Here is a 141,082-nt window from a genome sequence, read left to right as displayed (position 1 = left end):
GTAGCAGTTTTTGATTTTCAAAACATTTTGACAGCAGAAATTTCCTGAAGCCTTAAATAAAAGAATTGCATGCCTCCCAGAGCTGCTGTTTCTGAGTTTAACAAAGAGGGCGACTGGGGAGACCGCTCGTTGGCCAGAGCTGTGAAGGACACTTCATCGGAAGCTGGGCTCTCCTCGTGTGGTGTTGGAGTAGCGTTCAAGGAGAAGGTGTAGCCGTGCCAAGAACGCATAGCACCGGGACAGACAATGCGTCATTTCTCACACGTGGGACCTTGGTGGCACTCACCGAACAGACCTTCTCGACGTGCAAGCCACGGACCGTGTAATCCAGAACCCTGCAGACAGCTTGAGAGTTCAGGTTCTCAGCCCATAGAGCTTTTAACAAAGACTCCAGTGGAGCGAGGAAATGGGCATTTCAGAGCCACTCTGCCCCGTACCCGTTCTGTAAGCGTGAGAACAGGAGTCTCACTGCCATTGTCGCGGGAGCCGCAGTGAGCTGTCGTATCCGCTGGCACTGCCAAACATGTATGTGAGTCTGAGCTGAGCCCCCAGGGCGGCGCCCACCCAGCCGTCTGCGATACTGTGTTGGCACTTAATATGTTCTTAAATGTAGGAGCGGCATTTGTCACAGCAATTAAGATGCACTTGGAACGCCTGCCTACCCTATCAGGGTGACTGTCTGGGTCCTGCCTCCACTTCAGACCAGCTCCCTGCCAGTGCGTGGGAGGCAGTGGGAGATGGCCAGGCGGCTGGGTCTCTGGGAGACCTGGACTGAGTTCCTGGCTCCTGCCTTCAGCTTGCCCCAGCCGGGCTGCTGCTGGCATTCGGACAGTGAACTGCACACAGGAGACCTCTGACCGTGTCTCCTCTGTCTGCCTCTCAAAGAAATGTCAACAAATACATTTCGAGATAAACTTCAGAATTTATTTTGAGTGGCAGGGACCCAGTTACTCAAGCCGTCACCTGCTGCCTCCCAGGGTGCCCATTAGCAGGAGGCTGGAGACAGGAGCCAGCGAGGGGACGCAGACTCGGGGCACTCGGCATCCTAACTGCCAGACCAATGCTCGCTCCTGGGTCGTCATCGTTAATCATCTTGTAAAACAGCAGCCTCTTCATCTGGAAACCAAAGCTGTACACACACACGTCACACATTTTTAGAAGGTTTATTTTATGTATTTGAAGGGCAGAAGCCCATATGGGATGCTGGCATTGCTGGTGGTGGCTTTACCCACTACACCACCACGTTGGCCCCAACACATTTGGTTTTAGCTTTGTGCAGTGGCAGGATCGTAGCCAATGAGGTTTATCCAAGGCATGATTATTGCTAATTGAAAACTTTTCCCAATACCCTGCCATGATGACTTGAAACACATTTGATTTAAGGTGCCACACTTTTACAGACTGATGGCCCAGACTTTGAAGAGCAGGGTCACAGGACTTTTTTCTTTTATTAAGTCCCTCTCTAAAAAGATCAATTGCTTCACTGTGGATAAATGGGAGCATTGATTCAGGGGCTATTGGATTTCAAACCAGAGGGTGCCTTTAACTGTGCCACCTGGAGACACCCTAGATGAGGGTCTGAGCTCCCCAGGGTGGCGATGGCAGGTGGGGCAGGGGAGGCAGAGGAGTCTAGGGGACACAGTGTGCGATGGGGATCAGGTTTCTGCTTTGTCTGGCACCTCGTTCTGTCTGTTTAACTTTAGCTTGTGTTTTTGGCATATTCTGCCTTTCTTTCACTCAAAGAACACTGCTAACTCTAATAGATCTTGGTTAACTGTCAAGCGGTACCCATGTGCATCTTCCCATCAATTGAGGGGAAGCTCGGACGATGGGCAGTTGACACTGACGGGCAAAGACACTGGCCTTCTGTCACCCTGAGCAGAGGCCAGCACCACTTGATACATGCAGAGACAATGAAGACGAAAACCGTCAGGGTTGTTGCTGGTACAGGAGGACAAGCTGCCGCCTGCCTGCGATGCCGGCATCCCGTGTGAGCGCTCGTTCAAGCTCACCACTCCTCTCCCCTCTAGCTCCCTGCTAACGCACCTGGGAAAGCAGCAGGTGACGGGCCAAGTGCCTGGGCCCCTGCAGCCACGTGGGAGACCCAGATGGAGTTCTTGGCTCCTGGCCAACACAGCCATCTGGGGGAGTGAACCAGAAGTTGGAAGATCTCTCTCTCCCTCTCTATGCTTTTCAAATAAATAAATCTTTAAAACAAAACGAGCAATTCCACTGAGTGGATTTAGTTTCCAGGAAAGATGCCTGCACAGGATTAGAAAGGACAGAGAAGCAACGGGCACCTGACTGATGGAGGCGGAGGTGGGATTCCGCTGCCTCTCCTCATGCTCTCGTGTTCCTCTGACGAGGTGTCTGGTGGGCGCAGTCCTCCTATTGTGACCATACGCAGCCCCCCATGCCGTGCCCGTGTGGGGGTCGGTGGCACCTGGGAGCCCCCTGAATGTCATAGTGCCAAGAGCAGCACCTGCAGGGCAGCTTTTATGGACCTTGGAGGGAGAGGCAGCTGCAAGGGCCTCTGAACCTCTGCAAGACGCGATGCGCCCAGCACGGCGCCCTCCCGTCTCCTGCTCACTTCCTGTTTGCTGCTTGCCAGACAAGTGGGACAGCCCCCCCCCCCAGGGAAGGAGTGCCCCACCCCGTGCAGCTTCGTCCCCATCTGAAACTGCACACACGAGAGATTTGCTTTCCAGAAAACGAGAATGTGTCCCCAGAATGACCCCTTACGGCAACAGCTTCTCCTGAAATTGTTCTTCCCTCCCACGACCAGGAAGGGAGAGGCAGTTACAGACAGTGAGAGGGAGAGACAGAGAGAAAGGTCTTCCATCCACTGGTTCACTCCCCAAATGGCCGCAACGGCCGGAGATGCACCAATCTGAAGCCAGGAGCCAGGTGCTTCTTCCCGGTCTCCCTTAGGGGTGCAGGGGCCCAAGCACTTGGGCCATCTTCTACTGCTTTCCCAGGCTGCAGCAGAGAGCTGGATTGGAAGAGGAGAAGCCGGGACTAGAACTGGTGCCCAAATGGGTTACTGGCACTGCAGGCAGAGAATTAACCTGCTCTGCCAAGCCGTTGGCCCTGGGAGAGAGTTTTAAGAAGAGCTCTGAGCGCCAAGCGTGTCAATCAACCAGCCCCACCTGCCTCCCTCCGAGCGATGGCTTCCCTGGAGCCGCTACACAGTGACCTTGAACTGAGGCTCTGCTGAACCTCCGTGTGGGGAGCTGGAGCTGGCTGATGAGCTGGGCGCTTCCCTGGCAGGAAGGTAAGGTGGACAGCACAGATGGAGCCGGAGAGATTCCAGGGCCCAGCCAGGGAGGGCTTCCGTTTCCCACAGTGACTTCAGGGAGGAAAGGCGGAAGGTTGGCCGCGTCAACGTGAACCATGAACTTGGTATGGAAAGGCTGTTGGCTGGGATATTGGTGGTTTCCATGAAGATGAGACTTTGAGTGTTGGACTCTGCATCAGGCACTATGCCAAGTGTAAACCCAACCCCCTAGAGGGTGCCTACCGCCATCCCCGTCTACCGATGGGCACGCGGAGGCTCTGGGGAGCCACCTAACGAGCCTAGTCATGCAATGGTCAGGCAAGCGGTCGATCCAGCTTGCGGTGTTTGACCCTCAAGCTCACGTTTGCAAACGTGGTGCTGGGAAGACTCGGGCATTCCTGAGGGCCAGGGAGGCGAGTGAAAGGGTTCCGGAGACCGGAATCTCCAGAGCGCGGCGCCTGGGCTCCGGGAGAGGCGGGCTTGCCTGACCGAGCTCTCGGCTCGGGTTATCTCAGGGCTGCAGCTGGCTCGAGCGCTTCTGTTTCTCTCCAAGTTCGCCAAGTCACTGTGACAGGTAACCTCGGCTGCGGCGCCCGGTTGTTTGGTCAAATGCCAGCCTCCGGCGGCGGGGAGGAGAGGAGCCTCTGAATCAGTCACTCTGGTGAGCCTACATGACACAGGCGGGCTGTGGGGACTCAGTGCACGGCCTCAGTCCTGAGTTGGGGTTCCCAAAGAAGAAGGGCGCTGGCCTTGAGTCTGCGGGGTGCTCCCACTCGTGCCTGCAGCCTTGGCTCCTGCCTGGATTCCCAGCCCGACGGCTCGCCCCGTGAATGCTGGGCTTCAGAGCCAGCGCAAACGCAGAGCCAATTCCTGAGAAGAAAACTCTGTCTGTAAGTGCATCTCCCACCGCCCTGTTTCTCATCTAGCGCAGAAGTAAAGAGGACACAGGCCGCGCCTTCACAAGGCTCATCGGCGCGTAAGGAAAGTCACGAATGGCAAAAGTTGGACCTCCTCGGCCATGCGCTGTTTGGGTCTCACGTTGAATCCCGGCTCCCGTGGACCGGGTCGCTCACACCATCTCCTCTGTGCTTGGTAGACTCAGCCCAGCCCCCAGCACCCACCTCTCACTACTGCACATATTCTGTGAGCGGCAGGAGGCTTTGGACACGTTAACACGTGTGTTCGCTATGTCTTCCCTTCTCCCTCCGATTCCCATCTTCTTTGCCTCCAGGGTCGTCTGGATTTCTCAAGAAGCCCTCCATCTCCCTGAAAGGTGAGTCCCGGGGTGGAGGGGTCTTTGGGACTGCTGTGGACAGCGGGGCTCTCCCCGCCATCCAGGGCAAAGGGACACAGGTGTGGCGTTCTGCAAGCGATGGGGCTGGTGCTGCCCTCTGCCCCTCATCTCCTACAAGGCTGGGCTGTCCACACCTCTGTGAGGAGTGCTGCCCCCAAAGCACAGGCTTGGACGGCGTGGAAACCAGGCAGAGAGGAGCCAAGGGCTTGTCAGTAGCCAGAAAGGGCAGGACCAGGCGCCTCCTGGTTCCCGTTACTGCAAAATCTCCAATCCTCATCCTCTCCTGATCCTACAAATAACAAGCATGGATCTCCAGGCAGAGGACTGGGGTTGGGCTCAAAGCTGGATTGAAGTCAATGGAAAGAAAATTCTTCCCTCACACACCAGGGTGAGGGGAAAGAGAGGGAGAGGGATGCACACATGGACAGGAAGCGCTTCAGACTCTGGCCTTGGGGACGTTTGTGTAGACCTGACCGACGGACATCTGTAATCTGCAAGTCCAGGGCTCAAAAGCCTGATGTTCAGAAGTCAGAGCACTGACTCAGAAAGCTTTGGCTTTGGGAACGTAGGGGCTTTCTGGTTTTTCAATTAGGTACACTCAAGCTACACACACATACACGTGTGCATACATATGAAACTTACATGTGTGCACACACACGGTGTATCTGGCATGCACTAGGGCTCATTCTTTCTATGCTGGCCAGGATGGTGGGGGCAGAGGAACAGGAGGCTGTGGAAATGTGGCTAGAGTGCTTTCAACTTGATTTTAATTTGATTTTTACTTTTAACACATCTAATTTCCATAAAATAAATACACATTTTTGATGATGCAACTAACATTTTAGATATTTTTTCAAAGATTCACTTATTTGAAAGTCAGAGTCACAGAGAGAGAGGAGAGAGGAGAGAGCGATCCTCCATCCCCTGGTCCACTCCCCAAATGACCACAATGACCTGGGCTGCGCCAGGCTGGCCAGGAGGCAAGGCTTCCTCCAGGCCGTGTGTACACTGGAGGGTACATTAGCAGGTACATTAGCAGGTACATCAGCAGGGAGTCGGATCAGAAGTGGAGCAGCTGGGACTCGACTCAGTGCCCACCCGGGGTGCTGGCGCGCAGCCAGTGGCTTTACCAGCGCCAGCCCCAAACATTTGTTTTAAGGTACTGTGTTGCAACACAAAGTGATCTTCATGGTATGCAAAGTTAGAAATGTTTGGTATAGGCATTTTTAAAAAGCAAAATAAAAATACCTCCATCTAAATTAAAGCACATACAACCATCTATAGAGAAAAAATTAGAAGGAAAGAGGCAAAAAGGACGTTACTAGTGGGGGACAGCTTTGTACTTTGCCTTCTGAAATTAAGAAGCTATTTTAAGGACTGTGTATGACTTTTTAAAAGACAGCACCATGCAAGGAATTTAATTATTTTAATAGTCTCTGGACACCAGTGCTCTCGCACGAATACGCATTTATAAGCTTGCCTCTCTGGCTGACTGTTTCCTGTTTCGAACATCAAGTCGTGTGGGCGTCAAGTCGTTTCTGCCCGGTCTTTCCTAGATGAGGATTTACTCAAAGTAGAAACAGGGGCTGGCGTTGCTAACAGCGGGGTAAGCGGCTGCCTGTGACACCAGCATTCCATAGGGCACTGATTTGAGTCCTGGCTGCTCCAGTTCTGCTCCAGCTCCCTGCTAATGCACCTGGGAAAGCAGCAGAAGATGGCCCAAGCGCTTGGCTCCCTGATACAGCTCCAGGCTCCTTGCTTTGGTCTGGCCCAGTCACAGCTGTTGTGGCCATTTGAGAAGTGAACCAACAAACGAAAGTCTCTCTCTCTCTCTCTCTCTCTCTCTCTCTAACTCTGCCTTTCAGATAATAAGTAGATCTTTTAAAAAGGCAGAAATGGTTTTAAAATCCCTTCTTTCTCTGACCACAGACACTACACCTTACTCATTCATGGAGCAAAATAAAGTGGGGGGAGCTGAGGGAGGGGAGGGCTTGGGCTGCACAGGCAGGGTTAGGCCTCTGGGGTGACTGAACTAAGAGTCCACGAATGACCACATGTGGCTCTCGTGATGTTAAACTCTCCAGGGTCCCAGCCAGGACGAGGCATGGACTGTGCAGCGCCTGAGGCTGCCACTGTCACGGTGGTCCTGCCCCGCCCCCGTCTGCATACCAATGACACCTGCTGCAGGTGCGCTGCGATTGCTTCTTCGTCGCCTGGCCTCCCCTCCTCCTCCTCAGCACGGGGGTCCCTGGCCTCCCCTCCTCCTCCTCAGCACGGGGGTCCCTGCAGTGCTGGGGGCGGGGGGAAGATCGGCGCATTCCAGCCATCTGCTGCTGCCGCCATGACCTTGGCCGCCCGAGGCTGCCTGCCACCACCGATGCGTGGATGCCTCACCTGGGATTTGCCCTGGGAAGGCGAGGTGAGGCTACGGTGCCGTGGGCGGCTCTGTTGATCTTGTAGGTGAACGCCGACATTTGTTTCTGGGGCCCCTCCGAGCTCCCCGCACATCTGGGCTTCTCCTGGTCTCATCTCCCTGATGAATATGAAGTGTCCCCTGCTTCTGCACAGCCAGTGGACACGGGCTCCCTGCGGTTTCAGGAATGGCCCCACGCAGGCGGGACCTGTGAAATCCTTCTAGCTAGCAAGAGCCCAGTGCAGCCTTTACACCCCTGCGATTCTTAATCATGTTCTGCTTGCACGTGTGCTTGTGAGAGAGGCTGGATAGGAGAACAGAACGATGCTGGGCGGCGGATGCCGGTATCCACACGGGTGTGGGCCCGTGCGCTGGGGCAGCACCGCCATGGGCCTGGTGGCCTGGCCAGGGTGCAGCTACATGCAGGGCCACAGGTGGCTGAGTCAGAACCAAGGCTCCCGCGGCCGTGGCACCAGGGGACAGCAACAGCAGAATCGGCAGCAGCAGAGACAGCGACCATGGCCGTGGGAGGAAGGGCGGGCTCTGCACAGTGCAACGCAGTGCCCCGGGGTGGGAGGCCAGCCTGTGGGTCCCTCCCTAGTCCTGTCCTGGTGGCGTCCACACAGGGCTTCGCCGTCTGGCCTGAATGCCAGGACAGGAAGCGCCGGCGCTCAGGCAGTAAACTTGGCTAGTAAACAATTACAGAAGGAGAGCGCACCGCGGACTTTGCAATCCAGCAGGTCAGGGGGTGAATTCCACACAGGTCCACCCGGGCATCCGGTCGTAAATCAAACACGAATGTGAAACAGCGGCCCGTGCTGCGGCTCAGATCTGCATGCCTGGAGCCTCCACGGCCGGCTGTGGTCTGCCTCTCCTGCTTCTGCTGCCTATGTCTCCCCTCCCCCTCCTCCCTGTCTTTTCCTGGGTGCCAGTCTTTTTTAAGTACCAGGACCATGCAGGCTTGGGGCTGTTTGGTTCTCAATAAGACGCACAGGAAACAACGGGGGGACACTGTCCCCTGTCCCCCACAGCAGGCTCCCCCGAGCAGGCTGGGGCGTGGGGTGTGGAAGGAGCATAACATGGCCAGAGTGAAAGAAGGTGATTGCTCGACCAGAACTCTGAAGAGCTGTGCCACCAACAGTAAAGCCAGCATCCCCAACAGTCCCGCCCCCACCTCCCCACTCACTTGTTTTCTGCGGTAAATGGACCCTTCCCATTTACTTTGGCCATTGAAAAGGGTGGCTTCCACAGGGCGGCACTGCGGTGCAGCGGGTTAAACCACCGTTTGTGAGACCAGCATCCCATATGAGTGCCAGTCCCAGTCCCAGCTGCTCCACTTCTGATCCAGCTTCCTGTTAACACTCCTTGGACAGCCATGGAGGATGGCCCAAGTGCCTGGGCCCCTGCACCCGCATGGGAGACCCGGAAGGGAATCCTGGCTCCTGGCTTCAGCCTGGCCCAGCCTTGACTGCTGGTAGTTATAGGGGGACTGAGCCAGCAGATGGGAGATCTCTCTCTCTCTCTCTCTCTCTCTCTCTTCTTCTTCTTCTTCTTCTCTCTCTCTGAAACTCTGCCTTTCAAATAAATAAATGTTTAAAAAAAAAAAAGACAATGTTGGCTTCCTGAAGAAGTGGGGAAGACACAGATGGCTGACAAAATTCTACTTGTCATCCAGGGCCTAGCTGGGTTCAAGGCTGAGCTGATCTGGCCTCGAGTGGCCACCCCTGTGCTGCGATCCACACCTTGCACCCGTCCACTCTGACACCCACATTCATCGTCTGAGACAGGTGTGGAATGGACACGTCCGGTGTTCACAGAAGGGAGAAACAGTTTTCAGTCCCTCGGTTGGATGCTTGCTTGTTCTTGTGAATAAAGCATTTTTTAAAAATTTATTTGATAGATAGAGTTAGACAGTGAGAGAGAGAGACAGAGAGAAAGGTCTTCCTTCTGTTGGTTCACCCCCCAAATGGCCGCCACAGCCAGAGCTACACCAATCCGAAGCCAGGAGCCAGGTGCTTCTCCTGGTCTCCCATGGGGTGCAGGGCCCAAGCATTTGAGCCATCCTCCACTGCCCTCCTGGGACACAGCAGAGAGCTGGACTGGAAGAGAAGCAACCGGGACTAGAACCCAGCACCCATATAGGAAGCCGGCGCTGCAGGCAGAGGATTAACCAAGTGCAAAGCGGCAACGGCCCCATGAATAAAGCATCTTAAGTAATTTATCTGATGTAAGAGGAAGACAACGGTGAAGACGTTACTGGAAGACACGGAGATGAGAGAGTAGGGAAAGCAGCCAGCAGATGGACGTTTCTGAGCGAGCACCAAGCCGCCCACGGACGGCAGGGCTTGGCCCACCCAGACTGGCCCCCAGACCCAGGCGACCCCTCTGGGCGGCTGCTCTGGTGGCGCCACAGACGGCATCTCGAAGTTTGTCTCATTGCGAGGCTGACAGTGCAGCCCCGCGGAGCTCCCGCAGCAGACACCACGTGGTGCGTGAGTCGCGGCCAGGTCCCACCGAGCCCCTTCCGCACAGGGCATGCGCAGTGGCCTGCGCCCAGCCTCCAGGCCGGGCAGCCCTGCTCTCCGGCACTGGGGAGGGCCGCGCGTCTCTCTGCATCCAGCTAAGCGTGCAGCCGCACCTGGAGGGATCTGTTTCTTAAAATCTTGCTTGGTCTTCGCCGCCTGACACCTGCCTTCTGTGCCCGTGGAGCAGCAGGTGCTCCCGGGGACGTGAGCGGAACCCCTCCAAGGCCGCCTGAGCTGGGCCCGTGACACCGGGGTGTGCCTGGAGCACGGGGACTGTGACCCAGGCCTGCACTGCACAGCACTGCCTTGAGAGCCCACACGGAGGCCTGGGGGCCTCGGGCTGTGTTCCCCGCACCCACCAGCTGCTGTCTGCACTGGGTCCTCCAGAGCGGCCGCCCAGGCCTCTGACGTACTCCTGTGCCCGCGGAGAGCACGTGCGGCTCCCCGTGCGCCTTACGGGCAGGTTCACGCATCGGCCGTCCATCGCCATGGCTGCAGCGGCTCCCAGCTCACAACCCTGCACCGAGGCAGCAGACCAGTCACGGACAGCCACAGGAATGGTGCCATGGGACGCTTCCGCCGGGCCGGCCGGACTGCTCCTGCGTCCCCAGGCTGCCGAAGATGACTCCCAAGTGCAGGCTACCCCTGCGCCCCCACTGAAGACGGCTGGCTCGGGGTGGGAGAGCTATTTTGCGGGATGCTATCTTAAAGGGAGAGTGTCCATTTTTCCCCCGAAGTTGCAGGCACTTCCTTGCAGACGTATCTGCTTTCTCCTGATCACAGGACGCCTTCCAACGTCTTCTTGCTATTAGTTCACTGGGCGAGGGCAGGGGCCAGGCCAGGCTTGCTCAGTGTCAGTGCCTTCACACAGCCATGTAGGAGACGCTCAGGACACAAGAAAGAGCGAATGTTGCCAAAAAAAAAAAAAAAAAAAAAAAAAAAAAAGTTGCAGCTCTGGGGAAACAAACCGGGCACAGAGTAGCGGAGTGACTCCACGAGGGGGGTTGAGGGTGGGTCGCAGGGCTGAGAACAGAGGCGCACTCTCCTGGCTGGGTTCAGGCTACCTGCTGGGGGAGGGGCGCCTCAGGTCTCCACGCACGAGACTTGATTTCAGCCTGGAAGAGGCACACGCAGGCCTCAGAGGCAGTTACGATGCAGACGGTGCCGGCGCCCTCTTCCTCGTGAAAGCCCGACTGATGAGTCTGAGATGCGCAGAAATGACAGCGGTCCCGCCCCGCGCGCGCGGCACCTGGCGGCTGAGGGTTCCCACGCGCTGCCGTGATCCTCATCACATCTCCATGATGAGACTTCCTGCGCAGATGGAGAGCCAGACCTCTTCCTGCGCAGATGGAGAGGCAGACCTCGGCGCCTGCCTCCTCCAAGGGCGCTCTCGCTGCACGCGCTTCCCACGGAAGTCCCTGTCTCCCCCGCTTTCTCGGGCTGGCTTCCCTATCTAGGTAAACGGCAGCCTTGTTCCTGTTTCCAAGCCCGAAACCTGGGCCTCACTTGCTCTCTGGCCTCCCTCACTGGTCCCACCGCTCAGATGCCTCTCCAGTGCCCTCTCCACGGCCGTCGCTAGGGCCTGGGTCCCTGACCTGGGCTCCCCCAGTCCCCACTGCGCCTGGACCTTCTGAGCCTTTTGGTCAACCCCTCCTCTGCCCCCTCCATCCTCCTCCATCCTGCTCCATGGATGTCTTCCCAGAAGGCAGAGCTGGACATGGTCATCACTCGTGTGTGTGTGTGTGTGTGTACATTTTTAAAAGCATTTATTTATTATTTATTTGAAAAGCAAAGTGATGGGGGGAGAGAGAGAGAGAGAGAGAGAGAGAGAGAGAGACTTGCCATCTGCTGCTCACTCCCCAAATATGCCTCCGTGGCTGGGTCTCCCATGTGGGTGACAGGGGCCCCAGCACTTGGGCCATCTTCTGTCGCTATCTCAGGCACATGAGCAGTGGGCTGCATGGGAAGCAGCACTCTGATGTGGCATGCTGGTGTTGCAAGTGGTCGCTTCACCGGCTGTGCCACGATACAGGTGCCTCATCGCTCTGTTGATAATCCTCCAGACGTTTATGAATAAAGTCAAACTCCGTGTCGTGCCACACACATCCCTCCACAATGTGGCTCGTTTTCCTCAGCACCTTCAATAGCTGTGGCTCTTCCATTGCACACACACGCACATGCACACACATGTACATGCAATGCATACACATACATGTGCACACGTATGCATACAAACATGCACACATATACATGCACACATGCACACACATGTACATGCAATGCATACACATACATGTGCACACGTATGCATACAAACATGCACACATATATGTGCACACATATGTACGTGTAATGCATGCACATACATGTGCACACGTATGCATACAAACACGCACACATACACATGCACACACATGTGTGCACATGCATACACACTTGGAAGGCAAGGCCCACATCTTGTCCATCTTTGTATCTCCAGCACCAGGGCAGATCCTGGCACAGGACGGAAGTGCCTCCTGATGCCGAATGATCGGGCAGTAAATGACCGAGTGCTTTGCTCCCAAAACTGAGGCCGAGGGAGATGGGCTACCTCGCTTCACGGCTGGAAACCAAAGGCACGGGTTGCAGCAAGAGCAGTAAACCATATTCTGAGTTTCGCCTACTCAGATAATAATTATTGAGAGACAAGAATCTTGCTTTTGCCTCATGATTTCAAGCCAGTACCCTGGAGGAATGATGGGATGATGACGGAAAAGATGTCACCAAGCTTCATAACCATTTCTAGTTGTCAGGAGCATCCCCTGAGTCACTGGGTCCTTCAGACAGAGGAAGATGGCAAAATATTTATATATGTGTAAGCTGTGCCCCAGCCTTATAACCAGCAGTCTGTGAAAACAGATGACTCATCACAGGAAGGCTTAGCAGCCGGGACTGAGTGCATTACCAGCTGGGCAGAGTGATGACGAGAAACCGGAGGTTCTGTGCAGAGCGGTTTGGAGGACGCGTTGCCTGCTGGTTACTGACGGGGACTGGAAATCAGAGATGAAGACACACTGGACAGAATAAGACACTTCTTTGATTCAGAGCTTCAGAGCTGGGAGAGGCAGTGAAGGGGCACATCCGGGGTGTGGGCACACGCTGGACTTCCCAGGCAGTCGAAAGGAAGGGCCACCTTCAACGACACAGTAGAAACTACACTTTCCCTGGGAGATTTGAGAACCAAAGCTGCCAAAATTGGGTCTTGTCAGGGAAGCGCCTCCACAGTCAGCATGAATCACGGGACAGGAGACAGAAAATCGGGGCTGGCGCTGTGGCGTAGCTGGTAAAGCCGCTGTCTCTGGTGCTGGCGACTCATGTGGGCGCTGGTTCAAGTCCTGGCTGCTCCACTTCCGATCCAGCTGCCTACTTGGGGCTTGGGAAAACAGTAGAAGATGGCCCAAGTGCTTGGGCCTCTGCACCCATGTGGGGGACCAGAAAGAAGCTCCTGGCTCCTGGCTTCAGATCAGCCCAGCTCTGGCCATTGTGGCCATTGGAGAGTGAACCAGCAGATGGAAGACCTCTCTCTCTCTCTCCATCTTTCTCTCTCTGACTTTCAAATAAATAAATAAATCTTAAGAAAAAAGAGACAGAAAAGCACAGGTTTGTCCCATTATTTCATCCCAAGAAGGAAGAAGGTGGGGCTGCTATTGCGGCCGAGCAGGTTAAAGCGCTGCTTCGGAGGCCCACATCCCATATCGAAGCGCCAGTTCAAGTCCCGGCTCCTCCACTTCCGACCCCGCTTCCTGCTAATGCGTCCGGGAAGGCAGTGGACAGTGGTCCACATTCTGGGGTCCCTGCCACCCACATAGGTGACCCAGATGGGGTTCCAAGCTCCTGGCTTTAGGCCAGTGTGACCCAGTGGGTGGGAGATCTGTTTTTCTGTCTCTCCCTCTCTGTCAGCCTTTTAAATAAATAAATCTTTTAAAAATATATAAGATAAAGAAAATCTTTAAAAAGATATGAATGACCAAAACCAAACTGTCACAGTTGTCCGCAGTCACCAGGACCCAGGTCTCCACCCTGTAACTCAAGGCTCTTTTTCTCCCGTGGGCCGGTCTTTGCTTGGTTCTTACCCACATCCCACAGCCAGGACATGAACAGCTCCAAGTTTCCACAGCGTTCCCAGGGTTTGGAGGGTGCGAGGTGGGGTACGGAGTCTTAGAGTGCTCAGCTACTTCTGTGGCGAATTTATAACACTATCACATTAATTATTGTCTTATGTTATCAATTATCAAGGAGATACAATTTTTTATAAAGATTATTTATTTAAAAGGCAGAATTACAGAGAGAGAGAGAGAGAAACAGAATGAGAGATCTTCCGTTTGCTGGTTCACGCTCCAAATGGCTGAAACAGCTGAAGCTGGGCCGGTCTGAAGCCAGGAGCTTCTTCTGGGCCTCCCAGGATGAAGCTCCTGGATGCTGGCTCCGGCCTGGCACAGCCCTTTCTGTTGCAGCCATCTGGATGGCTCTCTCCCTCTCTCTGTGTCTTTCCCTCTCTCTGCGTCACTCTGACTTTCAAATAAATAAATAAATAAATCTTTAAAAGACCAAAAGCAAGGATCTCCCGGGAGCATCAGTTGGCTTCAGTAAGAACTCCTTCTCTCTCTCTCTCTCTCTCTCTCTCTCTCTCTCTATATATATATATATATATATATATATTGACAGGCAGCGTGGACAGTGAGAGAGAGAGAGAGAAAGGTCTTCCTTTGCCGTTGGTTCACCCTCCAATGGCCGCTGTGGCCAGCACACCGCGCTGATCCGAAGGCAGGAGCCAGGTGCTTTTCCTGGTCTCCCATGGGGTGCAGGGCCCAAGCACTTGGGCCATCCTCCACTGCACTCCCTGGCCACAGCAGAGAGCTGGCCTGGAAGAGGGGCAACCGGGACAGAATCCGGCGCCCCGACAGGGACTGGAACCCAGTGTGCCGGTGCCGCAGGTGGAGGATTAGCCTAGTGAGCCGCAGCGCCGGCAAACTGTTGGCTCATTCTAAGGTATACATGAGGATGCTTCAAAGCGTTCACGGAAAATGGAATTGGAAGCCCCACCTTCTTTGTGCCAGAAGTGTTTGAAATTCATGCATAGCGTTTTCATGCCGTGTGTTTTCCACGAACTTTTTGAAGATCTTGTGTAACTAACAGAGCCAATGACTGTGCCTATCTTCAGCCACAAATCCCGAGTCTCCCGGATTAACCCAGACCAGCCAGAGAAACCGCAGTGTGGCCAAAGACGGGCTGTGAGGAGCTGGAGGAGAGAAACCAACTCTTCCAGCCAAGGCGGACCTGCGGTTCCGGCCTCCGCCCGCACCTGCCTCTGCTGACCCATCATCCACCTGGAAGGGGGGGTGGTGGGACAGGGGCTGAGCCCAGGTCTTTCCCGGGCGCGGGCTTTGCTCCAGTGCTCACGGGGACTGTGGGTCTACCATCAGACCCGAGAGGCCCAGGACGGAAGAGTGTGCCGCCGTGCAACACGGAAGCTGCGTTGTAACACAGGTGCCGCTCCGCACAACCTGTTCTGCACCCCTACAGGAGCCCCGTGAGGTTTTTCCTCTCTGCCTCTCAGCCTGCTGCTGCGTAGGTTTGCATTCTCCAAGGCAGGGCCGTAACCGCTGGTCTATCTGATGGCGCCTGTGCAGGGTCCCCTTCCACAGGAATGCTCGGCCTACCCGGGCAGTCCATTCTAACAGCAGATTCCCTATTTAGTCCCTGCGGGCCAAGAGAGAAGAGAAGCAGAAAAAAAAAAAAAAAAAAAAAAAAAAACTGTTGTTCCCTGTCTTTTTAACATGAAGACAGAGTTCTCACTTCTTGCCCTTAAACAACCGAAACTTACAAAAGGCCCCCTTCCAGCAGCCAGCATGACAGCTTCCATCTCAACCTTGGGTCTGGGTTGGAAACTCGGGAGCTCAGGGGCGCGCGAGAAGTCTGCTTGGTGTTCCCCAAACCAGGGGACCTCAGGGCATTCCTTGCCCTCTCGGCTTAGAAGAGGGAGGAGCCAATGTGAGAGGGGCTTGGGGGGACACACTCAAGTGTCCCCCACCCGCCTGGGTCCTTCTGCAGCGGGTTCTGAGACCGAGCGAGGGGCAGTGCAGTGGTGGGGCTTCTGCACACAGCTGAACGCGCAGAGCTGAGCCCTCGCGGGAGCGGACTGGAATTCAGCGCTGTCCACGCTGTCTGCATCCAGGACCTGTGATGGGTCCATGCCCACAGGTGAGGGTGGCGCTGCGATTGATGGCGATGGGAGCACAAAGGACACAGACTGGTGTGGCCAGAGAGGTTCTTCCTGCAGCCCTGCAGCGGAGGCCAGGCTGCTGGTTGCCTGAGTGATGGGGGTGAAACCGCGACCCCAGCCACAGCGCTGACTCGGGCTGCTGAGAGCCTACACCAACCGACAGAGGCAGCTGCTGTTAGGAAAGCCACGAAGGCACCGCGTGGTGCTGTTTTTGGGGGTGCGTGATTCACTGCGTCACCCACATTTCAGGCAGGTGAACATGCTTGTGGCTGCTGCTAAGTCGTGTGCTTTGGCACTTGACACCTAAGGAAGGCATGCCATCAGTCCCTGATTTGGGACAAGGTGGATAATATTCATTTTTTTAAACGCCACTCTTGCTAAATAAAAATCGGGTTGTTTTTGCAATAACATGGGTTTGGAAGGGGCCCAGATGATTTGAGGAGGGGCCCAGATGTCCTGGTTCTGCCCCCAGGGCACAGACGGGGGGCGGTGCCTATCATTTGGGAAAAGGATGCTTGAGGCTCAGCTGCTCTTCTAAAAGGATGGTTATTTTCCTGTCTGCTACTGTAGGGCGAGAGCAGGAAGGGGGCTGGGAATAAGGGGGGGTAAGAAGCCCCTACCCCAAGGACAGGCTTTGGAAAGGTGGGGCTCCCCCACCCGGCCCCCAGGGAAAGCCAGCTCTGCAGGGGACCCCGGGCAGAGGGACGGAGTATGTGTGCACTGTGTGTGGGCACCTGACAGCTCCTGGCCCGCAGCTCTGGAGGCTGGCTCTGTAAGGGCTCATGGAGCTGGGAGGGACAGGTGTGCTCACTTCTGAGATGGGCCTCCTGCCCCAGGGCACTCAGGGTTCACCCTACTCCAACAAGCAGGTGGGCCACGTGCACCACTCATGGCTCACGAGGGAAGGAGGGGGAATGTCCAGGAAGGGTCGCCCTTGGCAGTTCAGGCCCAGGCCAAACCATAGGAGACTGCGGCCGGCCTTAGTGACTTGACTTCCGGCGGTAGAAGAATCCCTGCAGGGAGCCAGCTTAATCCCTGAGAAGCACCTTGGTCCCACAGGCTTGCCTGGACCACAGCAGCAGGCACACTGCTGCCCCCTTCAGAGCCCCAGACCCGGAGCGGCACAGGGGCTTGGTCTACTGTGCTGGCTCCCACTACAGAGCTGGCTTTGGAAAGGTTACAGCCTCCAAGCCTAAGCCCAACAAGGAAGAAGCCACGATTGATTAGTGATGTCTACTGCTAGCAGAGGTGGGTTGACTAGTGATGTCTGCTGCGTGTGGAGGTCGAGGTGTGGTGTTGCATATTAATATCTCATCCACCATCCCAGCATGAAGGCGGGACATTTTTCTAAAAACTCCTTCATCCAGCTGATTCGAGCCTGGGGAACGTAATAGCATTTTGATTTTATTGAAAGCTCAGGTGCAGCAAAAGGGAAACAAACTGAATCGCATGCTGCTGGGGGGGGGGGGCTGACCCACAGTGAGGGGGCGGGCCACTCTGCAGGTGGACAGAGCCCTTCTCCCCTGCAGCTGGGCTGCTTCCAGGTGGTTGACGTCATGGCCACAGTCTAGGCTGGGGACACCCTGGGCTCCCTCCTGGCCAAAGCGTCCCTCCCGGACTCTGGTTTGCAGGGCCAGTCTCCTCTCTGAAGGTTATTCACTTTGGAAGCACGTAATACCTTTCGAGGGGGCCCGACCTGTAGACATCGTAGGCCATTGCACCATCAAGGGGACCGGGACGGCGGTGGAGATGGGGAACGGGTCTGTTTTGCTGGCCATCGACGGGCTGCCTGGAGTTCTAGTCCTCTCAGGCGCCCCAGTGTGGCTCACAACCAAACCCACACGGACATGGGGTGGGGAGGCCCGTGGAAGGGAACCATGGCAATAAAGGCGAGGAGAGGGAAATCAGCTGATGAGTCCGCCATGCTGAACACAGTGCTAGACGACTTCACGGGCATTATGTTCTTAATTCTCTCTGCAGGTGTGAGAGCGTGTGCTAATCTACTAGGGCCACATGACCAGCTCTGGGCATTTCCACCACACAGGCTTGTCTTCCCACAGTCCCGGAGGCTGGAAGTCTGAGACCGGGGTCTGGCAGGGTTGGGTTTTGGTTTCCCCAAGGCCTCTCTCCCTGGCTTGCAGGTGTGATCCTCTCCCTGTTTCTTCACATGCCCCCCCCCCCCACACACACACTGTGTGTGTCTGTGTCCTCATCTCCTCTTAAAGGACACCAGTCAGGTGGATTCGCCCCCCCCCCCATGACCTCAATGACCCCTTTAAAGGCCCTGTCTCCAAATTCAGCCACCTCTGAGCTATTGGACTTCAATGCATGAGTGCTGGGGGCGCACGAGTCAATCCCTAAAAGACAGTTGGAATAGCCCTTCGATGGCTTACATAGGGTATGGCACCCAAACCCAGGCAGGCACTTCAAGCTTAAACCCCAAAGTCTTGTCTTTTTTCTAAAGATTTATTTATTTATCTGAAAGGAAGAATCACAGAGAGAGAGAGATCCTCCCTCCACTGGTTCACTCTCCAGGTGGCTGCAATGGCCAGAACTGGGCCAGGCCAGAGTCAGAAGCCCAGAACTCCATCTGGGTCAGGACTTGAACTGGCACTCATATGGGATGCTGCTGTGGTAGGCGGTGGCTTAACCCTCTGCACCACAATACCGGCCCGTAGACTCCAAAGCCTATGTTAAAGGTACCTAAGAGGCCAGTTAGGAGGTGGCCTACAGGGAGTACTTGGGTCCTTGGAGGAGGGGCTTAGGAGGCAATTCTTGCAAAAGGCTTGGTTATACAAGCCTGGGTGGGCCCAGCTCTGCCCTCCCCGCCTCCCAGCTCACTGCATGACCCTCCTTCCGTGTGCTCTGCCAATGCCACACTCTGCCCTTACCCCATTGGCTGCACCGGTGGGACTTGCCTGATCCTGGGCTGTGGACTTCCAAACTGTGAGCTAAAATCACCTTTTCCTTCCTAAGTAGCTTCCCAGTGACGCCAGGCTGACTACTGTAAATACCATTTTATCGATGTAGCGACTGGTGCCAGCAGTCAGTAAGCAGTGCATGGGGCTGGCATTGGGGCATAGTGGGTAAGGCTTGCTCATGACATCAGTATTCCTCATAGGTGCTGATTCGCTGACTCGTGTCCCAGCTGCTCCATTTCCAATCCAGCCCCCTGCTAATGGCCTGGGAGAGCAGCAGAAGACGGCCCGAGTACTGGGGCCTCTGTCAACCACCTGGGAGACCAGGAAGAAGCTCCTGGCTCCTGGCTTTGGCTTGGTCCAGTCCTGGCTATTGTAGCTGTGGGGAGCAACTCGGACTAGACTGTTACTGGAATTAAGACTTATTCTATGCATCTGCTCTCCCACAATATGGCGCTGGGAGAGGAGGAACCAGCTTCTACACAGCTGCCTCCAGTTCAACCAATAAACAGCAGGACCTGCTCCTGATTGGAGGAGAGCAGCGTACTCGGTGTGTGGGTAGCAGAGTTGGGATTGATGGAAGAGGACTATAAAGGAGGAGAGAGACAACATGCACCAGGAACACCTGAGGAACATCTGAGCAGCCCCCGAGAGAGCCGGCCGGTGGTGTGCCGCTCCCCCGCGGAAGTGGGGAAAGTGGCAGGGGGAACCGCCCTTCCACGGAGGTGGAAGGGACGGTAGCCAACCCAGGAAGAACCAGCAGCAAACCCGGGGAGGGCCGAGCAGACGAAAGAACAACGCAGAGTCTTGTGTCGTTCCTCCGTGAAGAGGGGGAGCGACAGTAGCCATCTGGGGAGTGAACCGATGGATGGAAGCTCTCTGTCTCTTCTCTCTCTGTAATTGCTTTTCAAATAAATAAATCTTTTTTTTTTTCTTAAAAGAAGGTAGGTAGTGGTGAAGGAATGCCTTGTTCCATCCACTCCTGTTTGAATCTTTCAAGTTCTCACGATGCAGTTTGCCTTCTAATGGGGGAGCTATTAGTTGCCAGTCAACTTCCAAGAGAGACACAGCAAAGAATGAAATAGTTTTCATGGCAGAGCAAGTGTCACAATAAAAATAGACCCTCCAGGCACCTCGTGCACGCAGCACTTGGAGCAGAGGCGGGGGTGGCGACCGCGGCTGCTGGAGGAGTCGGGGTGGTATTTCACAGCATTGTCACAAGAGCTTGTGTTGGCCTGGCAGGATGTCTTTTCCAATTCTGCCTCTTCTGCCTCTGATGTTAAAACAGACAGAAAACGAATACGTCCCGCTGTCCTGCAGGCAGCTCTGACTCACAGCCCCGTGGTTTGGAGGAATCTTCCTGCGGTTAGGCCCACGTCTCAGCGCGGCTGGAGGACTTGACGGAGCCAGCATGTTGAACCTGATCTTCAAAGCTGAGTGAGTTCAGTGGACCAGAGGTCGAACCGTCGCTCCTCCATACCCACTGCTTCTGCGTGCTGGGATTCAACCAACCGTGGGTCAGCCATAGGAAAAAAACCATTGCGTCTGTCCCGAACATATGCATTCTAGATTTTTTAAAAAAGATTTACTTTATTGATTTGAAAGGCAGAGTGACAGAGAGAGAGAGAGACAGAGATGAAAGGTTCTGCCGTGCTTCGTCAGTGCTCCCTGCACAACATCCTGCAGCAGCCATTCACAGAGCACTGACATCCTGTCATGTAGCACAGCCATGCAGACGCCTGGAGGTGTGCACAGGGGGAGGCGTGCAGGTCCCACGCCTGGGGGTGTGCGCAGGGGCATGCGTGCAGGCCCCACGCCTGGGGGTGTGCACAGGGGGAGGCGTGCAGGTCCCACGCCTGGGGTGTGCACAGGGGGATGTGTGCAGGCCCCACGCCTGGGGGTGTGCACAGGGGGAGGCGTGCAGGTCCCACACCTGGGGGTGTGCACAGGGGGAGGCGTGCAGGCCCCACGCCTGGGGGTGTGCACAGGGGGAGGCGTGCAGGCCCCACGCCTGGGGGTGTGCACAGGGGGATGCACACAGGCCCCACGCCTGGGGGTGTGCACAGGGGGATTCGTGCAGGTCCCACGCCTGGGGGTGTACACAGGGGGAGGCGTGCAGGTCCCACACCTGGGGGTGTGCACAGGGGGAGGCGTGCAGGCCCCACACCTGGGGGTGTGCACAGGGGGATGTGTGCAGGCCCCACGCCTGGGGGTGTGCACAGGGGGATGTGTGCAGGCCCCACACCTGGGGGTGTGCACAGGGGGATGTGTGCAGGCCCCACGCCTGGGGGTGTGCACAGGGGGATGCGTGCAGGTTCCACACCTGGGGGTGTGCACAGGGGGATGCGTGCAGGTCCCATGCACAGAGCACACTATTTTATAATTTTCTTTTTGACAGGCAGAGTGGACAGTGAGAGAGAGAGACAGAGAGAAAGGTCTTCCTTTGCCATTGGTTCACCCTCCAATGGCCGCCGCGGCCAGCGCGCTGCAGCCGGCGCACCGCACTGATCCGAAGGCAGGAGCTGGGTGCTTTTCCTGGTCTCCCATGGGGTGCAGGGCCCAAGTACTTGGGCCATCCTCCACTGCACTCCCTGGCCACAGCAGAGAGCTGGCCTGGAAGAGGGGCAACCGGGACAGAATCCGGCGCCCCAACCGGGTCTAGAACCCCGTGTGCGGGCGCCGCAAGGCGGAGGATTAGCCTAGTGAGCCGCGGCGCCGGCAGAGCACACTATTTTATACAAGGCACTTGAGCATCCTTGCGTTTTGCTAAACAACTTGGTTCCGGAACCAATCTCTCGCAGACACTGAGAGGTGACTGAGCTTAGTTCTGTGTGCTGGAGACAGAGACCCCTGCCCCTGCCAACCAGTCTCCTTCCCCTCCCATCCGTGTGCACCTGCTTTATGACCGAGTAATCGTTCTCAAGGTCTCCAGGAAAACACGCACACTGTTCAGCGTCCTAAAAGAAGCAGGAGACCTGGGGTTGAACTGGGAACCAGTATTTTTAAAATTCATATTTTTTTGTTGTTTTTAATATTTAAAATTTTGGTAAAGGGCACATAACATAGACTTTACCACCTGAAACATTTCTTTTAATGATTTATTTATTTATGTATGTATTTGACAGAGAGAGAGAGAGAGAGAGAGAGAGAGAATCTTCCATCTGCTGGTGCACTCCCCAGATGGTTGCAACAGCCAAGGCTGGACCAGGCTGAAGCCAGGAGCCAGAACCTCCATCAGGATCTGCCATGTGGGCAGCAAGGCCCCGAGCCCTTGAGCCATCTCGCGCTGTCTCCCAGGATGCATTGGTATCGAGCTGGATTTTAAGTGGAGTAGTCTACCCCCACACGTGGTGCTGAAGTCCCAAGCCCCAGTTTAACCCTCTGTGCCACAGGCCCGCCCAGGAATCTGCGTTTACAGGGGTCTCAGGGCCTCCAAGGCGTGCTGCTCAGGGACAGGAAAGTGCAAAAAGATTTAAATGTTTGCAAACCTATCTGATGTGTAGCCGAGTAACGCTGAGTCATTAAAAAAAAAAATCCCGTTCAACTCCAACTGCCCGAGGGGTGCGGCAGCAGGAATGCCATAGGATCGCTGAGTCAGCATTCCGAGTTTGGCTTTCAAGAGGGACTTCCAAAGCCTGCAGCAGAGCCGGTTGTGAGAGCCTGGGCTTGCCTCAAAGGACCAAGGGCGCTCTCTGTAGTCTGGCAGTCCAGGGGAGAGGCTAAGCCACGCCCACTGCAGACAGTGCAGGGGTGGGACCTAGGCTGATGCGGGCTGGGGGCCAGGGGGCTCCTGAGGGCCATCCTCGAGCAGTCAACAGCGCAGGGCTGTGGCCAGGCTTTGCTCCCCGTCCCCAGCCCCAAATAGTGGAGCTGGTGCTGCCTCGCTTCCTGAAGGGTGAGCGGCCTAGGGAGCCTGTGGGCCCAGCAGATGCCCCCAACCCGGCCGGATACCAAGGGTGCCCTTGACAGCTGAAGTGGGAAGACCCCAGACCTCCCGGCGGCGGCGTGTCCCGTGGTCGCGGAGAAGATCCGTAGTGCATCCAACCCGCGCCCTGGCAAGCAGTCAAGAGCAGGTGCCGAGAGAAGCCTCAGGTCAGGATGCATGGGCGAGGGGGGCTAGCGGGGCGCTCTCTGAGGGCTGGTGCCTGCAGCCCACAGGTGAATGTGTGTGGGAGAGGACGCCATGCCATGGACAGACCCTGGCTGCCCCCTCCGCCCCGCGGTGTCCCTGAGGTGGGTGGAGGGAGGGGCAGCTCCTGAATAGGAACATGGATTTTCTTGAATTCACCCTGAATTGTTGAAGGTTCACTTTTTAAGACTATTTATTTGAGAGAGAGAGAGAGAGAGAGAGAGAGAGAGAGAGAGAGAGAGATCTTCATCCACTGGTTCACTCTTCAAATAGTCAAAGCCAAAAGCCCAGAACTCCATCTGGGTCCCCCACGTGGGTGCAGGGACCCAAGCACTTGGACCATCCCCTGCTGCTTTCCCAGGTGCCTTAGCAGGGAGCTGGATTGGAAATGGAGCAGCTGGGACTTGAACCGGCGCCCATATGGGATGCCTGCATCACAGACCCTCCTCCTCCCTCTTCCTACCCTCCCCCCAACCCCCGCTGCCTCTCCCTTGTGGTCCTCCATAAAACAGGGTGGAAACAAGCCCACGGGCTCTACTAAGACAGAGCTGTTTTCTGGGTGTCTGCTCTGTCTTGCAGGCCTGATAGCAAACTCCACCAGCAGCAGGCGGCTGTGGAGGGCCTGGACACCCCAGCTGCCCTGTTTCTTTTCAGCCTCGGGCCCCCTTCTGACTCTCCATAAGGCCCCGGTGCCCATGGAGCAAGGCAGGGCACAGACGTAGTTCCGCGAAACTCCCCATGAACGAGCACTCAGCAGCCTCCCCACTATGGCTGACGTGCAAAAGGACGGCTTCCCATGGGACACTTGCCATGTCTTAGTAAGCACGCCTGATACAGAACACCCCAAAACTGGCTGGAGGAGCTGCTACAGAACCCCCAAAGCTGGGTCTGTTTGGTCGATGCTCGGAGAGAGCCAGTCACTGACATCGGGGTAGTGGAAGGAAAGAGGTGTTTATTGCCAAGCGCAGAGCGAGGAGTTGGGGTTCATTCCAGGGCTGTCTGAGCAGTCAGGGCAAAGGTCCTTGCAGGGCGAACTTGGGACGGAGCGGTGCGTGCTCAGCTCCTGTCCAAGTTCCTGGGAGGTGGCCCTCCTTCGGTCAGCGATGTGGTGTCCCTTCGGGAATTCGGATGATGGCAACGTGGACCTCAGCCAGCTTAGGGGCTGCGTGCAGACGGCAGGGACTTTCTGCTCTGGGCCTGGAGCTCCTGGAAAGCGAGCCCCTAGAGACAGGACCTCAGGTGTTATCTATTGAAGAAGCAATGACCTCGTGGTCTAGCAGTGAAGGACCTGGCAGGGACGGCGGCACCGCCCCCTCAGCTGGGTGGGCTCATGTCAGCGGGTGGCCGGTTCACCAGCACAGAAGCAGAGCGAGGAAACGTGATGCCGAGGGGTAGAGGCTGGGAGAGCCCGGGCCGGATGGTGTTCAACACATGCATGCAAGGCTCCGTGTGGGGACCCAGTTTCACACCACTGAATGGGGGAACATCTGAGGGGTGAGGAAGGCCCTGGAAACAGGGGGTCCCTGGGACCCATCCACCCGGGCCACCTGGTGCCAGCTGTAAGATAACTATGCCAACCCACTGTGGGGCAGGCAAGAGGACTATCAAATAAGCAGTTTTAAATACTTACACAGCCAACGCCATTATTCTGGGTTCTGCAGAATTTATAGAAAGCTTTTTTAGGAAATGTTCTTTAAGGAAGGAAGACAGCCTATGGCCACTAAACCCGAAACAGAACATGGGTACAGAACAGTGGCCCTTCTGTGGCCAGATGCAGGGGATGCCAGCGGCTCTCTCCTAGGCTGGGTGTGAGCCCGGGATGGCTGCTTCCCCAGCCAGCCCTCGCTACCGGCCCTGACTCAGACCAGCCAGCTCTCCCTGGACAGGGCATCTACTTGTTCCTGCGGGTTGCGCAATCTGGTCTCTTACAGACATGTAAAACATGCAGTAATGCCAGACCACCCTGTTCCTATTAGGTGTAGAGCCTTTAGCATGGGTTGTATTTTATTCCACCTGAAAACTTGACGAAACAACAATTGTGCTCTTTTATGCGGTTGTCCTTTAGCACCTGTGGGGGATGGGTTCCAGGCACACTCCCCTGGAGATCAAAGTCTCCATATGTCCAAGGGCTCTATGTCCAGTGGGGTAGGATTTGCATAGAACCTGTGCACATCCTCCTGTGGGCTTTAGATCAGCTCTGGATGAGTTATAATACTTAAAATAATGTGAATGGCTGCTACGCCCGATCGTTTAGGAGACGATGACAGTAAAAACCGTCTGCACACGGTCATGCAGATGACGCTTCCTTTTCTGAATATTTTTAATCCACGGTTGGCTGAGTTCACAGATACGGAGGATGGACCGTCATTCTGCAATTTAAGAAAACATGAGAAAAGAATAAAGCTGTCTGCAGGCACTGCCTTAACTCTCCTTGTAGAGCATGTCTAAGAGACAACCCTGAGGAACAGCTGTCACCCTTCGGGGTCAGAGCAAGAAGAGTCAGGGTGGGAGGGCATAGTGGGTAAAGCCTCCACCTGCAGTGCTGGTGTCCCATACGGGCGCCTGTTCGAGACCCGGCTGCTCCACTTCTGATCCAGCTCTCTGCTGTGGCCTGGGAAAGCAGTAGAAGATGACCCAGGTCCTTGGGCCCCTGCACCCATGTGGGAGATCTGGAAGAAGCTCTTGGCTCCTGCCTTTGGATCAGCGCAGCTCTAGCTGTTGCGGCCATTTGTGGAGTGAACCAGTGGATGGGAGACCTCTCTCTCTCTGCCTCTGCCTCTGCCTCTCTGTAACTCTGACTTTCAAATAAATAAATCTTTAAAAAAAGAAGAAGAAGAGTCGGTAAGGAAACTCTGAGAGAGGCCAAACTGACAGAGGGCTTTGTCCCACAATCTCAGATAAATAGCGAGGTAACACCTACCACCTGGAACCTGGAAATTTGTTCACAAGTTCACCTCCCTAACTCAGCTGTGAGTTTCAGGGGGACACAGACGGGAGCTACAAGATGGGCTGGTGTCAAGGCCCAGTGGGTTAAGCCACTGCTCATAATGCCAGCATCCCATTTTGGAGCGCCAGTGTGAATCCCAGCTGCTCCGATTCGGATCCAGCTCCCTGCTGATGGGCCTGGAAAGGAGGCATTATTGCACACGACCCAAGTCCTTGGGTGCCCGCCACTCATGGGGGCGATCAGGATGGAGCTCCTGGCTCCTGGCTTCAGCCTGGCCCAGCCCTGGCTGCTGCAGCCGTTTCGGGGAGTGAATCAGCAGATGGAAGATTTCTCTCTGATTCTCTCTCTTTGTTACTGTGCCTCTCAAATCATCAAATAAAAACTACAAACATGTAAAGACAATGCCTCATTCATGCATGAGCGGCACTTAATGACTGTCTATTGGACACAGGGCTGAGTAGGTGAATGGGTGAATAATTGACAAGAACTACTGTGGAGTGTGGAGTTCTGTTTGCAAGTTAAAGGTGCATGGAGATGACAGGAGGTCCTCACCCGCTCGGTGATTACCCACAGATTTGTCTGCCTCCTCCCCCAGGGTTCCAGGACGCAAAGAGCCATAGGAACCCTACCACACCTGCCTGCCCCGATGACGTCTGCTCAGGTGTTAGAACCACAGCAAGAGGGCAGGCTTCCAAAAGAGGGGAGTGGCCAAGGCTTGCTTTCTGGATTCATCCAGAAATCCCTAGGGAAGAATTCTGAGGCCATTTGTTATTAGTGAGTACCCACCTGGGTATCTGGCTGATCCGAAAGACATGGCGAGAGGCATGCCTGGCGGGGTTGAGTGTCTGCACCCTTGGACAGCCAACCCCCACCCCTGCAGTGCCCCCAGCGTAAGCAACAGGGAACCAGTCCAGCCTCTTCAGAAAGCCCTGAGGGCGGGGCAGTCTCCAGCCTTTATCTGGAGTCTGATTTCTTTTGTGGAAAGAGACACAGGCATGCCTACCATGTCTGTCACATTTTGTAACTCTTCAAGTTGTGCATGAAAGAGGATGTTAGAAGCAAGGTGAGCAAGGGAGACCCTGACGGGCCTGCCTGCGTTGGAAAAGACAGCAGCCCAACGGCATCATCAAAACACAGCCTCGGATGGCGCCACTGACAGCAGAGCCAGGCTGTCTTCCTATCGAGCGAGAGCCCTGAGATTCCTGGGGTCCTGGCTTCCACACACGCCCCACGCCCAGACACCGTCTCCTATTAATATCCCTTTCTCTGAGTGGTATTTGCTGGGGAGGGTTTGCTAATTGCCTGCAGTGTCACTTTCCTGCAACCTGTTCTTGATTTCAAGGAACTCAGCAAACGGTGGAGTCCGCCGGCCTCTCTCACGCCAGACTCCTCTTAGCCATCAGCACTTGATTTCTCCATCAGTAACTTCAAGCGCAACTGCTTAAGACAGAGGAGGTTAAGCCAACGGAACCTGCCTATTTTTATGCTGCCTTGAAAGTTCACTCTTAATCTTCGCCTGAGCATCTCCATGGAGATTTAACCTATGAATGATTAATTCATTGGGACGCCACCTTGTATGCGCGGTGCTGCCTTGTAGGAGAGGTGTCAAAGCACCCCTTTGGAAACCACAAGGAGCTTCCCAAGAATAAATTAAAACACACCTACATGTCTCTTCCAAAAAGATAAAATGCAAATGAAGGAAATCCAAGTCAAAATAACTTAGGGGAAAGAGCAAATGGCTGCCTCTTGTTAGCAAGGACAGAGATGGACTTGGCTTCGGGGATGACCGGATCCAGGATTCAGACGCCCCAGCTCCTCTCTTCCTTTCCTCTGAGCGTCTCTCCTGTCCCCGATTCCACTGGAAAAATCCTAGAAACAGACGTGGGCTTCCCAGGCTCAGATGCGCACCCCTTAAAGCTCACTGCTGAAGCCGGGGAGACAAGCGCGTGGGAAGACGCCCAGGGCGGCCCCGCCACTGCATGGAGGAGGGGAAGACAGTCCCCGGAGCAGAGCTGCAGAGCACACGCCCAGTGATTGCAGCCGGCAGGTCTGTGTCTGCTGTGTTTTGATGCTTTGACCTCCTGAGGCCTTGCTCACCCAGGAGGAACTGCTCCTCCTAGGACTAGTTATTCCTAGAGGCCCCAACCATGCACCCACAAGTTCATCCTTCACCCAGCCCCCACACCCTGACCACCTCCCTCATCGGGCTGTAATGCTCACAGCCACTGTCCCCCAGCCCTATCACTCCAAGGCCAAGCACCCGGCGAGCAGGGACAGCCCACACCTCAGAGCCCGGAAATGAAGGAAGGTAGCCAATCCTGCACCTGCCAGCTCGATTCTCCCTTTAGAAACCACATCCAGGCCCCCGCCCTGTTCCCCTCTCCCCGCCACACCTCCTGGCCGCCCTGGGTGCTCCGTCTTCTGGGGATCCGTGAGCACCGGACTTCTTTCTTCACTCAGTCACTTCCTTGTGTGGCGTGATTAAAGCCAGTCCCGAGTCCCTTTAACGCATGTCTGTTACAATTGGCCTGATCCCGAGGCAGCTGGGGGAACCAGCGCTGACTGCTCCAGGGCCACCATCCTAAAGCAGGTTTGGTGTTAGAGTAAGAATCAAGTGCAGAGGTCGGTGGAACAAGAGCATGTGGGAGGAGCCGTTTTCCGAGCCCAGGAGCACTGTCTGATACTCGTAATTGAGAAATAGAGTGGGAGACCCAAAATAAGTAAGCAGGAGCTGTCATTCCATGGACGCAACACGCTGAGGGGCTGGCGATGTCGGGCAGCCCCGGAGCAGCTGCTTGCAATGCCGGCATCCCATTGCGAGTGCAGGTTCCAGTCCCGGCTGCTCCACTTCTGCTCCAGCTCCCTGCTGCTGTGCCTGGGAAGGCGGTAGATGATGCGCATGTGCTGGGTCCCCCGCATCCATGAGGGAGACCTGGATGGAGCCCCCGGATCCTGGCTTCAGCCTCGCCCAGACCTGGCTGTTGTGGCTATTTGCACAGTGAACGAGCAGATGGAAGGTCTTTGTCTCTGTCACTTGCTTAAATAAATGAAATAAATCTTTTAAAAAAATACTTATTTATTTATTTATCTCAAAGTCAGAGTTACACAGAGAGAGGAGAGGCAGAGAGAAAGAGAGGTCTCCCATCCGGTGGTTCATTCCCCAAATGGCCGTAAAGGCCAGAGCTGTGCCGAACTGAAGCCAGGAGCCAGAAGCTTCTTCCGGGTCTCCAACGTGGGTGCAGGGTCCCAAGGACTTGGGCCATCTTCTACTGCTTTCCCAGGCCATAACACAGAGCTGGATCAGAAGTGGAGCAGCTGGGACTAGAACCGGCGCTCATATGGAATGCCGGCACTAGTTTGCTCAGGGTCAGTCTTTGGTGATTCTCTTGGTAGTGAGGGTAAGGCTTTAGTTCCTTATCTCTAAAATAAAGATAACAATTCCTGCTATATTATTTTTTATTTTATTCATTTATTTGAAGGGGAAGGGGAGGAGAAGAAAATAGAGAAGATATTAGAGAAGATATATATATATATATATAGAGAGAGAGAGAGAGAGAGAGAGGTGATAGATATTAAGGAAGAGTAAGAAAGCAAGTGAGATTCCCGTCTGTTTGTTCCACTCCTCAATGGTCAGGGTTGGCCTGAGAGCTGAGCCAGGAGCCCGGCATGCAGTCTGGTCTCCCACGAGGGTGGCAGGAGCATAAATATTTGCGCCATCACTGCTCTTCCCGGGGCCTGCATTAGCAGGAGGCTGGGGTCAGGAGCCAGAGCCAGTATCGAATGCGAATGTTCTGGTGTGGGATGCCAACATCTTAACCACTAAGCTGAACTCAAAAGCCACAAAGGAAGAGGTAGAAAAATATGACTTCATTAAAATGGAAAAAATATTGTAAAGTAAAACCACTGAAAAAAAAAGTTAAAGGGCAAATAATATATGAAGGTCTCTTTGAAGACGAAGATGAAATCCAGTAATACTGTGCTTGGTAACTGTTCAATGGTAGCTGTTACTAATTCTAACTCTGTTCTTTGTTTGAACATAGCACAATAGGATTTGTTCTTATGCCAAAACAAGCTTAAATGTAACAAAATATAATAAAGTTTAAATAGGGCAAACCAAATATAACATGTTTAAATATAATACAATCGTATAAAAAACAGAGAGTATCACTTTTCTAATATCCCTGTGAAATAGCTAAGAGATTTCTAAGAGTGTTGCGTAAATCAAAAGCCACAAATGGAGAAATGGAAAAATACGACTACATGAAAACGGAAAAAAATTGTAGGGTAAAGCCACCAAGAAGAAAGTTAAAAGACAAATAATATATCAAGGTATCTTCAACATTTCTTGGAAAAATAAAATTAAAAGATGTTTGCTTTAGCGCAGAAAACGTTTGAAATCCACACACAGCTTTTTCATAACACGTATTCTATGAGCTTTTCCAAGGCTCCACATATGCACACATTGCAACTTTTCGCACTGAAATAAGCATATCTTTTAATTCTACTCTTTGTGAACTTTTAAAAGCACCTTCATGCCAAAGAAAAAGGAATTGTGCACACACATTTCAGGCGAAGCTAATTTCCTTAATACACAAAGCTCTCACGGAAGCCAATAAGAAGAAAGGAAATGGCCCAATAAAAAAATGGGCTAAAGACATGAGCAGATGGCTCTAAGAAAAAAAAAAAAAAAAAAAAGAACCAAGCAGCCAATCAGCACGCGACAAGGTGCTGTGTCAGGAGCGGGCGGCTGTACTGAAGAGCACCAGCTAACAATAGCGCGCCTCGATTCGGATCCCATTTCCACAGAGCAGAAAATCTGGTGCAGCAGGTGGGAGCCCCGGCTGGCGTTTGTTCAGCATTAAAAACACCGTGAGAGAACCCAGCTCCTTCGTATGTTTGTTCCTTTATTTTAGGCACCCCCAGATGCCACCCAGCTCCATGGATTACAACCGAGTTCGAGACAATGAAGAGACACTGGGCAGCGAGAGCTTCCTGGCTGGCGCTGTGCCCCAGGGCCTCGGCGGCCAGGGAGGCTGGGAAGTTGAGGACTGAGGAACCTGGCTGGCCCTTGTCCCCTCGTCCTAGTGGGTGACCTGGAAGCCCTTGGAATTCCCTGAGAGGTAGCATTGTGTTTCTTGCGCGTGGTGGTCTTCTTGGACCACACCTGATAGCTTATGCTAACAAGGGGTCTTAGGATGGGGGGCTCGCCACACTAGAAAAATCTACATGCGACATTAGCCTGCCTTCCGTGGGAGTTTGTCCCCTGGAGGCTGAGTTCGGCTTGTGACCCACGATCCCATCCGTTGTGTGTAGCTAGAGAAACTGCAGCGGTAGAAACTCCAAACACCAACGCAGCCCTGAAGGTGACAGAAGCTTCGAGCGTGCAGCCCTCCTAGACTTGGCCTTGTGCGCCTCTGCTTCTGGCTGGTTCTGGTCTACAATCGTTGCCATAATGAAACTATAGTTGCAAGTGCAGTGCTTCTGCACCTGAGGTTGGACGTGGGGGGCCCTCAGTGTGTGACCGCCTGGTCAGAAGTGAGGTGGCCGTGTCTGCAGCGGGGCTGCCCTGTGAAACACTCGCCCTCACATTTCAGCCTGGCTGGCTCCCAGGTGACTGGCTTCTACGGTGCTCAGTACGGCACTATCTTGTGCTCCTCCCGGACAGAAAATCCTTCATTGAAAGGATTGTTTCGTGGTGCATGGGGCCCATTCCCCATCCCTGTGGCAGCCTCCACTCGTCCCACGTCTCTCGGGGCCTCCTGTAGGGCAGGGCCTTAGTCTCACGGAGAACCTCCAGGTTGGACTTATCATGATTGATTATCTGGGATCAGACATCCCAGCCTTCTAATCAAAGCCAGCATTCTGTTGACAAGATAGAGGGAAAGATGAATATTGAATGGGCAAATAACAACACTACCCAGCTACTCAGCCTCATTCTAATGAAAAAAAAAATGACATTTGCGGTGTAGTAGTGCATCTTCACCAATCAGCTCTGTTATCAATCTGGCTGGCACACATCAAATGTCGGGATAAACACCCCAGGTTAGCAGCAGTGCATCAAGACCTGCATTCCACTTTATTTTTGATGGCAGTGTGCAAGGCCACGGTTTTTTCAAGAGCATTTGGCACACGCAAGCTAAAACTTGAACCACAATGACCCAGCAGTTCAACATCGAGGTATATTTGTCAAAGGGAAGACAGGCTCTCAAATGAACACTGCTACACACAAGTACCCATGCAGCCCTGGGCACAGTAGCCAAAAGGTGGAAACGATCCAAATGTTCATCCGTAGATGAAGGAATAAAGAGTGTTGTGTGTACGTCTGAGGGCGTATCATCCACCTGTAAAAATGAACAAAGCTACCACGTGTGTGAGCCTCAGAAACAGTATTCCAAGTGAAGACAGCCAGGTGCAAGAGGTCACACATTCCATTTGTTTGGAACATCCGGAACAGGCAAGTTCACGGAGACTGGAAACAGCCTGGCGACTGGCAGGGCCAAGGAGAGGACGGCGGAGGGAGTGGTTGCTTCATGCCCATGTGGCCGATGACATGTTTTGAAACAGGAGAGGAGCGATGGGCTGTGTACGTACTAAATGCCCTTGCACTGCACGCTTTAACTTTGTGCTGTGTGACTTCTGCTTCAACTGAAACAACAGCCATAGATCACTTTGACCCAAAGTTGTGATTTGAGGAATACAACCTTTCTGTGTGTATAAACACGTGTGCAAAGATATATGATGATACTGCAGCAAAGCTCATGGACAAAAGGAGCTAAAAGATGTATTTAGGGACCAAGGCTGTGGCACAGCGGGTTAAAGCCCTGGCCTGCCCATACTGGCATCCCGTATGGGCGCCAGCTCAAGTCCTGGCTGCTCTACTTCCGATCCAGCTCTCTGCTGTGGCCTGGGAAAGCAGTGGAGGATGGCCCAAGTGCTTGGGCCCCTGCACCCATGTAGGAGACCTGGAAGAAGCTCCTGGCTCCTGGCTTCAGATCAGCGCAGCTCCTGCTGTTGTGGCCAATTGGGGAGCAAACCAAAGGAAGGAAGACCTTCCTCTCTGTCTCTCCCTCTCACTGTCTGTAACTCTACCTCTCAAATGAATAATTAAAATAAAATCTTTTAAAAAAAAAAAGATACGCTTACTTTGGTCTAAAAAACTTTGAAATCCACATACAGCTTTTCCTTAGCATGCATATTTCTTGAATTTTGTAAGACCACCTCTGTGTGGATTTCAACTGTTTTTGTGCCAACATAAATTTATTTTTAATGACATTTCCCATGAAATTTTTAAAGTTAAAAAAGTCCCCTCTAGCAGGGTGTGTGACATTGAGACACTGAAATCGGTTCGATCCATCTTAGTGGGGCTTTCCTCTAAAACCTGTGGTATAGTGAAGCAACGGCGTACACGCAGCCATGGGGAAGCACAGAACAGGTTTGTATACACTGACAGGGAAAAAAATCTCTCATAATGCTAAGAAAGCAAGTGCCAGCTGAGGCACAGAGCCCAGCGACTGTTCCGTTATTTGGCCAAGGTGTATGGCCTCTGTGGCTTTGTCCCTCTTGTCCTCCAAGCCAGGACAGTAATGCCCTGTGCACACTTCTGTTCTGAACAGGACGCTGCCTGAAGTGGGTGTGTCCCCCGTGGCTGGCACGGGAGGGGAACTTTTTTTTTTTCAGATTTATTTATTTATTTGAAAGTCTAGCATTACTGGGAGAGTAGAAGAGACAGAGAGGTCTTCCATCCACTTGTTCACACCCGTGACTTCAACAGCCAGGACTAGCCCAGGTCCAGGGCAGGAACCAGCAGCTTCCTCTGGGTCTCCCAAGTGAGTACAAGGGCCCAAGCACTTGGGCCATCTTCTACTACTTTCCCAGGCGCATTAGCAGGGGGCTGGATTGAAAGTGGAGCAGCCGGGACTAGAACCAGCGCTCATATGGGATGCTGGGGCTGCAGACCGAGGCTTTACCTGCTATGCCACGATGCTGGCCTCACGTGATGGGAACTTGCTTTCATGGTTGTGACTGTTGGTGTGAGCGGGTCTCACTAAGAGGCATCCTCGGGGGAGACTTCAGTTACGAGCAAGATGCACCCTGTTTACCATCAGCAGAAGCCCAGGCGGGGCCCCTGCCCGTGTGTGCAGCACCCTGGTTGCCATGTCTGCTGGCCTCTGGGCCTCTGACTCCCCCAGCAGAGTCGTGGGGTCGGGGCCTGGGCAAAGGCTGGGACGGAAGGCGGCGTGGACAACATCCCTGAGACTCGCGGACGCGGCCAGCACATGGTCCTGCTGGGCCCCTGCTTGGGTTTACCTGGGCCTGACTCTCGGGACACTGGGAAGACAGCGTCTTGGACAGGGACCTCTGGCCAGCACAGTTCATCCTGGTGCCTCCGCCGCCTTCACGCCCTTTCTCTGGTCTGCGGCTGAAAAATGGCCCGGGGTCCCCTCCCCATCTCTGCCTCCTGCCTGCCAACTGCCAGGAGCTCTGGGTTGTTGACGTTAGCTTCAGCTCGCTGAGCACTGGGCTGGCTGTCACCCAGGCCATGTCACAGACTGGCTGTCAGCTGCACCAGGGGCAAGGGGTCATGGACACGAAGGTCACAGCCAGGTGGTGCGCTAGCTGCTGGAGCTGGCCCCCGAATAAAGAGGATCCTTTTCCAGGACGTGGAGTTTTGCTATCCGAGAAGCGCGCTTGGCACTCGTGTGTTCCACGACACAGAGCGGCGGTTTCAGAGAGGCAGGCCAGGTACTCAATTATTCACCTGCCCTGGGGGAAACGAGATACGGTGGCTCTTCTTCCACACACGGAACTTTCCAGCTTCCAGTGCGGCTGTGTGAGTTGTGTTAATTATGAGTCAGTGTCGCAGCAGGGAGCAACAGATCCGAGTTTGGAAGGCAAGGAGGCACCTGCTCAAGGCTGGTGGAAACCAAGAGGGAAGTCCTCAAGACTCCAGGAAACCCAGGGCCGGTCCTCACAGGGCTGGCCTGCGGCCCGGCACGGCCTCCAACACACACTCGGGAAGATTGGGGTGATCCCTTCCACGTCACAGGACAAGAGAGCAAAACACTGCATGGGAATGCGTGCTGTTGCTGTTGCAAATAAACTCGCATTGAGACCCCTCTCCAGAACACCTGGGACCAGACACATTCCGGATTTGAGATTGTGAAAAGATTTGCATATCCAGAATAAGACACCGTGGGGCGGGACCCAAATCTAAACACAAAATTCATTCATGCTTCACGTACACCCTATACACACAGCCTAAAGGTAACTTACATAGTATTTTCAATAATTTTGTACATGAAGTAACGTTTCATGGTGCAGAATTTTCCACCTGTGACATCATGTGAAGGCTTAAGATTTTTGGGTTTTGGATTTTTGGGTGAGGGGAACTCAACGTGTGTATGTGGTAACCAGTATTGTTCGTTATTTGTCATCATTAATAGAGCTAGTTCCCATTTCACCTAACACCAGCTCGAGCAGGCCACTGAGAGCGACATTCCACATGTCTCAGGAACTGGTTTTATCAACTCTCTTTTAGGGTGGAGGTGGGGAGCGCTGCTAGTGTGAGGTCAAGGGCTAGGACCAAACTCATTGCATGCTGTGCATTAGCCACGGTAACAGGTGGAGTGAGGACACTCATGGTCCCGCTCCTGCAGGTTTCATGCAAGGGCGTCCCCAGCCTTGTCCCGAGGCCCTGTGGTCCCTTCACGCACACTTGCTCCACCGGACGCAGCGGCCCTTTCTTAGGAAAGTTTAGTGTTTGGTAACTGAAGGCTGCGCAGAGACAGCCCTGGCCAGTGCTGGGAGACTGACATGACACCACGCTCAGTGCTGCCAACCCAAGTCTGACTGTATGCCAAGCCTTTTCCTGGACAGCGCTGCTCCTGGATTCTCCTGGAACCACGGTGCTGTGGATTGGATCTGTTCCGAACGTATTCCCCAAGGATTCCTCTGGCGGAAGCTTGGTCCCCAGTGTGTTGATATGTGGGGTAGTGGTACCTTTAAGAGGTGGAGCTTAAAGGTAGATCTGTGGGTCGTTGGGGGTGCTGCCCTTGGAAGGTGGGACCCCTAGGTTAGGTCTCACGAGAGTCAGCCGTTACGAAGCCTGAGCCTGCCCCCCACCTCGCTGGCCGGCTTCCTGTCTGGTCACGGGCTTCTGCCGCTTGCACGTGCTCTCCAGCGTGAGTCCCGCACCAGAGCCCAGCCAGTGCCTGCCCCACACCTGGGATCTTCTTTTCCTTCTAAGTGAGTCAGCCTTGGGTGTTTTGTTATAGCAATGCAAAAAGGACTATTCGGTGTGGTGTTAGGAAGGTGAACACAGCGGGGCTCCACTCCCTCCTGGTTCACCCAGGGAGCAAAGCCTACCGTGTTCACTGCTCTGTGGGGGAGACGGGGCCATGGCAGCTCCACCATCCACAGGTGTGCCGCTGGGCTGGGGCAGCCCCAGCAGGGCCGGAGGGTCTGCAGGGGGTCATGGGCCTCCTTCCCATGAAAGCAGTCAATCGCTGGGGTTGACCAAGCAGCGAGATTCACGTTTCCAAAGCCCGCTACTGCGGCGTTCTTTGTTAGATGTTTCCAGATTCTCACAGACTAAAACATACGCTCCCAGGAACATGCGCCCAGGTGAAGGCAGAATTCTAGAACCCATGGCCATGGTCATGTCAGGGACTGCTGGGAGGCCTCTCAGCCCCAGATGGTGTCCAGAAAGTAGAGTCGATGCCCTTGGATCACAGACTCTCCTGACCGTGGGCGTCCTTAATGCTGCATGTCGAATGCAGCGTGATGTACAAACACCCTTTGGTCTGTTCTCGCGGTGTGGAGGAATATGTCGAAATGTTTAGCTTCAGGATCATCATCCGTGGGCTCCCACATGTTTACTATTGTTGTAAATTTGCCTGCACCATTGCAGCTTTCCTCCTGAGTAGGAAATGATTCTCTCGGCCAAGAAAATATTGAGGTTTCAAAGGGCAGATGGGGCAGACAATCCATAGCTTCCGGCTGTGAAACCATGGGGACGGCCTGGGTCCCCCCTTCTCCTCTGGCTTTCAGGGACAGCCACAACTTGCTATGATAATCATCTAATGTGTCTGCAAAGCACTTAAGGTGTTTAAAACCCTCTCCTCGTGTTAGTTATGAGAGTAAAGGGCCGTGCCCAAAAGGGACCATGGGGAGTAACTGCTGAATGAGCGTGGTGTTTGCGCTTGGCGAAGATGGAAATTTTCCAAAAGCAGACAGGAGATGGCCATAGAGCACTGAGAGTATACTTATCGCCCCTGAGTCGTACACTGAGACTGGCTAAAATGGTACATTGTATGTGAAGTGTAGGGTCTTCTTTGAAAGAATAGATGGAGGCCGGCGCCACGGCTCACTAGGCTAATCCTCCGCCTTGTAGCGCCGGCACACCGGGTTCTAGTCCCAGTCGGGGCGCCGGAGTCTGTCCCAGTTGCTTCTCTTCCAGGCCAGCTCTCTGCTGTGGCCCGGGAGTGCAGTGGAGGATGGCCCAAGTGCTTGGGCCCTGCACCCCATGGGAGACCAGGAGAAGCACCTGGCTCCTAGCTTCGGATCAGCGCGGTGCACTGGCTGCGGCAGCCATTGGAGGGTGAACCAATGGCAAAAGGAAGACCTTTCTCTCTGTCTCTCTCTCTCACTGTCCACTCTGCTTGTCAAAAAAAAAAGAAAAGAAAAGAAAAAAGAAAGAATAGATGGCCCACTTCCATCTGTAACTCAGCAGTTTAAATTGGACCAACAGGCTATTTAGTTTTCCTTTCTTTAACGAATAGGTGCTTGAAGGCATCCGAAGAGAAACCAGGGCTGTCAAGGTTTGAAGGCCAAGGTCCCCAATGGAAAAGCCAGCACTGAGGTGAGCCTGGTAGCCAGGATGACTTCCCCCCAGGGATGGAGATGGGAGACGGACAGCACGAGACATCCACTTCAAGTGCAAAGCTAGTGTAACGTGGCACAGGACAGACGAACAGACCAACAGACAGAAAAGCAGCTCGTTCTCTCTCTGCACAGATGCACAAAAAATTCATAAAAAATAAAAAGTTCATTGTGATGCAAAAAATTGAAATTCATGCTACAGGGGTGTTGGGGTCTTAAGCCTGAGGCTGGCCCCTGACCAGCAGGGGACAGTACAAGCACTCCCTGACAAGGCGAATGGGAGAGGTAAGGTCAATGGGTCAAGCACACTGCAGCAAGCACCCCGGAGTTCTGTCGAAGCAGGAACCACTTTATTGAGGAAGCGTACAGGCTTATTAAGCTTACGAAGGACACGTACAGTAGGGGAGCCAATCAGCGAAATGGTCACGCAGGCACAGGTGGACCACGCACAGGGGCATATAGGGATCACGCACTGTCCACGTGTCCGGAACTAAAGTGGACCTATCCCTGCGGGTGGTCCGATCTCTTGTGGCTTAACCGCAGCGGCCGCAAACACACACACACACACACACACACACCCAACATCCACCAGGCGCCATGTTGTTAGGGACTATTTCAGGCAATGTGCAATACAGGGGTCTTCAAAAAAGTTCAACGAATTGCATATGATGAACAAGAAAATCTCTGTGCCTTTGCACTGATCTAGATAGAGGAATCGCTGCAGAGCTGTGGAGAGAGAGCGGCTGGGTCGATTAGATCAACACAGGGAGAAAATGTGCGTCTTGCCCCCTTCCACACACCGGCTCCCGTCTTCAAGGACTTGAATGAGGCAAAGGAAATCAGTTCTGGAAGACTGCATAGGAAAAGCTGCATGATCTTGCAACTGGAAGATTTTTTTTTTAAGGAAAAGGTTTGTTTCTTTATTTGAAAGTCAGAGTTACAGAGCAAGAGGGAGAAACAGAGAGAGAGAGAGAGAGAGAGAGAGAGAGAGAGAGAGGTCTTCCATCTGCTGGTTGACTTCCCAGGTGGCCACAGCGGCCAAGGCTGACCAGGCTGAAGCCAGGAGCCAGGAGCTTCATCCAGGTCTCCCACATGCATGCAGGGGCCCAAGCCCTTGGTCATCTCCTGCTGCTTTTCTCAGACCATTAGCAGGGAGCTGGATCAGAAGTGGATCGGCCAGGACACAAAATGGCACCCACGTGGAATGCCGGCATCACAGGTAGTGGCTTTACTCGCTATGCCACGATGCCGCCCCTGGAAAAAATTCTTAAACAGCATACATAAAGGAAAAAGATAACTTAGACTAGATTAAAACTAACTTCTGCCATTAAAAGACACCATTTGGGGAGAACAGTAAGATAAGCCATTGAATGCAATAGTATATTCAAAACATATGAAAAATGACTCAATCAAAATGCATTTTTATAAACCACCTACAAACAGATTTTAAAATCCATTATTTTAAATCAAAGGCAAGAGATTCTAAAAAACACTTTATGAAAGAGGACATCCAAATTGCCAATAGGCAAATAAAAGGTAAAAATGAAATTTAAAACTATAAAGAAATACTACCATATACCTACCAGAATGGTTAGAACAAAAACAACAAAATTGATAATGTTATGTTTGACATAAACACAGAGCCCTGAATATCCAAACATTATTACTAAGGTATAGTTTAGTCAATTATTTCAGAAGATTCTATGGCAACTCTTCAGGCTGAATATCCTAAATATGTTTATTATATTCAGCAAAAATGCTTACATATGTGCTTCAGGCTAATTACAATCATGTAATTTTTAATTTCCACAAACTGGAAACAACTCAAATGTCCATTAAGAATAGACAAATAAATTGTTAAAATATTCCTATCATAGAACATTCTATAGCAACACAAATGAATGAACGTCTGTAGGCACAAACTGAATGAATCGCACAAATGTAAGTTTGAGAAAGAGACACCAGAGGGCACAGACGCTGTGATTCTACTTAGAGGAAATTCAAAATCAGACAAAGGAACGTGAAGACAGAAGTCAGAACACGTGTAATCTTTGTTGGGAGTGGCGAGTGGGAGGGACAAGAGGCACCCTGTGTGTTGCTGGCCGCTGTCTGTTTCTCATCTCGTGGGGTTACAGTGCTGTGTCCACTTTGTGAAAATTCATAGAGCTGAATACTTATACATGTGCACGTTGTGTGTGGAATTTGCAAAGGTCAGACTCACAGAAGCTCCCAGAGGCTCAGGTGCAAATGGGCAGAGGAGAGGAGACGCAGGGCCAAGCGTGCAATCATGGCAGTTGGACAGGAGAACAAAGCTCTGCAGGTCTGTTGTTCAGCACGGTACAATACTGGATTTCACACAGTGAGCAAAACTTGCCAAGAGAGTAGATCTTAAGTGTTCTAACCACAAAAAAATCAAGGAGAGATATCAATTATTTTATTTTCATCATTTCACAATGCATGCATATATCAAAACATATATAAATGTATATATATATCAAAATATAACATGGTGCACAACATATACATATTTATGTATACATATACCATGTATGTATACACTTTTTAGAAAGAAAAAAATAAAGATGTTAAAAAAATGTTAAAAGTGCAAAGGTCTTGATTTCTGCAAAGATCTAAAAAAGAGGGCCAACAAGGACATGAGAAGATGTTAAACTTTGGGCCGGCGCCATGGCTCACTTGGCTAATCCTCCACCTGCGGCACCGGCATCCCATATGGGCACCGGGTTCTAGTCCCGGTTGCTCCTCTTCCAGTCCAGCTCTCTGCTGTGGCCCGGGAGTGCAGTGAAAGATGGCCCAAGTGCTTGGGGCCTGCACCTGCATGGGAGACCAGCAGGAAGCACCTGGCTCCTGGCTTCGGATTGGCACAGCTCCCGCCGTAGTGGCCATTTGGAGGGAGAACAAATGGAGGGAAGAACTTTCTCTCTGTCTATAGCACCACCTGTCAAATAAAAATTAAAAAGCGATGTTCAACTTGACTAATCAGTAGGGAAATGCAGATTGAAATCACAAGATACCACTTCAAACCCATTGAGGTGGCTACCAATAAAAAACTCAGAAATCAATAAGTTAAAAGGAAATGGAGAAATTGGAACCCTTGTTTACCAGATGGCAACATATGATGTTACAGCTACTATGGAAAACAGTGTGGCTGTTCCTCAGAAAAATCAAGCATGAAATCACCATATGATCCAGCTTCCATGTACGCCCCAAAGAACTGAAAGCAAGGCCTCAAGGCCCTGTCTGAACCCCACGTGCACGCAGCCCTGCTCACAGTAGCCAAGAAAGAAGGCACCCGAGTGTCTCACGGACGGGCGAATGGGCAGAGTGTGTTGTATGCATCCAGAGGAATATTGTTCAACCTGAAGCATACGGAGGTCCTGTCATTTACAGCAGCGTGCGTGATTCTGCAGGGTATTGTGCCACGTGAAATGAGCCAGACACAAAAGGACAGATACTGGATGACCCCATTCGTCGGAGGTTCCCAGAGCGGCCAGACTCAACCAGAAGCAGAAGGCAGAGCACTGGTTGCCAGTGCAGGGGAGAGGGGAGAATGGGGTTACTGTTTAACGGGGTTGGTTGCACAGTACTGTGAATGTACTTAACGCCACTGAAATACACTTCAAAGGATTGAGGTGGGGCTCAGGAGGCATGCTGTAGCAGGCTAAGCCACCATCTAGGATGCCTGCGTCCGATGTCAGAGTTCTGGAGAGGCAGAGAGAGAGAGAGAGAGAGAGAGAGAGAGAGAGAGGTTTTCCATCTGCTTGTTCACTCCCGAGTTGGCCGCAACAGTCGAAGCTTCAGAGCTGTGCCGATCCGAAGCCAGGAGCCAGGAGCTTCTTCCGGGTCTCCCCATCTTCCACTGCTTTCCCAGGCCATAGCAAAGAGCTGGATTGGAAGTGGAACAGCTGGGACTTGAACCAGTGCCCATACGGGATGCTGGCACTGTAGGCGGAGGTTTTACCGCTATGCCACAGCGCTGGCCCTCCGGAGCAGTTTCCAGGGAAGCGCCTGGGCTGTGTCCCTGCATTGCTGCGCTGGGGAGCAGAGGCCTGGCTTCCTTTGGGCTCCCTTTGTCAGATTCAGCTTCCTCTTAGAGACACGTGATCACCGCAGGAGTGGATTTCCATTTGTCCTGCACTGTCTTTCTTCCCCACTAGGGACTGTGGCCTTGGCAGCCAAACGTGGGTTAAATGCTGTTATAAAGCCCAGGACCGATGGGAAGCAAGGAATATTTCTGTGAAAATTCTGCATGTTTGGAAAATCTTTTCTTGCCAAATAGCTGCCCCTCTCCTACCCAGGCAAGAGGATGTCTGCTCAGTGCAGGGTGAAGCCAATTACAGCAGTGACTAAGACGCCAGACAGACCCAGAGCTTCTGAGAAATGTGGCGTAGCCCTGTGGAGTTTAGGGGTTTCAAGCAGGTCTTTCAAATGAAAGGTACTAGGTCCGAATCTAAAATTGTGCAGTAGAGAGTAAGCTCTGGCAGGTAAAGTCTCAGGTGCAATAATGACCACACATTTAAAGGCTCCAACGCTTTGCTGGGGATATGTCACCCTCGGTGTCCCTGTTGTCCGGAACATATGGGCACGGAACATAGGGCACACGCCTACTTCCCTTCCTGTCTTAGTTCACTTTCTAGTGCTTTACTAAAACTCCTAAGGCCAGGAAACTTGGAAAGAATAGAAGCTGATTTGGCTCTCGGTTCTGGTTCTGTCGGCTGAGCAGCTCAAGGGCGCGGCTACTGCTCCGCATCTAGGAGGTGGAGCTTCTTCCTGCGTGGAAATGAGGCGCAGACAGCACAGGGTGAGACAGGAAGGTGCATCAGCTCAGTCTCGCTTCCTCTACTTCCAGATCCTGGTACCAGCAGGTGGCCCCGCCCCCACGACCTCACCCGGTCCCAGGCACCTTCCGAATGCCATTGCCAGATGAACTTGGGGAGCTTCAGAGGAGGCCTCCCAACCATGGCACCTCCCACAAGGCCTTTCTCGGCATAGTTCTTCCTCCACACTTGTTTTTAAGCAAGCGTGGATTGTCTTCCCTCTCCTCCTTATTCTGTTCATCTGGGGAGTTCTCAGACCTTTACCTCAGATCTTTTCTGAGCTTTGCATTTGCGTGTGTCTGCGTGTAAATCCAGTGCCTCCAGTCATATCGCGAATTCCTCAAAGACAGAGGTTGCATGAGAGATTTTTCCTTCCAACGGTTGCCCCAACACTCAACCTAAACAATTCTTGCTGTTTGAACCGATGGGAAGATTTGGGCAAGCTACATCATTTCGGGAGCCTGGTATAAATTTAAAATGTGGGGCTCCTTGTTCCAAAAAAGCAGCTAAAAAAAAAAGAAGCCATGAAAGCACTGAAGCATAAGGCTCATTTCTCTCCTCTGGGTTCTCTGTCCCAAAACCCGCCGAGGAATCTGCGTGTTCTTTAAGGTCGTTCTCAGTGAGAACAATCTTATTTACATGTTTGGCATTGTTGCGTTCCTCCTTATGCTGTGCAGTGCCAGCTCTAACCACGGATGCGGAAGCAAGTACCTGTGTGAGGACTCGGGGAGGTGACCCTCTGCCCGTTCTGCAGCTGGTCAGGTGTGTGTGTTATCCTTACGAGAATAATGGAAACGTGGCACACGACCGCTTGTACTTCTTGATTGCACTTGTCCCGCCCAGCCCGTCGGCCTTGCAATGATGGAGAAGGACATGCTGAGAAGAGAAGTAGCTGAGCATTGCCCTATTTCCCTGTCCTGCTGTCTCTTCCGTTCCCTGCATGTGGCTGGCTGAGCCAGGGCCACAGCTCAGTGAGAACGGGGAGGGCAGGCTCGCTGGCTGTTCGTGTTTCCTGGAATGCCATTGCTGCCATCGCGAATGAGGAGACCAGGACCAGGGACATACATTCGCTCAGATGCGTGCTCCCCTGTACCATCAAAGACGATATTATGAAGATTTCAGGAAGCAACAACAGGACACCAAACAGAGCACAGGAACCTTCTGGGCATAGGGCATACGCCCCTTTCTGCTCGGGACACCCAAAGGGTAGCTGACTCCCCAGCCATGTACAAGACGCCCACAGAATGGCCCACTCGCCCGAGCAGGAAGCCTGGCCTCAGGCTGTGCCCGTGGAGCTGGTGGCTGCCAGCTGCACCTGCTTCAGACAGAATGACTAGCAGGCGAGGGGTGGAAAGGGGGCAACTCCGGCAGCCTGAGTGTCTGCAGACCAATCACTAGGCGAGCGAGCGAGTGCAAACCTGAACGACCCGACAGGAGCGTGTGAATACAAGTCAGTGACACACGTCAGCTGGAAATGACGGAGCTGTTTGCACGTCTTGGGAACCGTGCGAGTGGCCCCTGGAGGTGCCTGCCTCCTGCCTCCGACTCCAGAGAACCGGGGCTTGAATCCCACCTCCACGGCAGGTGACGGCTCCAGCACTCGCGTCCCCGCCACCCAGGTAGGAAACCTAGATGGAGTTTGAGGCTCCTGGCTTTGGTCTGGCCAAGCCCCAGCTATTGCAGGCATTTAGGGAGTGAACCAGTAGGTTCTCTCTCTCTGTCCCTCTCACCCTGTCTTTCAAATAAGTAAAAGTAAATTAAAAAGTAAACATTTTAATTAAAAAATTAAATATGATGGTATAACTACTTTGTGAGGCTTCGGCAAACATCGGAGAGCACATGACATAGCACACAGGCAGTAGAAAATGTTTAATATCGAGGAATCAACGGATAGGAGAAAAACAATATTTAAGCACATGAAGGTACTTATCAAGGTAAAGTGGAAAGGGGTAAGATCCGCTGTGTCTGAGCAGTTTGCAGAGTGGGAATGTACAAAGGAGAAATATAAACTGATTCGTACCATTTCAAATAGTGGCTGGATTACTTTGACAAACATTTGAAAAATCACAGCAAATTGAAAATAATGGGCCAGCATAATAAAGATCTAACGAGAGAGCTATTGAAAACTTTCCAACATACGTTACACAAGGACAAATAGGCACAGCCCCACACCAACATTTGATTTGATTTTTCTTTTATCTCCAAAATGAAAAATAGGCACAGAACTGACGATGGTGGGACTGCTAGGAATTGGAGTCTCTGGAACTCACTTCCTGCTTCGCCTGCCTGCAAGGTTTGAAACCTGTTTGCATGGATTCCCATACGTTAGTGCTATAAACAAATGGAATTAAAAGATGAGTTTTTCGGGGCCGGCACTGTGGCGTAGTGGGTAAAGCCATCGCCTGCCGTGTGGGCATCCCATATGGGTGCCGGTTCATGTCCCAGCTGCTCCTCTTCCAATCCAGCTCTCTATTATAGCCTGGGAAAGCAGCGGACGATGACCCAAGTGCTTGGGCCCCTGCACCCATGTGGGAGACCAGATGAAGCTCTTGGCCCCTGGTTTTGTCCTGGCGCAAGCCCAGGGAGTCCCATCTATGAAATTTGCATATGATTTGTATATAGCCATGTTCTCCCCTGTCCTAGAAATAACCTCTGGATAACTTACCCTATTTGATCTAAGTAAGCATGGCGTCACCAGCCGTTACAGCGTACAGCCCAGGGTATCGTAACAGCGAAGGCAGTCTGCGTGGGCTCAGTGCAGGCACTGGCTTTTCCACGTCTTCTACCTGCTCTGTCTCCCTGTGCGGATGAAGCACCTGCAGATACGGCGGGCCAGCTGCGCTGCGAGAAAGGGAAACTGCCTCCCTTGAACTGTGAATGTTTTTGGTTTAAGTGGCAGGGTTTTTTTTTTAAAGATTTATTTTATTTATTTTGAAAGAGTTACAAAGAGCGGTAGAGAAAGAGAGAGAGGTCTTCCCTCTGCTGGTTCACTCCCCAAATGGCCACAATGGCCGACGCTGAGCTGATCTGAAGCCAGGAGCCAGGAGCTTCCTCCAGGTCTCCCACGTGGGTGCAGAGGCCCAAGCACTTAGGCCATCTTCTACTGCTTTCCCAGGCCATAGCAGAGAGCTGGATAGGAAGAGGAGAAGCTGAGACTTGAACCGGCACCGCAGACCGGGACTTTTAACCTGCTGTGCCACAGCGCGGGCCCCAAGTGGCGGTTCTTGCTTTTCCTTTTTTCTAGTTAGAGGAGAAGTTAGAGGGGCACAGGGCCCCCCGACGGGGTGGCAGAGCTCTGCGGTCTCAGAGACCCAGCAAGCAGTGCCCACCGCACACACAGCAGCAGAGGCGGCCTGGGTGCCTGGGACCCACCTGGTGAAAGTAGAGTCTTTGGCTGGTGCCGTGGCTCACTTGGTTAATCCTCCGCCTGCAGCTCCGGCATCCCGTATGGGCTCTGGGTTCTAGTCCCAGTTGCTCCTCTTCCAGTCCAGCTCTCTGCTGTGGCCCAGGAGTGCAGTGGAGGATGGCCCAAGTGCGTGGGCCCTGCACCCACGTGGGAGACCAGGAGGAAGCATCTGGCTCCTGGCTTCGGATCAGTGCAACGCCAACTGTAGCAGCCATTTGGGGAGTGAACCAACGGAAGGAAGACCTTTCTCTCTGTCTCTATCTCTCACTGTCTATCTGTCAAATAAAAAAAAAATGTAGAGTCTTTGTGCTTAAGGTGCTGGCCAGCCCTGGTCCATCTGAGGCGCTCACACACTCCTCATTGCAAACAGGACATGGGCCACAGAGTCCGGGAGATTGGAGGCCAGGCCCGTTCAAGACGGAGTTCTGTTTTCTAAGACGGTCAGTCTTGTGGACAGTGCTGAGGACCTTCTGTAGGCGGTAGTGCTGCGGCTTGAACGTGGTTTGTCCTCACCGACACTCACAGGCAGCAGGGACCGGGTGGGCGGGGGGTAGGGTCTAGTGGGAGGAGCTTGACACATGGGGCGGGGCTGCCACGAATGGTTCAGTGCTCTCTGGGGACTGGATTGGCGGCATGCAGAGTGGGTTGTTACAAAGCAAGGTTACCCCTCGTGGTTTTCCCATGTGCGTCTACTCCCCATCGACACTTCCGCCCAGTGTGGAGCCGCACAAGGCTGTCGCTGCGAGCCAAGTGACGCGGCCTCCAGAGCCGTGAGCGGAGCGACCCCTTTTCTCCGTAAATGACCCACTCTCAAGTGTTCCATTATAGCAATGGAAAATGGATGGAGACACACAGGAGCCGTGGAAGGCTGCTCCCGGATACAGGAGAGCCTGCAGCTGGGCGAGTCATCCCGAGCCTCTCTGCTGCTCCACTTCTGCTCCCAGTAAACACGGCCATCCCCACCCCCCCCTCCGGAAGTCTCCTTATGCCTCTGCTGGGCTCCTGCTCCCCGGGTCCTGCCCAGGCACCACCAATCCGCTCTCTCCCACCCCAGATGAGCTCTACCTTTCTACAGGTGCGTCTGGGTGGACTCATGGGGACAGCGAGTGATCTTTTCTTGTCTGGCTTCTTTCACTCAGCACAGTTATTTTAGGATTCACCCATATTGTCTATGCCTTCAAATTCATTCCTTTTTATTAACTGAAGAAATCAAGACACACGGGCGACTAGACGATGCGGACGGCCTGTTCTGGGAAGCTCCTCCCAGAGCCTGGTGCGAGCCCAGTGGGGGGTCTGCCTCCTTGCCTGAGCCTCCGCAGTCCCTGGGCCCGACGGTGGGCCGTCACGTCCATAGCCTGGGCAGTAGTCACTGAGCGTGTGCCACGTGCCACCAGGGGAGTGACACCAGCAGTGCAGGGGGAACAAGCTCCAGGTGCAGGAACCCTTACGCTGGTGAGGGAAGGTAGACTTTCCTGGCGAGAAACTCCAGGCTTTGTGAGATGCAGAAGTATCTCTCGAACAAAAGGAAGATATGATTGCTTTAAATTTACCTTTTGTGATAAGCATATTTATGACGTCTTTATACTTTCGTAATAATGGTGTGTGGGTTGTCTGTTGCTGCATAACAAGTAATTCCTTAGCAGCTTACAAACACAAAATACGGGGGCCGGCACTGTGGCCCAGCAGGTTAATCCTCTGGCTGTGCCGGCATCCCATATGGGTGCTGGTTCGAGTCCCAACTGCTCCACTTCCAATCCAGCTCTCTGCTGTGGCCTGGGGAAGCAGTAGAAGATGGCCCAAGTCCTTGGGCCCCTGCACCCGCGTGGGAGACCTGGAGGAAGCTCCTGGCTCCTGGCTTCAGATCAGTGCAGCTCCGGCCATTGCAGCCATTTGGGGAGTGAACCAGCAGATGGAAGACCTTTCTCTCTGTCTCTCCTTTTCATCGTCTGCAACTCCACCTCTCAAATAAATAAATAAAATATTTAAACTCCCACCCCCCCAACACACAAAAATATATTATCTCCTCGTCTCTGGGATCAGGAATCGGGGAGCGGTTTACCGCGTGGTTCTGGCCCCAGGTCTCCCAGGTCAGTCAAGCTGCGAGCCAGGACTGTGGTTGCATCTGACGGCTCGGCTGGGGCCTGCTGCCCTCACTCCCGCCATCGGAGCAGCCTTCCCGGCGTCAGCAGTCGGGGGCAAGGACGTAGCGCCTGTCTCTGAGCTCACTGTCCTCAGGGCGAGGCAGCTGGCTTCCCCCGCAGTGCTGTCTGGGACAGACACACGCCACAGTCTTTCAGTTGCCCGATAATGGAGGTGACATTCCATCACTGCTGCTGTATTGCTTTGGTCCCAAAGACCAATACCAGGAAAACTGGGAAAGGAGCCCACCAGGTGTGAATGCCAGGAAGGCATCTTGGAGGCTGACATGAGAGATAACTCAAACAGATGCGATCGTTCAGCTTCTTTAGCGATGTGCTCGATTCTGGGGTGTGTTCTGTCTGGTAGCTTAAAGTGATGGAATCCACCAAGAACAATAAAATACCACAATGGCTTTCCGTGTGACAAATTGCAGGGGAGAAAGGGGATGGCTAGAGTTGCTATACATTGCGTCGGTTCCCACTTATTTATTTATATATCACGCATTCAGTCCACAAAGACAGCCTCCTCGTTACCATGGCAACAGCGCAGAGGTACATTCCACCCAAGCACAAACATGGCGTGAGAAACAACATGGAGGCGCCGTGGCACAAAGAGCACAGCGTCTCTGTGTTGTCATAAGTGGATCTGGTCGATGGAGAGTGATGAGAGCGAGACGGAGGAGAGGGCTACCGGCAGAGGCGGCCTGTGGCTCCGAAAGAAACGGAGCAGACACGTTCTGGGAAGCTGACTCCCAATAGGTAATGCTCTAGCCTCTCCACAGTACACGCGTTATACACAGAAATGTGGCCACGTCAGTGGGGTGGGGACATGGAGGAGGGGTGGGGGTCAGAGGGGAGAGCCGGGGCAAGGACACGAGGGAGGGATGTGGTCCCCAGATCAGCCACCCCGAATGTATCTGGCCAGTGCCTGGGTCCTGCGGGAGGCAAGTCGCTGGCTTCCCAGACGCTCGCCCTCTATCTTCTTCCCCAACAGCTTTGAGCACCCATACTGTGACACGTCGAGCCTCTCCAATGCAAGACCCTGTGCCGGCCGAGGACATCAGCATCTCGGAACAGGACGCCAAGCCTCCTCGGAGTGAGGGAGCAGCCAGCGGCCAAAGCCAGCAACATCCGAGCCACACGCTAAGTCATAGTCGCACTGGGCTATAGCTCACGGAGTGCAGCCAGGGTTCCTGAGTCTGGGCTGACAAACACAAAACGGAATGGATAGATGATAGAGGAAGAAGGACGGCTCTTTGCTGCAGAGGAATTCCAACTGGTGGATGTGGGAGGAATGAGGACAATAGACAATCAGCGTTGGAAAACCACAGAGTTGTTGGTGAGCCAAAGCACCATCGGCGGGTCTCCAAGTATCGCCCCGAATATTACTAAATAGAAAGGAAAGACAAGAGCTATAGCGTGGAGAAACCCAGGCAGCACCTTGAACAAGTGATCAAAACCAGCGCCAGTGATAAGACATGGTGACAGCACTTTTGGGGAGTGAATCAGTGGATGGAAGACCTGTCTCTCTCTCTCTTTTCCCCTCTTTCACTCTGTGACTGTGCCTTTCAAAAAAATAAATGACTATTTTTAAAAAGCCCGTAGCTTAGTATTGTGTTGTATCAGCGCTAATTTCCCAGTGTCGGTCCCTGCACTTGGTTACAGAGATGTTCACTAATTAGGGGAATTTGGGTAAAGCGAGTGCAGGAATTCTGGGAATGAATGGTGAGACTTCTCTGCAAGTGTAAGGAGCAGAGCCTGTGGTCATGGAGAGGCTGCAGAGGTTCTGTGATGCGGGTGAGTACGCGCCGTGGCCATCTGTGTCTTCCTGCAGCGAACGCCCACGTGGAAGGACGCCTCCCTTCGACAGGGCAACAGCGAGGACTGCAGACAGAAGGGTGCTCGCCGACGTCGGATGCGATGGATGGGGTTCTCTCATCGTGCCTGTGAACGCCGGACATGAAGATGCAGACGCGCAATGAAGCGTCGCAAATCCCCCAGCCACAAACAGGCCAGGTGGGTAGTGGGAGAGAAGAACCGGGGAGAAGGAGGGGCGGAGCCCACGCTTAGGGGAGGTGAGGCCACGTGACGTGGCAGGGCTCTGCCAGGCTGGGGACGTGGTAGAAGAACACAGGTCATACTGAAAAAATGAAAGAAAAACTCCTTGGAAATGACCGCACAGTTGGTTGTTGTGGCCATTTGGGGGAGTGAACCAGCAGCTGGAAGATCTCTCTCTCGTCGCTGTCCCTCTGTCTGCCTGCCTGTCTCAGTTGCTCTGCTTTTAAATAAATAAATAGAAGCTTTTATAATAAACCTTCCCAGGGCAGGTGCTGTGGCGCAGCGGGTAAAGCCCCCATCTGCAGTGCCAGCGTCCCGTATGGGTGCCAACTGGAGTCCTGGCTGCTCCACTTCTGATCCAGCCCCCTGCTGGTGGCCTGGGAAACCCACAGAGGACGGCCCCTGCCCCCACGTGGGAGACCTGGATGGAGCCCCGGCTCCTCCTTCCAGCCTGGCCCAGCTCTGGCTGTTGCAGCCACTTGGGGAGTGAGCGAGGGGGTGGAAACCTCTCTCTCTGTCTCTCTTCTCTCTCTGTAACTCTGACGTTTAAACAAATAAATAAATCTTTAAAAAACAAATCTTTAAAAAAAATTCAAAATCTTGTTCAAATTGAACAGCGTGTTCTCATTTGGCAGCATTAAACATGTTCTAGATTGGTAATTGAATTGAAAGGTTCTGGGTTTAGCTTGTAAAGTGTGTGTGTGTGTGTGTGTGTGTGTGTGTGTGTGTGAAGGGGGAGAGGAGAAAGAGAAGGAGGGAGAGACCCCTGCTGGACTTGCTCCTGGGTCCTCGCCTCCGCGCGAGAGCCAGTTCAAGGAGGAGACGCAGGTGGAGGGAGCGGGAACGTAAGGTTGCTCTGAAGACAAAGGGAGAGTACGCGTGCAGACACGGGTGCAGGCGACTGCCGGGGACCGAGTGCTGCAGCGTAAGACCCAGTGCCGCCCTCTGGTAGGACAAGCGTGGTGCCTGGCACAGCACCCACTGAATACTCAGAGCAGGTGGAGTGTGTGGCGGGGCTGCAGCGCCCATGGTGCTCTCGGGAGTTTCACAGCTTCCGGTGCATGATGGGAAGTGAGGCTCAGAGCATGATGGGACATGAGGCTCAGGGCATGATGGGAAGTGAGGCTCAGAGCATGATGGGAAGTGAGGTTCAGAGCATGATGGGAAGTGAGGTTCAGAGCATGATGGGAAGTGAGGCTCAGAGCATGATGGGACGTGAGGTTCAGAGCATGATGGGAAGTGAAGCTCAGAGCATGATGGGAAGTGAGGCTCAGAGCATGATGGGAACTGAGGCTCAGAGCATGATGGGAAGTGGGCACGCTTAGCCTGCAGCCACATTGGATCAGCGCAGAAGGAAGGGGGTGTGGTTTGGGTGGTGCAGTCCCTCCTCACTGCCTCCCTGCCTACATCAGTTACAGGCATGGACGTAGATATGGAAATAGATATAGATGTAGATATAGACACAGATGTGGATAAATGATTGACAAGGAATGCATTCTACGCTTTCTTAACGGCACCTTGCTTTTTTTTTTTAAGGTTTATTTTATTTATTTGAAAGAGTTACAGAGAGAGGTAGAGAGAGAGAGTGAGAGAGGTCTTCCATCCGCTGGTTCACTCCCCAGATGGCCGCAATGGCCGGAGCTGCGCCAATCTGAGGCCAGGAGCCAGGAGCTTCTCCCGGGTCTCCCACGTGGGTGCAGGGGCCCAAGCACTTGGGCCATCTTCTTCTGTTTTCCCAAACGGAGCTGGATCAGAAGAGGGGCAGCCGGGACTAGAACTGGAGCCCATATGGGAAGCGGGCGCTTCAGGCCAGGGTTAACCCACTGTGCCACAGCGTCGGCCCCTGCACCTTGCTTTTATGACAACGCGCCTCCGGCCAAAGCCTCCTCATCCCCTTACGAGTGGGTAACATTGCAGAAATTGGGCAATTTCACAGATAGTGGTTTCACAAAGCCATAGCTTAAAAAAAAAACACACACACACACACACCACAATAACAACACAAATCAGAAACCAGCATGGATAACACAGTTTTCTGCAGGTTTATTCATGGAAAAGGTTCTGCTTTGTAAAGCGATGCGATGTCGTTGGCCCCCGTGACTGAGAAGAGGAAGCCACGGGCAGCCCCTTCTTCTCTCGGTGGTCCCAGCAGCCTGGGACGGACGAGCCGTACCCAGAACATCAGCACAGCTTCACAGAGGATGCCTGGAGCCAGGCTCCAGCCTCACTCAAACCCTGCAGAGGGCTTCCCCCAAACAAGGCACGTAGGCTGCCTCCACCCAGCGGGCCTCCGAGTGCAAGGCCGGCGGTGAGCCCCCTCTGGCATTGGGCTGGGAGCCCTGGAGCAGGGCGCTGGCTCAGCAGAAGCCCACCAGCCCCACGCAGATGGAGGATGTCGCTCCCCCTCTTCGTGGAGGAGCAACACAGGACCCTGCGCTGTTCTTTCGTCTGCTCGGCCCTCCCCGGGTTTACTGCTGGTTCTTCCCGGGTTGGCTACTATCCCCTCCACCTCCGTGGAAGGGCAGTTCCCCCTGGCCGCATTCCCCACTTCCGCAGGGGAGCGGCACACCGCCGGCCGGCTCTTTCGGGGGCTGCACAGGTTCCCTTAGATGTTCCCCATAGATGTTCCTGGTGCATGCCGTCTCTCTCCTCCTTTATAGTCCTCCTCCGCCAATCCCAACTCGGCTGAGTACGCTGCTCTCCAATCAGGAGCAAGTCCTACAGTTAATTGGTTGAACTGGAGGCAGCTGTGCGGAAGCTGTTTACTTCTCTCCCAACGCCACATTGTGGGAGAGCAGATGCATAGAATAAGTCTTAATTCGAGTAACTTAGTCTAGTCCGGATTGCTCCCCACAGAGGAGAGGGCGGTGATGGGGTGAGGAGGTTAGGGACGGGGCCCTGGAGCCAGAGGTGGACTTCGGCTCGGGGGCTGCCGCCTGCACGACCCTGAGCAGGCAACGGCACCGTCTGAAGTGAAAAGGAAGCCATTGGTGGCAGCAGAGGCACAACCAGAGGGTGCTCTGCCGAGTGAAGTGAGTCAGCCCCAGAAAGGCAAACGCGCAGCCCAGACTTTTGCAGGATCCCAGAGACCCAGGTCTGCTCACCCAGCGCACAGCCAGCCGGTCACGGACACCCGGGGAACGCATAAAGTATTTATCTGCCGGGCACAGAGCAGGGAGGCGGGCAGCGGTCACTCAATTTCCGGACACGGGGCGGGGCGTGGGTTGGGGGCGTGGTTAAGGGCGGTCAGCTTAGAGACCAAAGCTGGGGTGGAGCCGCGGGTGATCAGCTCCGAGGACGCTGTGCTGGCCACGTGGGCTCGGCTGGAGCAGGGCCTGGGGCTCCTGGGAGGCATCTCGAAATGGGTCTGGTGTTGGGATGTGAACACGGGGGTGACAACTGGGTTTCGGGTCTTGTGGGCCTGGCCCGATCCTTGCGGTGGGTCCGTCCTCAGCAAGGAATTGACTTGCATCGTCGGAGTGGAGGCAGAGGATGCGCAGCTGGCGGAGGGGCCGGGGGCCTGAGAGGGCGCTAGGGCTGGGCCCCGGTTCCATCCCAGAGAGGCCCAGAAGCGTGGTTCCCGGACACTGGAAGGGTGTGGGGAGGCGGCTCGCGGGAGGCCCACTGGCAGCCGCGGGGAGCAGCTGGACAGGGGGAATAACTCCTAGCGTCCACGGCACAGAAAGGCAACGCTGTCGGCCACGATTCGCTGTGTATTTAGAAACAGCTGATAGAGAGGATTTTGAACCCCCCCCCCCATGGGAAGAACTGCTGACTCTCAGAGGTGAGATGCATGCTGGTTCCCCGATCTGATCACTGCACCTTGAATGCACGAGTTGAGATATCACACTGTACCCCATGAGTCACTGCAGCCATTATGCATCCGCTCCAAGTTTTTTAAGTAAAAATAAGAGAAAAACGAAATCAAGGTGAGAGGGGCAGGCTGTTGGGAATTAAAGGGCAAGCGCTCGACAGGCCGGGGCTCAGGCTCTTCTCTCAGGGCTGCTGCGTCGTGGTCTCCAGTGGGCAGACACCCGCAGGGTGGACAGACCCGGAAAGACACCCGGGCAGGGAACCAACCGCTCAGCCAGGCTCCCCGGCCGTGGCTGCGGGGCCTGCGCCCGTGACAGCCCCGCTCTCCCACCTCCTCCCAGCATGCCCGGCGGGGAGGGAGCCCGTGCTGCTGTCCTGTCCTCCGAGGTCTGCGGTGGCTTCAGTCGCCGCCCTGGCCACCCTCAGCGTGAAGGCGTTCTTGGTTCTTGAGGTCTGCCCACCCCTCCCTGCACTCAGAGAGCTGGGGGGGGGGGCACTCCAGCCCACCCCGGGGGCCGCCTGTCCCCTCCAGCCTCAGGACGGCAACTGTGCCGGCCGTGCTTTCTTCCAAAACAAAACGACAGAGAGAGGATTCCCACAATACATCTGTGGAGCGTGTCTCTGCTGGTGTGAGTGTCCGTGTGTCTACACGTGTGTCTGTGCACCTGTGTGTCTGTGTGCTTATATCTGTGTGTCTGTGTACCTGTGTGTCTGTGTGTGCATGTATCATATGTATGTATCCCTGTGTGTGTCTGTGTGTGCATATCGCTGTGTCTGTGTGCGTGTACATACGTGTACCTGTGCGTGTCTGTGTGTGTATATATCCATGTGTATGTATACCTGTGTGTCTATGTGTGCATATCACTGCGTCTGTGTGTGTGCATATGTGTGAGTACCTGTGTGTGTCTGTGTTATATCCACATGTATGTCTGTGTACCTGTATGTGTCTGAGTATATTTGTCTGCATGTGCATATCAGTGTGTGTCTACATGTGTGTGCATATATCCGTGTGTATGTTTGTGTGTGTCTAGTGCTCTATGAATCCACTTATGTGAGCAGTCAAGGTCATAGAGGCAGAAGCAGGAGGGGGAGGAGGAGCCAGGAGCTGAGTGTTTAAGGGCGGAGCTCCGGTGTAGGAAGACGAGAAAGATCTGGAGCTGGATGCTGGTGATGGACACACAATACTGCGAATGACTGAGCGCCACAACCTCACACTTAAAAGTGGTTTAAAGGGGGGCCAGCGCCGTGGCTCACTTGGTTAATCCTCCGCGTGTGGTGCCGGCATCCCATATGGGCGCCGGGTTCTAGTCCTGGTTGCTCCTCTTCCAGTCCAGCTCTCTGCTGTGGCCCGGGAGGGCAGTGGAGGATGGCCCAAGTGCTTGGGCGCCTGCACCTGCATGGGAGACGAGGAGGAAGCACCTGGATCCTGGCTTCGGATCGGTGTAGTTCTGGCCGTAGTGGCCATTTGGGGAGTGAACCAACGGAAGGAAGACCTTTCTCTCTGTCTCTTTCTATGTCTGACTCTATCTGTTAAAAAAAAAAAACACATACAGGTACACAGACATATATGTGGATATATGCACACACAGGTACTCACTAATATGCACACAGACACAGTGATATGCACACACTGTTTAGTGGTTTAAAGGGTAATTTTATGTATATCTTACCACAATTTTATATAATATGTTTTATATATAACACATAATAATATATTAGTGATATGTATACTACTTATATAATATACATGCATGTACCAGATATATATATATTTATCTCATACACGCACACACATTGGAACTGGATACAGTTAGAAGCCGTAAGAGAGCGAGCTACAGGTTCAGAGGTTCTGGCTGCAGGGCAGTTTTGGCTTTGCTGATTAAGACATGCATGGTTTCAGATCTCTGCAGTCCAGGGCGTGGGCCTGGGGGTGGGTGTGTGAGGATGAGCAGGGAGGCCGTGACCGGAAGGCCAGGGAGCAGGGAGCTACGGCTCCCTGCTGTTGCTGTGCCTGAAAGGGCAATGAGGACCCCCAGGACGGCGTGGGGGGTGGGGGTGAGCTGGAGCCACGCTGGCGTTCGCACAGGGAGCCGGCGACCGTCTGCAGAGATAAGGAGCTAAGCTTGCAGTCCGCGGCTGCAGAAAATGAGCAGCCTCCCCTTCAAGGAGTGGAGGGAAAGTGGGGTCCCAGGAGAGGACCAGGGTGCCCCTCGCAGGAGGGGGAAATTGGACAGGGCAGAGGAGAGGCTGCCTGGCCATCCTAGGGGACACTTCTGACGGGTCTACACTGGCCTTGAGACTGGTGTCCCCCTTCCTCCACGGTGCCGGTTTTCAATTTTCAATTTCATGCATTCCATGAAATCGTACATGCCAAGAATTTGTGCCGAGTGCCTGCCCCGTGAGTGCCGGGAGCACACTTCACAACCAACGATCAGGACGCCAGCACAGCAAAAATCTTGGCAGAGCTCCGGCCAATTCGAGATCAACACATCTGGCCCCGGAGGCCACGCTGCGCTTCTCCCGCGGGTGTGAGCGGAGCCACTGCGGAGGCCCGCAGAGGTGGGGGCCTGGAAGTCCGAGGCAAGGCAGGACGGAACGAAGCCTCCGCCCCGGCAGGCACCGAGTCATTAAGGAGACAGTAGGTGCCGTTTCCTGTGCCAAACGCTGTTCCCATGGCTCTTGTTTTACTGGTAAACCCAACGACACACACACTAATTTATCCACTTGAATAATTAATCCAGGCCCTATGAATAATTAAGGCTCAGCTGAGACCTATAGCTGAGGAGTCCTACAGCAGTTTGACTTTTTCACCCAGCGTGAAGGAAGGAGCCCACGGTTCTCTTAGAGGCAGACGACGAGAGCAGAAAGTCTCCCCTGGGGAGCTGCTGCCCCGGGAGCCACCTGTCCCACCCACTCACTGTAACTCACACAAGCCCAGCCCTTTGTCAAGACTTTACAGCCCAGGCCCGGAGCTGCCAGGCCCTCCCACCGTGTGGAGTTCCCGGCTTCCTGGATGCTACACACAGCAAAAGCGTCTGAATTCCGGAACATTCACTCTGTGGGGGGTGGAGCAACATTTGCTAGGGCTCTCCTACGAAGAGGGCGCTCAGTCCTGGGAAGAGAGGACCGGCTGTGTGCCGGCGCTGAGCAAGGCGCTTCCCGCTCGCTGCTTGCTGCCTTCAGCTGGCCTTCTTGAACCGTTTTAGAAGGAGATGGAAAGCTGAAGGCTGCTCACACCCAGGGCCGAGCTGTGTCTTGCTCAGGGCCTTTGCACGTGCTGCTTTGTTTCTCGGAATGGCCTTCCCTACCCCCCGGCCCCTCACCATCCTCTCTGCACATTTCAGTGTGATGGTCACAGACTCAGACCCCCCCCCCCCAGGCCACCTCCATTGCCCAGGTTCCTACCCACACACAAGACTCAGAGGTAGTTAACCCCTACACGGTGCGTTCTGCTGCCTAGGACACAAGCTCCCTCCACGCCAGGGTCTTCATCTGCCTCTTTGTGTAAGCCAGAGCCCGAGACAGAGCAGCTGCCCTACACACAGTGGAGACAAACGGCTGAATGCAGGCAGGAATAAGGATTTAAATCCACGTCTCTCAGACTCCAAAGCCCAAGTGAACTGCAGCAGAAAGGAGAGAGGGAGAAGGAGAGGGAGAGGGAGAGACAGAGAGGCAGAGAGGGAGAGGGAGGGGGGAGGGGGAGGGGGGAGGGGGAGGGAGAGAGGGAGAGGCAGGCAGGGAGAGGGAGAGAGGGGGAGGGGGAGGGGGAGGGGGAGAGAGGGAGGGGGGAGAAGGAGAAAAGAAGGAGAAAAGGAGGAGGAAGGATTTTTGAGGTCATGACCACAACTCTAGGATGACTTCATAGAAACTAAAATTTCAGAGTCTTCCAGAACACTCTGGGCGGCAGCTGGTGTGATGGAGCAGGCTTTCCCAGGTGCTTGCAATCACGGTCGAGTGCCATCTTCAGGGAGATTGGTTTCTAACAAGTCTGCTTAGTCCCGAGGCCAAGCTTGTCACTTCAGGACCCTGGGTCCACGCTCAGCACCGTGCTCCAGGGACAAGCTGTGGGTAGGACGAGGCGCTCACCCTCATGGCGGCACGGGCCGCCCAGTCCCTCCTCTGCCCGCAGGCTGAGCCCTGAAGTCCCAGCACCACCGCTGCTTCCCTGTGGCTTGAGATCTTGATCCCTGACAAAGCCTTCGATTCCCGGGAAGGGACGAGTCCTTGTCTGTACCCAGGCTCTCAGAGCGCCAGGTAAATACGCAGTGGAAGAGCAGGCTCGGGGCGGGCAGAGGAAGCGGGAGGCCTGGACGTGAGGGTGCGACCGTGCAGGAGGATGCGGGGTGGACGACGGCGCTGCCTGCACCTGTGACGGCTCAGAGTCCACCCGCGTCCCAGGGCCACTCTCCCAGGGGTCTGAGCAGCTGGTTGAAAGCGGAGAAAACTGTCTTTCACCTGCTTTCTCTCCACATTGCTCCTCTGGGCATATGGGCGTAATCCACAAGCCCGGTGCTTGACAGGTGCAGAGTGTTTTAAGGTGGACTGTGCAAGGGAACACAAGAAGAGCCTGCTGAGTCCAGCCCGTGACCCGCCCAGCTCCCAGCCACCCACACAGCACCCAGCGTGGCCCGAGGGCTGAGCCTGTTGGAACCTCAGAAGCACCCAGGTCCTTGGACTCTTGTTCTCGGCTTCCTTGGGAAAGCGGCCGTGGATACACAGGCTGTGACTCACTCTGAGTCTCCCGGTTCTCTTTAGAAACATAAACTTGTATTTATAAATATAAACTTCTCACTTCATCTTCAAGGAAATAAATATAGGTTGTTCCAGACCAAACTCCGATACAAATATCTCCCATAGTAGCTATCTGGTAGTAGAATCTGTCACTTACAGGGCACATTTTCTAGATGTTCTGTTAAGAATTTTATATCTTATTTCATTCTCATCGCAATCTCGAGAGAGTGAGCACTTGACCCAGCAGCCAAGATGCCTCTTGGAGGGCCACATCTCATATCGGAGCACTTGGGTTCGAATCCTGGTTCTGCGTCCGCTTCCAGCTTCCTGCTAATGTGCAGCCTTGGCGATAACGGGTGACAGCTCAAGTAGGTGGGTCCCTGCCACTTGTAGGGGAGACCAAAGTTGAGTTACCAGCTCCTGGCTTCAGCCTGGTGCCTGGTGCAGCCCTGGCTGGTGTGGGCTTTTGGGGAATGAACTAGAGGACGGAGATCTCTCTCTCTCTCTCTCTCTCTCTCTCTCTCTCTCTCTCTCTCCCTCTCTCTGACTTTCAAATAAACCTTTTTTTAAAAAAAGATAGGAAGTGTTCAAGCGCCCCAGCAGGTAGTCACCTCTCACCACCTCGCTCTCCCCTCTTACTGCACTTCCTTTCTTCTGTGTTACCTCCTCTGCCGTCTCCTCTTCCCCCTCTGCACTGTGTGCCCGCGGGTCCTTTCTTTCGCATGCTAGCTGATGTCTATCGAGGACTGAAACAGCGTCTTGCACACTTTTAGCCCAGTGCTCTGTGCAATGCGTGGGATACACTCACTGCCACTTTTTCCTCCCCCTTGGCTTTCTTCCTTCTGCCTCCCTGGTTTCTCGGGCCTGGGCGTGGGACGCAGCAGTCACATCACAGAGTCACATCCTGCCTCTGAGCCGCAAAGCCCTTGTCACCTGTCAGTCTAAACTCTCACAGGACTAATTTCATGAATTTTATGACAGACTTTGCTACCGAAAACAGCAGGCTCCTGAGCTGGCTCTGTCAACTCCACTCAGAGAACGAAAACAACTGGATGAGGTCAAGGCTATCTCAGTGATCAAAATTCCAAGTCACTGGGGAAGTTTTTAATCCAATCCCCTGACTCTTCCGGAAGCCCTGGTTGGGATGTGGACCGTTCCCATTGAACCCTGTTTGCAGCTGCAACCACCGAAGATCAAACCTATCCTGCTGGTTTGTGTGTGAAATGTTAGAGGGATGCCTGATCATTAAGGCCCACCTGAGTGAGAAAAAAAAAAAACTGCTTTGGAAAACAAAAATCTATTTTTAAAGCCACGACAATGAGGTACAGTGGCAGCGCTGCCCCGGCACTCACGGGCTCTGCTGCTGTCCCTGGTGCTGCCTCTCTTCAGGCGCCAGCAGCAAAGAAGCGCATGTTCTGCGATGGCTTTAAGGGGCATCTCCTGTCCTGGCACAGCGCCTTGTGTCGGGATGAAAGGAGACGAGCGTGGTCACGAGGAAGGCTCCCCACAGAGCCGAGATGCGGCCAGAGGGCTGCCGAGCGTTGATTTGTCCGCACCTCCCTGTGTCCGTGCCCTTGGACAGTGCCTTACCACACTGACACTGGCCCTGGCCATGGGACTTGTTGAAGCCAATGGGCTGGTGCCAACGGAGGTGCCAACAGAGACTCGAAAGGCACCTGCACGTTGGGATTTGCTCTCTAACTGCTCCAGGAACCATCAGTTGTCTGGGACAGCCAGACTGGGGGATGAGAGATCACCCGGGGAGGAGAGGATGAGGCAGTCCAGTGAGCTCTCCTAAGCTGGTGGTCCCTCAGTGAGTCCAGCCTGGGCCAGTCTAGCCTGGCCCCACATCGCAGAACCACCCAGTTAAGTCTGGGTGTGGGGCCATACAGCAGGGTGTCAAACAGTTCTTCAGGCACCCAACTTGGAGCCCGTGTTAATGAAGCAAGAACTAGCGGGGATGCCACATGGCTACGATCCCTCCTGTATGAGGTTCTTCTGAAGATCTGTGAACCCTGTGTTGTGACTCAGTGGGCCAAGCTGCTGCCTTCAGCACCAGCATCCGGTATCCAAGTACTGGTTTGAGCTCCCAGCTGATCCACTTCTGATCCAGCTCCCCGCTAATGTCCCTGGCAAGGCAACGGATGACGGCCCAAGAGCTTGGGCTACTTCTACCCAAGTGGGAGACCCATATGGAGTTCTGGGCTCCTGGCTTCAGCCTAGCCCAGAGCTGCCTGCTGTGGCCATTTGAGGAGTGAACCAGTAGATAGAAGATTTCTCTCTTTGTGTCTCTTCCTCTCTCTGTGTGTGTCATTCTGCCTTTCAAATAAATAAATAGAATTTTAAAGAAGGTTTGTGAAAATGGATTTAATGATTAAGTTTACTTTGGAGCCAAAAAAGGCAGTTTGAAATCTGTGCATGTGAGAGCATCTTCAAAATGTTCATAAAAATGTATACTATGAAAAAACTATGCATGCACTCCAAAGGCTTTTGAAAAAAGAAATTTTTAAAGATGCATTTATGTATTAGAAGGCAGAGTTACAGAGAGAGGGAGACACATGGGGAGGTGGGGAGAATTCTTCCATCCAAGGGTTCATCCCCATGGCCCCAGTGGCCAGGGCTGGACCAGGTTGAAGCCAGGAGCCAGGAGCTTCACTGGGGTCTCCCATGGGGGTGACAGGAGCCCCACCCACTTGGGCCATCTTCTGCTGCTTTCCCAGGTGCATTAGCGGAGAGGTGGATAGGAAGTGGAGCAGCCAGGACACAAACTGGCGCCGACATGGGATGCTGGTGTCACAAACCGGCTACACCACAACACCAGCACCCCCCCCCCATCAACTTTCAATTCCGTCATCCATGAGTTTTTGAGGCTCCCTCATACCAAGAACGACTGTCTTTGTAACACAAAGGGCCCCTGCCCATCAGAAAGGAACTTCACAAATACCTCGTCACCGTAAGGAATTCTGCATGTATAGGTGTATCTTAGTTTGCAGTGGAAAAAAAAATGTTGGAAACAATCCCACCTTCCATCCATAGAGGGCTCTCCACCCACACGCATTGATGATGGGAATGCAAACTTGTATGCCTTCTGTGGAATGGTGCTTAGCAATGTCTGCCAGTGCAAACACATCGGCCCTGTGACCCAGAAATCCACTGTGCTCACCGAAGCATAGCTTCTTGCATAACCAAACAGTAAGGACAAAAAGTTGGGAACAGCCCCACGTCTGCCACCAGGAGACGGGTCAGGGTAACCCACCATGGGAGCACTGTGCAGGCGCCAGCCCAGAATGTAAAGAATGGGTGTAGCAGAGTGTGATCTTCCAGGAAAAAAATAGAGGCCAGAAAATGCCCTGATGTATTTAATGCGGTAAAAGATGTCTGAACATCTAACCCTACTTTGGAGACTTCGTTGTGCGCTGAGACGGGGGCCTTGGCAATCCAGACTCGGGTCACCGCAGCGCCACCCAGCCGAGCCCGTGGACGAGCCGAGGTATCCGTGTCGGCGTGGCCGAGCAGCTGGAGGGAAGCACGGGCAGTGCACAGAGGACGAGAGTAACCCCGGAGCAATCCCGGGCAGTCAGGTGGAGATGAACTGAACCTGTTGACCGATTCCTGCTGTAACTGCCATGGCCACAGCCCCTGCCCTTGAACCTGACACAGCAAGAAAAGAAAGACAACCGGTTGGCCGGCGCCATGGCTCAACAGGCTAATCCTCCACCTTGCCGCACCGGCACACAGGGTTCTAGTCCTGGTCAGGGCGCTGGATTCTGTCCCAGTTGCCCCTCTTCCAGGCCAGCTCTCTGCTGTGGCCCAGGAGTTCAGTGGAGGATGGCCCAAGTGCTTGGGCCCTGCACCCCATGGGAGACCAGGAGAAGCACCTGGCTCCTGATCAGCGCAGTGCGCCGGCCGCAACGGCTATTGGAGGGTGAACCAACGGCAAAGGAAGACCTTTCTCTCTGTCTCTCTCTCTCTCACTGTCCACTCTGCCTGTCCAAAGAACACCACTCAGGGCAGCCAGCCCCAGGGGATCCAGGCTGGGCGCCCCCCACCCCCCCCACCCTGGGCAGAGACCAAAAGTACCCCACCTTCATACACAAACACCTGACTCAGATCAGAGTAGAGTAACAGATTTTATTTCATTAAAATAGATTAAAAACAGACTGTGTAAAAGAATTAGAAATCTCAATAATTTACTATTATTTACACTAGCAGGTGCTGGTCGTTAGTAGACTTGGGAGAAGGGAAACTCGCAGCCCAGCCCTCCCAGCGCCGTCACGGCCGTCACCTGGCTGTGTGCCGGGGAGGGCGCGCCCGTGAGCAGAGACGCTGGAAGGCAGCGGAATCCTTCACTCCCAGTCCAAGCGCCCGCGGTCAGCGCCGTCTCCAGGGAGCCCGCACTCCCGACGCCAGCTCCACCCTGGGACCAGGACTCAGGCTCCAGGGAGATGAAAACCAGATACAAGAGCTTCCCCTGCCGGCTCCCAGAGATCCTGGGGGACTGTGCGGCCCTGCCTGTGGCGCCCAGAGCTTGGTCACCGTCAGAACCTCTTCTGAAATGCCCTGTGCCCTGGACCCGGAGGCAGGGTGGGCACCTGAGCAGCTCTCCTTCAGAGAAAGTAGCGACAGCCGGCGGAGCCCACACGCCCGGGGTCCCTGTGCTGGACAGTGAGCCCCCCGGAAGGGGGGGGCAGCTGGTGGCGTCCTGGAGAGAAGACCTAGGGCGGCAGGCCGCATGGCCTTGGCCACCCGGAACCGCGGCAGATCCACACACAGGCCCCCCGGCGTCACAGGCGGGGAGCGGCAGCTCTGGCCAGTGGAGCGGCCCCGGCACTGAGGGTCGCGGGCCGAGGCCGGGGAGGCTCAGTCCAGAATGTCTGTCTCAAAGGGGACCAGGTGGTAATAGGACAGGTTGGTGACATACGCCGCGGGGTCATCACCCTCCTCCAGCTCCGAGGTGAACTCACTGCCGTTCTCAAACCTGCAAGAGGAGGCGGAGGGGTGAGGGCCAGCCGCAGAGCCCCAGCCAAGGCAGACGGCCATGGAGGGAAGGCGTGAGCGAGCCGCGCCCTGTGTGCTAGGCACACAAGGCCGCAGGGGTCAGCGCACAGGGCCCTCCCACGCGCAGTGAGGTCGTGTACAAGGAACCAGGGTTACAGACCGATCGGGGGAGACCATCAGGGCCTCTGGCTGGCACCACCCCGTGACTGCCATGCACGCGTGTCGAACCAGCGGGGGGTCCTTGGCGCCTTCCTACACTTCTGTGATCTCTGCATCTCAGCACCAGGCTCGGGGCCATGGCCAGCAACGGACACAGCAGGCACAGCCTGTCCTTGGGCAGCGTGGCCACGCTGGGTCACCCTGGGCACCCACCCACCCTGGGCACTGCACACGAGCCTCACTGAGCACCCACTGGCCAGGGGCTGGCAGGCGGCTGCCTGGCGTGTTAAGGGAGGGCTCTGCAGGGTGGGCGTGGCCCCATGGACACGTGCGCGGGGCGAGGGACGAACAGCCTCCAAGCCGAAGGGAGCACAAAGACCCTCTGGTGGTGACCGCCCAGGAATCCGCCTGCTCCTACTCTTTGCCCAACTCAGTCCGGGCCTCGTAAGCCAGAGATTTCTGATGCGACCCCAAGGCTGAGTGTGTAGCAGCGGCTGCTTGTGGGATTTCTTCTCCCTTCTCAAAGTCCACAGTCGGCCCTGTCTGGGGCTCCGTAGACAGCGTGCTCGGCCCCACAGAACAAGGCCACGGAACAGGCTCCACCCCATGGGCCGGCAGGGACACAAGGTTCCAGGAGACCCGGCCCTGAGAGACGGAGGTGCCGTCGCTTCCCAGGCCCGGGGCCCTGAGCCAGCGCTGGGCAGGAGGCAGAGGGCTCCTGCACATGCCCCTCACAGCCGCCCACCCGGCATCCCGCAAGGTGCAGGCAACAAGGTCGGAGCCAGCTGATGCGGGTGTTCTGGCCACGCCCACAAACCACCTAGGGGGCTGGCCCTGCCCCTCCCCCAAGCCGAGGTCCGGAGACCCCCGTTGATGGAACTATATACTCACAAGTGCTCTGCCGGGTCCACACCCAGGTGCTGGTCTTTTCCGTTGGATATACTGTGGTCAATGACTATTGTCTCCGTGTTGGCTAAACAAAATCCATTGGACCTCATGATCTCTGAAAACCAAAGACACTAAGTGTTCACGAGGGGTCAGGGTTTAGGCCTAGAAGTTTGGGGGCGTCCACCAATCTCCCCACTCTCCCCCTGTGCACCCCGGTGTTTCCATGAGATCAACGTGCATTTGAAACCAGTGGGGTGGCTGTTGGTTTTTTCTCCCCCCCATCTACATAGTTCTGTGTGTTTTTTCCAAAAAGCATCAATTTGGGGAATTTAGAGACGCCAACAAGGAAGAATGACTTCCCGTGTGTTTTGTTTGTGAGCCAGGAGTCTGCTGCAGGTCCAGCCTGAGTGGGGGATGGGCGACCTCAGCTCAGCCCGGCCAGGAGCCCTTGGCCTTGGGACTCCACTGGAAAATGTCCAAACTGTACTGGACAGTCTCCTGGGGTTCCTCCAGCTCTGAGCTCCCCGGGGCTCCTGGATTCCCTCTCCTCTGGCCCATTCACGTGCAGCCATCTGGAGGGCTTCCGGAATCTGCCGGTGCTCAGGTGCCTCCTGTGAGCAGGTGCAGTGTCTGTGCAGAACCTGCACACTTGCCCCTGCGCACCTTAAACCGCGTCTGGGTGACTCCGAATACCTAGTGTGAGACGGAAACGCTGTGGGCACAGCTGTCTTGGTATTCCGTGGTGGACCCACGGCAACGGTAACAACTAGAGGAGTCTCGCACGCTTGTGCAGTCACAGGATTTTTCTCCAGGATGTCTTCCACCTGCAGTTGGCTGAACCCAAGGACACAGAGGCCGGCTGTACAAGCACCAACTATGGCTGCACCCTCTTCTTCCTGCCTTCTGCCGCGGCCTTTCTGTTTCCCGAGGGACCGTGCCCCCTCGTGGAGGAGCTGACCCGGGGGGGCCGCTGCGGGCTCTCCGTGGCCCTGCCCTCACAGCAGCCCACGCTCGGGACCGCCTTGGTGGGTCTGTGCAAAGCAGGCCTTCTGCTAACCTCAATCTCACAGCCAGGCTCACCACGTGCTCCAAACTCCTGGACGCCCTCCCATGCCAGGGACGGGAGCGCGCCCTCCCAGGCCTACCCCAGGAAAACACGGGGCTCCGTCACGCTCTGACATCACGGTCGAGAGGGGCAATGGTTCTGCGGATGGCTTGGTTTTTTTTATAACTGAAATGGTCATCTCCGGCTTATTTTTAGTCTGTCTGTTTTGGTATTTATTCTTTTGTTCTTGGAACTTCCCTCCCTAAGAGAGGAATTAGGGAACCATAAAAGTGAAGAAAACAGAAGGTCTCTTCCTCATCCCCGAAAGAGCAAAATGATGACTCAGCACTCCAATCTGCTGAGTCATCGCTAAAACGCCTTCCGGCTGTTCCTCTTGTGATTGACAGGTCTGTTGCGACAGTGTCCCCTCAGTCACCACCCCCCCAACCCCGGGACGTCTCTTCCCGCCTTCCTCCCCACCCCACCGCGCTGGGGTCGGCAGTGCTGAGAAGGACCACCTGGGACACAGGGCTGGGAACTCGGAGGTCGGTGGCCTTCCCAGGAGCGAGGAAGACAGGCGGATGCTTAGCCGAGCCAGGCCCAGCAGGCAGGCAGACTCTGAGAGTGACGGGACGCTCACCAGCCACATGCAGATTTGCTCATCTCTGCAGCCAAAGGAGGTGGGAGCGCAGAACCACGTTCTTCATTGTTTTTACCAACTCTGACCCGAGTCTGCCTGTCCCAGCTGGACTGACAGCCCGGGGCCCCGTCTCCCCTTTGCCAAGGCAATGAGGGGTGGGGGTGGGGCTGGGGCTGGGGGCTGGGACTGGGACTGGGGGACAGGCCCTACCCCTTGAAGCGGACGTCACCGCTGCAAACCACTTGTGAGCACAGCCCTCCCTAGCTCACCCGCAGGCCTCAGCTTTCCCGGCGGTGAACTCCGCCCTCCAGGACACGGAACCCCGACCCAGCCTCCCCGAGATGGGCCTGCAGCAGCAGGTCATTGCTTAACCGCCAACAACAAAAAGCCTCGTGCACACACACGGGGCTTAGTCGAGGATGCTAAGTGGTGCCCAGCGCCTCCTGTGTGGACAGTCTCAGGCCCTATCCAGGCCCACACAGGCCTCGCCCAGACGTGCGTGTGCCACAAACGAGGGTCCCTGGGAAGCTCTGGGCCCTGCCCAGGTCCCACCTCCATGCCCAGGCAGCCCCAGGCCCCCACAGGATCCCTGGTAAGCCAGGCTCTTGGGGCAGGTAGGGAGTTTGCAACAAGATTTTGTCCTGTTCTGCACGGCGCAGCAGAGTACAGGGTGTTTTTTTGTTTTGTTTTGTTTTGTTTTGTTTTGTTTTTTTTACAGGCAGAGTGGACAGTGAGAGAGAGAGACAGAGAGAAAGGTCTTCCTTTGCGTTGGTTCACCCTCCAATGGCCGCCGCAGCCAGCGCACCGCGCTGATCCGAAGGCAGGATCCAGGTGCTTCTCCTGGTCTCCCATGGGGTGCAGGCTCCTGCCCCCCAAGCCTGTGCTGCCATATTTCCAGCGCACTCTGGCAGCAGAACAAACCCAAAGCCATGAGTTCCAGTCTGTTCACTGCGTAACGGAACCAAGGCTGGGGGGAGAGACGCCGACTAAGGAAGGGCGGCATCAGGACCCAGACCTGCCAGAGGACATTGGGGTGGACACTGATCAGTCCCAGCGGCCAGGCCGCGGCCGAGGCTCACGGTTCATCCAAGCCTTCTTTCTTGCAGGTCAGCCTTTCCCGGAACCGGCTCCCCTTCTCACCACTGCTGGCACCTGGCGCCATCTAGTGGAGCCCCGGACACCAACCAGTCTTACATTGAAAGAAATCGGAGGCCTTGGGGGCAGGGATACAACCCACCCCCCCGCACAGCGTCCCTAAATGCCACCCTTGGGGCCACACGAAGGCAGTGCCAAACCCAAGAGGGGAGAGAGGAGGAGGGGCGGGGTCTCTGGGCATTGCTACGAATGAATGGACTTGACCAGGGACAGCAAGGCCGGCCAGCGGCCAGTGGAGAAATCCCAGCCAGGCCTCTTGGCACTCACACACAGGAGCCGACACCTGGGATTCTAGAGCCTTCTATAAACCCCGCGAGGGCCCACAGACGCCCAGCCAGGACACACTGCCTCGCCAGCGTCACTCTGCTACAGAGAAGGCGCTGCAGATCGGGCGCCGGCTGAGGCGGGGCAGACACCGGCGGCAGCAGGTGTAATGCCCGCCCCGCACCCGCACAGCACATCTACAAACACAGCCTCCACCACTGGCCCAGCCTGGTCACACATCCCTGGGGGTCCCGCGTGGACAGGCACAGTCCCGTGTTAATGCTGACCATGCCTACAGTGGGCGTCCCTCTCCGCCCTGGCTGCCCTAACACCAAGAGCAAGCTCAAGGCCGCAGACCGTCTTACGTGCAGGTTCACTGACTACAGCAGGTGCATCCAAGGGCGTCTCCCTGCTAAGCCCAGACTCACACTGAGTGAGGAGGGGGAACAGGGCAAACGCAGAGCCAGGGGAGAGATCGGGCACAGCCTCGCCGCTACCTTCACAGCTGGGTGGAGCCCGTGCTGTCCCCGCAGTCTCCTACCTGATATTTTGACCGGACTCTGAAAGCTGGGTTGAATTTTGTGCACGTTATCATTTTTCAACACCTGATCCAGAGGCGATCTCTCGAAGAAGGTGAGCACGACTTCCGACCTGGAATACTGAGAGGAGACCCAATCGTCACGGCTGGAATACTGGGAGGAGACCTGATCGTCACAGCACACCCACGGCTGGAATACTGGGAGGAGACCCGATTGTCATGGCTGGAATACTGGGAGGAGACCCGACCGTAACGGCCGGAATACTGGGAGGAGACCCGACCGTCACGGCTGGAATACTAGGAGGAGACCCGATCGTCACGGCTGGGATACTGGGAGGAGACCCGATCATCACAGCACACCCACAGCTGGAATACTGGGAGGAGACCCGATCGTCACGGCACGCCCACAGCTGGAATACTGGGAGGAGACCCGATCGTCACGACACACCCACAGCTGGAATACTGGGAGGAGACCCGATCGTCACGGCACACCCACGGCCGGAATACTGGGAGGAGACCCGATCGTCACGGCACACCCACGGCTGGAATACTGGGAGGAGACCCGATCGTCACAACACACCCACGGCTGGAATACTGGGAGGAGACCCGATCGTCACGGCACACCCACGGCCGGAATACTGGGAGGAGACCCGATCGTCACGGCACACCCACGGCTCCCGCCGGTCACCAGGCTGCTGACTGTGCCCTGGAAGGCTACACGGCCCACGGCATGCAAGGCCCCAGGGTGCGGTCAGTGGGATTCTAAGTGCTGTGTGTGCTGGCGTGTGGCACACGCCGCCCTCCCTCTGTACGTGAGCTGGGCCTGCTTCCTGTTGACCAGATGGGCCAGAGGCTGCCAGTGCCAACCCTGATGCTCCCCTGGCTTCCGCCTGCTGGACCCCAAATCCCACCCACGCCCCAACAACAAGGACCGGCCACTGAGAGTGGAGGCGAGAGAGCCCTGGCTCCGCGGCTGGGAAGCAGTCCCTGACCCTGACCCTGACCCTCCTCCCCTGTAATGCCCCTTCGGATCCCGTACCTCCACTGACTCCCCAGGGGGGCAGACAAAGCTCCTCCCTCTTGACTCTGTCTCCTCCCCCTCCCCAGCCTGCGGGGCTGCCAGGGAGGGAAGGCAGGGGCTGGGGACGCAGAGACAGGGACGGGGAACAGGGCACAGCCGGCCGGGCACTCACCTTGCAAGGCATGCCAATCACCGTCTTGAGCAGCTTCTCCACCTCGTCCAGTCGGCTCTCTATGTCCTGGGCATTCTTGATGGCGAGCAGTCCTGAGAGGCAGAGGGAGACGCCACGGTCAGCACAGCGGACAGCACGTGTCCCTCATGGAACCGCTGGCAGCGGCCACCCAGCCACAGGCCAGCAGGAGAGGAGGCGCCTCCACTTCCCCCAGAGGGGTGCGTGTACCCCCAGACCTCCCCGGCCACAGGCCAGCAGGAGAGGAGGCGCCTCCACTTCCCCCAGGGCGGTGCGTGTACCCCCAGTCCTCCCTGGCCACCCGGCACCAGGCCGGCAGGAGAGGAGGTGCCTCCACTTCCCCCAGGGGGGTGTGTGTACCCCCAGACCTCCCCGGCCACCCGGCACCAGGCCGCCAGGAAAGGAGGCACCTCCACTACCCCCAGGGGGGTGTGTGTACCCCCAGACCTCCCCGGCCACAGGCCAGCAGGAGAGGAGGCGCCTCCACTTCCCCCAGGGGGGTGCGTGTACCCCCAGACCTCCCCGGCCACCCGGCACCAGGCCGGCAGGAGAGGAGGTGCCTCCACTTCCCCCAGGGGGGTGTGTGAACCCCCAGACCTCCCCACCCCAGGAACATGCCTGGAACCACAGACGATGCCACAACCCACCACCAAACGCCAGTTCCACCTCCACGCAGCCCATGGGCGCCGGGGCCCCTGACTATGGCCGTCTGGGCAAAGCTAGCTCCCATCCCTCCTCCCTCCTCCACGAGTTCACAGAGTCCAGGGTCAGTTCCTTCCACCCGTCCCAGCAACCTCAGCGTCCAGCTACCTCCCCTTCCGTGCTAGGTCCGAGCATTCACCTTGCACTTGCAGGGGTGGGCACTCCTCTTCCCCGCCCAGGGTCCTCTGCAGGTTTACAACATCATCGCAGGCCGTACAAAACTCTCAACTTAATATTCAGCCTGCTGCATACCTACTGGACTCCAAGTCCCGCCTGTGGTTGCTCGGGCAGGGCCAGAACCAATGATCTCACGGCACGGCAAACACCACACCTCTGGCACTCTGGGGCCACTGCCGAGCGAGGGCTGTCTGAACATAGCAGCGCCATCCTTCAACAACGGGCCTGGTGACAAGGGCAGCCACCAAGTGAGGAACAGGAGGGTAGTGTACACCGCGTGGACACGCTGCACAGATGGTCCACACCCAGGACAGTGGCATGCAAAGCTGGGCACAGCTGACCACTCGGGATCATGTATTTCTGCCACGGAACATTATCGGACCGAGGCCGACTGTGGCAAACAGAAAGTTTGGGAAAGGGAACCATGGCCCGGGCTGTGGCGCAGTGGGGTAGGCTGCCGTGGGCAACACAGCATCCCCTATCAGAGCGTGGGTTCAAGTCTCGGCTGCTCTGCTTCCAACCCGGCTCCCCACTGGTGCACCTGTGGAAGCAGCAGGTGAGGACCCAAGTACTCGGGTCCCTGTCACCCACATGGGAGACCTGCACGGAGTTCCTGGATCCTGGCTTCGGGTCCCTGTCACCCACACGGGAGACCTGCACGGGGTTCCTGGATCCTGGCTTCGGGTCCCTGTCACCCACACGGGAGACCTGGATGGAGTTCCTGGATCCTGGCTTCGGGTCCCTGTCACCCACACAGGAGACCTGCACGGGGTTCCTGGATCCTGGCTTCGGGTCCCTGTCACCCACACGGGAGACCTGCACGGGGTTCCTGGATCCTGGCTTCGGGTCCCTGCCACCCACACGGGAGACCTGCACGGGGTTCCTGGATCCTGGCTTCGGGTCCCTGTCACCCACACGGGAGACCTGCACGGGGTTCCTGGATCCTGGCTTCGGGTCCCTGCCACCCACACGGGAGACCTGCACGGGGTTCCTGGATCCTGGCTTCGGGTCCCTGTCACCCACATGGGAGACCTGCACGGGGTTCCTGGATCCTGGCTTCGGGTCCCTGTCACCCACACGGGAGACCTGCACGGAGTTCCTGGATCCTGGCTTCGGGCTGGCCTGTCTTTGGCTGTTGTAGCCATTTGGGGAATGAACTAGTGGATGCAAGACCTCTCCCTCCAACCTATCAGTCTGCCTTTCAATTATATAAATAAATATTTTTTATAAAAGGGGGGAACCCACAGATCAGAGGGGGCTTCGGAGCTCACTCAGCCTCATGTACCTGGATCTCTGTTCTGAAAGTCCCTCTGAGCCAGGAGTGACTCAGGCTTGTGCCAGTGTCAATGCCACCGACGGTGGGGTGAGAGGGCAGGGAGGTGTAAGACCCTCCCCCCAAGAAGGGACATCTGGGGCATAAGCCCCCGGGCCCCCGCCCACCCCCAACAACACAGGGGAAGGCTCACGCTGCCGGCCGCAGCCGCCCAGATTCCCGAGGGCCCTGGAAGCAGAACCCGTGCTGAGATGAGTCATGGAAATGCCATGTGTGGGAGGGAAACCGCCGGACCCCTGCCTGGAGAAAAGCCGAGTGGCCATGACCATGACTCATCGCACGTCCAGGCACCTGAGCAGCGCGGGAGCCCGGAGTGCACGCGGCCAGTGCAGTCGTCCACTTTTAACATCCGCCAGGCAGGACACGCCTCCCCCAGCACAGCTTCCGACGGGTCAGGGACTCCCTCACCCGCCCTGCAAGCCGCAGTCGCACCCGCACGGGCCCAAACCCCAGAACCGCTGTCCGTCACGGCGTCTTAGGTTCTGCACGCGTTCTCATCTCGCTCTGGTCTGCAAACAGCAAGGAGGTGCTCGGTCTTCCGGGAACACACGGACTGCGTCCACGAGAGGCAAAAATAATTTCCTCCACTGACTGCTGGAAGTGAGCCCAGAAGGCAGGCTCGTGCGAACTCCCCGCGGGGGCTCCTCAGACATGGGCTGGGGTACAGCTGAAAGCCTGGGCCGCAGCAGGGGACTCCCTCATAGCCGAATCAAGGCCCTGCCGCCCCCTCTTCGCCTGGCCACCAGCTGGGCAGGTGTCTCTGCCTGTCAGAGGGACTCTCTGGTCCTGCTCAGCCCCCTCTCAAGCCACCCAGGCCATGGCAACCAAGTGACAGGAGTGAGAGCCCCAAGAGGTGGCAGGTGGGCTGTGATCCACCCACCGAGAAGCCCTGGCCCTCACGAGAGGAGGGGACTGGACCACCCTGCCCGGTGCAGCCATCACCCAGTCACTCCGGTTGCCATGGCCCAAGCCCCAGTCTCCTTGCGTAGTATTTCAAACATATATGTGCTGCTGTGCATGTGTGTGCGTGTCACGTACACGTGTGTGCCTTGTACATGTGGGCCACATACACACGAGCGCCATGCATGTGTAGCATATGCACACGTGTCCCGTGCATGCATGAAATACATGCGTGTTGTATACGTGTATACATCTGGCCATTTGGAGACTGAACCAGTGGATGGAAGACTTGTCTCTATCTCCTTCTCTCTAACTCTGCCTTTCAAATAAATTAATCAATCTTTTTCAAAAATAAGTTGAATTTACTGTCAAAAAATTTCAAAATCTGTTTTTTCCATAATATGCTTTTTCCAAGAACATTTTTTTAAAGATTAATTTATTTATTTGAAAAGACAGAGTTACAGAGAGGCAAAGGCAGAGTCTGAGGGAGAGAGAGTCTTCTATCTGCTATTTCGCTATTTCACTCCCCAAATGGCTGCAACGGTTGGAGCTGGGCCGATCTGAAGCCAGAAGCCAGGAGCTACTTCTGGGCCTCCCATGTGGGTGCACGGGCCCAAGCACTTGGGCCATCTTCCACTGCTTTCCCAGGCCACAGCAGAGAGCTGGATCGGAAGTGGAGCAGCCGGGACTAGAACCAGCGCCCATATGGGATGCTGGCACACAGGCAGTGGCTTTAGCTGCTGCACCACAGCGCCGGCCCCCTCCAGGAACATTCTGAACACCGCACAAAGTGCTTCTTTATTCTAAGCCAAATAAAACTGTTAGATTTCAACTCTTCTGGCGGCTTGAACACTGGTTTTTAACTTGCACAGTCCACAGTGCATTTACATCCGCTGTATGGGACCCAAGGCAGAAATTTAAAATCCCAAAACACGGCGCGGGGATACAGCTGTGTCTGCTCTGACGAGCCGGCTGCTGGCGGCTGTGACTGGACGCCCGACCAGGCCTTGGCTGCGCTTGCAGCCAGGGACGTCAATGATGCGTCCTGCCCGCGCGTGATCTTGTCTGGGGGGTGGCCAGCGAAACCTGGATTCACACCCACGACACTAATGCGATGGTAGAGGCAGATTTGCTCCGAAACTTGGGGCTTATCTGCAACGCAGGTTCAGCTGCGGCTCCCGTGCTGCGTCTGGCAGAGGCTAGGACCCCGTGACCATTTCCCAGATCCAAGCAGAGAAAAGTGAGAAACAGGGGCAGGCTGGAAACAGAGCCCTCCCTCCCCACAACGCCCAGCTGACTCCAACACCAGGAAACGGGTCCCCGCGCCCTCCGAGTGCTGCCTCTGGGAAGTCTGTCCCCTCTAGGCCCACCAGACCGTGACAATGGGGCCTGGTCCTGCACGGGGCTTCTGGGGAACTCCAGAATCCTGCATGGCAGCCCCCTCATGTAGCCCGTGGGAACCTGCAAATAGCTGGCGCCTTTGGTCTACCTCCTCGTGCCTGGCACACACAGAGGGCCCAGTGCTCGCCTCCGTCGACTGAACGCATTTGCACAAGAGGAAAGCGGAGGGCAGGAGCATCAGCCCAGGAGCCGGCCGGGCGCAGCAGCTGTCGGGCCACAGGCAGAGCAGAGCAGGTGTGAAGCCCGGAGCTGCTCTGGGCCGGGGCTCTGTGCAGAACCTGCTGGCCACACGGTTCACACGCCTCTCGGGAGCCCCCCACCCTGACCCGGGCTTCGAGCCCTGCTCTGCTTCTGATGCCAGCACCCTGCTGATGCAGAGCCTGGGAGGCAGCAGGTGGTGGTTCCAAGAGCCTGGCTCCTGCCCCCTACATGGGGGGACCCAGATGGAGTTCCTGGCTCCTGGCTTCAGCCTGGCCCAACTGCCACTGATGTAAGGCACTTGGGGAGTGAACCCGCCAACGGCTGATCTGTCTCCTTCTTTCTCTCTGCCTTTCAAACAAAACAATCAAACGCACAAGTCACTCAAGGAAGCTGGGAACATTGAAATGGGGACATGGAAGATTCTAGAATCCCACGCGGCAAGCCCAGAAACTCTCACGTGGGAGCCGGGAAGGGCAGCTAAGCCCTGGGCTTCCAGCTGGGGGCGCTTTATCATCAGCCAAGCGCTGCACGCGCTGTCAGGAGACGCAGTCACGTTCGCCTTCTCCGCGGACCCTGTCCCCTTCCCCAGCGGGGTCGCATGCGGCTGAATGCACTGAAGCCCCCCGGCTAACAGCACCGCGACCACGGGAGCCACGGAGAACAGCGGCACGAACGGCCGGGACCTGCGGGCTACCCCGACCCCACACAGGCGGCCTTGACCCCTGTGCCCCCACCGGGCATTGCCACTCCCCTGCAGTCGTCTGAAGATCGTTCCCCACCAGACCATGAGTGCATTTGGTGTGGGAGGAAACAGCTTTTAAAACACCCTGTACGGCCGGCGCCGCGGCTCACTAGGCTAATCCTCCGCCTTGCGGCGCCGGCACACCAGGTTCTAGTCCCGGTCGGGGCGCCGGATTCTGTCCCGGTTGCCCCTCTTCCAGGCCAGCTCTCTGCTGTGGCCCGGGAGTGCAGTGGAGGAGGGCCCAAGTGCTTGGGCCCTGCACCCCATGGGAGACCAGGAGAAGCACCTGGCTCCTGCCTTCGGATCAGCGCGGTGTGCTGGCCGCAGCGCGCCAGCCATGGCAGCCATTGGAGGGTGAACCAACGGCAAAAGGAAGACCTTTCTCTCTGTCTCTCTCTCTCACTGTCCACTCTGCCTGTCAAAAAAAAAAAAACAAACAAAAAAAAAAACCCTGTACTCTGCTGCGCCGTGCAGAACAGGACAAAATCTTCGTTCTGAAATTCCTAACACGCTCACTGCCGTGTCTCAATCTCACAGCTGGTGGGAACCCCAGACACCTGCTACCTAGACCCCAAATTATTAGAAATTCTCTAAGGGGCGCAGTGCTCCAGGGCAAAGCCCTCGGCAGAATCCTCGTGCACGATGCTCTCTCGTCTTTGGTACTTTGTCCCGGGGCGACTCGGTGCTTGTCTTAGAGGTTCCTAACGCTTTTCCAAATGCTTCCTTGCAACCATTTACACCCTATTTTTTCAACAGTATTTTAGGAACACCAGGGATTTTCGTTTTTGCATTTAAACACTGTTGAAGCCTTGAGGATGCTGTTGGGCTTGTCTCGGTTTTGCTGCCTGAGTTCCCAGCAGCAAGACGATGGTGGTGAATTTGAAGACACAGAAGCAGAACCCACCTCTTAATTAGGGTGCTGCTCCGGAGCTGGACAGCAGGGGGAGCCAGCACTCCGCAGAAGCCGCAAGATTTGGGTCACTGAAGAACTTGAGACAGGAGGGGAGGACTGTCCACTACCCACCCACGGTGAAGAAAGTTAATCACCAGCCCCCTGAAATTCTCCAGTCTCTGGTGAGGGCTAATCACTAACATAACCGCGACCTTTTAAAACGCCACCCTGCACAGCTGGTGACATGGGCATTCTATGCAGAATCAGCCCAAACAGCCTGAGAATTTGAGACTGACAGTCGGGCAGGGGCCAGGCCCAGCAGCCAGGGTGCCCTGTGTCCCCAGGCGAGCCTGGTCCTGAACCTGGAGGACACAGAATGCTGGAGGTCCCCTCCAGTCCAGGGAGAGCCGCTTGCTGCGAACCCAGACAGCTGACTCATTCCCAGCACCAAGCAGCGTTGGCGTCGGCGCAGGCACAGAGCCCCGTCCATGACAGCAAACAGAAACCACACGGCTTCCCCGTGTCACAGTCCAGGGTCCAAAGTCCCACGCCCTGCAGACGTGGAGGCTCAGGCTCCCTCCACGGGGACCTCGTTCTGGGATGGAAGCTGCCCCGGTCAGCTGGGAGGGGAGCACGTCAGGGACGTCCATGACCCACGCCATCGGCCTCCTGTGGGCGGGGGACGCATTCCGCCCCCCACACAGCCGACATCCCAGGGAGGCGAGCTTTGACTGGGTCACACACTACATCACGTCTCGTGGCCGCTTCCCCACCTGACAAGTGTGTCCGTGCATCTCCTGGACAGAGAGACCCCCGCGTGGGTGAAGCGTGGACACCGAGTCACCTGGCGTGCCGAAAGGACATGCGTGTTACTGCAGGGAACATGCATGTTCACTGCATGGGTCAGACGTGTTACCGCACAAAACATGTGTTACTGCATGGGTCATGCGTGTCATTGCAAAACGTGTATGTTACTGCATGGGTCATGTGTGAGACTGTACGGGTCACGTGTTTACTGCACAAACATGTGTTACTGCATGGGTCACGCATGCTACTGGAAGGCTGGGTGCAATGGGAGTCCTGGGAACCGAGTCTCTGCCTACTTCTTCAGTACTGTTTTCTAACTACACCACCAACATTCAGGAAGTGGAGAATCGGGCCCGCGTTGTGGCGCACAAGCTGAGCTGCCACCTTCAACGCCAGCACCCCATGTGGGCGCTGGTTCAAGTCCCGGCTGCTCCACTTCCAATCCAGCTCCCTGCCAATGCACCTGGGAAAGCAGTGGGAGACCCAGAGGAGGCTCCTGACGTTGGCCTGGCCCAGCCCCCGCTGTTTCAGTGTGAACCAGCATACAAATGATCTCTCTCTCTCTCCCTCTTTGCCTTTTAAATAATTCTTTAAAAACACAAAGTGGAGAATAACAGAGCACTGGCACATTGGTCTACACAGCCAAGCAGCCCAGTGGGGATGTGGGTGAGCAGAGTCCGGGCCTGTGCGGTGGACAGAGCCCCTCACCCTGGGCCCGGGAGGCAGGATGGTCACGGTCACGGGGGGACACAACAGTGTCTGTATCAACGTCAGAACTGCCCCGCCCTCCCCACTCGCTGCCCACAGCCTCGGCTGCCCCTTGAGATCCCCCGGTCTCCCCTGCTTCGGTCAGGTCACCCAGCAGCCGGGCATAAATGAAGGCTCTTGTTCTTAAGACAAACGGCAGAAAACCGTGCCAGCATCAGCGCTGTGGCTGTGTCTACCCTCGTCACTCGATCCCGGGGCCAGTGACGCCACCGAGAGCCTCAGGCACCTGGGCAGGTGGCTCCCGCCCGGCAGGACACGGCTGCCAGTGTTCAGGGAGCCTGCAGGGAGGCACGGAGCGGGAGCGACCCGAGTCGCACACAGCAGCGAGAACAGGCTCCAGGCCAAGACCTGCTCCACAGCAAGGAGCCATCTTACAGAGGACCCGTGGGCGCCTACTGTCACCCACGGGAGTGGGGTGGCAGACCCAAGGATGGATATAGACAAGGATCCAGCCCCCCGCTCAGCAGGGGGTGCCCCAGAGGCCAGGGGGTCAGTCCCGGACGCAGCTCGGGCAGGATGCTAACAGCCTCTGCCGGTCCCCCCAAGTCCCAACCCCCCCAGACACCAGTGGACCCCAAGCTGACCCGGTCCCTGACTGTGGACCAGCCCTGCCCGGCACTCTGAATGCGCCCTGCTCACAAGGCTCACACACGGCCCGGGGCAGGAGCCTCCATGGGTCTGGGAGTCGGGAAAGTCCCCCAGACCCTCAGAGAGGGGAAAGTGGCCCAGCAAGCAGGGGCAGGATGCCCGAGGGACGCCCTGCCGGGTCAGAGGCTAGGGCAGCCCCACCCCAGCACCCCAACCACGGGGTCCCCCGCCAGGGCTGCGCAGAGCCGCCCCTTGCTGTGCTGCCCAAACCCAGCCAGCGTGACCGCTGTGCTGTATTTTAGTGCTCAGTGGCTCTGGGCTGGACCCTCCCTCAGGTGGGATTGTCCCCTGGCGTCCACACAGGAACAGTGTGGGCAGGTCCAGGCCCTGGGCACAGAGCCCAGTATGCCCCGGAGCAGGGTGGGTTCCGGCCGTCATCTCTGTGTGCAGCCCTGTCTCGGGCCAGCTGGACGTGGACGCCTCCACGCCCCATGGGAGAGCTAATCTCGAGCCCGGGCCATCATCTCCCCCAGCTGTGACAGACAGGCAGAGAGCACCGGGAAAAGGCTCACCTACAGACCTGCTTCCCGAGGGTCCCCGGAACCACGCCCTCCCCACGCCAGCTGTTCCCACTGTCTCCTCACAGCACCCAGAGTCCCACCTCTCTGGCCAAACCCTCGGCTCTCCCCCCTCCCCATCAAGACTCCCAGGGCCTCCTGTGGCCCCGCCTTCAAGACCCAGCATGGCTTAGCCATTTCTCACACCTGCTCCCAGGCACCCGGCCCCGAGCCCCAGCAGCTGCCACCTGCCTGCCTGCCCCCTCCCTGTTCCACTCACGCACCCCAGACCAGCAGTCGGAGTCAGATCAGAGAGCTCAGGGCTCTCCAGGGACCATGGCCATCCCTGAAGGACAGCCTGACTGTGACCTCCCTGACCTGCACCCCTCCCCCATCCTGGCCTCCTCACCACCCACACCCACTGGCACACTCTGGCCTCAGGCCCTTGCACTTGCTCCCCCCGCCCCGGACCCCCCGAGCTGGCTCCCTGCTTTTCTTCCAGCTTCCAAAGGTCACTCGTCAGCAAGCCTGCCCCTGCCCCTGTCCCTGTCCCTGCCCCTGTCCCTGCCCCATCCCTGTCCCTGTCCCTGTCCATGCCCCTGTCCCTGTCCCTACCCCATCCCTGTCCCTGTCCCTACCCCATCCCTGTCCCTGTCCCTGTTCCATCCCTGTCCCTGCCCCTGCCCCGTCCCTGCCCCTGCCCCTGCCCCGTCCCTGTCCCCATCCCTGTCTACAAGCAAAACTCTCCCTCTCCCTAAAGCCACAACTCCTTTCTCGCCTTCTTTGCTTCTGACATTTCTCACTCACAGAGTTTTCCACCTGTTGGTTCTATTACTGGGTTTCTCCCAAGCAGAACTTAAGAATCATGAGGGCAAGGATTTGGGGGGGTGTCCCCAAAGCCTGGAACCCGCCTGGTGCACGGTGGACACTCAGCGGGTCCTTGATTAAAGGCACGATGCACAAAGTGCTGATTTTACAGAACGGAGACTCCAAGACCACCTGAGCACTGGGAAGCCACCTGTTGTGGCTGGCTGATGTCACCAGGCCTGAAATGGGGGCCCTTTAGAAAGAATCAAATTAGTCCAGGTGGGGCTGGCACTGGGGCCGAGTGGGTGGAGCCACCGCCCCCCATCACAGTGCCTGGCTCGAGTCCTGGCTGTTCAGTTCTGACCCAGCTTCCTGACAACGCACCCCAGAGGCCGCAGAGGATGCCCAAGTGCCCGGGTCCCTGCACCCACGTGGGAGACCCAGACTGAGTTCCAGGCTCTTGGCTTCAGCCTGGCCCAGCCAGACATTTGGGGAATGAAAGCGGAAGATCTCTCTCTCTCTCTCTCTCTCTCTCTCTCTGGCTCTCCCTCTCTCTGTGTCACTCTGACTTTTAAAGAAATAAAAAAATCTTAAGAAAGAATAGTCCAAGAGCCTCAAACAGTTGACGGGGAAATTCTGTGAGTTTATGTCTTAAGGCATCCAAGGGGTATTCAGAAAGTTCATGGAAATTATGCACAAATTTCAATATTTTTTTCCACCAAAATAAACGTATCTTTCAATGCCGTCTTCCCACTGTTTGAAGTACTCTCACTGATCTTTCTAGACGGGAGAGGTTAGAAACAAGGCAACAGGCCCTGGTCGTGGGCTGGGGCAGGAAACCCTGGGTGGCCCCAGGAGTTGCAGGGACCCCAGGGGTGTTCCAGTGCACAAAGAGCAGACAGTGGAAACATCTCGCACAGCCCAGAAATGATTTTTAAAAAATGAAACCCCAGGAGTCTGGTGGGAAAAGACACCCCACGGGGAGAAGCTGGCATTGCCAAACACCACCCACACCTGGGTGCCTTCTGTGTTTCCAGCCTGTAGACCCGGGCGGGATTTTTATGCAAATAATAAATCTGCAAAGAAGGTGGAATCTGCTTTTGCAGGCCTGGGAGGTACCCGACTTAGCAAACTCTGTCCCTGGACTTAAAAGCATCAGAAGCAGGAAGAGGACTCCCCCGGCTTTGCACAAGGAAACTGGAGCTGGGGAGGGGCCCGCCTCCAGGCACAGAGCCCGCGGGGCTTTGCGTCCTCTGCATCTGTCCCGGGGGCACTGGGCTGACCCAGGAGGGACAGGACCCTGCACCAGCCAGGCGCCCTGCCGACAGTTCTGTCCATGCCGTACGGTCCTCGCTCCAACCACACCTGGCAGCCCCCCATCATTATTTCCAAGTTCTGTTCCCCTTGAAAGGCGGCCATCAGACCCCTGCCAAGTCTTCTTTCTCCATAGAAACCACCCGCTTCCCACACCAGGGCACCCCCTCCCTCCGTGCACACACCTCAACACTGCGGCACTGTCCCCACCAGCGGGTGTGACAGCCACGGAGCCAGGGCCAGCCCCTCCCACTCCTGTCCCAGGTGACGCATTTTCACCTGTGCAGGCCAAGGCCGAGGGCACAGCCTTCTTCCCTCCCCGTGGTTCAGCAACCTTAGGCAAGCAGCCGATGCCACGGTAATAAGAATCGGTGCTTATGGAGAGATTACTCTCTGAGAGTACTTCTACCTTATTGTTAGTGCTCATGAGCCAGACACGGGCGGTTGGCACCTCGATACAGGTGAGGCCGGGACTCCAGCCACCTGCCCAGAGGGAAGCTCTGGCACCCCCATCTCTATGTGGCCTGCCTTGCCATCGGGTCTGTCTCTGTTCCCTCACGAGGTGGTCTTGATTTGGGCGCTCGCTTGCTACATTAGAACACGCGACTCCAAGGCGGACTTGCACGCCTGGGGCAAAGCTGTAGCTGTGAAACTCCAGGAGCCCAGGGCAGGATCCCTCCCCCGGCCCGGCCTCCAAAGTCGCTGGCTTCCGGCAGCTTCTGCAAAGGCCGCGGCTGGCTGCGGGAGGATGTGTCATGAGAACCCAGCTAATCACCCACACGCCACACACAGGGGTGGGGACCAACGCCAGGGGGAACACAGCGCTTCTCCCAAGGCCCCAGCCAGGGGCTGCACGGGGTTGTGCGCCGGCCACCCTCGGCTTGGGTCACTGCGCCCCAAGTCTCCAAGCTGTGTTCTCTGCTCCTAGGAGCGCTGCCCGAGGAAAGCCCACAAGGGGCAGGTGGCCACCCGGGGCGGGGACGAGGGGGGCTTCCCCGCGGCCCTCTTCCCGCCCCCACTTCCTCCCCTCCCACTCCCTGCCTTCTCCCGGCCTGGCCTCGAAGCGCGCACAGCGGCGGCCAGGACCAGAAGGGAAACCACCGCAGTTTTAAAAAACAGGAGTCCCAAGGCCAAGGCGGGCGGCGGCCGTCACTAATCCAACCCGAATGCGGCTGGGGCCCTGGGCGGAGGCGCTGGGCTGGGCGGCGCGGCCGCGGGCGGGGCGGCCCCCGCCGGGACAGGCCGCGTGGCACCTCGCACTCAGCCGCCCCTCCCAGCCAGGACTCTCAAGGGCGGGGGGTGGGGGGGTAGGAGGCTGCCAGGCCCGACGCGACCCCCAACTCGGACGCTGTGGTCGCGGGTCCCGAACGCTGCCCCCCAGCACCTTCCTGCCGCCGTCCCGGGGTCCCGCGGACCCTGGACAGCCCCGGGGGCGCGCGCGAGCCGGCCTCGCAGATTTGAGCCTGGGGCAGCGGCAGGGCGCGCGTCCGGTCGGCGATGGCCCCTTTCCCGCCCCCGTGCCCGTCCCCGGAGCGCAGCTCCCCCGGGCGTGCCCCCCGGATCCCGCACCTTGGCGCAGCGGCGCGCGCGCCAGCTCCGGCCGGTCCTCCGGGAAGGCGTCGCGGAGTCGCTGCCACAGGCGGCCCAGGTCGGCGAGGCTGCGGTTCAGGTAGAGCACGCTGCGGTCCGACCACTCGGTGCGGATCTCGAAGAACTCCTCCTCGTCGCCGCGCCGGCTGACGATGAGCCTGCGGATGCCGTTCACCCAGCAGCCGCGCACGAACATGTTCACGAGAGACGTGCCCTCAAACACCGCCGAGGCCATGCCGCGGGCCGCGCATGCCCCCCGACGCCCGCCCGGGCTGCGGTCCGTGCGGGGCCGGGATCGCGCTGCGGTCCGTCCCGGCCTGCGCGCAAAGCCGGCGGCGCGCGGAGACGAGTGCGTCGGCCCGGCCGGGAGGCCGCTTTATAAGGCACTTCCCATCGCCGGCGGCGCGGTGGCCGACGTCGAGGCCGGGCCGCGTCCGCCTCCCGCCCGCCTCCCGGGACCGGCCGCGCCCCGGAGCCCGCGCTGCAGCGGCCGCAGCGACCCCGGCGCCGGGCGAGCCTCCGACACCCGAGCGCGCCCCCGCCGCCGCCGCCGGAGGGGACTGGACGCGCCGCGGGGCGGGGCGGGCCCAGCGCGCACGGGGGCGCTCGGGGGAGACTTTTTTTTTCTCTTTCCGTTTCTCGTCCCGCCGGACCGCAGGCGTCTGGGAGCTGCGCGCCGCGGCCCGGCCCGCTAGCGGCGGTGCTGCGAGCTGCGGGTCGCTGGCTGTGGCCGGGGGTCCCGCGGTGTCCCCCGCGATGCACCAGGCCTCCTGGCCCCGCGCCCTCCCGCGCATTCCGGACGTGCCTCCCGCAGGCCGAGGCCCGAGAAGCCGCGGGACCCGTGGAGCCTGGCGGGACGGGGAGGGCGCCCCCGGCCGCACAGTCCGCCCGCCCGCCCGGCGGAGGGGGCCCCGGGACGGCGAGGAGAAAGGGGGGTGTCCTCGGCGGAGCCCGTGGCGCTTTGGGGTCGCGCTGGAGCCGCCGGTGGCCGGGCCGGGCCCGGCTGGGAGATGCTGTCCGGCTACAGCCGAAGCCTAGGACGCGGGGTCGCACCAGCGGCAGCCGGAGGGTCGGCACCGCGCCGCGGGCAGCGGAGAGAGCGGAGAGCGAGGCTGCAGCCCCCCGCGGAGCTCCGAGCAGGCCCCCGCGCAGACCCGGGGTGTGGCCCGGCGGCCCGGCGGCGCCCCCGATCCACAGGTGTCCTCCGCAGTGGCCATCTGGTTTACCTCTACTTCCCTTTACCTCTGGTGCTGCCCGCCCCCCACCCCCCGGGTGGGCAACCTTAAGGAGACTGGGTGACAAACACTGGCCCCTGACCAGCGAAGTCTGGCCGATGCCTCCAGGGAAGGCGCCTGCGACAGAGATGAGCTTCATCTTTCCCCTGCAAGGCCCCAGGGAGCACAGCCTGGTCCTCCCTGGCCGGCGCCGCCAGGCCCCCTTGGCTGTGTGCTGTCCTCAGCCTTCATTCCCTACTGCCCCGAGCCCTAACTTGGTGAAGCTGCCCTTCAGCCTGCACACTTGAGGGTTAACAACACTGTTGACGAGAGGACGATACTTTCCTAGAACTGATGTTGGCTTAAAGAGCCCTGGGGCCGGGGCCATGTGGAAGCAACCCATCAAAGCCCCGTTTAAAACTGTGGGGTTGATACTGTTTTAAAGAAAAATCACCCAAAATCTGGCAATAGGGAGAATGGATGTAGTCATCTCTTTTTAAAAAAAGATTTATTTATCTGAGAGGCAGAAATACAGAGAGAGGGGGGCAGAGGCAGAGAAAGAGAGAAGTCTTCCATCCTCCCAAATGGCCACATGGCCAGGCCGAAGCCAGGAGCCAGGAGCTTCCTCTGGGTCTCCCGCTTGAGTGCAGGGGCCCGAGGACTTGCGCCATCTTTTGCTGCTTTCCCAGTTGCATTAGCAGGGAGTGGATTGGAAACGGAGCAGCAGGGACTCGAACCGCACCCCTGTTGGATGCGGGCACTGCAGGTGATAGCTTCACCTGCTGTACCACAGCGCGGGCCCCTGTAGCCATCTTTTCCGCACCGTGGTGAAGGAAGGGTAACCTTCAAGATGCCGTGCTGCCGTGCAGTGTCGCTGTTCACTATCGATTAGGGGCTGAGGCTCTCTGAAGTCATTTTGTAGATCTGTGCCTGGCAGAGATGCAGGTGTTATCAGTTCAGAGAGAAGATAACCGCAGATAGTTAGAATGCATTGCCGTGTAGGACATTAGCAATTTTTGATATGGCCTCTCTTCTAACACTGTTTTCAAAAGGGCTATATAAACCCAGTTTCCCCAATAGCCTTTTTTTTTTTTTTTTTTGACAGGCAGAGTGGACAGTGAGAGAGAGAGACAGAGAGAAAGGTCTTCCTTTGCCATTGGTTCACCCTCCAATGGCCGCTGCGGCCAGTGCACTGCGCCGATCCGAAGCCAGGAGCCAGGTGCTTCTCCTGGTCTCCCATGTGGGTACAGGGCCCAAGGACTTGGGCCATCCTCCACTGCCCTCCCTGGCCACAGCAGAGAGCTGGCCTGGAAGAGGGGCAACCGGGACAGAATCTGGTGCCCCGACCGGGACTAGAACCCGGTGTGCCGGTGCCACAAGGTGGAGGATTAGCCTAGTGAGCTGTGGTGCCAGCCCCCAATAGCCTTTGATCAGCTTTCTTATCTTACACATGTTCTCATTAACTGAGGTGAATGTGTTGTGCTACACAGGCAGTCACTGTTTATAAAAACAACTAGTCCACACACACACACACACACACACACACACACTTTGAAAGGCAGAGGGATACAGACATAGATCTTCCATATACTGGCTCACTCCCCCAGTTTCCCTCAACAGCTATGGCTGGGCCAGGCCGGAGCGAGAAACCGGAGAGGTTGTGTGGGGCAGGGACCCAGGTACTTGAGCCATCATCTGCTGCCTTCCCAGGGTGTGCATTGGCAGGAAGCTGGAATTTGGACCAGGTCCTCCAATACATGCATCCCATCAACCTCTTATGCTAACACCTGGCCTGGGAGTCAGAGTGTTAACCCATGAGTGTTACCAATGGCAAGTTCGACAAGAGCAAGGATTTTTTTTTTGCAAGGTTGTAGAGAGGCACATGACTTCGTAGACTGATTCTGGTTCTTATCAACTCGAACAGGTTCTTTGGAAGGCAGGTCAGCCGTTGTTAACTCTGAAACAATTCCCTCGTGTGGGATCCAGTCCTAGTTTCCCCATATGCGCTCGGAGAAACGGACACGGACATCCATTTGCAGGAGTGGAAAATTGGAAATAAATGTTCCTCCAGAGGAGGAGAAGTGCATTTGTGATGCACAAACACTCCTCAGCCACAGGCCAGAAGCAGTCGTGGAAGCGTGGGTACATCTCAGACACAAGCTGTGTCGGTGGAAGTGGCTGATGGGGATGGCGTGTAAGAGGTGACACGCACACGTCAAAACAGTACATTTGAGGGTGGGCATTGTGCAGTCATTAAGAAGCCACTTAGGGCGCCGGCGCTGTGGATCGTGGGTAAAGTCACAACCCATAGCAGCCGGCATCCCATAGGGCCTCCTGCTTCCAATCCAGCTTCCTGCTAATGCACCTGGGAAAGCAGCAGAGGACGGCCAAGTACTTGGGCCCCCGCACCCATGTGGGAGACCCAGAAGAAGCTCCTGGCTCCAGGCATCAGCCTGGCTCAGTCTATTTGGGGCATGAACCAGTGAATGAAAGATTCTCTCTCTCTCTCGTCCTCTCCTCTCTCCCTCTCCTCCCGCCCCACACCTCTGCCTCTCTGGAACTCTTCATTTCAAATAAATAAACAAAGAAATCTTCACAAAAAGCTGCTTGGGATGCCTGCAGCCCATATAGGAGTGTCTGGGTTTGAGTCCTGGCCCCACTTCTGATTCTAGCTTCCTGATGATGTGCACTGGGGAAGGCAGCAGAGGATGGCTCAAGTCCTGGGATCCCTGCCACGCACGTGGGAGCCCCGGCTTCTGTCCCAGGCTCCTGGCTTCAGCCTGGCCCACCCCTGGCTCTTGCAAGCATTTGGGGAGTGACCTGCAAGAGAAGATATCTGTCTGTCTCTGTCTCTGTCTCTCTGCCGTTCAAAAAAAAAAAAAAAAAAGGTATCCTTGGAAAGATGCCTAGGGAACCCACAAGGTACTTCTGGGGTGGTGAGTTGGTCAGTGAGAAGGGGTGTGAAGAGGCACTTAGTGTTTACCTGTGATCTGTGATGTCCTTAATCCGTTTTGGAGTTAAGTGAGAGCGTCTTTACTTGCGTGATGTGTTTCGGTGCTCTGAGCATTCTGGCCGTGCTTGGCGCACTGATGGGAACAAGGACTCTGAATTTTCTCTTTGATTCACCTATTTCCTGCTGCTAACAGATCTGCCCGGCCACAGACAGCGCCAACCCTATCAACCCAAACTGCTCGCCTGAACTTTTCGGGCCCTGGTTTGCCTCTCGTTGCATTGCAAATTTAACAGTAGAATAAAAGCCAATCTCATGACTGCGGGGAGGACAAATAAAACGGGGCACGATGGGACAGTAAATGAGCTGTGAACACCTCCAAGGACCCGTGTTACATAAATGTTGGGCGCAGAAGCCCAGGAGCGAGTGGTTTCGGGTGGTAAGTCAAGCTGATGAGCTGGTCCCAGGCCAGGGCCTGCATAATAGAATGGGACAGCGGAGAACAAAGCCGTCTCTGGGTCACCTGTCTGTCTTCCAGGCCCAGGGTAGAATTACACAGGTGTGTGCCAGGATGAGGCCTGGTGGCAGCTGAGAGCTCTGGAAACCAGATCCTTGATTAACCCGAGTAAATAGTGGGAGTTCAGGAAATTCAAGGGCTTTACCTTGAAGGGGGGATGTCTGGGTGCCCTGTTTGCTTTTCAACTGCGGTTGTTTTGTTTGGGTTTCGATCTGTCTCCTTTGCAAAGCCCTCTCCTGGCTCAGAGTTGAAAGAAAGCACCAGCGTAGTTATTCCTCCTGGTAGCTGTCCGCCACCCACCCTCTCTGGACATCCCGTCACACAATCGGGAGCCCGGAGCTGCTGGATTCTGAAAATTAAAATGCAAAACAGCCCACGGCCCAGAGCCAGGAGGTGGGGAGTGGCCCTGGCGCCCCAGGGGCCACTGTCTGTGACCTGGCCATCCGCCCACCCCACGCTGCTTCCCCTAGTGTCCTGGCAAAGCTGCAGCTAAAGGTGGTCTGGTCGCATCAGCACCCGTGCTTGTCCAGAGCATGATGGCCGTATTGTTGTCCAGGACACCGCCAGGTCCTCCGGCGAGTGTCCTGCCAACCGTGGCTCTGGTCTGTTCTTCAAAGCAAGGGCAGGGACCTCCCGCTTGTCCACCTAGCTGGACCTCACAGCAGCCCCAGGAGATGGGGAGAGGAAGGCGATGGCTCCCGGATGGGGAAGGAGAGGAGGGAGGCTCCGGTGGGGTCTGGGCTGTCCTGAGCCATGGGCTGGCCCCGAACAGAGGGCCTCCAAGGCCGTGCTTGATCCGGGCCCAGCCGATGCCCCAGTGTCACCTGACACGGTCCCAGCGCACTGGCCACCCTTCACTGCTCAAGTACCACGCGTCTCCCACCCCGCGCTGCTCCTGCCCACCCGCCACCCCTGCTTCCCGGCCCGCCCTTCAGCCCAGCGCTCCTCAAGCCCTAATGAGCCTGTGACTCCTCTGGGGTCTCGTTAAGAAGCAGATTCTGGGGGACCAGTGCTGTGGTGCAGTGGGTTAAGCCCCCACCTATAGTGCCAGCATCCATGTTGGGCACTGGTTCGAGTCCTGGCTGCTCCACTTCCAATCCAGCTCCCAGCTAATGCCCTGGGAAAGCAGCAGCAGATGACTCAAGAGCTTGGGCCCCTGCACCCACGTGGGAGGCCCAGAAGAAGCTCCTGGCTCCTGGCTTCAGATCGGCCCAGCTCTGGCTATTGTGACCATTTGCAAAGTGAATCAGTGGATGGAAGTCCTGTCTCTCTCTCTCTGGCCCATCCCACCCCGTAACTCTGCCTTTCAAATATTTAAATAAATCTTTAAAAAAAAATGGAAAATGCAGATGTTGAATCGACAGCTCTGGGCAGGGCCTGAGACTGCATTTTGAGCACCACCCAGGCCCCGATGTCCAGCTGCAGCCCTGCTGAGTAGCAAAGCCGACACTTCAACCTCAACACCCGTCTTGGTTCAGAATTGTAATGAAGCAGTCACCACACCCTCCCAGCTGTAGTGTGACCCCCCAAGGACGGGGACTACCGCTCTTACCGCCTCCGTATTCGCGTTCTCAATACCATGCACAGGGCCTGGGGCACGCTAAGTGCTCACTAAATACCGCCTGGATGAATGAGTGAATGAGTGACAAGAGTGAGACTCAGTGAGCCACAGAGCCGTAAGCTGTGTCGTCCCTCGTACCCAATAGTGGGGCATTTGGGGACATTTCACAGTGCATCATCAAATCCAGATTTTACTGGTAACCTGAATGCCAGACACTGAGTCATCTTAAAAGGAGACAGATCAAGAATGGGATTAGACATTGAGCTTTCTTACATACTTTCTAGGCTTTCCAACTTTGATGCCACGAGGAAGAGGGCTGTCACATAACCCTTAGTCACGTACGCACTGTCTCTGTAGGTTCTCTCCCGCACCGGCGGTCTGATCACGCCTCTCCCGCCGCGGCAGGGGCTGAATGAGTTCTGTGGCCACGGTGCCTCCCTCGCGCTCACACTGGCTCCCTCCTTCACCCACAGATAATCGCCAGGACTCAAGGCGAATGCGCAGTGAGTCTGTTTCCATCCGTGATTCCTTCTCAGCCTTGCCCCGCTCCAGGAATTCCAAGCCCGCTCCCGGCTGCTTTCGGCAGCCCCCAGCCACGCTGGCTTGGTTTCGGGCGTCCCCTTTCCTGAGGGTGGACTTTCCTGACTTCAGGCCTGAGCACCAGACTCCATGCACCCTTGGCTGCTTGTGAAGTGTTTGCATCAGTTGTAGTCACCATCTGTGGCATGCGGGGCCTCCTAGAATCAATGACAACTCAAGGCCTGCTAAGACCATCAGCATGAGCCAGGGTGCCAACACATCCAAGGGCTGGAAGGGCTGCTGGAGGTGTATGCTTTTCATAGACTGGAACCCCAGGAAGTGCTCTAGAAATAAATGTACAATAAATAACCACCCAGGAGAGTCTTCAGCAAACAGCCACCGAGGGACGGAACTTCCGGTGTGAATCTTCCCGTATCCACTCTGTTTTCCCTGATGGTGCAGATGCGAGGATGTAGTGCCTGCTTTAACCTGGTATCTTGGTTTGAAGCTGAAGTTTTCCGCACTTGGTAGCTCACTGAAACAGTCACTCAGCCTCCAGGTGGCCACGGGCAGAGCGCTATGGTCCCCCGGAACTGAAGGGCTGGTCCTGGGTGTGGTGGTGGGACCTGTGTGGGGCGGGTTCCTAAGCCAGGTGTTGCCCTGGGGAGGAGCCGTGAGGCCCCGGCCGCTCCGGCTTCCTGCCTCTCACAGGTGCCCCTGCTGTCCCCGCAGGGTCCTTGACCGTGCCCTTGAACCCCCAGAAGTGTGAGCCACATAATCTTTTTTTTCTTTTTAAGTGTAATCCTCTTGCCTCATAGACTTTGTTATAGTAACAGGAAATGGATGAACACACAGAGCTGGGGAGATTGTTGGAGGAACAAACAAGAAAGCTGGAAGTTGAAATCTGGAATATTTAGGAATCAACACTGAGAGAGAGGGAGCAGTGCGTGCCCATAATATTCGCCCTCAGACCATCGATTGCACTGTAAACAGTGGGTCTCTGCTCAGATGAAGTCAGAGACTGGTGTCACTATGGGGATTCTGCATTTCCTTGTAGTCACAGTAGAAATGAAAGGCCCATGTCTAAGCTTCCTTCTTACTAGTTTTGAGCTAACCCAGGTCCTCATGCTTGAGCCAGGATAATGGCCCCAAACAAGTAATACAACTTTCAAAGTTTAATCCGCACAGATGGATTGATCGATGTAGATCGAGGCATAGATACGCACACAGACCTATGGGTGTAGCTATGTCGTGTCTGATTCCACTAAAGATTAACGATGACTTACCAAAATGCACGCTCTATAAAAATGCAGATGTTAACACCTAGGGAAATGTGGCAGGCAGGAAGAGTAGAAGAAAACTCGTCCAGATAATGAGACCACGGAAGCTGATTCACTTACTAACTGTGGATTGCAGATGGCTCCCTGCACAGCTTCCTGTCTCAGAGCCAGCGTCCAATACCTTAGCCTGGTCTGCAAGATGTCTACACGGCCTGCACCCGTCACTCCACCACTGGCTCCTCCTCCTCCTCCTGTCACTCTCCAGGCCTCAGACCACTCCTCAGTGATGCCCGGCAGGGCTCACGCTCGGGTTTTTGTGTTGCCGCTGTGCCCACCGCAGCTCCGCCCTCGGGCCTCCCACACGGCCGCTCCCCGGTCCCTGCTTAACTCCACCGCTTTGTCACGGAGGTGACCTTGCCTGCCCGCATGAACGTGTGCACGCTGGCCCATCACGCCGGCCCATCACGCCATCTCCTTCCTGTTGTCTCCGTCCATTTTCGGCTGCTAACCTGGGTCAACACTTTGTGAATAATGGAGATTTATTTGTCACAGTTCAGGAGACCGGGAAGTCCAAGTGCCACGGGCAAAGGCTTCCGCTGAGTGGAAGGCGTCCACCACAAGGGAGCAGGGGCAGCTCAGGTCTCTCTCCCTCTAAAGCCACTGATGCCCACACATGATGCTCTAGGGGACACATTCCAACATGTCTGGCACACATGGTACAGGTATGCTAAGACCTGTTCCCCCGCCTGGTGTGGAGGCCCTGTGAGAGCAGCAAGTGCCTAAGACTGCACTCTCGGGCCAGGCCACAGGGCAGGTGCTCTGCTTTGTCCATCCAGGCCAGAGCCATGCACTTCCTACAAATACCAATGGGGGGCGGGTGTCTGGCCCAGTCCTGGCTATTTGGGGAGTGAACCAGCAGATGAAAGACCTCTTTCAGTCTCTCTGTCTCTTTGCCTTGCAAATAGAAATGAAAGTAAATTATTTTTTCTAAAAAAGGGACATGTTTTATGCAAAAATTCTTGTCTGAATCCACACCACAACGTCTGAGGAGGATTCCAGCTCTCAGCGGCCAGCCGAGTTGGGGCAAGGGGAGTCCACAGTTGACACTTGCCTTAGGCTGCGAGTTGTCCTGACGCATGAACAATGGAACAACCAAGACCTCAGTGTTGTCTGCCCTGAAGTCGGTCCACAGGGATTTGGGCTTGTGAGAATTGCAAGCTAACACTTACTAATTGTCTGCACATAAAGACCACCAGACCGACTTCTGGTGGTCCCGGCATGGCCACTTTGTGTCACAATAGGCCTCCAAGTCACAGTGGAGGCTACAAAGGACCGACCATTCTGGCGTGAGAGCAATCTCTTACGCCCTTTCCGACAATAGCTAGAATGACAGCACTGTCAGTAAAGCTGCTCCTTGCATGAAAGATCATTCTTAGATGATTTGGAAAATTTAAGTACAAAGAGGATATTGGATAATAAAGAACTTTTATTCATTTTCTTAAGCTTAATAAAGGCATTTTGTAATGGCAATGTCTATTTTTTGGGGGGTTTCACACACTTAAGCACATAATAGATGAAAGGTTCTAAGCTGGCTTCCAACTGGCTCAGCAAAAAATCAATAAATAAATAGTAGGTAAGTAGTCATGTTGAAGTAAATACAGCAAAATGTAAATTGCTAAATCCAAGTGAAGGGTTTCAGGCTTTTATTACACTCTTTTATTTTTTTTTCAACTCTTCTCAATATTTGAAAACATTCACAAGGAAAATCTGGAGAGAGAATAAATATTATTAAAGATTTATTTACTTATCTGAAAGGTAGAGTTACAGAAAGAGAGAGTGAGAGAGAGAGAGAAAGAGAGTGAGAGAGAGAGGAGAGAGAGAGAGAGAGATTCCATCTGCTGGTTCATCCCCCAGATGGCAACAAGAGCCAGGGCTGGGCCTGGTCGAGGACAGGAGCCGGGAGCTCCATCCGGGTCTCCCACGTGGGTGCAGGGCCCAGCACTGGGCCATCCTCGCTGCTTTCCCAGCTGATTAGCAGGGAGCTGGATGGGGAGTAGAGCGCCCATGAAGGGATGCTAGCATGGCAGGTGCACCCCTGCCGCCACGTTCCCTGCCCCCACCCTGGGCGGACGATAGGCTCTTTGCTCTCTTCCCAAGCATCACTCTTGTTTCCTGGCCTCCTGTGGCTGTCCTTTGGGGGGTCTTAAGAACCTGAGTCTGAGGTGAGAATCTCTGGTTTATTTCTCTTTGTATTCCTGACACACAATTCCATTGTTCTTCAAGGTTAATGGGAGGGGGTCAGGGAAAATTTACATCAGGGTAGTGTTTGAAGACATCTTACTGCAAATCGAGAGGACTTGAGTCTTCCAGGTGATTCTCGGCCTGGAAGGAATAATCACACCCTGATTCCCTTCTGTGTGTCTAACGTCTCCTCCATCAGCAGGAGTTCTAAGACCCCTAGGAATGTCGAAAATCGTGAATAGTATGGAACCGGAATCTACCAGGTTTTGTTTCTTGTCTGTGTGCTTTTTTCTTATTTTTGCCACCTATGATAACATTTAATGAGTGAATCAGGCACTGAAAGAGATTAGCAGCAGTAACTTAAAAGAAATCTCTGTAGTGTAATCAATTCGCCAGCAGCACTATTCTGTCCCTCCGGAGACACTGTTCAGTAAAACAGGGGCACTGGGGCAGGCGTCGTGGTGCAGCGGGTGAAGCCGCCGCTTGGGGTGCCAGCTTCCCGTATTGGAGGGTCTGGGATTGAGTCCTGCCTCCGCTTTCTACCAGCTTCCTGCTAAGGCCAGAGGCAGCAGGCAACGGCAGCAGTGATGGCCCAAGTGCTTGGGTCCCTGCTATCCATGTAAGAGAGCTAGATGCTGGCCTGGCCCAGCCTTGGGGAGTGAACCAGTGAATGAAAGATCTCCCCCTCCCCCCACTCTCTTCCAAATAAAATAAAGAAATAAATAAGCACTGAGAAACCCACATGCACGGCTATACCACAGCAGTCAATCCGATGTCGTAGACTTTAGGTGGAGACTAAGGGGCAGGCAGTGTATACAGTGCGGATGCATAGGACAAAGGAGATTCACACCCCAGGTGGCATGGCGAGAGATTTAATCTCTCTACTAGAATGGCACAATGTCTAACCCCATGAGTTATTTCTGGAGCTTTCCATTGAACAGTTTTGGACCTGTGGATGGGTCACTTAAACTGTGGAAAGCCACACCTTAGATAAGGAGAGATTACTGTTTGCATTGTCACCCCCAGGTTTGCCCACTGCAGGGTTGGTCTTATTGGTGAAAGCTCATTTTGCCCTTCTCTGCTTCTCTCTGGTTGGCCTGAATATTTATTTCCAAGACCCAGAAACTTCGAAAAGTTGGGTGGAATGTGGAATTAAAAGATAAGTTTATTTTGGTACAAACATTTTTTGAAATCCATGCGTAAGAAGGACATTCAGGGGCTGGCGCTGTGGAGTAGCAGCAGGTAAAGCCGCCACCTACAGTGCCAGCATTCCATATGGGCATCGGTTCGAGACCCGGCTGCTCCACTTCCGACCCAGCTCTCTGCTATGGCCTGGGAAAGCAGTAGAAGATGGCCCAAGTCCTTGGGTCCCTGCACCCACGTGGGAAGATCTGGAGGAAGCTCCTGGCTTCTGGATTCGGATCAGTGAATTTTCGGCCGTTGTGGCCAACTGGGGAACAACAGCAGGTGGAAGACCTCTCTCTCTCTCTCTCTCTCTCTCTCTCTGCCTCTCCTTCTCTCTCTGTGCAACTCTGACTTTCAAATAAATAAATCTTTGGGGAGAAAAGGCCATTCAAAAACTTCATGAAAAAGAATATTATGAAATGATCACATGTAGACTTCAAAATGTTTTTGCAATAAAGTGAACCTGTCTTCCGATTCCATTTTTACACACGCATTTTGACATGCTCTCCTGTTCCTCACCAGTGGAGTCAGATAAAGAGCGTTTGGTGAACTGAAACAAGAAACAAGCTCAGGGGCATGGCACAAATGCCGATGCCTTGGTTCCAAAAGTGACTTTTATGGAATTAAGTATGTTTGTACCGGTTATTGTGATGAATTGCTCTTTTTTTAAAAAAAATTATTTACTTGAAAGGCAGAGTTACAGAGAGGGAGAGAGAGATTGATTTTCCATCCACTGATTCACTCCCCAAATGCCTGCAGCAGCCAGGGCTGGAACAGGCTGAAGCCAGGAGCCAGGAACTCCATCCAGGTCTCCCACGTGGGTGCAAGCCAAGGGCTTGGGCCACCTTCTACTGCCTTCCCAGGTGCATCAGCAGGGAGCCAGGTGGGAAGTGAAGCAGCCGGGACTTGAACCAGTGTCCGCCTGGGATGCGGGCAGTCCTACCTGCCATGCCACACCATGAGTCCCGTATAAGCATTTATTGAATTTGTTAGAATGCTCACATTGGACCTCAGAGGGGAGCACGTGTGTGTGTGTGTGTGTGCGTGTGTGTTCATGTGTGTATGTGTGTGTGAAGCTTATGACTGAGGGTCTTTTTTGCCACCACTACCCCCAACAAATGAGTGTGCCTATTCTAAACAACAGTGCTGGTTCTGACGGCCCACTTCGGGCTCAACGACGCTCCAGTTCAGAAGCTAAGCAACTGCAGACTCCTCGACAGGTTTTGCTTGCAGCTAACAACCTGTGATCAAGTTCAGCAGGCCGGCACCTCTGCGGGTTCTGATTATACTCCTAAACTCCGCTCCGAGTCCAGCCTCAGCAAAGCCCGGCCCCACAGTCAATTAGGCGGCTTTCTTGGTTGGCCAGTGCCCTGCATCTGAAAGGCAGACTCCGTGCGGTGCCCCCTCTGAGATGCGCTGGAAGATGGTCTGGCTCACAGACAAGCTGGCGGGAGAGCTGTTCTCCCCCAGGGCGGCTCTGCGGGCACGTTCTGGCACACAGCCGCGGCTCACGGGCTGCCCACATCTCTCACACCCGTCACCACACCCGCATCGCACCTAAGCCCTGTCTAGTCTGCAGAGTCTTTAGGTAATTCTATACTCAATGATGATAGCTCTGGGTGTTGCATTTTGCTGTTTTGAGACCCTTTTGGGCAAACAAGTTTTGACACGTGGTCAGTGTTTTTCAAATGGGGAAAAATGGAATCGGGGCATGTTCTCAAATGGATTGAGCCCAGAGCTTCGGGTCCCCATACTTAGGAGAAATGCCATTCTTTCCAGGACGCAAGTGCATGTACCCTGTGCGGTCCCAGGTGTGCCTCAGGATCCCAGGGGACTGCATCCAGCCGTCCTGTGGGCGCCAGAATCCTCGCATCCTCAGGTCCCTTCTATGGGGCTATTTTTAGCAGTTCATGGAAAAATGGAATTAAAAGATAAATTTTTTGGTGCCCCAAATTTTGAAACCTGTGCACATTTTTCCCCATAGTGCACATTTCCAAGGACTTTTCAAAGACTCCTTGTATTCATGGATTTCACTTTTTTTTTTTTTTACATCCTAAATGAATGTGTATCTTTTAATTCCATTTTCTACCAATTTTCTATAAGTGTCCTGGTAGAGACTCCACTGCTTGCACTGTCTTCCAGAAGGTTCCCTGCTTGCCTCTGCCTCAACAGCTGGACTTTTTCTCCAAGCTGTGAGAAGCAGGAAGGGTTTTCAAACCAAAGGCATGGGCCAGCACTGTGGCGGAGCAGGTAAGGCCACTGCCTGCAGTGCCGGCATCCCCTACGGGTGCCTTTTCAAGTCCTGGCTGCTCCACTTCTGATCCAGCTCTCTGCTATGGCCTGGGAGGACAGTGGAGGATGGCCCAAGTCCTTGGGCCCCTGCACCTGGATGGGAGACCAGGAGAAGCACCTGGCTCCTGGCTTCGGATCAGCGTAGCGCCGGCTGTGGCAGCCATTTGGGGGGTGAACCAATGGAAGGAAGACCTTTCTCTCTGTCTCTCCCTCGCACTGTCTATAACTCTGTCATTAAAAAAAAAAAAGTCATCCATCAATGTCTTCCTCTCTGGGTGCAGTCCCTCTCTGTCCTGTTTTCCGTTCTTTTGCTACTCACTCATTCATTCGACAGATTTTTATGACCAGGTGGCAAATCAGGGGAAAGCAGTGTCCAGGGGAGTGGAGAATCCTCTGTACTTTGGCTGCTTAATGAAACACCCGGAGCCAGGTGACCGGGGTTTAGCTTTGTTAGTCTGAGAGAGCAGAGACCGCTGGGCTTGTGGGGCCCGCAGGAGGGGAAGGAGGATATTCTAGAAGCTGATGATCTGCTGAATCCCATAGGTTCCCGTGTCACCTTTTATTTCTGCCACGGTTTTGTTTCCACGCAGGAGAAACTGGTGTCATGATGCAAGCAATAGCCACTGTGTGGCTGACGTCCTCAGCGTGCGGGCATTAGAACGCTGCTCACCACTGACCAGGCGCCTGTGGAACCCTGCCCCGTGCACCAGGCTGCCTGGACACGCCCAGACGCCAGCTCGCTGACTTCTGCTCCATTTTAACGGACCCTTTCTCCCCAGGGTGGTGGCCCCTGGGGGGCTGAGCTCACGGTCGGAGAAGTCCTCACTCGAGAGCTTCCTGGTCTATTGCGGACGACAGACTGGGCACAGCACACATCTCCAGCCCTCCCTATGAAATTCATTTACATGTTTATTGTCCTGGGTCTCAGTCAGTGCATAGACCGGGGAAACCATCAGGGAGATAACCTATGGGTACGCAGCGTTACCAACGGTCCTTTTATTCTTCTGATTAAAAGAATTATCGCCACGAGACACACTTCTGCAAGAGGACTTTCTGCCGAAACAGGCTACTGGGCTCAAGCATGAAGAGCATTGTATCTGGGAGGAAGGCGGCGATGGGAAAAGGCAACGGACTGGAGCTGCAGCCTGGGAGTGCCCTGCCTAACCCAAGAGGGAAGCAATCAGCTCACTCTTTCCTTTTCGCTTTACTGAGTACAGCTGCTCATCTTGCAGCATCAGGCCTGGCCACCTGCAGCAGCTGGGGTGCAGGGGGGGTGTGGGTGGGGGTGGGGGTCATTTGCATGGCCTGCCCGCCTGTCTGTCTGTCTGTCTGTATCTGCAGAGCCAGCCAGGGCCGGGAAGGAAGCCAGGCGCCCTCCTAGGAGAGCTATTTGGAACTAACCATGCCTTTGCTTCAAGGAAGAGGGCGGTCTGGAAATTGCCTTCTATTTTTCACCAGTGCCCTACTTCTCATCACTGTGTACGCGAAGCGACTGCTGGACCCGCTTGGGAGCCCGGCCCTGCCTTCCCGAGCAGCGTCTGAATGTGCACTGTATTCCAGGAGCTGTCTGGGGGTGGAGTCCCCGCTCTCAGTTCAGCCTGCCTGCTTCCAGGGAGTTGTTCCGTGGTGTTTAGGATCATACCTCCCCTTGCCAAGCCTGGCTCACAATTACGAATGTGAAGTCCAAGAATGCGCTTGGTGATGATTAAATCAAAGACCTCCACCTGGGCAGCCCGCGCCCCCACCTGCCCCCAAGCTGGCCTCTTCGCTCACCCAGGGGAGGGCTGTGCTGTAAAACTCCCTTTCTCTAGAACATGCATCTCCCCCCCCCCCCAGAATACCTCACAGCACGCATTATCCCCATTTACCAAATGCTGAAACTCGAGCATCCCAAAGAATAAGAACTTCCGGGCTTGGAGAGAGTGTATCTAATCGTTGAACCAGTAGGCAAGTAGAATGGCATGGATCCCGGATGGGTGGGATCTATGCATAAACTGTCCAGCCCTGAAAGACTGGACGACAAGTCGTAGCTTCAAAAAATAATAATACTCTCGCTAAGAGAGGTCAAGGCCAAGTCGCAATCTCTCTGCTGAGCCGTTCCCCACGTGGAAGCTGATCTCCAGGAGACGCAGAGTATACGGAGGCTGGGGAGGGTAGGGAGAGGCCGAGAGGGAGGTTGGTTGAGGAGACCACGATGCAGAGAGGAGGGCAAAGGTCTAGTGTCCAAGGCAGGGCGGGGCGACTGGAGTTTGCCCCAGGTTGTTATGCAGCTTAGAATAACCACAAGAGGCAGGCGCCCCGGCTCACTAGGCTAATCTTCCGCCTTGTGGTGCTGGCACACTGGGTTCTAGTCCCGGTCGGGGCGCCGGATTCTGTCCCGGTTGCCCCTCTTCCAGGTCAGCTCTCTGCTGTGGCCAGGGAGTGCAGTGGAGGATGGTCCAAGTGCTTGGGCCCTGCACCCCATGGGAGACCAGGAGAAGTACCTGGCTCTTGCCTTCGGATCAGCGTGGTGCGCCAGCCACGGCGGCCATTGGAGGGTGAACCAATGGCAAAAGGAAGACCTTTCTCTCTGTCTCTCTCTCTCACTGTCCACTCTGCCTGTCAAAAAAAAAAAAAAAAAAAAAAAAAAAAAAAAAAAAAAAAGAATAACCAAAGAAAGCAGCTGGAGGATTGGCGCTGTGGCGCAGCGGGTTAAGCACTGCCTATGGCTCCCAGCATCCTGTATCAGAGTGCCGGCTTGAGTCCAGGTTACTGGGCTTCCAGTCCAGCTCCCTGTTAATGCTCCTGGGAAAGAAGCAGACGAGGGCCCAAGTGCTGCCACACATGTGGGAGACCGGATGGAACTCTGGGCTCCTGGCTTTGGCCTGCACCAGCCCTGGCTGTTTTAGCCATTCCAGGAGTAAACCAGAGGCTGGAAGTCTCTCTCTCTCTCTCTCTCTCTCTCTCTCTCTCCCTTTCTCTCTCTCTCACTCTCTGCCTTTCAAATAAATAACCAAGTCTTTAAAAAGAAACTGAAAATAGAAGCAGATCCATTAGCACTCCGTGGCAGGCACTCCCCTGGAGCAATCCCAGGAACGCGGGTGGGAGACCAAGAGGAAGGACTCGGGTCCAGGCCTCCGTGGCTCCTGCTGGGCTAGTGAGAGGCCCCTGGCCTGGAGTCTGGGGTGCTGCCAGGCCTGGGCTGTGATTCTGACAGCGGTGACCCTGACCTGTGGCCACACCAAGGGACTGCAGCAGACATGGCAGCGAGCTTGTGGGGCAGTTAAACACCGCCACAGGATCTGGCCATCTCCCCAGGCTGGCCACCACCTCGGGTCTTCAAGGAGTCCCCCACGGTGTGGATTGGCCTCAGGAGGCCTCACGTACCCGACACCCGGTTTGCCCCAAGGAGTTTGGACTCTGTCCGCCAAGTCACTCTCAGGAGCTGGCAGCAGGTGCAGGCTTCCGAGGCTCACACTCAAACCATGGAGCAGCGCCAGGCAACAGCCCCGGCCAGAACCGGGCTGTGGCCTGGACAGCACAGCGGGAGGAGGCCTGTGGGCAGCCTGGGCTGGAGATGGAGTTGGACGTGCAGATGGAGGGGACGTGGCTCCAGCCCCTGAGGACTTGTGATTCTGCTACAGGAAGTCACGGGTTACAGCCAGTGGAAACGCAGCCGCCTCCCCTGCTGGAGGCATAAGGGCCGGATATGCAGATATGTTTCGTGTATGTGTGTGTTTTTCTGTTGTTGTCTACAGAACAGATAAACGCAGGGCCACAGTATTTCACTGGGCACTTCTTTCACTGCGACACAGTCTCCCAGTGGGTGCTCCTTGGAGCAGGGGGCCGCGGGGAGGCCCAGCTGGGGAAGTAGACCGGAGTACACCGTGAGCGTTCGCAGGCCACGATGGGCTTTGCTGATGAGGGTATCTGAGCTGACAGGAGCTTGTTAGCATTGCTGTGTTGGGTGTGTGTTATGTGTTGCATGCATATGGCTCTGTGTATGTATCGGGTGAGTGTGTGTGTGTTCTAGGTGTGTGTTGGGTACATGTATATTGTGCTATTGTGTGTGTGTGTGTTGGGAGGATGTGTGTTGTCTGTTGGATGCCTGTGTATCGTGCATGTGTTGTGTGCATGCTGAGTATGGGTTGGTTTGTGCATGGAGTGTGTGTGTTGTGTATTTGTGTGTTGGGTTGTGATGGGTGTGTAAGTGCGGGGTGTCTGTGACAAGAGCAGTCGTGTCCTGGAGGGTGATGGCCATGTGGGGGGAGGCACAGCTGGGGACAATGGCTGGCTGGGGCAGAGGGCGAGTGGCAGCTGTGGACTTGAGAGGGACAGGCGGAAACAGAAGAAAGGGACCACACGGGAAGACAGAGCAGGGGCGGATGTGAGGATCTGCACCAGCTGGGCGCAGGGAGAGGAACAGACAGCCCGGGAGGTTTGCTCCCCCCCGTGATGATTCTAGGGTACTTTGAAAACTTCATGGATAATTGAACCAAAAGATAAGTTTATTTTGGTGAAAATAATTGAAATCCATGCACATGGTGGGTATTCAGAAAGTTCATAGACAATGTGCATAATTTTAAAAACTGCATGGGGCCCGGCATTGTGTAGAACTGGTAAAACCACTGCCTGTAGCCCCAGCATCCCATGCGGGCGCTGGTTCATATGGTGGCTGCTCCATTTCCAATCCAGCTCCCAGCTAACGGCCTGGGGAAAAGCAGCAGAAATGACCCAAGTGTTTGGGAACCCACGCGGGAGACCTGGAAGAAGCTCCTGGCTCCTGGCTCCCCAGCCCCAGTCACTGCAGCCATCTGGGGAGTGAACCAGCTGATGGACGACTTCTCTCTTTCTTTCTGTCTCTCTCTTTCTCTGTAACTCTGACTTCCAAATAAGTAACTGAATCTTTTAAAAAATAATTTGAAAAGAACCATAAAACCATGCATGCATTTCAAAATGTGTTTGCACCAAAACACACTTGTCTGAATTCCGTTTCTCCACGATGGCTCCCCAGTGCGCTCACACCTGTGAACCAACGAGGCGCGCAGGGGAGATCAGGAAAAGCCGGTTTCCTGGCTGCGCTGGCATTTGCTCAAAGGAACGTGAAACTCAAGACTCTCATGGTGTTCATTTAATATCGAACAGAAACGCTGGCGAGGATGTGGTGGAAGACAGCGGAATGGGAGGAAGACACGCAGCCTCCGTGAGTGCGGTCCCTGCTGGAGAGAGTGTCTGGGGTCCCTGGGGTTGCAGGTTGGGGTCTTACTTGGCAAAGCCCTGTCTGGCACTGAGCAAGCAGGAGGTGGCACCTGCTCTCCCGGGGCCTGCGGGGGCGGAGGGGGGGTGAGCAGGGCCTCTTCCCCTGCCCCCGTTTTGTTCTCCAGCACAGGGTTCTGGAGAGAGCCTTTAGTGCCAGCTCTTCTCTCCTCCAGACCAGGAGACAGGTGAGTGGGCCTCGCAGCAAATCAGGACAAAGTCTCTGGACGCCTGCAGTGTCTCTCCCCGCCCCCCCGCTGGTTAAGAAACCCACTTCTGGTTACAGTTTTCTTTTTCCCACCACTGCGGGTGGTGTCCATGCAGCAGCGTGACGTTGCTTCCAGGAAAACACAAGGAGATGAAATCTGTAAGGATGTGCAGCGACACGCACGGCTGGCTGCCGACGGCCTGCGTGCAATGGAGCGCGGGCTCAGCTCATCCGAGGCTGCCTGCCCTTCGTCAGAGCTGGGAGCTGAGCGTGTGCACCGGTACTCGGGTCAGCCACCGGGGTCCTAACTGAAATTCCCACCTGCTTTTAAAACCCCGGTCCCATACATTCATTGCTTTTATACAAGCGGGTGAGTGTGTGAGTGTATGTGTGTGACTGTGTGAGTGTGTGTCTGTGTGTGTGTGTGTGTGTGTTGTGTCACATAGCCCTCATTCATCCCCAGGGCTGCATTGTTCTGACTTTCCCACAGCTGTGGACCCCAGCAGCCCGCACTGCCAAGCCTGCTGCCGTCTGCAGGATCCAGATAAGGTCCCCAAGTGGCATCCTCCAGGGGCACTTGTGTTGGTCACCAGGCTACCACGCCATTCCTCTGCCCCTAGCAACGGGACAGAGAGCACTGGTGCCCAGCCCCCACTGCCTCCATCATTTACAAATTGGCACAGACGGCAATATCGCCAAATCTGACAAATCGCGCTGACTCATGTTCTAATTAGTCCTGTAAATGACTGTTCTGTTCTTAGCTTCGAATCCTGCGTGTCCAAACCAGCCTGAAGTCGCTCTGGGTGCCCATGTTTGGAGGTAAGCGATGATGACGGTCTCCTTGCTAGAAAAATGCATTACCAAAGCACCAGGGCAAGTGGCTCGCTCTGCCTCTCTGCAGGGTCCGCTCAGCGGGACAAAGTGTCTGCCCTTGGGCCGCTGGGCTCCCTCCAATGGCCTCTGACTCTAGACCGATCTGTCAGAGCCAACCCCGGATGAAGCTTCGCTCTTCCTTCTGGACTGTCTCAGAGCCCAGGGCACGTCTGTGCCACAGACCTGCCCAGCACCCCTCTTTGCTTAATGCCAGGGCTGCCTCCCAGCTGCCTGTGGTGAGCGTCTGAAACTCACCCGCCAGGGCACCAGGACTGCGCTGCCCTCAAAGGTGACAGAGCTGGAGGTGAGGCCAGCGTGTTCCCAGCCCGTGCTCCCCCTGCAGTCATTATGCCCTCTTCTGCCGGCTGCTGCCTGAGACCACCAACAGCAACGGGGCTTTGCCACCAAACGCAGTCCCGCCTGCATGAGGACATGTGCATCACAGACGACCATGTTTAAGTCAGGACTACAACAGACCCGAAAAATTCCTAGTGACGTCGCAGCCACTGGAGTGTCCCAGGGCAACACATTACTCACGTGTTTGCATGACGCTGGTGTAAACGCGCCTGCTGCATCGCCAGCCATATAAAACCACAGCACCTGCAATTATGAGTGGCACATAATGCTTGGTGACGGTGACGAGCACCGATGTCACTGGTTTATGCATTTACTACACTTTGATCATTGTGTTTGGAAAGCGCTCCCTCCATCTTGCTGGATCACCAGTCCCGGGAGGCCACGTGCAGGGACTGACCACGGATGTGTGCGTGCGCTCTGTGATGGCCACACAGTGACACGTGGCTCAGGGCACACCCCCTCATTCAGCAGCACGTAACCGTAGCTGTCACTCTGGGCACAGGCCCCAAAGGGTCTGGTGGCCATTTGTGGAGGGAGGAGAGGACCCCGCCCTCTCCCTGTGCAGGGTCCCTCTTTAAGATGTTGGCTTCCGGAGGGCTCACGGGGTGCTGGGGAGGGCTGGCTCGGGACTCATCTGCTTGGGGTGTGAGGCAGGTGGGGTGGAGGGGAACTGAGACCAAGGCTTAGGTGGGGGACCACCAGGAAGCATTCTGCAGCAAGTGAGAGCGCCCCCTCCGGCCCCGCGTCGGTATCACACGCAGGGTAGGATGCACCGTTCCACCGCGTTGCACGTGCAGGTTGGTGCCAGTCAGCTCCTTCGCTCTGCCCATTGCCTTTCCTACCTGCAGCCACAGACCCTCCACCTTGCAAAACTGAAACTCTGAACCCAAACTCCAGACACGACTCCCCCGCGCCCCTCCCCAGCCCCTGGCAACCACCACTCCACTTTCCCTCTGTGATTTGCTCCGCCGAGGGACCTCTCTGGAATACTGCTTGTCCTTGTCTCACCTGCTTATTTTACCCAGCAAAATGTCCTTAGGGTTCCCCCTTCTGACACATGTGGCCAGCGAACCTCAGATTTCTTTCTGTTGGAAGGCAGAGTGGTCCATTGTATGGATGCGTCACACTTTGTGTATCCACTTATTCGCTACATTTTAACTACTGTGAATAACCCTGCCATTCATGCAAACATCTGGCCTGGAGTGGCACTTGTTTCTCTGGTTGTTTAGCTGTACCTCCTGCTCTTCAAACCTATTCACCTGTCTGCAAAGCTGTATCCCAAGGAGCCCACTCTTCAATGTCCCCACAGTCAAGCACAGATTTAAAAACAAAGCCCTTTCCTGGAGGGCCTCTCCCAGGCCTGTCCCGGTACTCTGTAGACATGATGAAGAAGCATTTGCACATCTCTAGATTGCTCCCAGGGGCAGCCCGGGGCAGCACCAAGGCCCTGATACCCGGTCTTGGCTGTAAACCATTTCCTGAGCTGTGTGTGAGATGAGCACCCTCATCCTCCGGGACTCAGCGGCTTGGCACTACTGGGAGCTTTCCAGAAACAAGGCTGTGTAGGGGAAAGGTGGGGTCCTGTTTAGCAAGGACTTACCTGAAAGGCAAGGAGAGAGATAGAGAGAGAGAGAGAGAGAGAGATAGAGATAGAGATAGAGAAAGGGAGGGAGAGAGAGAGGGAGAGAGAGGGGGAGGGAGAGAGGGAGAGAGTCTTCCATCTGCTGGTTCGCTCCCCAGTGGCTACAGTGGACCAGCACTGGTCCAGGCCAAAGTCAGGAGCTCAGAGCTCTACCCAGGTCCTCCCCCTGTGCTTTCCCAGGCACATCAGCAGGGAGCTGGATGGGAAGTGGAGCAGCTGGGACTTAGCGGAGATCATGTGGGATGTGGGTGTTGCAAGTAGCAGCTTAGCTCTCTGCCCAAGGTGGGTAATGTCACTAAGTTCCAGCCGGTGTGCCCAGATAACACGGCAGAGGCCTTCCAGGGGAGTGTACGTGTTGGGAAGCCCTCTTGGGTGCCAGGTACACCTGGGCCTGACCAGAAGTAGAGGCCCCTCTAACCTCACTAACCCTGCCATGGGACATGGCAGGGTATTGTGGCAGGAAGCGACAGGTGCCTGTGCGCCCAGGTCGTCAGGAGCAGCTCCAGTATGTGCCTCTGTCCCAGCATGGATGATCCAGTCTACAGCTGGGTCACCTTTCAACCAAGGGATCCCCTGCCATTCAACTCCAGGGAGGGACTGACTTCCCCCAGAGAGCCTCCAAGCCACTCTCTTCTCTAGATTTGGAAGAAGCCAAGTGAGTTTCCCAAGACCGCCCAAGAAGTTCTCATCTCTGGCTAATCAGAGACTTCAGCTGTCCATTAGACAGGTGAAAGTCTGAAAACAGCTCCCCCAAGTGACATGGGTTACGCTTGTGGACACAACTTCATAGTCGAACAAGCTTACTCAGAGGCTTCCTCCTCTGACTGGGGTCCAGGGAGTGTCTGAGCTGCAGGGAAGAGAGAGAGAGAGAGAGAGAGAGAGAGAGAGAGAGAGAATCTTTCATCTGCCGGTTCACTCCCCATAAGGCCACAATGGCCAAGGCAGGGTCAAGCCAAAGGCAGGAGCCAGAACTCCACCCAGGTCTCCCGCAGGAGTGGCAGGACTGTGTACGAGGAAGGAGCTGGGCCTGCGTGGAGCTGCCACCATCTGCAGCTGGGCGGGTGGCCCATGCCTCCCCTTGCACCCTTGCACAGCTGCTTTCGGGGCACAGGATATAGATTTCAGGGCCGAGGGAAGGAGCAAGGATTCCTGATTCCGACCCCATCCAAGCTTCCCAGGAATCCACTCGGGTTCCACACAGGAACAGGTTGCTTCTACTGCCGTGGCGCACTGCTGCCCACAGCTCCCAGTGCCACGCTCAGAATTTGAACATAAGTAGCAGTCTGTTTGGTGCTACTTTTTTAAATTTTTTTTTTGTACTATGTTTTACCCCCGGGGGAAGCCTCGCCTTGGTGGTCCATCCCTGCCCCCAGCAGATTGACGGCCGCCTCTTGTGCTGTGACGCCTGCCTCCACCTCCAGAACTCTCAAAAGCTGCATATGGTGTCCAGCATCGTTCTGCTGGCTGTTTGTGCAAGTGCGTTCCGTGACGAAAGTCAGGCTTAGGCTTTCCCATCGCGTGATTCGTCCTGGCTCCACAACCTTCTGTTCTCCCCGAGTGGCTGACATCTGAGTGTTGCTATGCTCGCCAGGAGCTAAATCAAAGCCCTTGGTTCTCCGTGTGTGGCTGGGCCTGGCTCCCGGGACTCCGGCCCTCTGCGGGCAGGCAGTGAAGGCCACACAGGAACTGGCTCAGGAGCTCGTCATCAGCAGGTGGCCACTTCTGCTTCTGATGGAAGTCCCTTCGGGTGGCTTCCCCAGGACTGCGGGTGCAGCCGGTGCCCTGCCAAGCTGTAAAAAAAGAAATGGGCATTTCTCTTGCAATAGCTGCTGCCTGCTATGTTGGTCTTTCTGATAGGCGGTGTTTTAGTTATTGTTTTAAAGTGACCATTTCTATAGATTCTCAATTCCAGCCACATGATAGAACCACCCGGGAGTTTTTAAGATTCCCAGCGCCTGGGCTCTAGCCTGCGCCCCAAACATTCACTATCCTGAACGTCAGTTTTTCCAAGAGTCCCCTCCCCCCACAGTGGTTCCCGTGAGCAGTCAGGCCCGCGAGACAGCTCTGAGACAGCGCTTCTCCAAACTTCACTGTGCGGTCACTCAGATCGTCTGGGGATCTCACCAACATCTGGTTCAGGAGACCTGGGAGCACTTGGTCTGCATCTCGGGGGTGTTCTACATTAGGAGCAAGGGCTCCCTGCTCCCAGGTGCCCAGAGACCAACACCGTGGCACCAGCTTCCGAGAAAAGAGACGCTGTGTCTGCAAGGCTGACCAGCGTGGAGACAGGAGGTAGGGCTCAGATCCGGTCCTTGACCTGGGGTTTGGAGCAGGCTGTGTGGGTGAGGGAGAGCCATCTGGGGTGTGGAGGGCTGAAGGGGCCAGTCTGACTGAGGGCTTTGTACCAGGTCTTTCGGGTCAAGGGACCCCTGCTTCTGAAAGGGTCCTTGGCATTCAGTTCCAGTCATTTTCTGGTCTCCTCAGTTCCACGGGGAAAAACACTGGCTATTTGAAGTTAAAGGCTCCCCCCTCCCCCGGGATTGGTGGAGTGGAACCAGTCAGAGCTGGTTCTGTGATTATACTTTCAAGGGGTGTTGGGTAGCAAGTGGTGGTGTGTAACTAACCCTGGTCTGGGGGCTGGCACTGTGGCATAGCAGGTAAAGCAGCCACTTGGCAAGGCTGGCATCCTATATGAGTTCCTGTTTGTCTCCCAGCTGCTCCACTTCTGATCCAGTTCCATGCTAATGGCCTGGGAAAGCAGTGGACGATGGCCCAAGTGTTTAGGTCCCTGCATTCTTGTGGGGGACCTGGAAGAAGCTCCTGGCTCCTGGCTTCAGACCGGCCCAGCCCTGGCCATTGTGGCCATCTGGGGAGTGAACCCTGGTGGATGGAAGATCTCTCTCTGCCTCTCCCTCTCTCTCTGTAGCTCAAAGTTAAAAAAAATTAAATAACTTTTAAATGATAATGAAATAAATAAATAAACCATTGTCCAGGCACAGCTCCCTGTCTTGGTCAGTAGAGCTTTACGGGGACACAGTCACACACTCCATTCCCGCCACAGCGGCGGGGCTGAGCAGCTGCAGCGGAGACCGGCCCCAGGCCTGAGTCGTCCCTCTCTGGCCCTTTACAGAACGCATTTGCCAGCCGTGATTCAGAGCACGCTGATGCACTACAGCCTCAAGGACCCGCGACAGGAGGCCACTTCATTAAGGGACAATGTCAGTCCAGGGGTCTTGCTGTCATCTGGAAGCAGCCAGCGGTCTGTGCCCGCGAGGGCAGCACTGTCCACTCCCCACATTCACCCCCATAGGGCAGCAACTGCTGTTGACCTTGACACACCAAGGGGTACCCGAGCTCGAGGGCCTCCTGGTGCTCATCGGGGACACTGTGGGGACCTCCAGGAGGCAGCGTAAAGTGAGTAGAGCTCTGGGGTGGGCATCGTGGCGAAACAGGTGAAATCGCCACTTGGGACACTTGCATCCCATACTGGAGTGCCGGTTTGGATCCCGGCTACTCCTTGCTTCCAATGCACCCGGGGGACAGAGGAAGATGACCCAGAGGCGTGGGCCCATGTCACCCATGTAGAAAACCAGGATGCAGCTCCTGGCTCCTGCTTAGGCGTGGCCCAGCCTTGTTTGCTATGGACATTTGGGGAGTGAACCAGTGGATGAACGATCTCTCTCTCTCTCTCTCTCTCTCTCCCCCCTCCCCTGCCTCCCCTCCTCCCTCCCTCTCTGTCACTCTGCTTTTCAAATAAATAATCTATCTTTTAAAAGATGAGTTGGGCTCTGCCACGTCACTGGAGAAGACAGACATGTGGAAGTCCCAGCGCTATCAGAAATTCTGACCTCCTTGGGGGAATTTTCAAACGTGGTTTCTAAGTTTGGTAATGAAATTGTTTTCTGTGTCTAAAGTACACTGGAGAAAATGGGGGCGGGGTATGACTTAAATCTGGATCCTCTGAAAGGTCTTTGGCTATTGCAATCTATTTTTTTTTAATCAAGAAAATTCAAATTCATTGCTGCTGTTTCCATTTTTATACCATTTAAAATTATAAGAGTAATGTACATTTGTTGAGAAAACGTGGACCTACAGTACTTAGTCTGGAAGTCCAGAAATAACCACGGTAATGTTTGAGTGAATTGTTTTCCTGGCCATTTCTATACAGATAAGGGATCATCAGAAAGCCCATCGAAAATGCATGGTATTAAATTACCTGCACATGGATTTCAAATGTTTGATCACCGAAATATATTTTTAATTCCATTTTCCCATGAACTTGGGAAGTGCCCTCATTCATACGCCTCCCAGCACAGGGTGAGCCTGGTCTCCAGCCTCGCTTTTCTCACATCAACCGTAGGGAAAACAAGAAAGCCTGCCTCATGGATTATTAGAACTGAACGGGGTTTTGCCTGCAAAGCGCTGAGCTCATGTTAAAAGCCCCATATAGCTACACCAAGCTTGGGAAATGGATTCCACTGTTTCATAAAACTGTGTGCTTTCCTCTGTCACCCTCCATGGCAGAGCTCTTGGCTGTGAGGTCACACCCGACTCATGGGGACACAGGAATGCACCATGTGGCTGGACAGCCGGGCTCACTTGGCACAAAGCCGGCACCGCAGCCAGGGAGGTCTCTGTGCAAGCTATTTTACCCATTTTTCCTTGCAATGTCTATCTTTTGCCTTTCAAAAATTTATTTATTAATTTGAGAGGCAGAGAGAGAGAGAGAGAGAGAGCAAGCCTGGATCTGTTGCTCAAACGCCCTCAGTGGTGGGTGCTAGGCTGGGTCAAAGCTTGGAGCCAGGACCTCACGTGTGTCACCCACATGGATGGCAGGGCCACCACCTGCTGCCTCCTAGCACGTACATTGGCAAGAAGCTGGAGTCAGGAGCCAGAGCTGCAGACCAAACCCACATACAGTGATGTGGCACACGGGCGTCTTAACCATGAGGCTGGCTAAACACTCACCTCCGTTTTTTCGTTATGAGTCATATTATTGCAAAAACTGTTGGTATCAGTATCATTTTTCGATTTTAACTTTATTTATAGAGCTTTCTATTTAAAAAAAAACCTTTTTGTAATATATGAGTACATGCAACAAGGGTGAATTAGAAAACAAAAATTGCTCAGAATTCCACAACTCTAGGGGACTACTCATGTCATGTATGTCCTAGCAAAATCGATGTGTGGGTGGGTCCCTTACCACTTGGGTTTATACTGAATATAATTTCTTTTTTTTTAAAAGGTAACCTTAAGATAAGTTGGTGGTCACTGTATTAATCTTTTTTTAAAAAAAGATTTATTTATGTATCTGAAAGGCAGAGTTAGAGACAGAGAGTCTTCCATGTGCTGGTTCACTCCCCGAATGTCTGCAGCAGCCGAAGCTAGGCCGATCCAAAGCCAAGAGCCAGGAGCTTCTTCCAGGCCTCCCACGCGGGTGCAGGGGCCCAGGGACTTGGGCCGTCCTCCATGCCTTCCCAGGCCACGCAGGGAGCTGGCTCGGAAGTGGAGCGGCACCCGTATGGGATTCCGACACTGCAGCTGGCAGCTTTATCTGCTGCCCCACTGAATGTCACTGCATATCCTGCTTTTGAATTTAAAATTATATTGTGAGAATGTTCCCATGCCGCTGGGATTCATTTAAAGATACAATCTGTGATGACTCCTAACAGTCCATCATACGACTGTTCGATATTTCAATCACTTTCTACTTTTAGGCATTTGGATAGTTTCTAGTATTTTTAGTATTGTGCATACTGAGTAAGCCTCTTGCTTCACCAACGTGTGACCAGCACTTCTGTCTTCGTCTATCATCTGCTGCTACAACAGAACACCACAGGCTGGGTAAGTTAGAAAGGACAGAGCTTCATTCGGCTTACGGCTGTGGAGACCAGAGGTCCAAGTGCATGCTGACAGCATCTTGCAAGGGCCTTCTCCCTGGTATCTCACGGTGGAAGAGCAGAGAGACCAGCGATGGCGTGCAGGGAACTGGGTTTTGCAACACTGCTGAGAGAACTAACCCACTGCACCCCAGAGGGTAGAGCTGCCAGGACGTGAGCACGCCGCGTCGGGCTGCACCTCCCAGGGGTCCCAGGGGACAGCCTCAACCTCAGTGCCTCCCTGCAGATGCGGAGTCTTGCTCCGTGCAGGCGTCAGCTGCTGCCACCCCAGTCATCCTGGGCTTCACAGTCTGACTCATGGCAGACAGACAGAGAAGCTAAGACAGAGGGAGTAGCTGAGCCTCGCAAGTGACAGAGCCGCGGAGCAGGGCTCAGCCAGCTCCCGCTTCCGAGGGAGCCAGCAGAGTCACCGCATGGACTGCACGGACCCTGGAACGCGTGCACATTCTGATAAGCTACGGCCCGACGACCAGCGGCCACCGGCTGGCTCCTGCTGGTCCTTTAAGCTTTGGTTCGAATTTCCAGTGAAGCCACACAAGGACGGTCCTCTGGAATAGTGGACGTCAGTGTCCAGCAGGGTAGAATCTGTAGTCTCTGATAGAGTGGAGCGATGAGAAATACAAACGACTGCAGGAGTCACTTCTGCGCCTAATGTGCGTGGGACCTCACACAAGGGCACGAATGGCCGGTGGAAGGCTTACAGGCTCCCTGCCTCACTGTTAGAACGGGCTCTTGCCCTCCTGCCTTTGCGAATGGAGCCCCCCACGACCTGCAGGCAAGCTTCAAAGTTAGGATCTCTAATACAGAATGCAACAGCGTCCACGCGCTATGGTGCAGGACGAGCCAGCTCTTGGCCCATGGCCTGCTCTCCTCTCCTCAGCCCAGCACAGGAGTGGTCTTTCATGCGCATGCCTGGACTCCCCAGGTCGAGGCCCAAGCTCCACCCACAGCCCCGCCAATCACTGCTACTCTTCACTCCCTGGGAGGAGAGTGTGACCATCTGCAGCGTGCAATCCATGCGGGCCTTGAAAGTGGACACTGTGCAGGGAACGTGGGGCCCCAGTTAATAGGACACGTGAGCTCCAGGTGGATCTGCCCTCGATCCAGCACGTGGGGGGCTGCAGGGGGCCCTGTGGAGCCCAGGGCCGAGGCAGGGACCCCTCACCTGGGTCTCTGCTGTGCTGCCAGTGGCTGCTGCTTATGGAGCGCACAGTCTGTGCGGGCTCTTAGCTGTGTCTCCACGCAGTCACTCCCACGGAAGAGTGTTCCTGGAGCTTGCTAGGCTCAGAGCAGGCAACGGCAGAGCCAGGATCCTGTCTTCTTCCCTGGGATGGTTTGCTGCTTCTCACAAGAGGGGTGAAGCCTTGGACCAGGTTATCTCGCAAACCCGCTTCCCTCCCGGTGTTGCTCTTCAGCTGTGTGGGCAGGCCGGGTTCGTCCAGCCAACCCTGTAACAAGGAGGGGACCCTCCTAGTCAAGTCTGATGTCCTTGCAGACAAGAGCAAGACCGTTGTAGATGGAGCCGTTTTGCACTAATTATTCCAAATCTGGGCTTTGTCGGCCATTTACGAGCATGGGCAACGGTCCCTTGGTCTGCGTTTTTCTCCCTGACACTACACAGTTGGTTCCTGCAAATCACAGTGTGGAGTAAACACGCTTCTAATTCTAGGTTTTTCCAAGATGAAAGTATGAAATCAAAAGAATACCTAGATAAAGGCGGCATTTTCTGATCTTCAGCCTCTGAGCTCTACAGCCGGGTGTGGTCTGGTGTTTCGTCACTTCCTTCCTCTCTGGCCCTGGGAGCAGTAAGGGGTCATCAGAAATCCTTTGATTGCCTCTCTGCCCAGGCCAGCGTGGGAGCTTTGACAGGGAACGTTGAAGCGACCCCGATGGCCCTGCCAGCCGTAAATCTCAACAGTCCTCTCAGTGAGCCCTTGTGCTGCACAGCCACACAGAGAAACACCGGCGTTTTCCCTAAATTTAACCTATATTCCATTTCTTTGGAATTGCCACCTTAGATCAAGTTAATGGCCCGAGAGCGAGAGCAATCTGTTTTAGACTTCTGGCCGAGTTCTTTCAAAAAGCTCATGGAGAATGGAATGACAGATGAGCTCAGCAGCTAAGCTGACGCTGGTGTTTGAGACCTGGCTCCAACTCCAGGTTCCTGCCAAGGTGCACCCTGGGAGGCAGCAGGTGATGTCTCGAGTAAGTGGGTCCCTGCCACCCACATGGGAGACCTGGATTGAGTCCTAGATTCAGCTCCAGGTGTCGCAGCCTCAGGGGAGTGACCTAGTGGACAGGAGATCTCTGTCTGTCTCTTTCTCTTGTTCAAGTATGTAAAAACAAATAACAAAAAAATGCAAATAAATGGGTAAGTTTATTTTGGTATAAATGTTTTTGGAAATCCGTGCATGCATGGGGCCCTCACGACAGTCATAAAAATGCATATTATGAGAAGACTCTGCATGGACTTTTTTATACCAAAATAAACTTATCTTTAAATTCTAGTTTCTGTTAACTATTTGAAATCTGTTAACATTTTCATGATGGTCCATAGGAATGATTTCAGGAGGCGTTTTTCCCCTGTGGGCACCGGCACAATGGTTCTGTTTGACTTTTCTCCCCGTCTTGAGTTTATTTCGTGATTTTTGCTTGTTAACACTTTCAACTTCGCAGCAGCTGCTCTGAGGCTGCTCAGGAAGCCTGCGAGGTGGGGAGGGCTGTGCCTTCCTCCAATCCACGCAGCCATCAAGTTCGACCAGTTGGGTCATTTTCTAAGTCTCGTCTTTAATCTTGTTTTCTCTCTAAAATACAATTCCGCGGTGGTTTAGAGCTCTGTGTACTGTGCCTTTGGAGAACGCTCTGATTGCTCAAGTCCCAAGTCACAAGCTCCCAGGTCGTGAGTTTTCATCCTGTTTGTGCTGATTCCCTACTTTCATGGCCTTGAGCTCCACCTCCGTGTGCCTCCGTGTCACTCCTGGCCAGCCGGAGATGGAAGTGGGAGCCTCACCGACCTGGAGAGGGGCACGGGTTCCTTGTCTGTGTCAGCAGACAAGAGTGAGCTCGCCAGTGAGAGGGGGAAGTGAGCAAGACGCGGTCCCTGCTCTCAGTGGGAATCACCAGGTCACTGGTGGCTGTGCCTCCAGGTGGGCGAGAGCGTGGAGACTGGGGAGCACTTTGCCCGAACAGTGATTCTTGTTTGACATTCACGGAGCGACTGCAGCTTAGGAGGAACGTACGCGCGGTCAGCTGGGACTCCCAGAAGCGGAATCAGCCCAGGTTATCAGTGCTAGCGAAAAACAGCCCGGTCCACCTTGATGGCAGCTGCTGGAATTGTAGACAAGGTGCCAGGCAAAATCAACTCCATGGAGCCAAGGTTTTGCCAAACTGTGTTCCCTGTTTTTTTGGAGGTGTGCATATACGGGGTACTAAAAGCAAAACAAAGCAACAAAGAGAGATTCTGGACTCAAGTACGTCTGAGAACACCCCATGCCCTTGACAGTCGCTTGTGCGTGTCAGCAGACGGGAAAGCCCTGCATTAAATAAATCTGTTTGGCTTAAATCTGTGTGTGCCAGACTGCTTAGCTCTCTGTTCTGTACTACCTGGCTGAGATGTACTCTGTAAGTCGCCCTTTAGAAAATGCTGAATGACAAATGCTATGCAAACACCCGGTGAGTACAAGAGGAACTAGATAACACGTCGCAGATATGTTGGGACCCATCTATTTCCAGTAGCCAAAAACAAAACCAGCCTAGGCACGCGGCAGATAGACCGCGGGTCGCAAAGTGCAGGCCAAACGATCGTGGTTTTTGTGCTATTATTTGTGGTTTCTGCCCGTAAGCAAATGTGCTAATTTATCAAGCCTGTGTTTCAACTTTCTCTTACCGCATTCAAATATTTCTTACTTACACCTAATATTTTAGAGTTAGATTTGAATCTGTGATTCTGTTATTTTACACATTTGGGGAGTCTCCCCTAAGCTTTCATTTCCTTCATACAGCATGATAAGGAAAACTGCCTGTAAAACCAGCTCACTGTGTGTCTGGCACACAGTAGGCCCTTTGTAAATGCTCTCATCTGTCCAAAAATGCCTTTGGTGGGTTGATGTGAAGTCCGTAGGGTTTTGAAATAAAATCAGGGCTAATTGCTTGCGGCTGTTTCAGAACTCGGCGGGAAATTCTGTTTCATGCTCCTTCATGTTGTGCAGTCAAAAAGGGAACAAGAGAAACAGATGTCCCGACTTCTGGTGCCACTTCCTCTTACCCGGAACAGGAGGCTCTGAGCATGAGCGTGAGCGTGCATTCACCAGAGAGCTCAAGTGGAGCCGCTGTCACTGTGACTGTCGGCCACCCTGCAGCCTGGGGACTGTCCCTCCTCTACCGTGGACATCTGCGGCCAGGACTATGTCACCCAACAATCTCATTGCCCATATCCAGTTTTTCCTTAGACGCCTGTGCTTATGTAACTTGAGAGGGAAAGTTTCTGCCAAAAACCCAGAGGGAAGCGACACCACTTTTTGTAGCCAAAATATCTCCATTCTGTAGCATTTCCACTTTGAGCAAGTTGGGATCATTCACCTTCATCCATCCACCCATCCATCTACCCACCCATCCATCCACCCACCCACCCATCCACCCACCCATCCTCCATCCACCCAACCATCTACCCATCCATCCATCCACCCACCCATCCTCCATCCATCCATCCTCCATCCATCCATCCTCCATCCACCCATCCTCCACCCACCCGTCCATCCACCCACCCATCCTCCATCCACCCAACCATCTACCCATCCATCCACCCATCCTCCATCCATCCATCCATCCACCCACCCACCCGTCCTTCCATCCACCTATCCTCCATCCACCCAACCATCTGCCCATCCATCCATCCACCCACCCATCCTCCATCCACCCAACCATCTACCCACCCATCCACCCACCCATCCTCCACCCACCCAACCATCTACCCACCCATCCACCCACCCATCCTCCATCCACCCAACCATCTACCCACCCATCCATCCATCCACTTATCCATCCATCTATCCATTCATCCACCCATCTTCCATCCACCCACCCATCCATCCATCCATCCACCCACCCATCCACCCACCCACCCATCCATCCACCCACTCACCCATCCATCCATCTACCCACCCATCCTCCATCCATCCGTCCTCCATCCACCCATCCATCCATCTACCCAACCATCCACCCACCCATCCATCCATCCATCCTCTATCCACCCAACCATCTACCCACCCATTCATCCATCCACCCATCCATCCATCCATCCACTTATCCATCCATCTATCCATTCATCCACCCATCTTCCATCCACCCAACCATCACCCATTCACCAGCAACACCCAACATCACTATTTACCTGATACCCACTGTGGACTAAGCTGAAACGTTCCTGCCCTCATGGGACTTGGTGTCTAGAAGGGCTGACTTTAGCAAAAAGCCACACAACAGAGGGCACACACAGCTAATTTGTAGGCCATTATTATGAATACTTTCCTAGGTCACTGGGAAAATACAAAATTGTACTCATCTGAAAGTCTCAAAATCCATTTTCGAGAGAGTAAGTGGATGAAGACCGACTAAGTAGTAACCACTGATGCTCATTCAATCCCTTTGTCCCACTCACCAAGCGAAGCCCTGGGCCTCAAGTCCTGGAGTCCTTAAGAAGCATCCGCGCTTTTAAATATGGGTGACATCGTTGGCTCACCTGTGGCATTTACTCTCAGATCTGAGCACACGGGAGTTTGCTGTAAGGTGGGCTTGTTTTTACAAAGCTTTTACGAATGCATTTGCTGCAAATCGATGGACATATTCAGGCTTCTGGTCAATCTTTGAGGGAAAAAATAAAAGTCCACAATCAGACACGCCGTCCTCCTGAAATAGCCTGATTAGCAAGTGCGGAGCTTCTGGAAACAGGAGAGAAGCAGCAAAGCCTGTGGAGCTGGCCAGGTGGCTTGTGGCTCTCAGAGTCAGACAGCAGTGCTTAGTGTGGGCCATGATCTCATCCAGTCCTCTCAGCAGTTCTATAAGAAAACAGGCTGGTTCTCAAATATGGAGACAGACCAGAATTCCAGTCCAGTCCGGCCCATTGCCTTTCGGCTGCAGCACACGGCAATCTGTCTGGGAACTTGAATGTGGTAGCAACATCTGATCACTCGTAGCCCAATCTCCCACTTCTCCAAAAGCTGCCACCCAACTTTTTCATGGCTGCAGGCACCTGTCTTCAGCCTCTGGGGTAACGAAACGAGAAGTCTGGGAGGACTCTCTGCCCAGTGGATGACCACCAACCAGTAGATATCAGTGTCTCCGGGTTATTAACAACAGGAACAATAACAATGCTAAAATGAAAATAATAACAATAAAGAGCCTAAGAATGGGGATAAAAGCTTAGATCTTAGGTCGATGTGTATCTGAGTCCATCGTCCTCCACTTATGAGTTATATGATCTCGGAGAAGCCACTTAAATTCTTTAAGATCCAGTTTCCTCCTCTGATGAATGGAGAAAGCAGCAGTGCCGCCCACAGGGTATCGCGGCGAGGATTAAATGAATTTCTGCAGGCACTTAGCGCGGTGACTGGAAGTTACAAGCACCCGATGGCCGGCTGCTGTCGTCACCTGCCCTGACTAACTCGGCAAGACTGAGGTCACTCTTGATGCTTACAGCAATGACATGGATGAGGGGGATTCTTGGGAACTACAAAGTTTATTCTACTGGGTTACTTAGCATTAGTGATGGTAACAGTTGTGGTTGTAATGAGTGCTTGCTATCAATAATGTCCTTATGGCCGGCGCTGCGGCTCACTAGGCTAATCCTCCACCTTGCGACGCCGGCACACCGGGTTCTAGTCCCGGTCGGGGCGCTGGATTCTGTCCCGGTTGCCCCTCTTCCAGGCCAGCTCTCTGCTGTGGCCAGGGAGTGCAGTGGAGGATGGCCCAGGTCCTTGGGCCCTGCACCCCATGGGAGACCAGGAGAAGTACCTAGCTCCTGCCATCGGATCAGCGCAGCGCGCTGGCCACGGCAGCCATTGGAGGGTGAACCAACAGCAAAGGAAGACCTTTCTCTCTGTCTCTCTCTCTCACTGTCCACTCTGCCTGTCAAAAAATTAAAAAAAAAATAATGTCCTTATAATGATATGCTCTGCTGACTCAGCTCTTTTTCTTTCCCTGGAATACAGAGATTTGAAGCACGTATCCTTGAGTCTCAGCAAGTGAAAAATGACACGAGGCAAGACAGAGCGAGCTCACCCGGGAAGGCCAGTGCAAATGAAACAAACGCCCGAAGTAAACATGGACCTAGTGCGGCAGCTGGCTGCTCCTCTGGCCTGCAGGCGGGGACGCCGCGGGCTCAGCCCCCGTCCCCCTCAGCCTGCCTGGGTGGCGTCTGGGCTCTGTGCTCCTCGTCCCGGCAGGCCTTGCGGCTGGGACCGGTGGCTCGCGTGCTCACATCTTACTCTGACGCAGAGGCTCCTCCCGATGTTGACTCTGTCCAGTTAGCACAGGACACCCGAGCGTCAGGCCAGTCCTGGGGGTCACACCCTCCCCTCTGCGTGGAGTTAGGTGCACACAGAGGGAAGCTGTGTGGCAGCTCTTCTTTATCAAAGAGAACCTTTTTTTGTTGTGACTTAGAGTAACAAGGTAGGAATTTCTTCCCAGAATGAGTAACCTTAAAAGGAATGCAAAATATGTCTGGCCAAACACAAGATTTAATGATAGGATATTCTTCCCTTCTCATCACACCCCATCTGAGATGCTCTTGTTTCAACAACAAACAAAATACCTCTTGTTCAAGCCCTGGTCAAACCTGGCACACTCTCTCCACGAGGAGTTTGCTTAGAATAAGAGATACTAGATACACACTTTTTAAAAAGATTGATTTATTTGAAAAGCAGCATCACAGATAGAGATAGACAGAGAGAGAGAGATCTTTCATCCATTGGTTCATTCCCTAAATGGCCTCCACGGCCTAGAATGGATCAGGCCAAAGCCAAGAGCCTGGAACTTCATCTGGGTCTCCCACGTGCGTGCAGGGGCCCAAGTTCTTGGGCCATGTTCTATTGCTTTCCCAGGTGCATTAGCAGGGAACTGGACCGGAAGTGGAGCAGCCAGGACTTAAAGTGGTGCTCAGAGGGGATTCAACATTGCAGCATCTATGCCACAACACCAGCCCCTGGATATACATTTATTTTTATTTTTTTGACAGGCAGAGTGGACAGTGAGAGAGAGAGAGACAGAGAGAAAGGTCTTCCTTTGCCATTGGTTCACCCTCCAATGGCTGCCGTGGCCGGCGCGCTGCGCTGATCCGATGGCAGGAGCTAGGTGCTTCTCCTGGTCTCCCATGGGGTACAGGGTCAAGGACTTGGGCCATCCTCCACTGCACTCCCGGGCCACAGCAGAGAGCTGGCCTGGAAGAGGGGCAACCGGGACAGAATCCGGGGCCCCGACCGGGACTAGAACCCGGTGTGCCCGCGCCACTAGGCAGAGGATTAGCCTAGTGAGCCGCGGCGCCAGCTGGATATGCTTTTCTTAAACAACTGTACTTAAAACAATAAATGATACATAGACTGTGTTGTTAGAAGGGAAACATTTCAAACTTTCAGTACCTCTCAAAAGATTCTGCATCTTTTTGTTTTCAAATTTATTTGAGAATCAAGCAGACAGAGAGAGAGAAAGCAAGAAAGACAGTGGGTGCTCCCACCTGCTGGCTTGCTCCACCAATGCCTACATTAGCGAGGACTGGGCTGGGGCTGAGGCTAGAGCCAAGAGACAGAACTCAATCGAGGTCTTCCACATGTGTGGCGGCAACACAATTACTGGAGCTGTGACTGCTGCCTCCCGGGGTCTGCACTAGCAGGAAGCTGGAGTCAGACCCTAGAGCTGGGTGTTGAACCCAGCACTGTGATGGCAGACACACAGGCGTCTTACCACTAGGCGAGGTGCTTGCTGGCCCCCAAACCCTTTATCTCAAGGTAATAGTTAGAAACAAGATCTGACAGCTCAAATATACAAAGAGACTTAAAAAGTTGGTAGAAAATGAGCTTATTTGGACACAAGAACATTTGGAAATCCATGCATAATTTTTCATAGCAGACACTGTCCATGAACTTTGTGGAGATTCCTCATAGAGTGATACAGGTAGGCGTGCTTGGGTTAGAGGACTCATTCATTTCTTCAACAAACTTTTATTGAAGTGCCAGGTAGTCCGTTAGGATCTGGGAATACAGGAAAGGCCAACCACTGCGGGGTGAGTGGCTGAGGATGGCTTCCCAGGAAACAGAATGGCGCGCTCTGCAGAGGCAGCCTGGCCCCGCCTGCGGACGCACGGGTAGGGCCGCTCGCATCGTGTCCACGTGGCCTTGGCTGCTCCAGCCCTGGTAGGAGTGAGTAGCTGGGACAGAGACTGTGTGTCCCAAGGCCTACAAGACACGTGTGCACGGCTTACCGACAGACTCTGTTCTGGGATGTGCATCTGTGGGGGATTTCATTGTGTGAACATCCAAACCTGTTTCACAATAAGCCTTCCTTTTATTAGAGGAGTGCATTCGAAATAGCGATCAAAAGACAGCAAATTCTCAACCAGGCAACACAGTTGTTTGTTGCCATCCCCAAGTAGGAAGTACCGCAGTAACTGTGGCCTCCTTGGAGCTGCATTCACACGCGTGTCACGCCAGGGCAGGAGGTGCATTTACACGCGTGTCGCCCCGGACACGTGGGGACTGCGCTGCATTTCCAAGTCAGGACAGCGTCGATGTCAGCACGCCACAGGATGTCAGCTCTGTGGTCTTCTCACGGGGGCGAGGGGATGGAAGCCTGGCGCATGGCTGCATTTGTGACCTGGGCTTCGACTCTGGACTAGGGAGAGGCGGCGCCGGTGTTGACTACGATGGGGATGAGGAAGAGGAGGCAGAGCTGGGTGAAATTTACAAGGTGGTATCTGTAGGGCAGAGATGGGGGCTGAAAAGGGGGTGGGACCCAGGATAACACCCGAGGTGTGCTGGGCCCAGAGGGAGGAATCTGCTTCCAGGCCACTTCCTTCCCACACTGTGGGCCTTGTTGATGCCCAATAAGACAAACTATTTCTATGTTTTCTTAAAAAAAAAAAAAAAAGCCTATACTTATGGGTTTTTTCCCCAGGGAGTCTGGGGAATGAACCCTCTTTTTGGCATTGAGAGGTGATGGGAATATTGTTATCTGCTTTATCCAGGGCTGCTGTGGGATCCTAATGGAGGCGAGCCCTCACAGGAAATCACTCACTATTGAACCGCGCGTGTTAAAGCCTAGAAAAGCACATTTCATAATCGTTATTATGACTCTGCTAATCCACAACAAAGCACTATCAGGAGATTCCTCCTGTGATAGGTGGAAAGTGGACAAAGCAGCACCAGGACATGTGAGGGTAAATCTTGGCTTTATTTCTTCACCTTAATTAGAGAAGTGATGGTAGGTGAACAGCAGGTCAGTCTTCTTGGGGGACGATGACCTTGAGGGCTTGTTAACTCCCTGAAGTTCGGGGGGCATCTGTGACAATCCCAAGTGTTACACACTTGGTGACCTGGGGCGCGGAAGTCCATCGGTGCTAAAGAACCCGGCGAATGACTAGTCCACTGGACTGCTGGGCACCAGGCATTGCCAGGCCCGGTCCGGGGTGGCAGAGCAGCAGGTGAGTGGGAGATGACATGAGTCAAAGCGATCTGTTCTCAGCAGAGGGAACCCTGTGGCCCTTGACTGCCAATGTGTGGGCTCCCCTCCCACCATCCTGGTCCTTGTACCACCAGCACCAGCGTGCCCCTGGCCGCCCACTGTCCGCCCCCGTGTGCTCTGAGCTGCCACCAACCCCAGGACACCGTGCAACCCCAGTGCCCCTGCTCCCGGCTGAGTTCCATCCACGCCTCCCCCCAGCACGCCAGCTGTGGACCTGTGCGCCTGGCTCCCTCGGTTCTTCTCTCCTGGTTGGAGTTTGGACAGCAGGGCCAGTGAGCCTCAGAGGGAAGCCGGGAGGGCTGGGCAGCGGCCGGATCTGGGCTTCCTGGCACCTCCGCCCTGCCCAGAGATGCACTTCTAGACCAGTGCATGGCCTGGTGGGTACAAGACGACTGAGGAAAGCTCAGGAGTAGGAGTGGTTGGCTCTGCCTGCTGAGCCCTTCCTGCCGGGCCTTGAGACGGAAGAGCCTTCTGCAGACCTGGGGACTTGTGCACCAAGCAGCCGCATCTCCTCTGCACAGGCAGCGCAGGCTGTGGCTGGCTTGAAATACAAGGCCAGGGCTCGCACCATTGGACCGACCTGGGGCCGGCGTTTTGGCACAGCAGGCTAAGCCGCCACCTGCCGTGCCAGCACCACCTGGGAGCACCGGTTTGAGTCTGGATGCTCTGCTTCCAATCCAGCTCCCAGCCAACACTCCTGGGTCAGCAGCAGATGGCCTGAGTGCTTGGGCCCACGTCAGAGACTTGGATGGAGCTCCTGACTCCTGGCTTCTGCCTGGTCCAGTCCTGGTGTTACAGCCATCTGGGGGAGTGAACCAGAAGATGGAAAATCTCTCTCCTTCGCCCACTCCCTCTCTCTCTCTCTCTCTCTGTGACTCCACCTTTCAAATAAAAATAAATAAATCTTTGAAAAATAAAAATAAAGTAACCATGTCCAGAATGGGCAGTGCTGGTCTGGGCCGAAGCCAAGAGCTGGGCACTCAACCCAGGTGTCCCACACGCATGACGGGGGCCCGGGTGTTTGAGCCACGTCTCTGAAATCTGGAGCAGAGCTGAGATTCAAACCCAGGCTCTCCAGCAAGGAATGCGGGCATCCTAACTAGCGCCCTAACTGCCACGCCAAACGCCTGCGTCAGTCGGACAGAATTTTTGAGGGCGGTGTCTGAAAGTCTCAAAACCCTACAATTTTCTGCAGCCACCCATAGGAATGGGGAGCAGGCCAGGGCCTCACTGCTATTTTTGCAACTTCCTACGAGTCTGTAATCACTGCCCAGGGCAGGGTTTGTAAATACGCTTGGGAAACACCGGGCACCGTGAGCTTCTGTGGCAATGCACAAACCTCCATGTGGTACTTCAGACTCCTGCGTCAAATGAGGAGATTTTCCGTGTTGTGATCCAGGACCCACGTCCACGGGCAGCAGCTGCACGCTCCGTGATTGGATTGTTTTCTCAAGCGGGCAGATCAGTCACAGAACATCATTGGGCAAGACCGCAGGTAGGTGGAGTTAAGAATTCACGTCTGGGTCCTTGGCCACCTCTTCCCAGAAGGGTTTTAAGTCAGCTTGTCCTGCAAAGGGCTGGCCGGGGCCGGGCACCCTGGACACCCAGTGCTCCTGCCCTGTGAGGCCTCAGAGGGGAATGAGCCCAGCACATGGGCAGGGCAGTGAGAAGGCCGGACTACCAAGACAAGTCAGACCAACAGCTAACCCTGTGCCGGGGTCTTCAAGGGCTTTGTGAAAAATAAAGGTTGTGAAGAAGCTATGCATGGATCTCAACATTTTTTGCACCCAATAAACTTATAATTCCGTTTTCCACAGGCTTTCTGAAGTGCCCTCATGTGCATGTGTGTGTGTATGTGTGTGAATATGTGTGTGAATATGTGTGTGCATGCCTGTTGTGTATGTGTGCTTGTGTGTGTGCCTGTGTGTATGTGTGTGTGTCTGTTAGGTTGTGTGTGTGCCTGCCTGTGTGTATGTGTGTGTGCTTGTGTGTATGTGTGGGTGTGTGCCTATGTGCATGTGTGTGCCTGTATGTGTGGGTGTGTGCCTGTGGGTGTGTGTCTGTGTGTATATGTGTGCCTGTGTGTGTATGTGTGGGTGCCTGTGTGTATATGTGTGTGTGCTTGTGTGTGTGTGGGTGTGTGCCTATGTGCATGTCTGTGCCTGTATGTGTGGGTGTGTTCCTATGTGTGTGTGCCTGTGTGTATGTATGTGTGCCTGTGTTTGTATGTGTGGGTGTGTTCCTATGTGTGTGTGCCTGTGTGTATGTATGTGTGCCTGTGTGTGTATGTGTGGGTGTGTTCCTATGTGTGTGTGCCTGTGTGTATGTATGTGTGCCTGTGTGCCTGTGTGTATGTATGTGTGCCTGTGTGCCTGTGTGTGTATGTGTGGGTGTGTTCCTATGTGTGTGTGCCTGTGTGTATGTATGTGTGCCTGTGTGCCTGTGTGTGTATGTGTGGGTGTGTTCCTATGTGTGTGTGCCTGTGTGTATGTATGTGTGCCTGTGTGTATGTGTGTGTGTGCTTGTGTGTATGTGTGGGTGTGTTCCTATGTGTGTGTGCCTGTGTGTATATGTGTGCCTGTGTGCCTGTGTGTGGGTGTGGGTGTGTTCCTATGTGTGTGTGTGTGCCTGTATGTGTGGGTGTGTTCCTATGTGTGTGTGTCTGTGTGTATGTATGTGTGCCTATGTGCCTGTGTGTATGTGTGTGTGTGCTTGTGTGTGTGTGTGGGTGTGTGCCTATGTGCATGTGTGTGCCTGTATGTGTGGGTGTGTGCCTATGTGTGTGTGTCTGTGTGTATATGTGTGCCTGTGTGCCTGTATGTGTATGTGTGTGTGTGCCTGTGTGTGTGCCCACGTGTGCCTCTGTGTGTGTATGTGTGCCTCTGTGTATATGTGTGTGTGCTTGTGTGTGTGTATGTGTGCCTGTGTGTGTATGTGTGTGTGTCTGTGTGTGTGACCACATGTGCCTGTGTGTGTGTATGTGTGGAGATACTGTGGGCGGAAGACGGCTCTCGGCTTGAAGAAGCCCAGCGTCTGATTGGCGCATCAGGATCGAGGCGGGGCATGAGCTGTGTTACAAAGAAGCACGCGACTGCCTGGCAGGGCCATGACGTGACACAAGGGTTCCAGAAAGAGAAACCATGATGTTTAGGGCAGAAGATCGTGAACAGCTCCTTAGAGGAGGTGGTATTAAGAAGGACCTTACAGCACGAGTGGCATTTCACTATTAGTGGGTCCACAGTGCTGTCCACTGGAAGGAATGGTAACCCCGACTGACAGGGTGAGGCATGAATGAGTTTTTTTGACAGGCAGAATTAGACAGTGAGAGACAGAGAGACAGAGAGAGAGGTCTTCCTAACGTTGGTTCACCCCTCAATGGCCGCTACGGCCGGAGCTGCGCTGATCCAAAGCTAGGAGCCAGGTGCTTCTCCTGGTCTCCCAAGGGGTGCAGGACCCAAGGACTTGGGCCATCCTCCACTGCATTCCCGGGCCACAGCAGAGAGCTGGACTGGAAGAGGAGCAACAGGGACTGAACCGGCACCCCAACCGGGATTAGAACCCGGGGTGCCAGTGCCGCAGGCAGAGGATTAGCCTAGTGAGCCGCAGCGCCGGCCGGCATGAATGATTTTGTCTCATCTGGGACCTGGAAGTCAATGGAGGAGCCTCAAGGTATATTGAGATATAAAAAACACACCTGAAACACTATGTGCTATTCAGCTCTATACCATATTCTATTTATTTAAGATTTATTTATGTATTTGAAAGGCAGAGTTACAGAGACAGAGGGGAAAACAGCAAGAGAGAGACATGTCTCCCATCCACTGGTTCACTCCCCAAATGTCCTCAGTGGCTGGGGCTGGCCCAGGCTGAAGCCAGACACTTGGAATGCCATCTGCGTCTCCACGTGGGTGTAGGGGCCCAAGCACTTGGGCCATCTTCTGCTGCTTTCCCAGGAGCATTAGTAGGGAGTGGGGTCAGACACAGAGCATCCAGGACTCGAACCCGTGCCTATGTGGGATGCCAGCACTGCAGGAAGTGGCTTGACCCGCTGCACCACAATGCTGGCCCCTGGATACTGCTCTAGAACGGGCAAAGCAGTAGTAGCAGACCATGGAGCAGAGGAAAGGCACATTCCTCCTCCACCCCCTGAAGGCTTTGCTGAAGCGAGCTGACAACAGGCCGGGGGAGAAAAGGCATGCAATTCTACTCCTGCACATAACAGCAGGGCAAGGCGAGCACCCCCAGACCAGTGCGCTTCAGAACTTCTCTATCCCTCCCCGCAGGCCGCCGTGAGGGCTGGGAGATGATTCCCACGGGAATCGAAGGGGCTCAAGAAGGGACGGTAGCGTGTACGTGAGTCTGTCTGGGGGTCGGATGGGCTGAAGAGTGGACAGCGGCTGCGACAAAGTCTGTCCCAGCCCTCGCCTTCCCTCCTCTTCCCTGGTTAATCGCATCTCGGAGATTAGAATTCAGTTATGCCCCCATTGACAGACGGGGGAAGAGCAGAGAGAAGCCCCGCCCAGCCCCAGCCCCAGCCCCGCTGCCGCCTGGGAGGGGGCCGCCGGGAAGGTCAGAGAGACCTAGTGGCCGGCACAGTTTCTTTTCATTCAAAGCGCCCAGCGTGGCAACACGTCAGGCTTCGGGGTGTCATTTTCCGAGCCCACAGGGGGTCTCCGGGGGCGTTCCCGGAGCTCAGAAAGCCGCACCCCAAGGTGTGATGCGGCAGCCTGCCCCACGCTTTGTTCTAAAGGAGAGCCGAGGTCTCTCTGACCTCTCACCGCCCTCCTTTCCTCCCAAAGAGCTGGGCCATGGGCAATTCTTCCCGCCATGGCACTGTCAGGGACTGTCCCCAGGATCTCCTCAGACAGCAGAGGGAGGCCAAGAGTCCGACGCCGCTCCCAGCCTCCGCCCAGCGCCCACCTGGGCCCCAAGGGGCTGCAGCTCACAACACGGCGGCCTCTGCTCCTTGGGTTGCCCCACCTCTGCCCCTTCCTGTAGCTCGGATGCTGTTCAAGTGCCAGCCCCTGGCCCTCCTTGGGGTCTCCCTCGCACGCATGGCAGCCAGGTGTGTGCCTTTTCTCCTGTCAATCGCTTAGCTTATTTCTGCAGACCCCACTGACCCTTCAGAGGGCACAGGGCAGTTCTCAGCCCAAACAGGGCCGTGGGAAAGGTTCATGTCAATCACCGGCTGTAGACAAATGCTCAAACTCACAGAACTACACCCAGCAATCGGCTACAATCTTTATATAGCTCAATAAGCGACTTTCTTTATATTACAAAGGGGCAGAAAGTAACAAATGTTGATGAGGATGTGAAAAAAGGGGAACTCTAATATACTGTTGGAAAACAGTGTGGTGATTTCTTAACAAACTAGCAGTAGAACGCCACATGACCCAGTAATCTCACCCCTATATACAAAAAGACATGAAATCATTGTATCAAAGGGATATGTTACAGCATCCCTATCACAATGGCCAGAGTAGGGAGTGAGCCAGGACATCCATCAGCAGACGGCATGGCACACACACAATAGAAGACAAGAATGAAATCTTGTCATTTGCAGCAAATGATTGAACTTGAGGTCATCATTTTAAGTGAAATAAATCAGACACAGGAAGACAAATACCTTATCTGACGAAGGTTTAAAAAAACAAATCTCAGTATGAACACAAAATGTTGATTCTGGAGGCCGGGATGGGGGAGAAGGAATTTGGATTAATATAGCAGGGGAAGCTGGTGTGGCTCATTAGTCATGAGAGAGAGATGACACTAACGTGCGATGTTAACAAGAGGGGAACTGGCTGTGGGGTGTACGGCACAACTTCACCATTTTGTGAACTTAAAATTATATTAAAATTAAAAGATTTTTAAAAAAGAATTTATATTCATTGTAAAGGAAAAAAAAGACATGAAATTTCCAGAAATCCCAAAGGAAGCACATTGGAACCACCCATGGTGTTGTCATGCCCTTTCACTGCTGTTACAGTGAAATTGGGATTACACGGCTTGGGCATCGTTTCCTCAAAGCTGAATGCTGATGACCTAGGAGCGTCCCACCTATGGATGTATCACAAGGTGCTCAGCCAGTCCCTCTCTGGGGGCCATTTAGAGTTTCCATTGCTCTGCTGCACCACCACCCATAATCCTACCCTACTGTGGAGCCGACAAACGCACTGTGAGAAAAGGTGAAGAGAAGGTTCATCCAGGGCGGAACAGGAGTGACCAGGCCCGGGAGACCCGAGCCAGCAACTTCCGCAGGGTCTTGGGGAGGGCTCCAAGGCGGCTGACCGCCTGGATTCCGGGAGGGTACCTGTCCGTGCCTCGCTGCACACTGAGGACCTGGGCCTGGCCTGAGAAGGCAGGCTCCAGGTCAGCCGTCAGCCGGGTGAGTTTCTTGCAGTTGGGGATTGCTATTTTTAGAACCTAATGGGTTCCATCTTCAGAGGCTGGATCTGCTGAAAAGGAAAACACTGATCATTTTTGAGAAGGATACTTCTGGGATTGGATGAGGAATGTGCAAAGAACACAGGCTGGCTCAAGGTCGCTCCAGGTGGGTTAGAACAGACCCCGGGTGCACCTGAGACTCGTCCAGACGCTCCTCGGACACGCCCGGTGTGTGCTTCTCTTGCAAGCTCCGAGCCTTCACGGGGCAGACTGACCTCAGCGTGAAGACCCGTAATATTCCCAAAGTGCTGCATTTGGAGAAAAGGCACGAACATGTTGCGGTCTCTGGACACAGACTGAGTATCCCACTCTCGTTATCCTCACAGACGACAAGTCATTCCTTACAGGAAGGCAGTTCTATTTCCAAGTCACTGAGCCGTGCGCAGTTGTGTCTGAGCTCCGTGTTGTGTGAGTTCCGTGGCCAGACGTCCCCGAAGTCCCACGCACGGCTCTGACAGCGGCTTGTGGGAGAGAGGGCTCCAGGGTCTGAGAGCACAACGCAGCGGAAATGCAAACCCCACCGGGCTGTGGGTCCACCCGACGGTGGACTGACGAGCAGTTCTCGCGTTCCTAGGGAAAATCCACCTGCGGCTCCTAATTTCTCTCCACTCTTCTGGGCTACTTGCTTAGCTACTACAGCCGTGGTCCTCCTCCATGCGGTGGGCAAGGGAGCAGGGAGGTTCCTATCACCCTGCCACTAGGACTCGGCTCCCCTGCGGGCGCAGCTCCTCCCGGCTGGGCATTGCTGGGCCTCGCCCTGCTGGTGCCATCACCCAGAGGACGAGTAACCTGGGAGTAGGAAAGGCCTCAGTGTCGGCCCCGAGGTGAGCGTTCTCTCTCTCTCTCTCTCTTCTCTCTCTCTCACTATATATATACACATATGTGTGTGTGCATATATATATATACATATATATATACATTTGAAAGGCAGACTTAGAGAGAATCTTCCATTCCCTGGTTCCCTTCCCAAGTGGCCACAGTGGCCAGGATGAAGCCAGGAGCTAAGAACTCCATCCTGGTCCCCCACACGGATGGCGGAAGTCCAAGCATGGGTCATCTTCCGCTGCTTTCCCAGGCCCATTAGCAGGGAGCTGACTGGGAAGTGGAGCAGCCGGGACTGGAACTGGCGCTCCAGTCCGGGACGTCCGGGCTGCAAGCGGTGTCCCCCGCAGCTGGGCTGACTTCCCGGGTGTCCGGATACTTCCTGCGGCCGCCGTACCAGATTACCGCACACCTGGCGCCTTTGAAGCACAGACGTCCACACATTCCTCAAGGCGTCTGCAGGGCCGGGCTGCCTCCAGGACGGGGCCGTGCCAGGCCTGTCTCCCGGCTCCCGCAGCAGCCCCCAGCCCTTGGGATTCCTTGGCTGCAGCCACGAAGCTCCGACCCCTGCTTCCGTCTACACGGGGCTGTCCTCCTCCTGAGCTCGGCTGCCTGTGCCTTCTCTCCCAAAGAACATCAGTCCCTGTGGGTCACGGGCCCAGCCCCACTCCTGCAGAACCTCAGCTCAACCCCACGACATCAGAAGACGCTGCTGCCAACACTCACGTACCAGGAGCTGGGACTTCCACCCGCTGGGAAGCCCTCATCTCAAAACCAGTATTGGTTAGCACCCCAGCGTCTCTGTGTAGGGGACCCAGAGGAGCTCTCCCTCCGATATTCTCCTGGCCCTACCCCAAGTCGGACGTCTCCATCGCGGCCGTTTTCCTCTGGGGTATGCGTGAAAGGTGAGACGCAACAGGAAATGAGAAGCAGCCACTTCGGCTGTGAGTGCCCATCACTGGTTTCTACTAAGATCTGCGGCAGACAAAATCCTCCGTGCTGGCAGCAGAGCAGGAGGAGCGGCAGTACCGAGCTGGGTCGTGTCCGAAATGCACTTGATGGGGAATCCTGCCACGTTCCGGGAGGCAGGGCCGTGGCCGCCTGCGCAGCAGAGCCGGGTGCACAGCTGGTGCTCAGTGAACCCTTGTGGGGTGGCCCGGAGTCGCGGGGTGGGGGCGGTTTGGAGGACAATCCTTCCCTCACGGGGCTCACTCTCCTCCCGCCACTGAATGATTTCCAGGACGTGCGTAGGAGCAGGAGGCTGAGTCGCCCTGTGTGGGATGGAAGGCGGAACCTCACGTCTGTGAAGGGAAGAACGCATCACTCGGACCACACATATCTGGTCTGGTTTGGAGGCCCCGCCACGCCCAGCACTGTGCCTGGGTATCTGCCTTCCCTCCTCCCTCTCCTCCCCCTCCTCCCCCTCCTCCCCTTCCTCCCCCTCCTCCCCACACCTGCTCCTGCATGCTCTAACCCACAAGGCACAGGAAGGAGAAGGTCAGGGCCAAAATGAGCACGAGTAATCCTGGCTGCCGTTCCCGGGGCTTCTGAGCTGGCTCTGGGCGGCTCTGCTGCTGAGCCCAACCCCGGAGCGGTAAGGAGCCCCTCAGTGGGTGAGGCCAGGCCTTGAACCCCTGGGTGTTGTGACGCGGGGATGGGGCAGCCCTGCCTCTCGCCTTCCAGATGCCCCACTTGTGCTCCTTGGCCCCACGTTCAGACCTGCAAACACCGCTCCTCTGCCGCCAGGCCCCCCCACCTGCAGCACGTTGTCCTCGAAGGCTGGCCTAGCCAGGGGTCCACACAAACTCTGCCAAGGACACAGCCGACAAGCGGCACCGACAAGTGGCACCGACAGGAGCGGCTGCCCGACCCGGAGCTCCGGCCCTCAGCCCCTGCTGTGGAGGGAATCCCACCCTGCGGGGGCTTCTGCACCTCCCTTAGGTCCAGCAGGGCTCCAGGTAGGAAGGGCCGAGGCACGTTATGGGAGACCCCAAAGAAGCTCCTGGCTCGTGGCTTAGCCTTGACCCAGCCCTGGCTGTTGCAGCCATCTGGGGAGTGAACCAGCAGATGGAAGACTTCTCTCCCTGTCTCTCCCTCTGTGTAACGCCGACATTCAAATAAATAAATATATCTTTAAAGAAAAAACTTAAAAAGAAGGGACTTGAACATCTTTGGATTTTGGAAGCTGGAGGTGGGGGCAGTCCTAGAACCGGTTCCCCAAGCACAGGAACCAAGAGCTGTGTACACCTTGAAGCAAGCAAGGAACAGTACAGGCCATGCAGCCAGTATGCTACTGTTGTATACACAAGGCGGAAGGCAGACCGTGTGTTTGTACTTGCCTGTGTTTGGATGGAGGCTATGTAACAAACGCCAGAGTCATTGCCTACAAGAGCAGAGGCAGAGGGAGAAATGGGCGGGGCTAACACTCTCCAATCTAACTGTACAATTTTTGGATTTTGAATCACGTGACCATATCACTATTTGAAAAACCAAATGGCAACAGGATACGTGAAAGGTTTGCTCAACCCCGACCCCCACGAGGCAGGGGGCCCAGAGATGGTGGCAGCCTTTTGTGGGTGCTGACACTGGGTGGGGCACATCTCAGAAGTGACCTACAGCCCCACCACTGGGCAGGACTAGCGGCCAGGGGCACAGACCCCTCACCCTGCTGCGGGATCCTGTGGGTAAGAGACGGCCGCCTGTGCCCCAGCGCCCACCTGGATGAAGCAGACAGATACACAAATCCCTTGCTCTTCTCCCGTCCTTTGGCCACTCCCGGAGACAACGCAGATGGGAATGGAAAAAAGAACGTAACGTGCTTCCTGTAACAGAGCCAGCTGCGGCGCTCTAGGAGCGGCCACTGCACCTTTGTGCACAGACCCTGCTCTGAGTGAGGCCTCGCCCGCTCCGCCAGGCCCACAGGAAGCGAGTGCTTCCTCCGGCCTTGTTCCCTGGTGACTCAGCAGAAGACTCGGATCCTGAAACAGGAGCCCGAGGGCGGGGGAGCTGGGGGGCCCGGGCCTCTGGGGGAGGCACCTGTCGCTGCCCCAGACCGAGTGCTGCCCACTGTGTTTTCTGCTTCTGGCTGCCTGGGTGCCCCAGCTGCTGGCATTTACAACAACAGGGAGCTGCCCTTGGAGCGGGCCTGAGGGACCAGAGGGCCAGTGTTCCTCCAGCCCAGTGGGCACGGATCGCCTGCAGTCTTGTGGCAAGGCCGGTGCGGGTCGGGCCTGGGGCTCTGCATCTCTATCATGCTCCTGTGGAGCCCACACTGTGGCTCCTTTTCAACTTAGGGGTGAAGGAGGACGTCTCAAAGGGTGCAGTGGCTCCAGCAGTGGTCTCACGGCCCAGTGCGCCCCCCGTGCTGCTGGCCAGACACTTCCCTGCATCCCCAACGGAACTCACAGATGTCTTCTAAAGGCAAAAAGCCGTGCTCCTTGGGCCCCTAGAAGGGGGCCCTGTTCCCAGCCTTTGCAGATTGCCACCTGTGGGCTATTGCAAGGCCTTCTTCTATAAAACCCTCCCCTCCCAACTGCTCATTATCACTCCAGGGGGAAGCTGGCTCTTTAAAACAGGAAACGCATTTCTATTGTCATTGAAACAAAAACATAACATTTAAAATCCTCATAGAAGAGCCATGCAGATCCCTACATAAACAGAACACTTTCTGAGATACCTTTTTACAGGATGAAATGAGTTCAGAAAAACACAGTAGGATTCCACGGACACTTTTTTAAAAATTCATAAACTCAGCTACGTAAGAATATATAGGAAGATGTGTGTGTGTGCGTGTGTGTGAGTGTGCATGAGTGTGTGAGTGTGTGTGTGTGTGTGCATGTGTGTGTGTGCGTGAGTGACCACAGAGAAAAGTCCTGGGACAAAGCATGCAAAGTGGTGACAGTGATTCCCTTAAGAATGGGATGAAGCAATGACTAGAAGGGAATTTGGCTATGCCTGTAATATTTTAATTTTGTAAAGATTTACTTATTTATTTGAAAGGCAGCGTTACAGAGAGGCAGAGGCACTGCATTTGTGTATTCTCTCCCTTGCTCACAGACCCAGCCATAAGCCAGGGCCCCAGCTGTCCTACAAACAACATCTTACTAGACAAGTGGAGAGGATTCGCGCGCCCTTGCTCCACGGCCGTCTGCACCACCAGCCTGGTACCCTCTCTAACAAACTCTGCCTGCACAGAGTCAAGTAAAGCCAGCCCCTGCCCCTGGTCTTTATCTGCACTTGGCCATAGACTGGGCTTCCCGCTGCCCTACAAATAACCTTTAACCTGCTCCCTGGGGTAATTAATATTGTGGTTAGCAAACACTCTGATGAGCACTCTCTCATCTTACTGGTCAGGTCACTGGGCTTGTCCCCTAGTAGCACTAGGAAGAGTCGCAGAAAGAGACAGAAGGCGCTGGGGCCAAAGAGACCTGAGCTCAGGTCGCTGCTCCCTCTCATCAGCTGCGTAAAGGAAAGTTTAGGAACAACAGAAGGAACGGATAAACGGACGTTGGTGCAGGAGCCTTTTGAAGCTCACGCAGTTTTCCGATCATATGCCATTTCCATGAACTTCTTGAAGGCCTCCCTCCCATGCGTGACCGTTTGGGACAGTCAACCTGAGAACTTCCATTTTCTCACTTATTAAATGAATACGACAGCGCTGCAGCCATGGCCATGCCGTGAGGGCTAATGGCACGGGAAGACCAGACCCGCAGGTGGTCACTGAGCTCCTGCTGGCCTCACTCTGCTTGCCTTGGCCGTAAGCAGTGTTGGCCCTGGGCACTGGGAGCCACCATACAGCAGTGAGTGAACAAGAGGCCAACACCCCGGCCTGGCAGAGGTCACGGGCGGCCGCCTCTGTCATCGTCATTATTGCTTCCTGGTCACCTCGCACCCTAAGCCTACAGGTAGGAGATGGTCTCTCTCGATGTGATACAGCTGAGCTGCAGCCAGCGGCAAGGCGTGTGGGCAACAGGTGCACCCAACCTTCCTGAAATAGTCGCCGCCCAGGTGCGGCTCCACTCAAGATGTACAGCTGGACAGAAATCCAGCCCAGGCCGGCAGCCGGTCAGCTCCTGAGGTGGACGGAGAGACAACACTCCTGGAACTGCTCATTTCTGGTTGAAGGCAAACTGAAGGCACAGCCCTTGGTCCCTGCTCACTAACCTTGAAACCAGCCAGCTGAAATGGACCAAACTTTCAGGGACCAGGCAAGTCATGATACAGGGATGTTTCCTGGAGCCGAGTAATTTCTTTTCTTACGTGCTTTTACATACTCCGATCCTTGAAAATTCATGGAAAATAGAATTAAAGCACAAGTTTATTTCGGTGTTTAAAACACTTTCCCAAGCCGGCGCCGCAGCTCACTAGGCTAACCTCTGCCTTGAGGTGCCAGCACACCAGATTCTAGTCCTGTTCGGGGCACCGGATTCTGTCCCGGTTGCCCCTCTTCCAGGCCAGCTCTCTGCTGTGGCCAGGGAGTGCAGTGGAGGATGGCCCAAGTGCTTGGGCCCTGCACCCCATGGGAGACCAGGAGAAGCACCTGGCTCCTGCCTTCGGATCAGCGCGGTGCGCCGGCCGTGGCGGCCATTGGAGGGTGAACCAACGGCAAAAGGAAGACCTTTCTCTCTGTCTCTCTCTCTCACTATCCACTCTGCCTGTCCAAAAAAAAAAAAAAAAAAAAAAAAAAAAACCACTTTCCCAATCCACGCATATGGGGTATTATGATTGGGGTGACAGTATGGGTGTCTCATAGAGGCCTTTGTGTTAGGGGGTTGGTCCCCAAAGTCTTATTTTCACCAACAATGGATTAAGGGCAGAGCTCAACCCAATTTGGTGTCTGAGGCAGGGTCTTTGGGAAGCACCTGACTGGACTAGGTGGAAGGGTGGTGCACGGGTGAGCATGTTCCCTGTCCCCTCTGCTTCCTGGGCCTCCACATTCCTCCTCCTACAGGCAGCCTCCCATCCACCACCCCCTTCAGGCGCCAGGCTAACAGGGCCACCAGTCTTGGACTTTGAGACTCTAAAACGGTGAGCCAAATCAAACCTTCTCCCCCTGAAGTGCCTGCTCTCAGGTAAGACTGAAAAGCTGAACAAGTGGTCTTCAAAAGTTTATGGAAAACGTGTATTTTGAAAAGAACTATGCAGACTGTAAAACTTTTTTTAAAAAAGAGTAAAATGTACTTATTTATTTGAAAGAGCTACAGAGAGAGAAGGAGAGACAGAAAGAGATGGAGAGAGAGAGCGCTTCCATCCACTGGTTCACTCCCCGAATGGCCACAACGGCCAGGGCTGGGCCAGGCTGAAGCCAGGAGCCAGGAGCTCCATCTGGGTCTCCCTGTGGGAGCAGGGCCCAAGCACCTGGGCCGTCTTCTACTGCTCTCCAGCAGGGAGCTGGATCAGAAGTGGAGCGGCCAGGACTCGAACAAGTTCCCGGCATCAAGGGCTACGGCTTATCCACTACACGGTAACACCAGCCCCTTAAACCACTTTTTTAGAACCATGTAAACTTATCTTTAGGTTCTATTTCCATGAACTGTCTGAAGTACCCTTGTATGTGTCCAACAAACCAATGTGTCAACAAGAGTGCAAAAGAAAACCCAAGACATAATAAGAACTCTAGAAAAACAGGAAGTGTTTTGAGGGTAATGAAAGCCAGAAGAAATAATTTTACAAATATATTTTGAATAAGGTTTTGTTATTTCAACTTGTGTGTGTGTGAATAACTGATTGTAATCCAGTTGTGAGGGATAAAAAAATTGTGAAATGAAAACCAACTGCAAATAGTACAAGGTCAGAGGCTATGTTATAGTCGATGCATCTGATAAAGCCCTTGATGGAAAGAAAGATGGACACACCTCTCTCTATCTCTTTCTCTGCCTCTCTGTAACTCTTTCAAATAAATAAATCTTAAAAAAAAAAATGGGGCCAGGCTGTGGCTTAGTAGGTAAAGCTGCCGCCTGCAGTGTCAGCACCCCAAATGGGCACCGGTTCTAGTCCCAGCTGCCCACTTCCGATCCAGCTCTCTGCTGTGGCCTGGGAAAGCAGTAGAAGATGGCACAAGTGCTTGGGACCCTGCATGCACGTGGGAGACCCAGAAGAAGCTCCTGGCTCCTGGCTTTGGATTGGCCCAGCTCTGGCTCTTACAGCCATCTGGGGAGTGAACCAGCAGATGGAAGAACCTCTCTCTCTCTCTCTCTCTCTCTCTCTCTCACTCTGCCTCTCTGTAACTCTGCCTTTCAAATAAATAAATAAATCTTTAAAAAAATAAAGAAAGATACACATACACACAAGCTTTACCAAAAGAAAATCTGTTTTGCCACTAAATCTGCCAGCGTGCAAATACTGGGGCTGCCGTGGGCTGTGAGCTCACGCGGCAGCGACCTCGCTCCGTCCCTGTGGTACAAAAGCGGCCTGGCCCTGAGGGTGGGCTCCGACAGGACGGAGCTGACAGTGGCGGGCGGTGGCCAGCGAGGCCCACGGAGCGGGGCTGAGTTTACCCAGCAGCCTCCCTGTCCGCTGTGCCGGGCCTGGGTATCTGCCGATGCGGACGCTGTGGGGTGGCAGCGTCTCCGGGAAGATGAAGACGAGTGTTTCTGCGCCTCTGTCTCCAGTTAGGTGCAGCCGCGGCTCCTATCCTGTTCCTTGCGTCCGGTCTGACTCCGCCCTTGGCTAAGTGCTTGGCTGGACTTTGGGCCAGACGGGAATCCCTCGGGTCTAGTGTGTCCTCCGTAAGGAGATTTAAAAAAATAGCATCTCCTCTCGGTCACGGGTCAAAGTCAGCAGGCCCTGCCCCCTCCATGCTCGCTCCCACCCCTCACTCGGGACCCACGGCTGCCTGCGCAATGCTGGTTCCCGGGCCCCGAGGCAGAGGCCACAGTCCCCCTTTCCCCGGGAGGCACTTTGCAAACACTAAGCCGCTGTTTTCCCAAGCCCGTTTTGGGAAAGCCCAGGCACCGTGGAAGCACCTTGCACAGCTGGGAGTCCGTTCCCCGCGGGTGTTCTGAGCGGGGGCACGATCTTCCTGCCGTCGGTTCTCCCAGCCGGTCTCAGCACAGGAGCCTACGGCTGACATGTCGCCCTTTGCCTCCCTTTCCCGGATAAGACGTCCAAGATGAGGTTCACTGTGTCCGGGAGTTGGCCCGGCAGGGTACCCACAGGCTTCTGTCTCCAGCTGATCCAGAGCCCCAGGGGAGGGAAGCCGCATTTTTCCAGCCCCAACAGCATGCCTGAGGGCTGATGTCATGGCCAGCCTGGCCCTCCCTCTGTTTCCTGTTCCGTCCTCCTGACAGACACATGACTCAGACTCCTCCATCGCTGCACTCCTAGCTCGTTTCCCTGTTCCACAAACATTAGGAGCCAAGTGCAATCAAAACACCAAGCCCGAGGCGCTTTTTTCTTGCAAAAAGGGAACACATGTTCTCTTGAAAGGAAGCACACCATCTGGCTTCATTTGGAGTTCTCTCGGCTGAGCACTTGGCTCCTGGGTCAGACAGTGCTGATGTCATCCAGAGAGCTGGCCGCTTCCTGTGCCCCGGGGGCGGGCCGGGTCCCAGCCACGGGGGCGAAGTTTTCCTAAAAGTGAAGCCAGCTGAGTGTGTGGAGACTGCCCGAACGCAGGCAGCCGTCTGGGATCTCGTGTCTGCTGCCACGATTCCCACGTGCCTGCCCCTCTGCTTCTCAGCCTCGCGACTCCCCAGGAGAAACTATACAAAGGCGGCCCCAGCAAAGAATTCGGGCCGGGCACGTGAATCCAATGACTTGTGGAGGAAGGCGTGGGGTAGGTAGGTCAGAGACTCGCTCAGTCACTGGAAGGCATTCTCGCCTACTCGCTCACATAGACTGCAGAATCTACGGTCCACTCACTATGCTGCAGCTCCAGTCCTGGGGCCTTCCTTGACGAACTCAGGAGGTTAATGTCATCATTCCCACTTTACAGATGGAGAAGTGGAGGCACCAGGCAGCTGGCCAACGTCAGAGCCTGCATGGATGGTGACCCTGGGCGGCCTGTACCGTGCAACATGAGATTATTATGAGAAAACGCATCCGTTATTACAATGCCCACACATATTTCAGAAACACCTCGTATATTTTAGTAACATCTGGCCTGCTGAGGGTTGACACTGATGTTGATGAGAGCCACACTGAGGTGATGTGAAAATACAACCTGACTGCGCACACACACAAAGAATACCGCTGCCTCGCTCTGCCGGGCGCTCTGTGCCCCGGGCGTGGGTCTGCGGTCCTGGCGGGCTCCACCGCAGAGCCCTGCAAACCCAGATGTGGTCACTCTGCACAACGAATCCAGATGTGGTGACCGCACTCCACGGTCCGCCTGGGCTCTGATCTGCTGTTGCTCTGGTCTTGGCTGTGTGCTGAACACTTTCTAAAGATGTTGGGTGGGCCGGGCTCGCCCACTTTAACTGCCTCTTTCGTGTCTTTGAAAGATAAGAGTTAATTCAGAGAAGGCTGTGATAATTGAATCCGACTCTGTCTGCACTTGTCCGACAAGGGGGGAGGGGGTCAGACAGTAGCTTGCTTTCATCGGCTCCTTCTCAATTGGCCAATTAACCCCGTGACCCCGGATTTCATCCTCCTGGTGCATCCACCTCTCTCCCAGCTGTTCTCCAGCGGCCCGGGGAAGCAAGCTGGACTTAATCCTGACTTCAGACGGGAAGCTGCAGATCCTAAATGCAGCTGTTGTGTTCTTCACTGTGGCAACACGCATGGAACGTGAATGCACCGTTTTAACCATCTTTGTCACTAAGTACCTTCAAATTGTGCCACCGGCGCCATCATCCATCTCGTTTCTCACCTCCCCAAACTGAAACTGTACCCTCTCCCCCACCCCTACGACCCCATTCTGCTTCTTTCTCCATGAATTTGAGGCCTCTGGGTGGTCTCAAACATTATTTGCCCTGTGGCTGGTTTCTCTCACCTAACACAGCGCCCTCCAGGCTGATGCACGTGGAGGCGTGGGTCACCGTTTCCTCCCTTTCCAAGAAGGCTGCGCGACATCCCACTGGATGGGGCCGCCCCGTCCATCTGTCCAAGACGCTGGGATCGCTTCCGGTTTCAGCCGTTACGAATAACGCCGCCATGAATTTGCTCCCCATTCTTTGGGGCACACACCCGGAAGTGGAGTCGCTGCATCACGTGGCAATTCTACTCTGACATGCCTACTGATTTTTGTGGAATCCCCTCCCCACAAGGATGGGCAGGTGCCTTTTCAAATGCCTACGGCTAAATCTAAAGAAAGATCATAACGAACTTGGGTGTCATGACAAACCTGACGAAATTCACCAGTAAGGCTGCAGTTTTGCCTTTTCTTTCTCACTTATCCATTCATTCAAGAAATTTGGGGGCCGGCATTGTGGCCCAGTGGGTGGAGCCACCACCTGCAATGCTCGCGTCCCATCCTGGAGCGCCAGTTCAAGTCCAGGCTGCTCTGCTTCCCACCCAGCTCCCTGCTAATGCACCTCGGAAGGCAGCAGGAGATGGTTCAAGTACTTGGGTCTCTGCACCTGCATGGGAGACACAGCTGAAGCTCCTGGCTCCTGTCTTCAGCCTAGCCCAACCCCAGCCGTTGCAGCCATGTGGGAGTGACCCAGTGGATAGAAGATTTCTCTCACTCGCTCGCTTTCACTCCACCTTTCAAATAAATAAATAAACCTCTAAAAAGTTTTGCCAGCTGCCCTCTCTTTGGGGAGTGAGTTAAAGAAGAGTCTACTACGAATAGCAAGCGGTTGGTGTTACAAACCAGACAACGGAAGCAGAAGGTTGCGTGAGATGCGCTCTTTGAAGATTCTAAGCAGTGCAGAGTCCTGCTTTGTTCCCCGTTTCCCCAGAATTCAGCTACTCAGGGCGCACCCGTGTCTCGGTTTTACAGTCATATGAAGCCTTCTGCATCTGGGGCAGCGTCCCACTGTGTCCCCACCCACTGTCCCGGGGATGTCTGTGTCTGTGCCTCACTGCTGCAACCCACACCTGCACCGTGGTGAAGATGGGCCCAGGGCTGGCAGGCGTCACAGGGCCCGGGAGAGCTGGAGGGCCTGTGTTCTCAGGGGCAGTCACCTTCCCTTCTGGCTACTTTGCTGTCCTGAGGAAATGCCAGTCTGGAGCCAGGAGCTTCTTCCAGGGCTCCCACAGGGGTGCAGGGTCTCAAGGACTTGGGCCATCTTCCACTGCTTTCCCAGGCCACAGCAGAGAGCTGGATCGGAAGTGGAGCAGCCAGGACTCGAACTGGCGCCCATATGGGATGCCGGCGCTGCAGGCGGCGGCTTTACCCGCTCCTCCACAGCACCAGGCCCAGACACCAATCCTTGTTTCAGTGAACTTTCACCTTGCCCCAGGCATCCCAGGCTTCACTCTGCCTCACTGTTAGGAAGTGAACAGTGGATAGGAGCACTCTCTATCACCTCTGTCTCTAATCTCTATCTCTCATTGCCAAAAAAGTGCAGGTATCCCAAGTGGTGCTGGTCACATGAGCCTCTGCAGTAACATTCTGGACACAGAGCCCTAATTAACCTCACAGAAGGAAAGAGCATCCGTGCAGGAGCAGCCCAGGAAAACCTCACAGAGAACAAGGGAGAGACAAAAGGATGCGTGGAGCTGGGGGCAGGGCGGAGGCAACTGGTCAACCCCGGCGGCAGTTACAGCGACCTCAGACGGAACGGCTCAGGCCTCCTGCTGATTGGTCAGTGACTGCCACGGCAGTTGTATGTGTTTTGCCTGCCATGGCTGTCAGTTAGAGGGAGCCTTATCGGGACAGGCACTGGGAAGGGATAATCGCCTGCTCTGCTCACCCAACGGTAAGGAAATCAGACTGCCTGCTGTCCAGCTGGGGCAGTAGCAGGACGCCCAGCTGCTCAGCTACAGCAAACGCTAGCCGGAAGGACGCTGACCGGCAAGCAAGGGTCTGGTTTCTTAGCTTAGGGCGGTGGGGAGGAACGGAGCCTTCTAGCCTTGCTGTGTTTTCGGGGCCCCTCAGTGGTTGAGTGGGGGTACTAGGAGGGCAGTTTTAGCAGCTGGTTGTGACATTGCAGCTCTGAACTAGGAAAACAGGCCTTAGGGCTCGTGTGTGCATCGCTTTTTAAATATTAGCTCATCACGGACTGCGTATGGGAGACGTCTAGTGTTCTAGGCGACCACTGATGTGGTCTGGTGATGCGGCCCTCTGATCCCAGGGCAGACTCGCGGCTGGCAGGAGGCACACGCGCATCGCTACAGAAGTGCCTGGGTTTCCGTCTGAGCTCCGCTCATGTCCACTTCCTGCTACAGAGCACCCTGGGAGGCAGCGGTGATGGCCCAAGTTCTTGGGTCCCAGCCGCCCAGATGGGAGACCCAGACTGGGTTCCTGGCTCCTACCGTCAGCCTGGCCCAGCCCCCGCCATTGGGCCATGGTGGGCATTTAGGGAAGAGAACTGGTCAAAGGAGGCTCTCGATCGCTTTTTCTGTCTCTCAAATTCTGTCCTCGGGCCCTCTCTCTTTCCTGAGCAGCTGTCTAACCAGCATCACACCCGAGTGCCCTCACTTCCTGTCTCTGGCTGCTCCGGTACAGTGGCTGGCCAGGATGCCCGAGGCAACCCCCTGGACACTCACTCACGTGGGGTTAACGACATCCTGTGGGAAGACCATCACCCACTGGGGCCGTGAGCTCTTACATAAATGCTTCCCCTCCCCCCAGCCCCCAACACAACCGCTCGGAGACACATTTCAAATTCGTGAAAGTCCCTGTGGGATCAAGCAGTCATCTACAGAGGAGGCTCCCTAGCTGGCCCTGGCTTTCCTTCTCACCCTCCCGCCTCATCCCCCC

At 55.0% G+C, this 141,082-nt stretch overlaps 2 protein-coding genes, 2 long non-coding RNA genes and 1 other non-coding gene across 6 annotated transcripts in view; 4 read left to right on the top strand and 1 right to left on the bottom strand.

Moving 5' to 3' along the window:
• Nucleotides 1-1,267: 1,267 nt before the first annotated feature.
• Nucleotides 1,268-1,413, top strand: LOC127490033 (U4 spliceosomal RNA). Its single transcript, XR_007917881.2, has one exon. It is a non-coding gene; the product is annotated as a U4 spliceosomal RNA (small nuclear RNA).
• A 61,324-nt stretch (nucleotides 1,414-62,737) lies between these two features.
• Nucleotides 62,738-82,874, bottom strand: PXDC1 (PX domain containing 1). The gene is made up of 5 exons (XM_051842071.2): nucleotides 82,283-82,874; nucleotides 69,507-69,598; nucleotides 68,317-68,434; nucleotides 64,675-64,786; nucleotides 62,738-63,604 (listed from the first exon to the last, which is right to left on the bottom strand). The coding sequence occupies exons 1-5, from the start codon at nucleotides 82,536-82,538 to the stop codon at nucleotides 63,487-63,489; spliced, it is 696 nt and encodes a 231-aa protein (XP_051698031.2). The 5' UTR covers nucleotides 82,539-82,874; the 3' UTR covers nucleotides 62,738-63,486.
• Nucleotides 82,875-100,911: 18,037 nt separating this feature from the next.
• LOC138849845 (uncharacterized) lies at nucleotides 100,912-107,494 on the top strand. Of its 2 annotated transcripts, none has more exons than XR_011389066.1 (3): nucleotides 100,912-102,324; nucleotides 102,641-106,669; nucleotides 107,092-107,494. It is a non-coding gene; the product is annotated as an uncharacterized lncRNA (long non-coding RNA). The 2 variants fall into 2 exon arrangements; XR_011389067.1 differs by having other exon boundaries at nucleotides 100,931-102,324; nucleotides 106,407-106,669.
• Nucleotides 107,495-129,699: 22,205 nt separating this feature from the next.
• LOC103352271 (uncharacterized) lies at nucleotides 129,700-130,427 on the top strand. Its single transcript, XR_011388848.1, has 2 exons — nucleotides 129,700-130,229; nucleotides 130,316-130,427. It is a non-coding gene; the product is annotated as an uncharacterized lncRNA (long non-coding RNA).
• A 9,495-nt stretch (nucleotides 130,428-139,922) lies between these two features.
• The window catches only part of FAM50B (family with sequence similarity 50 member B), an 18,750-nt gene continuing 17,590 nt past the window's right edge, over nucleotides 139,923-141,082 (top strand). Inside the window, exon 1 of the mRNA XM_051855917.2 lies at nucleotides 139,923-140,078. The gene's annotated coding sequence lies outside the window, so the exon portion shown is untranslated. The remainder of the gene's footprint in view (nucleotides 140,079-141,082) is intronic.

This window comes from Oryctolagus cuniculus, chromosome 5 (assembly GCF_964237555.1).
Source record: "Oryctolagus cuniculus chromosome 5, mOryCun1.1, whole genome shotgun sequence".
NCBI classification, from domain to species: domain Eukaryota; kingdom Metazoa; phylum Chordata; class Mammalia; order Lagomorpha; family Leporidae; genus Oryctolagus; species Oryctolagus cuniculus.
Note: the sequence above shows the minus strand (reverse complement) of the source record. Positions and strands in the feature narration are given on the sequence as shown.

Bases quoted from the DNA above. Each gene is read 5' to 3' on its own strand.
- PXDC1 (XM_051842071.2), bottom strand. From the start codon at position 82,538: ATGGCCTCGGCGGTGTTTGAGGGCACGTCTCTCGTGAACATGTTCGTG. The intron at 69,599-82,282 runs GTGCGGGATCCG...TCTGCCTCTCAG, and splicing joins GCGCGCGCCGCTGCGCCAAG to GACTGCTCGCCATCAAGAAT. The intron at 64,787-68,316 runs GTAGGAGACTGC...TTTGGTTTTCAG, and splicing joins GAGTCCGGTCAAAATATCAG to AGATCATGAGGTCCAATGGA.